General features: G+C 37.9%; 1 protein-coding gene across 1 annotated transcript; it reads right to left on the bottom strand.

Moving 5' to 3' along the window:
• Positions 1 to 27,497: 27,497 nt before the first annotated feature.
• VIPR2 (vasoactive intestinal peptide receptor 2) lies at positions 27,498 to 82,956 on the bottom strand. The gene is made up of 13 exons (XM_054058962.1): positions 82,773 to 82,956; positions 79,541 to 79,643; positions 67,685 to 67,792; positions 63,976 to 64,073; positions 54,661 to 54,758; positions 50,411 to 50,552; positions 46,718 to 46,868; positions 45,710 to 45,770; positions 44,311 to 44,380; positions 39,315 to 39,406; positions 35,959 to 36,088; positions 35,831 to 35,872; positions 27,498 to 34,238 (listed from the first exon to the last, which is right to left on the bottom strand). The coding sequence occupies exons 1-13, from the start codon at positions 82,818 to 82,820 to the stop codon at positions 34,065 to 34,067; spliced, it is 1,317 nt and encodes a 438-aa protein (XP_053914937.1). The 5' UTR covers positions 82,821 to 82,956; the 3' UTR covers positions 27,498 to 34,064.
• Positions 82,957 to 123,257: the final 40,301 nt, after the last annotated feature.

The following is a 123,257-nucleotide window of genomic DNA, read 5'->3' as shown; positions in this document are numbered from 1 at the left end:
ACAAGGTGACCTCATAACTCATATGTCTCCTACAAGATATCTCTTCAGGATTTTTTCCCCATTTTTTTGTAATCCAAAGTGTAGTGAGCACTTTGAAAATGAATTTCTATAGTATTCTGTTGTGTCTGGCTATTTTGAAAATACATTTATCAAGGTTTCTTACAAGGTTGCTGACCAGCATCAGCAGCAATACTTTCCTGTTAACTTGGCTCAGTATTCAGTCTTCCTACTTTATTCCACTATTGGCATCTCTACTAGAGCCCTGGACAGTTATTTAGTTATTTTCATCCATCAAACTGCTGTTTGCAATTTTATCTCAGCTTGCTTCACTTGACAATGTATTTCTTTTTAGTGATTTCCATCATGAAAATATTATTTTGCCAAGCTGACCTTTGAAGATTTATTATAATAAAGGCTTGTGGGAATAGGACCAGGGGGAATGGGTATAAACTGGAGAGGGGCAGATTTAGACTGGACATTAGGAAGAATTTCTTCACTGTGAGAGTGGTGAGACACTGGCACAGGTTGCCCAGGGAGGTTGTGGATGCCAACCCAGAGGTGAGAGGAAAGCCTTGATTCTGTTGAATCTAGTGCAAAAATTGCCATTAAATTCAACAGTGATAAGATTTCAGTTTGAACTTTCTGAGATAACTTGGCACAATTTAGAGAGAAGGTATCACTCAACAGGTGGCTTTCTACTTTACAAAGTGCCCACTGTCGTCCCAGTTCGTAACTGGGAAACCAAGGAATGTTAGTCCCTTCTGCTTAGGAAAAGTAACCTGCCCTTCTTAACCTTACCATCAGCCCTAATCAGAGTAATTAGATTAGAGTAAATGTTATTGGAGGTGAAGCATAGACAACCTTTTCATGCTTTTATGTTGCTTAAAAATCCAGTAACCTGATTTCTTGATCACTCAGCATCAGTCTAGACATTAATACTATTAGACAGTGAAAGCTAGAAATATTGTCTAGAAGATTTGCTATGATTTATGTGCCTTTCTGACTGCTGAGTGGACTGGATACTACTTTGAGATTCCCTGTTATAAACTCAAATAAATTATGGAAAGGAGGACTAGGAAAGGCCTACTGTTTCGTTGCTCCATTCTGCATCTGTAAGACCAGCCCATCTTTAGCAGATATATGTCTAGGACATGCAGACCTAGGGTATAATCCAAGACATAAATCTTGGTGTATATTTATGTGCTGGAGTTTTTTTCATCTCCTTTGGCGATCTGCTATAGGATTTATCTGTTCCACACATGCTTTCCTAACCCAAACCCCTTTGCCTGCTAATTAAGTTGATTCCATCTTCTTATACATTTGTGGAAATTTGAAAAACATGGACTATCTTACTCTGTAACAATCCTTGTATGTATATGAAGACTGTTATAATGTTTCTGTGACATCTCCCTATTCTAGAATGAACAAAAATAACTCTTCCAGCTATTTGTATGAGACTGATAGTTTTTAGGTTCTTGTTTGCAATTTATCTCCTCTAAACAATTTCTCATTTGTCTAGAACGTTAAGCAAAATGTCCAGAGCAAAACAGTGTACTAGAGCAACAACTCTCCATTAAGTAAATTAAGCTGTATAAAAGGAATGAAAATGTAGAATGACTTACTTACACTGAGAATAAAATTATTTCATAATGCCCTTAACTATTCCTATCAAAACTCTCCCTGTCTGCAGAGTAAAGCAAATATTTCAAGGACTGACCCACTGCCAGTAATACAACACAATATAGTATTATTTATAAGATGATTCATAAAATAATCGTCCTGTTCTTTCTCTGTCTTCTTACTGTGCCTGTACTGCAAAAAACTTCCAAGGCATCAGTTTGGGTGGTGTTATTTGGCTCCTGCTGAGGGAAAAGGACCAGTATTTCAGTTATGCTGCCTGATGTTTAATACTGATCTATTTCCTGTCTTAAGTACTGACAGTATCTTTCAGGTATCATAGTCTTGCAAAGACAACTGAAATGCAAAGTTCTGCATGTTAACGTCTGAATAGCTCCTGCCAGAATCAAATCTGTGCTACCTTCACTGGGCAGCAAAGAAGGATTACACTTGCCACAGCTGCAGGCTGAAGCGATCCCTGGTGTAACAAAATGATGAGGAAAATCAAATGTTTAAGCCCTCTCAAAAATTAATTACAGTTGAAGATGGGGTCAGAATTTCTCTGATTATTAGAATTTGTACCTGGAACAAGAGATATATCCTTTCCTTTCTGGGCTAGCTCTTATTCTCTCCAGCTGCTTGCCAAGACAGATATTTAACTTGAAATTGCTGAGAGGGTGAAGGAAACTTTCATTTCCCTTGAAGTAAAGAAATTCTGTTGCAGAACAAGGACTTTGAAACACGCAAAGGAGGCTTGTGTGCAATAGGACAGAAGCCCTCTCCAGCTGTGGAATTGGCCCAAGTTGTGAAAAAGGAAGTGCTTGTTTTAAAATGTGTGAGACACTGTGCTGGCTTTCAGCATAAATAATGCATCTTCCCCTTCCTGTAGGCCTGCAGTTGTGTGTTCATGGCTGAACACACAGTCCTTGGCCACAGTGGAATGAAGCTGTCTGGATAACAAAGGAAATGGAAGATTTGGTTCTAGGCAGAATGGTTGCTGAGCCGGTTGTCCATAGAGTCTGGAGTGCACTGCTAGGATAAATGCGGCCACATTCCAGAGAAAGGAGCACTATCTAAAAAAAATCAGTGTTCAACTTCCGATAGCCATCTCAAGTAATTATCATTTCAGTAGGTGAAAGGGAAACAAAATTTAAAACTGATAAGGGAAATAAGGATAACTCCATTACTGGAAAAAAAATCTTTAATGCTTTCTCATTCCAAACTGAACTAGTCTTGTTGACATCATGTTTGAATTTATTCAGACAAGACTCTGTCCCTCTTCCTCTCCCATATGCTTACATCATTGGTTAAATACATGTCCAGATCTGGTCTAAAACCTCATTTTGCATTCACACCATTAACATGCAAACATGCACTCAGTCCCGTTTTACTCTGAGACACAAGGCACTTGCAAAGATGCTTTTGCATCAGCTAAATTTGTCAAGTTGGACTTGGGCTTCTGCACTTCTTAGGAAATGCTCACACGTGAATTTATCCCAATGACAGAGACTGAACCTGAGCATGGAGCATGACAGCCCCTCTCCAGACCCTATGCCAGAGGGAGCAGCCAGCAATGCAGGTGGACAGTGGCTGGAAAGAGTCAACTGAAACCAGGTCTGCTCTCACCAGCAATGCAGATGTGTCCTTGCACTCTCTCTGGTAGGCAAAGTACACCAATGCAAGTTTTTCTTCGCTTTCTACCATCACCATGAAAAAAATGAGAAGCTGTCATGTCCCCAAATGAGTATTATTTCTGGTATCATCTCTTTAAATAAGTATATGACAGTAAAACAGAGGAAGAGCATGATGCAGAAATTAGTATTTAATATTACTTGAAATTATAGTAAACAATACCTAATGGAGCAACTTTTCACAGCATAATCTGCTGACTTGATAATCAACATGAAATGCAAACGTAATCTCTGCACAAATGTGAGACAGCAAATGCACAGAGTGTCTTCAGAGCAGGGGACAAGCCAGTGGGTGAGATGATGGTACTGACTAGCTGTGCTCTAACTCTGATGGGAAATCCTCAGAACTAAGTGAAGCAAGCAAAAAGACAAAATATGCCCTGTGATTGTGGCTACGGAGCTATGTAGACTAGAAGACTGCACTGGAAATGCAGTATTTCTTCAAGTGCTCTGGGAGATATATGATATGTTTATTACATCCAAGAGCAAGCTGTAAAATATAACAAATAGAGAACAGTCATTAAGAAGGCACTGACTAGTTTAAATTAAAGAATAGTCAAGCTATGGCAGTGATACAGAACATATTCCTGTAAAACATGAGGATAACTGACTGTAGTTGGGCTGTCCTTTTATATTTCATTGTCAGAAAAGCATGCTAACTGCAAAATACTGCTTGGCCCTCACAAAACCTTACTCAGTTTTTGAGTGCTTTATTTATGGGATAAGTGGTGTGATGACATTTTAAACACTTTCTGTTTCAATGGCACTAATGATGTAATGAGTATTGAAGTAATTTTCTCAAACAGTCCTGTATTCAGGAAAATGAAATATATTAAAAGCATTGCCATGTAAAAGACATTAAAAGTAATTAAGCACAAGAAATTTAAGATGATATCATTTGTTCCTTTTTTCCCCTCTTCTATTGTGATTTTAAAAAGAAATCAGAACTATGATGTTCTGGGAAATATTATGGGATGACCTATGGGATGACAATATGGTATGATTTAAGAAAGATTTCCCAACTCCTCTATTGCAGTTGCCACAAAGTGTTTCTATTGAAATCCAAAAGGAAGTGTAAATGAACTGTATGCGGGATTCCCTAAATGTAAGTCAATTACAAACATTCATTTTTGAATGTCAATTCCTATCTCCATTATAGCGGAAAATAGTTGATCAAGGTGCTGACAGCCTCAAAGAACACTTCAGAATAAAAAGAAAAAGGCTGCTGAGCTTATTGTCCAGTGATGAATTTCTGTTAAAGGAAAACTTTTAACAGAGATGAGGCAATATGCTTCAGAAATTATTTAGCAAAGTTTATCAGAGGTCTTTCAGTCTTCACGCCACGACAAGCTGATACAATGGTTTAGACTCAGCAGGTCCTTGAGGACAGAGGTTGCAAGCCAGCTGATTTTTTGGAATTTCTAGTAGAAGGTTTGGGTTTCCATGATTCTATGATCCATTTACAAAACCAGTTAAATTAAATAAGACAAATTAAGATACAAAATGGCAAAGTAGAACTCTCTGGAAGTAGGACAAATTCCCTAATATTTCTGGACCTTTTTTAAAAAAAATCATTGTGGATATCACTGAGAAATTCTCTTTCTCTTCTTGTACATTTATGCTAAAACCAATATCATGGTGTTGATACATCTGCATGAAGATTTATTTGTATATACAGCATGTTCTCTACCCAATGATCTCGCTCACTCATTAATTTTCTGTAAAGCAGCATATATTTTGTTAGATGTTTTTCCCTCCTGTAGAGATAGATATCTTTGAAGCAACATTTATCACTGATTACTGCAGAAAACATTCTTGAATTGTGAGCTGTGTACCAAGTTTATCTTACTTTTGATATCTTGACATAATCTATGTGTTTTCTTTGTAAAAGTTATTCCCAAGACAAAATCTCCTATGTGGCCCTTAATTTAATTTAATTACAATTAGGTTCAGTTATTTTGCTGCTATTAAGGATGCTGCATTATTTTATTAACAATTCCATTAATTAAAACGGTTTATGCTGCAACTCTTTTTCTATCTTGAAGAGATTACGACTCAAGAGGCATTACTATTTATGTAAATAGCTTTTTTACTAATCAAAAAAGGAGTTAAAAACCATCTGTTGCACGTAGGTGTTTTTTTATTCCTGTGATTAAACAGAATGTATGTGTGCATATAGTGAATATACAGTAACATATACATATATATAAATAAAAGTAGAACATCTTTCTGCATCAGAAGCTTAAAGTCTGTTATTTCTGTAGCTACTTACAGAAATTCTATTTGAGATACAGATACTTTGGTTCAATGCACAGAACTTTACACAGCCTTGGTAGATAAATGATTTTATCTCATCACTAGAGTATGTTCTACAACATCCTTGCTAAGTATGAGGTGTCCTGTGATCAGATAGACCACAGGAGCGCTGTTGGGTGTTCTGGGGAAAAGAAGTGGCAGCTGCACACTGAATGGGCAAAACTTTGCTCTGAACTTCCATTAACAGAATACCTGTAGGAATATCCACATCTTCAGAAGGGACTCGGTGTGTACTGAAACACCCAAGGATAGTAAGAAGTGCTATGAACCATGGAAAAAAAAAGATCATTCACTCCCTAAACTCCTTACACTATACACTAGACACTCCTACACTAGTGAAATGTTTGCCTCCTGCCCTTAATACGGTGAAAGTGTCCCTCACTCCACAATTCATCTGGACTGCCAAACAAGCTACAAGGCCAAGAACAAAAGGTCTTCTTTCTGTCTGATTTTCTCTGAGTATATTTTATTCAGTAGTTTCAAAACTCTACATATTTTATAAACATTAGCTAGATTTATCGCCTGTAACTTCATGCTCTTCTTCCAGGAATTAGCTCTTTGAAGAGCTTTCCCAGAGAATATTGCAACTAAAATATGTCTGTTCCATTATAAACTTACCGAAACTATGCTGTCTTTTCAGATATAACAGATAACATGATCAGTTCCAAGACTTCTAGAATTTAAACCAGTCCCTTAAGCATGCATCAGATTAGTATAGTGAATAAATAATCCCTCATGTCTTCCCATGCCTTGAAAACTCCAAATCCAAAGGTTTCTAGGAAAGGTAGGAAATGCGTCAAGCTAGTACCTGCTCTAAACCCTATGACTTTTCTGTCAAAATGCGAATGTCATTGTTCAAGGATGTGGTTACCCTGAGTGTAAAAGAACCCAGTAAAATTAGAAGATGGAAAGGAGTCCAATTATATTGATAAACACAGAATTTCTTTGAAGATCTATAATGCCCCATAAAGGAAAAGATGGGTTAAAGGATTCCTGTTTTCAAGAGGACAACAGACAGGAAACAGTCCTAGAGTTAAAGTCTTCTTGTCATTCCCATCCCTGACCAACTACTGAGACTGAGAGACTTTCTGTCTCTCTAGATGGCTTTTTGAAGGTTACTTTTCAGAAGCTGATTCACAAACCAGTCTCCAGTTCAGGTTAAAGAATAAGGCAGCATTGATCTGTCTTCATGATTCCAACTAAAAAAACTAAATTAATATGCTGCGTTCTTGCACTAAAATTACTGTCTTGGCATATCTTCTGCTTCTTCTCTCAGTGCCTATCGTTTTTATTGATCTATTTTACAAATAATCACAGAACATCCTATATAACTGGAAGAAGGAATGAAAAGACAGAACAAATAGACACGTTGACAACATGGTATTGAAATATGCATCTGGGACTGAACAGCTGAGTTTAGTGGCAAGCTGAATAAGATTGTTTGAACATTGTCACTTCACAGGGTAAAAACACTCTTTTAAAGGCGATATAAATAACACAAAATGTTTGAGAGTTTGGTTTCAGAGGTTGTAGAAGAGTTCTTTGTACCTCAAGACACTTACAGAGAAGTTAGAAAACTGAAAAACGTTAACAGATTTGAAAATTGTTAGGAATTGAATCTTGATTTTTATCCCAGATGCCATAATCCCCCAATATTATTTGACATGGATTTGTTACTTGAGTAGGTGCCCTTTGTGTTGCTTTTACTGAACATCATGGTTCCCACATTTTGTTCTTTAATGATTAATCACTCCACTTTCCTATTTAAAAAAGCAGGAAGCAGGATATTAGCTTCTTTCCACCCTGCTGAGCAGAATATTTTATGTGGTTTCCTTACAATAGACAGTATGTAGAAACAGAGACTGGTTACTGTGAACTGCTGCTATGGATACAAGTTTCTTATCACTGTCACTGTTCTAAGACTGCATGGAGTGCTTGTTGGCATATTAACCAAAAGGCCTTTAAGACTGTGTATGATGATACTGCTTTAAAGTATACTCCCCATCTTACTTAATTATAGTGCATTCTGCAGAAACAAATGTCAAAGGTCCATTTTCCCTGTAAATTATAAAACTTGTAAAGCAGATATATGCAACCTATAATACAGATGTTACTAAGAGCTGACAGACAGGCTCACAAATTGCATAAAAAAAAGACCAGAACTGACTAAAGAAGGAATTGACATACATGTAAGTCTTTACAAACAACATATCAAATATTTTCAAATAAATCCTTAAACAAAATTTGAAGGAAATGAATTTGTGATGTTCTTTGTATGGTGTTTTTAATTACATTTCTGGCATATACGTAGGCTAGTGTTCTTTTATGATGGAACACTAAACAGCACATCCTGCCTAAAGATTTCTCTGGATTTCAACAATCTCAAACATAAAACCAGCAAGATGAACAGGCAAATTAAATCAATTTAATTCAGCAGCACAAGGGTAGGGTTTATACCTCTTATCAAGATTAAATAAAGGGAAACTTAAATGACTACTCCGTGTGAATTGACCTGATTTGTTTTGCACATACACTCAGCATTGTGTTAGCAATGTGTCATATGAAGGATAACAAAGGAAATAATTCTTGCATTTGTCATTTGACTGTGGTAGAAATAAAACACCACAGATAGTGAAAAGCTCTTGATGTCATTCTGCTGCTTTTTCTAGTTCTTTCACTTTAGGCTCTATGAAGGTGACATTTTCAAAGGCCTTCAACCTTGAGTCATGTAAACTATGCAAGTGAATATTTGCATATTTTAACTGTGCACTAGAACAGGTAAAAAGTGTATTATAACTATGAGCCAACTTCTCTAGTCCACTTGAAAAACTTCCAGCTTGAGTGGCATGCACACTGAACATTAGTGACCAAAGAATACTTCAGCCTGTTCTCAGGCGTTGCTTTTAGTACCAAAACATAAGCATGAAGAACTGGAAAACAGAAGCAATGGAAGATAATATTTTTAGGAATATGTAATAATATTTTGCAGGAATCAGCATACTAATACTTAATTGCATGGAGTTCTGTATGCCCTCTCTTCACTTTTACAACATAAAATTTCAAGAAGCTTTCAGGTCCTTATCTCTTAAAAGAGTGTTGTAAGGAACTAGACCACTGCAGTCTGGGACTTGATCCAAAGTTTACTTAAATGTCTTGAAATACAGGTGACAACTGGTCATACCGTATATCTCAGTCACATGCTTGATGTGTATGGGATTCTAAATAAAACAAAGTTTCTCCAGCAAAGCAGGTACATGAATGATTTGCTTAGTCAATGTTTATTAAAAACATGAGATTATCCTGTCAGCACATGATGGTGGTAATTATCTAATCCTGCTTGGCTTCTTACATACATCCTTGCAACTTGAACTAATTCAATACTATATCACTGAGTACACTGAACCAGGGATATTGTGCATTAAATTAACTTAAATAGCTTTGTAGCAACCCAGCAGCAGCTCAGCTGGCATTGCATATATCTTCACCACCAGTTATTCCTGGTGTCCATACAAACTGATGCGTTTTACTTGAGCTTTTATTGTTGAGGATGCATCAATTTAAGGATAAACTACTGAATAGGAGATTAACAATCTGTATATTTCACCTGTTCCTCCTAGGTCTTTTCAAGATCTAAAGATTTCATTTAAGAATTAGAAATGAGAAAAAGAAAAACTAAGGGCACAAGAGGAATTCCAGATAACCACATTGTATTTAAGACATCAGTATAGAATTCAGAGAATCATAGAATCATAGAATCATGAGGATGGAAAAGACCTCTTGGATCATTGAGTCCAACCATTCCTATCTGCCACTAAACAATATCCCCGAGCACCTTGTCTACCAGTCTTTTATGTACCTCAGGGATGGGGACTCCACCACATCCCTGGGCAGCCTCTGCCAGTGCCCGATGACCTTTCCTGTGAAATTTTTTTCTTGATATCCAGCCTGAACCTCCCCTGGTGCAGCTTGAGGCCATTCTCCCTTGTCCTGTCCCCTGTCACTTGGGAGAAGAGACCAGCTCCCTCCTCTCTACAACCTCCTTTCAGGTAGTCGTAGAGAGCAATAAGGTCTCCCCTCAGCCTCTTCTCCTCCAGGCTAAACAACTCCAGATCCCTCAGCTGCTACTTGTAAGACTTGTTCTCCAGCTCATTCACCACCTTTCAGATTTGTTTCACAAATAATTCAACTGCTGCTGTAGCCCTTAGAAACAGAAGAAGCTCTTCAGAGGATGAAATTGTGAAAAGATGCAATTAAAATTCCCAGCTTAAATTTGCTATGAGGGTTTGCATCACACTGGCAAAGGCATTATAAATTCACCCGGAGTGGGGAAAATCACAGCCCTGCTTCATGGATAGGAGCAAATCATTTATGTCTGAGACGAACTTGAAGACAAAACACTTTTGTGGCAATAGTGTAATATAAAGTTAGGTCCTTCAGGGACTGGAAGGAAGACACAATGTCTCTGAGAAACACTGATCTGAGTGCAATGCTTCTTATCCCTGGACTGGGCAATGCTCTGGAGAAAAATAACCCTTTATCTCCTTAATTTGTGGGTTTTGGAAAAGCACAGAATAAGAAATAGAGTGCTTTGTGTCAGATAATTTAAAGTCATTTTAGTGAACAGCACTACAATTTTGTCTTGTTAAAAGTTGAGTTGTTGTAAGTGCAGTGGCAAAATATGCAACAAACAGTTAGATATAATAACAGCAACAAATTACTGAAGTATACCCAAATAAAATTCAATTAACTGTTATGCCCACTATATAAAATGGTGAAATTAAAGTCTATATTCCTCCCTCTTAATGCTCCTGTGTAAAAAAATGACCTTTCCATCAGTGCAGGTTTGTTTTCACAAGTTCCGAAATTATGAAGTATCATAATTGTACATGCACTGCAATCATGATAAAGCTGAAGTCAGAGTAGCCATAGGAAGTGTGTGCTGGAATGACCATTAAATCAGTATTAAGTAGAGGAAAAAACAAAGAGCAAGGAAAGAATCTGTAACATGGAAAAAGGAGGAAAACAGGAAAATAATGGAAAATTCCACAATTTTCATTATTAAACCAGACTTTAGGAGGATTTGGCAAGACGGATACTGGCTGGTTAAAATAACAGTGATTAAAGAGGTATCTCCTGACCCACATCAGTGCTGGCTCTTGCTGTTCAAAGGCTCCAGAAGTAGTGTTACTCAAGACAGACCAGGCCTTGGCAGAGAAGGAAAACAACTACAGACAAACATGTATCATAGTATTTTTCAGACTGATCATGTCATTCAATTAAACTGAGTTGGGAAGCACTGCTTTAGGCTGTTCCTGGAGAGAAGATATGAATTAGCCTTACCTTATTGCCTATTATTACTAATTACATATTTGTAAAGAGAAAAATAGCAGGATTTCTTTTAGGTTTAAAATACATAACAATCATTTAATCTACTTCTCCAGAAAAGTTCTTCATTAAATTATTTTTAGTTTCTTTGTTTAACAAATGTAGATTCCATGAGATTATTCACTTTTTCATGTTTTCCTATTTTATCATTTTATTGTTCTGATAATCCGTGATAAACCTGTAGGAACTACTTGTTTTTAACTGAAATGGCTCTCATGGTCTTTCAACCATTTCCAGTCATGACAGTGAAAACTGTTTATCTCTAATAATTCAGAATTAGGATTTGGTTTTTATTTTTCAGTTAAATAAAAACCTTTCTATTGAAGAAAGAAGCATTCTGCTACAAGCTCTCCAAATACATCCACACCAAAAATATGTAGTTGAAATAACTGCTTTACCACTTTTAACCATTTGGTTGCTCTTGGTTTTGGGTTTTTTCCCCCCCATTTTGCTAGGAATCAAATAATTGTAATTAAAGGTTGCATTTATTTTACTTGACTGTAATTGCAGTATTTCCTAAGACAGGGCATAGTTTTGTGAGAAAAAATGTGAGAGGCTTATCGGAAAATAGATGTGAAAAGAAATAGATATAAATTCAGCTTTTTATGTTGTTTTCCACTGATTATGAATTATTTTTCAACCAACTCAAGATATTCCTGCTATGAAATATAATGAACAGAGAGACCAAATGTTACAGAAAAGAATATTCTGATGATAAAAGAATTCAGACTCAGGTTCAACAATTCTCATATACACAAACTATAGCCTCTTGGAAAGGTGCCTTTAAATAATTTCATGAAAATTATGTCTTCATGCTCAGTGGCAGTGAAAAGCCAAAGAGAACATTAGGTAAGGATCTTTAATTAAGATCCTTTAATACCTATTTCTTAGTAAACAGATATCATCACTAAGTCATAGCAATCAATGGTGCACCCACTTTATCTTTGTGTGCAGCTCTGGTTCTTATTGGAAAAGGGATGCAGCAAAGCTAGATGTGATACAGAGTGAAGAAGAACACTATCAAAGGGACAGAGCATCTACCATATCATGACAAATTAAATAGGCATTGTGATTTATAGGCAGCTTAGCCCCACACCGCCACTTGCTCACCCTTCCCTGTTGGGAATGGGGAGAGAAACAGAAGGGTAAGAGTAAGAAAACTTGTGGGTTTGGATAAAGACAGTTTAACAGGTAAAGCCAAAGCTGAGAACGCAAGCAAAACAAACCAAAAAATTCATTACTACTTCGCATTAGCAGATAGTAAGCAGGGCTCCATCACATGTACGTGACTTGGGGTGACTTTGGAAGACAAAGGCCGTCACTGACGGCCCCTTCCATCTTCTCTCACCTTTTGTTGCTTTGCACCACATCATTTGATATAGAATACGACTTTAGTCAGTTGGGGTCAGCTGTCCTGGCTATGTTCCCTCCCAACTTATTTTGCTCCTCTAGTTCACTTTCTGGTGGGGCAGCGTGAGAAGCAGAGAAGGTCTTGGCGCTGTGTAAGCACTGCTCAGCAATACTGCTTTGGTCACAAATTCAAAACTGCACTGTATGGGCTGCTGTGAAGAAAATTAACTCTATCTCATCTAAACCCTGGACAAAATCCTAGCACTTCCTTGTTTACAAGAATGATAACTGCAGAGAGATACCTTAGAGTCAGGTCCTGAATGGCAGTGAGGGAAGTCCTACACACAACTGCTCATAATATTGAATTTAAGGGACACCCAATTAAATCATTAGGCTGCAGTGTTGAAATAAAAATAATTGCTTTTTCAGACAATGCATAGTGAAATCCTATCACTCAGACTTTGAGGATACTGTGTTGGTCAAAAAGGTGTAATGGTCTTGCGTCCAATTCATGGCTGACAAACCTAACAGTGACCAGTAAGAAGTAAGCAGTTGCTGGTTGCAACTTTGACTCAAGATATTCCCAGAATACTGTAAGCTGTAAGTAGGAGAACATATGAGAAAGAATAATTTTATCCATAGTTTTCTTTCCATCACTCTTTCCCCTGCATCCACCACAAATTCCTAGCAGACACAAACTAATCATTTGGGCTTATCTCTGGCTTGATATAGTATGGAGTTTATGTTTTCATTCTCAAAGAAGTTACTCACAGGTGAACACAAACCAAGACTGAGGAAGTGAAAAATCATAATGCCTGACATAGGGCAATATAGCTGCAGTGATCTCTAATAACACCTTTACAAAAAGACTATTATAAAAATTCATCTGTAAAAAAAAGGCTCTTTAGAGATGTGAATTAAAAAGTGTCATCTTGGCAAGCATGTATTTAGAAAATGGAAAAAACCTCAACTTTATCCACGCATTTTTGTAAGCAGTAGATGGAGTTTATGGATGGATGTTATCGTAACCTATGCTCACAATCACTTTGCTGTTCTCTACAATTGCCAGGGCAAAACATTTCTGCAAGAACATAAAGATAATGGCACAGTTAAATTTAGTTGACTATTTTAATCTTAAAAGTCAACCTCTAAACACATGCAATTGATAGTATATGAATGAGTCACGGAAACTTGCTTTTTATGAAGAAAATTACTAATGTTCAGCTCTGGCATTTGTCATTACTTTTTATACCACCAGTTTCCTTCCAGTATGCAGTTTAGTGATCATTGATCCACACCATTTATAGGAATTTAAATGTATTTCAGATGCTGACTAACATGGCTCTTGCCATTTCAAAATGCTCATGACTTTCCAATCTCTTCTAATTCCTTTTTTGTTCTTTATGAGCAAGTCATTATTTACCAAGTCCTTAATGGTGAACTCCTACTTTCTCAGACTGGAATGCACCTCTTTCACAGACAGCTTGCCAAGTCCTTTGCACTGTGCTTCCAGTCCAGTGAAACTGGGAATATCGGCTATGACAAGCAGGGAAAAGGCACTGAAGTCAGAAAAGTAAAGGAGGTTCTGGGAGAGGCACATACGGTACCTTGATGAGCTCAAACACTACCTGATGTTGTGCTGCCCTGCAATTTCTCCCACTCTGCTTTGCAAGGCTGCCCTGTCATACAGAATTGTGCTAGGAGCATTCTTCCAGATGCACTTCCAGTTAAACATGCCTTTGACTTTGCTCCTTTTGGAAACAAGTAGAGCTCTGTATATTTTCCAGTTGAAACAAGAACAAAAGGAGGACAAGTGGGCATTCAAATATTATTTTAAATAAGTTTTAAAGCAATAATCTGAACTTTCAAAAATGAAAATGACTGTACTCAAGCTGCAGTTGGTCAGCAAATCTTTTCAATGTGCTTGCATGCAAAAACAGCCCCATGGGACTGCCAGGAGAGCTGGTAGATAAACTGAGTGGCTTTTGGGAGGAAATAAGCCAGCCACAGCCAGTAGGACTAGTTATGACATTTCCATAGAACCCTGAAAAGATTCAAACTGTATGAAAATAGGGGAAGCCATGGAAACTGTTGTCATCTCTCCCATTCATATAATTTTTGAGATCCCCTTCTTTTTACATATCCATCATATATGCATTATTACTCCTGGCTTTTAACCACATGAAATACCTGGTGTGCAGCTCACAGGATCAGAAGCATTGCCACACTTCAAATATTCCAGCAATATGCTCCCTTTGCCATAGCTGCATGGAAACTGGTAAAACAACTATGCCCTCATTTACAATAGTACATATTTCAGGGACATCTCCACTGCTTTCTATAAAAAGGAATTTGGAGATAGATAGTTAAAAAATGGCCTCTTTCTGGCCAATAGAAATAAAAACCAAAGGCGTTTCTAGTAAATTTAATAGTTACCAGCATGTAGCCATACATGTTTCTGAGAAACAGATTCAAACAACTGCATTAAGCCTATTAAATTAATTCATCAGTACAAGAGTCAGTCCCTGGTCAGATTGTCACTTGCCATTACAAGTGCTAACTAGAAATTCATACCACTAACCGGAAAAGAAAACTGTAAGTCCTCCAGCAAAAATTCTGTAGTCCAAAGCATCCAACTTATATCGGATGTCTGGAGAATAGCAGCTGTTGTAACTATATATATGGCAGGAAAGGACATCAGAGTAGTGTGATTTGAATGGGATAAAAAGTTTTAAGCCACTTTTTTAAAAGGCAAAAGTAACTTAAGTAATGGAATAAACAGAAAGTGGGAGGAAATCAAAGTTTTCCACAGCCAACTGTGCTGGAAAATCCAGTATCCATGTTTGTTAACAGCTGGTCTCTTTGGCAAAGAGAGTGCTATTTGTACTTATATTAGTGAAAAACATTTGGCATGTGATTGTATGAAAATGTGAGTTAGACAGAGAAGAAGAGGACTAGTACAAACACTGTAGAAAAAAAGCCAAAATGGAAGGAAATCCTATTTAAGGTTGAGGGAGATACCAGAGAAATTCCTCCGGAATCAATTTTGAGCATAATCTTATTTAACTGTAATCATGATTTAAATTCATAAAGTCCTTGTTCGGAAATGTATGAATTTACTAATGAAACCTGTTCATGTCATGACCTCAAGAAAAATCATCCTTATAGAGAGATTTGTTGTGTAAAGAAAATATGCTTACATGGCACTTTATGATCAAAATATTAGAAATGGGATTAGACATGATGTGAGAGTGAATTTAAATGAGTAAGGGGTTGCTATAATGAACTCTTGGTCTGAATCAAAGTGCTGTCCTTGGATGTTCCAAGGTTTGGCAAGGCAGAGCTAAACCTGTCATGGTCCTGAGTGGCAACAGTTCACCTCTGAGAGAAGGACTGGACCGAGGATACGGAGATCTTTTCCAACCACATTTCTATTTTCCTATGAGAACGAGTGAGAGAATGAAAGACTGATATATTACCCACATCATTGACTACGAATTACCACTGCTAATCTGAGGAAGAACTTGTAGTCCCAGAAGGTGTTCTGTAAGCTGTTTTCCTGTAGAAATAAGAAGTGATTTGGGAAAAGGTAGGTTTCCAAGTGGAATGTTTTATACAGCTGTAGTAACCTGCACTCAGAAAAGATGAATTTTAACTTAAAAAGGTACTCAAAGAGCTGGATAGGACTAGAAGTCAGACAGGATTTGGGATACATCTGCCTAGGCCTCATCTAAGAAGTGTATTATAAAACACAAAACATTTGTCACCTTTTAAGGACAAAACTAAGCCTTAGTGGAAAATAATGCAGATAAATTAACATTTCAAAAAATAAGATAGCATAGTGAAAGATAAAGAAAGCTAATATAGAGGGGATTCTAGGGTGGCTGCAGTCTGGACTGCAGGATACATTGTGATGTTGCAGTCTTACTCCCTTCCCCAAAGCTCTGAATAATGAAGGGTTTGAGACACTCATCATGCTGATGCTGTGATAGCTGGTAAGAAGGGATCAGAGAGCAAGAATGTTCAGCTTTCAAGAAAATGGTATTGCACAGACTATCTGTCTCCTCCAGAATGATTTCACAAGAATAGCCCCAAGCTGTCTGCAAAGGTTTTGGTTAACTTGCCCACATTTCTCGAAAAGGAGAAAATTGGCAGACAAATGGCTAATTTGACCTTGTTGTCATCCAGAAAGGAATAGATGATGTTGATGACAGAACGCTTCATCCAGTACACTTTATATGTAACCCTGTAACACGCCAATTTAAAATTTTATTGTTTGTTCTTGAAGTTTCTGCATTCTCTTTTCCTTATTGGTGTCAAACCAGCCTGTCTGCTGGTAAATCTGAAACTTGTCTACACACATATTTTCACCAGAATTTCCTAAATCCACCTAACAATCAAACTCTTAATCTTTTTTTGAACTAAACCTTTTTTTTTTGGATGGAAGAGGGGAAATGGAGGCTATTTCAGAGTACGTGATGTGATTCAAAACAAGTCAAATATAAGGGAAGATGAGTTCATAGCTAAATAGCAGGGCTGGGATTCAGAAGGTCTGGATTATATCCTGGACTGCCACAGATTTCCTGTATTATCTAAGTGCATCTGAAATAAAATATTCAGTTTTCCCCCTAGGAAAAATGTGATTAGTTGCATCAAGATAATAAACTGGCAGAATTTATTGACTGATATTTTTCAAGCAGTCTGACACACTTTTTTGAGACAGTATAGAGTTGCAGAAGATTAATATAAATTATGTTTCATCGCTGTGCATAGCAGGGTGTCTACACCTGGAAATTCTTCTGTTTCTTGGTAGGAGTCTGAATTATTCATGCACTGTGGATTTTTAACATGAAATATTAGTACAATCTCATCTTTCACATGATAAAATTAATTTTCCTTGATTTCTCTCTTCATCAATCCTTCTTCAGTCCTTCCTGAAGCTACTAGAATTTCCCTACGTTCATGCTTCACTAATTCCTCCTATTCTAAGAAAACTCAAATTGTAGCTCCTTTGAAAGGCCACAGGTAGGATTTTATTCTATGGACATAGAGTGACAAGTCTTCCTTTCTGGTTTGACAGCCTCTGACCCCCTTTTCCCACCCCCACTCCTTCGTCTACACCAACTCTCAGTGTGCCAAGTTAACCATTTGCAAGGCAGTATGGCGATACACAGAGCTGGGAATGGCTCTAAGATAAAAATAACCATATCTCACAGGATGAATTTCTTCTGGGATAGATACGCACAGAGACAGAATTGTGCCCTTGCCAAGATATCAGAGAGAGAGATTCAGCTTGATTAGCAGCACACCTCATGTCTGTGCTAAAATACTGTGATTCCCTCCCCTTGCTTGCTGCACCAGGAACTTGAAGAGATGGCTCAGCACCAGCTGTCTGCTGCTGGTTTCCAGGATAGAGACAAAACCCAACTTTTAGCTCTTAACTCTGCTCCAGTGAAACTAATCTGAAAAATAATGTGAACTAACAGCCCTTGCAGTAACACAAACAAAACAGTGTGGTTGCTTAATTAACTGCCTGATCACAGCCTTGCTCCTTACCAACAAACCCAGTTGAATTGCCCTTTCCAGCTCTGTACAGAAGTAAGCCGCTCCTTTCACAAAATCCCTCAGAGCTGGCAGTCCGTGGGGTATGCTGCATTATTTAAATTCTGGATGTCACCATCAGAAATAAATCCTGTGAGCTGAAACCTACAACTACTGCCAATATTTCCATGATTTATTCATGAATGGGATAGGTTATGAATGCAGTGGGGTCCTAAATACTATGTATTAGGGAAATGGATATTATTCAAATTAAGTACCTTTTTCCAGTGTCACCACCTGTGATATCATCTTTAGATCTTTTCACAGCCTCACAGGGAGAAAACAGCTTTGAATCTGGCAAAAAAAAATAAAAAATTGTGCTTTGAATATTATTAATATCATGATACAAAAGGTTTTACTAGAGCATTTCAAAAGGACATGACAGATGAAAGCAGAATACGTGAATAGAAGTATAAAATGAGGAATATTACAAAATTTCAAGGAGTCAATTTTCCATACTGGAAAAAGAAGTATCTTAAGGTGTTCCCTTGCAAGAGTGAGAATCAAAGAAGCAAAGTTTCATAACAGCTGAATGGGTATAAAAGGGCTTTCTAGCTTGCATGAACACATGAAATTTCTGGCTTTTGGGTCCTGTCCTTACAGAGGGAGAAAAGCAAGGGAAAGCAGGAAGAAGTTACTGCTTTGGAAAATCCTAAAGCTTCATATCTACATCACAGAGTTAATTCCATCCTTTTTGAAAATGGGATGAAAGCAACCAAGGAAGGTTTTTGTTCTTAAAGAGAGTCTACTAATATTTTGCAATTTTGTCTGCTCTTGCAAATCTGTAAGATTTGTGAAACAGCAGAATCTGAGAAATTTGACGTGTGATGATTTCCTCTGGGAGAGGAAATCCAGGAAAAAAAGCATAAGTGCCTCACAGCATTTTCATCTGCGTAAGCAGCCTGAGCATTTTTATCTTAAGGGCTGGAGAAGAAGAAGGAACATCTTGCCGTCATCAGCAATAGCAAGAAAAACCCTCAGTGTGGAGTAAAGCAGCATGGAGCAACACAGAGCAGCACTTGAGCCTAGATGCTAGAATCCTACTAGGAAATATAATGGTTCGGTTTGGAAACTTCAGACTACTGCAAGTATTGTATTATACAGCACGGGAACACTGCACTTAGCAAATGCACCGGTCAGCTCAACAACCAGAGCTGAAAAGGAAGTTACGCTTTAGAAAAGACAGTCCGCTGTGGGGTAGGAGCAGAGAAATACCAGTCCTAGGGGAGTGTTATGGAACAGTTAAAATGCAACACAGAGAGTTGAATGTTGCATGTGTTCAGGTGTGGATCCATGAACTCTTTGGATTATAAAGAGACCAAACAGAAGTTGTTCAATAACAATGTTTAATATGTTTTTTTCTTGAAGCATTTGGTATAAGTGACTGTAATATCGCTGATTTGATCTAGTACGTCATGCTGTGCTACCTATGATAAAGCGATGCATTCAGAAATGGTTTTTAAATAGGTAAACAAACAAAAAACCTCTTCCAAACTAGCAGACATATGCACAAAACTCAGTTTATAACAGGTAGGTGCAGTCTTTATCCTGTTTTACACCAATTATTTCCTTTTTCAGGGACATCACATGGAATCCAGTAAAATGGTTCTTAGAGTAAAATGGAATTTGAAGTAAATGCATGAACATCTAACAAGCCAGCCCTCACTTGTAAATCTACATAGTTGTCTATTCCTGGAACACTAATTTCATCTGTAGGCAAACTTCTCATTATCAGTCACTGATATTCCGATTGGCTTGGGAAAGTCACAAGCTCTAGCTTTCTTACTTTTCCCCATCAGAGACATGAGTTTAACAGCAACTGTCTCATTTGGGTGGTGTGAGACTTACTGGAGATCCTTAAGTACTTTAACTACACTGTACCATTCTCAAGTACAATCATCAATTGAACAGAAATTTCTACACTAATTCAATGTCCCGTGTCAGTGAATTACATCCTAATTTTTTTCAGTGTCCAGTCATCACCACTGGGGTTTGTTAATTTTGTACTAAAACAGTATGGGATAAATTACAATGTTGCTGTGTGTGGGAGAAAATATGAAAGAAGCTATGTACGAGAAACGGGGCTGTAAGAAGAAACAGGAATGACTGTAAATGTAATCCAGAATTACTCAGGTGTACAAGCAGTGATATGGACTACTGCCCTTACTGTCCATCCATAACAGACAAAAGTTTAAAAAATAGGACTTCATTGGAGACAGAAAGGAAAATCTGGTGGACTCATCTCTACAGTCGTTTAAATTCCTCATCTACATGACAAAGCTCCCAAAAGGAAATGTCAAATGCCAGGTCCTGCACTTGGGACACAACAACCCCATTCAACACTACAGGCTTAGGGAAAAGTGGCTGAAGAGCTGCCTGGAGGACAAGGACCTGGGGGTGTTGGTTGACAGCTGACTGAACAAGAGCCAGCGGTGGCCCAGGTGGCCAAGCAGGCCAACAGCATCTTGGCTTGTATCAGAAACAGTGTCGCCAGCAGGACCAGGGAAAGGATTGTGCCCTTACACTCGGAACTGGTGAGGCTGCACCTCAAATCTTGCATTCATTTTTGGGGCCCCCATTACAAGAAAGTCATAGAGGCTCTGGAGCGTGTCCAGAGAAGAGCAATGAAGCTGGCGAAGGGGCTGGAGAACAAGTCTTACTAGGAGTGGCTGAGGGAACAGGGGTTGTTTAGCCTGGAGAAAAGGAGGCTGAGGGGAGACCTTATCACTCTCTACAACTACCTGAAAGGAGGTTGTAGGGAGGAGGGGGCTGATCTCTTCTCCCAAGTGATGGTGACAGGATGAGAGGAAATGGCTTCAAGATGCATCAGGAGAGGTTCAGTTTGGACATTAGGAAAAATTTCTTCACTGTAGGGCTTGTCAGGCACTGGCAGAGGCTGCCCAGGGATGTGGTGGAGTCCCCATCCCTGGAGGTATTTAAAAGACAGATAGATGGAGTGCTTAAGGACACAATTTAATAGTGGACAGGTACGGTTGGACTTGATGATCTCAAAGGTCTTTTCCAACCTAGTGATTCTATGATTCTATGATTAGAATGGCTGATTTTTAAAGAACACTAAGTGATATTGGAACCTAGATGGACTTGTATAAGTGTTTACTTGTGCAATGTCAGTTGAAATTCAGTTAGATGCTAGCTCTGTGTTATTATTCACCAAGAAAAGAAGAAACAAACTGGCCTAATGGCCCTCTGCTTCTTGGCTGGTCATTCTTGTTTCATGGGCAGCACAGTGTGACCTATATCCTCAAAATCTGAAATTGTTTTTAATTTACTCAAGCTCTCTCCTTCCACTGTATCACAGTTATTTGCCTGGTAGAATCTATTCCAAGTAGTGCTAAATCAAATCTCTCAAATTCTTAGTACTTGACTATGACAAAAGCCACCTTGATTTAAGTATCTCCCATGATATTCTCAAGACATATATCAGATACATAATTAACAGTCACCTCAGCACTTGAAACACCGAGTCAAGGGTTAACTAATAAACACGTGCAAGAAGATATCTGAAATAATAAACAGAAATCTTGAGCGATGATAGCGAGACTTTCTAATGTATGAGCCAGAAATCCCGCTGGAACCTTCAACTGGGAGGTCATGCTGCAATTTTGGAGCTGTCTACACTGCTGTTCAATGGCCCCAGTTGAGATCGCTGTCCCTTGAAATCACCCACTGAAATAAAGCTTTCAAAAGTGCTCCCTTAGCAGTGGTGAAGCTGATCCAAGATCCCCACCTCATGCTTTTCTAGAGAGGTGTCAATTTATGACAACACCAAGATCCCTAGGAAAGGATTTCAGACTCCTCTGTGGGTTGCTCTGATTGTATCTACTCGGCTCTGCCCATGGCCATCTGAGTGCTCAAAGCTCTTTCCTGTAGCATGTTGATATGCTCTAGTCTTCCAGTTCTCTGCCTCAACACTCACCCTGTTAGCTAAACCTTCCAGTCTCAGTTTCCTGTCCTGAGGGGTCTCACGACTCTCTCGTCTCAGCTGCAGCTCTGATCTTCTTTTCCTCCTGCCATAATAATTCTGAAAATGTGTCTAGACTCAATAATAATGTGCAGACTAATGCCAGCTAACAAGAAATATGTTTTATGTACAAGTTAAAGAGAAATATCTACAACATCATAAAGTTATTCATACTGTTGCAAAAGAAGAAACTATATCCCGGGGAAATGGAAAAGACAAGTTACAAACAGATGCTATGAGATAGGTAAGTACTGGTAAGGGATTCTTAAGATCATGTATAATTTACATCACTGAAACCACAAAGCAGAAGCAGAGGAAAAACAAGCGCTCTTGCTCTAAACTGTATTTATGATCAGCAAAACCCCAGAACTGTTCCTTCAGATCTGCTCTTGTTTTAGGACTTGAATATTGGTTTGAAGCTTCAGATGTACCCAGCTAAATATTTGGCTGGACCTGTATCTCCTTCGTAGGAGGCAGGCACATATTCCTAGCTGGTACTGTGGTAACACCCTCAGCAGGCACAGTAGAGCACTCCATGAATATTTGAATATTTAAAGCAATAAACCTTTAGGGCAAGCGGTTATCCAGATGTTTTTTTGTTGCTTTTGGGTTTTGTTCTTTGCAGAAAGCTGAACTAAAATGTATTGAAGAAGACTTATTTTGAAGCAGCAATATTTTCCTTTCAAAGGACTACTATAATACCAGGACATCTGTGGGTCCCATTTGAGAAAGGTCTGTACACAAAGCATAGGTCTTTTGCCAGCTGCAGCTCATGACAAAAACCTTCCCTAATGGGATTTCTGCCCTGGGAAGGCCATTTAGTCCTCGTCGCTGAAGGACAGGAAGAACAGATTGAATTAACATGTTTGGAATAGCTGAGACGTAATTGAGGTTGGGATAGGCAGTAGGTTACATTGCAGGAATTTGAATCTGATTCTGCCTTAAATTTATGGTTTTAAGGCAGGCGGCAAAATAAGCTTTACTGATAAAGTAATGAAGTGTCAACTACTCATAGGTGAAAAACTAAAGAGTAAATTAATGAGTCATCATAAAAATCTAGCAGTCTGCTTCACTGTTTTTAAGATATATTTTGATGGTTAGCAGCTGCTGGCTACTGGGATTGTACTACAAATGAATCATTTGCAATGAAACAGGTACAACCTGGACAGTAGCAAAAGAGAAAAAGCCAAAATTATTTTGGTTTGGATCTGGAGAATGGAAGAATAAAGGCATGCTGGGTCCAGAAAAAAATCTCTGACACTGTGGAAATACTTCAAGTCATATGAAATTCTAGAGAATTTTTTTTTCCAATACTTATTTTCGTTTTGGTAATCACAGCAAACATAATCACTCAGCTGACAAAGTTAATACTACAGTATTTAAGTTTGGTAATGAGACTGAGAAGCATGATTTATATTAAACATCTCCCAGATGTATTATCTTATTTGCTTATTGGTATAAAAATGCTTCCTTGGTCTGGTGATGTGAAAGGCTCTTGCCTTTTCTATCTTAGTAGATGAATCAGTGTTTCCCAACTCTAACCTTTACTCATAAAAGTTTGGAGTTTTTTTGTCATAGGCAGAGAGCCAAAAAATGGCCTTCATATGACCTAAAAGATGTAAAATTTCTTTTTAAGAGGAGAGGAAATATTGATTATCAGTTGATAGGGGTGTTGTACCTGAATACCTGAACTTTTCCACCTGTATAATGTAGCTGCAGTATATTTCTGAAAATTTAACTTCTATCAGGGTTTATCTTCATACATGCACAATGGGAAGTTTTTCAGAAGACCATTCGGTCACGATTCCCCATGAAAATTGTCCCCAAGTAATTATTGACTCAAATAGGATCTTCAGTAAAGCTCTTGACCTCGTACCACAACCCTTTTTCCACCCACCTTGTGCTACACGTGTCCTCTGAAACCAAGCTTCCCTTTGCTCTTCCATCTTCCTAGAGTATCATTTTGTTTCCTCAAACTAAGGTCCTAGCTCTGACCCCATTTCATTCCTGAGCTTCACATCCTTTCCCCTCCTAACTCTCCAAAGTAAACCTGTATGCTTTTATTTTAATTTTTCATTTTGAATTAATCTGAATTTTTTAAATGTACTAAAGAAGTCACTTGGTAAGTTAGTTGTGAAGGTTAGAAGCCACTTTCCACCCTATGAGCCAACCAAATACTTCAGTATCCAGATTGTCCAAAGAAATCATTGTTTTTTAAACCTGATGACACATTTCATGAGGAAAGTTAAAACCACTCAAAAACATTGCCAAATGCTGACATGAATAATTACAACTCAGAGGAAATAAACTATTCAGCTCAGACATTTGGAAAATAAATATAGAAATACAGTTGTACTATTTATGGATCAGTATATGAATGGGTAATTGGAAGAACTTTTCTAGGCTAGGGATAAATACAGAGCACAATAGAGGGAGAAGATGAACTTAGACTAAAAATCTCTTTATAGTACTCACATTATAGTACTCATAAGTATCTACGTCAGCAGCAGTTTCAGTTCATCCAGGAACAGAGGAGCCATGTCAGACTGAATATACAGCTGAAACAAGCAACTGAAATAGCGTTGATAGAGAGTTTTGTGATAGCAATTGACAAAACATCAAAACCTAATGATTTCTGTGATTCATTTACTTGCTTAAACTCTCAGATTTGGAAAAGTTCAGAACTTTTTTCTAACTTCTATTTCTTTCCGAAACTTTGGACACATTAATGTAGTTAAGATCCCATAGTCTTATGGGAGCGTAGGAAGTATAAGTGCACAGGTCATGAGGTCTAATCCCCTGCTGTTTCAGACTCATACTATATTACTTCCTCTAAGCTATACAAACAGGATTCTAAAAGTGGAATTTTCCTTGGATGTCGTAAGTCTTTTTCAAAACCTCACTCCTCCAGTGACTGCAAACAGCTTTTTGTCTTCAAGTCCCAGTTTACATGATGACCATCGATATTGACTTTTGTACAGGAATCCGCATAGGGAGCAGAACTATAAAAGCCCTCCTCCAGCTAACATTTGGGCATCCAAGAGCAGTTGTTACTCAGCACGAATCCTTTTAAATAAAACACTCTCCCTCCTTATTAGGTTGTTTCAAAACATTGTTGTATATTCAATATTCACTGCAGTGAAATTAGAGAAGGTTGTAAAGTAAATTTCTTCCTACTGAATGTCATGGGAGAGGGACAATAAAACTAGTCATCAGTCAGTTTAAAATAAGATTCAGATTTCATAAGCACCTGAAAGAATGGGAAAGCCTGGATGCACCTATGGCACAATCCTGTCAGACTGCCAGTGAGAGGAGAATATGTGTATGAGGGGCAGCACCACTGTCAGGGCTTGCGGAACCCACTGTGGGGACACAGGTCTCCCCACTGCAGTCTCTCGCCAGTGTCAGGCAGGTCCTTGGTGCTGCTCTTCCTTGGTTTGGGATGTGAGATATCCCAGAGGCAGGATTAAGGCACAGGCTGAATTTTTGGCTTTGTGTTCGGCCAAAAAGGGAATCTATAAATAGAACACTTAGAACTGAAATGTTTAAAGTTAGCTAGAAATGAACTGAGACTAAAGGACAACAAAACAGTTTTGCCTGTGCCTTTCTAACTAGAGTCAGCTCATATCTGGGGCATCAGGACCAGAGCTGTACTCTAAGTGAGGTATAACCTGGGCTTTTAAAGGAGCTTTAAAGGGCTTTTTATAAAAAAAAATCTATTAACAACATTACATCCGTATGATACAAGACAGAATGGTACTTTCAAGTGTCTAAACTGACAAATTATTGTCCTAATCCAAGAAACAGGATGTTATCGTCTTCACAAGTAAAATGAAAATGAGGGAAACAGTATTTTTCTTCATGTTTTTATTGTTGAGCAATAAGGTCAAGTTAAGTGTTTTTTAAAACAGGCCGTATGGTTTGGGTATTTCTATGAGTAACAGAAGCTAGAATCTGCAGAAATGATTAAACTGTCCAATTTAACACCTGGCTAAGACACGATCATCCTCTACAGCACAATTTTCTGTATTACTCAGATTATATTTTAATTTTCAAATTGCTTCTCATGAATACAGCTCTGTATAACAAATTGGCCCCCAGTAGTAAGGATCCATGATTAATTATGTCATTATAAGCTTGCTTATCAATTCCCCTATTATTCACAGAGTATTTTTTCATATCCTACAGAGACAGGCAGCCAAAGCACAAGGCATTAATTAAGAGCAGGTGAAGGATGTAATCAGGAAACCAGGGATAAGCAGTGGCTGAGGGCTATTGCTAAATGAAGCCTTTCTGAACAGAGAATTTCACAGCTTAAGAGGATTGTGTTGAGAAGCAGCCTCAATTACAAAGGCACCAGCTCAGAAATACAGAATGGCTTCAACACAAAAGCACAGCTCTTCATTTTGATTTCTTTCGTCTTCCAAATCCAATATTCGTGTTCAATTGAATATCCTAGAGCACTGACTGTGTTCTATAGGTTATTACTTGAAAAATATTTTTCCTATATGAGAAATCTATAACTAGTTTCACACAACATATACTTACCTATTAAATGGTTTGATGTAATAGTTCAACATAAATTGCATGTCAGCTAGTTCACAATATATCCCAGCCTATGTTGTTAAGGAAAGATGAGGGTATTAAAATACAGATAATTATTAGTAATAGAACTTAATTAATAGAAAGCATTTTATTTTATTCACTTGGACACATATGTTCTGATTATTTGGAACTTTGTATTAACTCAATAATATAGTGCAGTCCAAGGAATACTCTTTGAAAACTGGACCGACCTCTATCTTGCCACAGAGTCACTGCAGTAAAAGCAGGAAAAACGCGGTGTGCAGGGAGGCTACACAGAGCCTGTGTCTTTACACAGCAGGCTGCAACTTGCAGTGCAGATATCGCTGCTTTTCCTGAACAAAGGCTCTCAGGTCTCTCACTGAGCACCCTGTTCCTCCTTATGGTCTGTGTAAATCTCCTTTTAGACTTTTACTCTGTCACACAAGGACCAACGTATGCCAGGGTACAAGAAAACATGGCTGGAATTGCAAGCTAGATTGGTACTTGGCTTATGCACTGCCAAGGGAAAACAACTGTCCTATAAAAGCAACCTTGTTCTGCAGTCCACACTCAAACTTACATGCAAATGCACATAAACACACACACAGTTTGCAATACCTTGACTCTGGCTGTCTGCTATAGTTCTTTGGTTCAGCTCTCATATGGAGAGGAGGGGAGGGGCGTGCAGCCAGTCTTTCTGAATCTTTCACTATCCCAGGCAGGCACTGATCTCCTTTACCTTTTCAAATATCCCAGTTATAAGGTCCTTGGTACAATCAGAGAGAACTGGGAGCTTTGTGCTCTATTCAAGCCTGCCTGCAGGCTAGTGGTTACAGGTACAGAGGTGAGAAGAGACTCCTGCAGCTGATACTGCCTCGCACACTGATGCAGAAGTGCTTAGTTCTTTAAGCTGCTTCTTGAGTGCAGGCTCCCTTGCTCTCTCCCCTCGCCAATATGTTGACTTTGGCTTTTATTCTGGGGACATTCATTTCTCCAGCTACAGGAGTCTGTCAGCATTGGTAGTGTTAGAATGATTCAGAATTATTAAACAGATCCACTTTTTTCATTTGTCAAGACTGAGCCTTGCCGCAGAAACCTGCAAGGGCTGCTGCCAGTGCTGATGGGAATGAGTCCAGTCACCAGCCCCTCTTCACCTGCATCCGGCTCTTCTGTACATTCATGCTCATCAGCCTTAATGCAGCTCATTTGCAGATGTCAAGATGATCTGGCTGTGAGGCCACACAGTTAGCACTGGGGAAGAGAGGACATGCACATGGACAAGGACACTGAAGTGCTTTGCAGTCATGTAAAAGAATGTGAAAGGGTTCATACTGATATGCTGCTCATACAGGCACACACATAAGCTGGGAGAAGATGAGAGCTCAGATCTCTCAAAAGGTCAGAAGACTTTCTGGTGATGTAGCTTCTGTGGTAATTACAGATATGCACAGAAGGGAACAGATTCCTTGGGCTATGAGAGACAGAAAACCAGCATTCCATCCTTTGCCTCTGCCAAGTGTTGCTGTCAGGGGAGCTGCCCATGAGGTGACATCCCCTCCTCCACGTCCCCACCTCTCTGCTGGCCCCACCAGCGGTGCATCACTGCCAGTCTTGCAGTGCATCTCATAAATACACAAATCACACAAATAAAAGATATTCTATGCAAAACCTTTAAAATTTTTACTCTCTGATTCCTTTTCAGTCCATTATGGTGTTAACTACTGTTATCCCTTATAGCATAAAGATGTAAATGCTTATTTGTTCACAGCTTTATATATAATGTATCTCAGAGAAGGCTGTTGGGTACGTGGCATTAAAAATTGAAAACAGAAAACAACAAAAGAGCAAAACCAGAATAAATGTATAGTGAATTACAGTATGAAATCTATTTACACACATTAATCTATACAACAACATAGTCTGTACATTCTCTAAAAAATAATCACATTCATTTACATAATCTTTAATTTTTACCATACTTGACAGAAAAAAAGTTGTTGATAAAGATGACAAAAGAGAATTTCAAAGCAATACTCATAATAAGTGCCAGGGATCAAAAAGCTGCAGGTTATCATAAAATTACTACAGTGCTTTGGGAAACAAAGGGGGTCAGGATACTTCAGCCACTGTTTTAGTCGACAATAGAATTGTTATTGAATTAGATATAACTACATACAGTTATCACTAGGCAGAACCAGTAGATATTGGTTAAGCCATATCACAAAACGTTCCTTTTAAATGTTACCCTGATGTACTCTCTTAACAGACATGGTAGGACACATTATTATTATTTGAATATTGTTTTTTCATGAACAGAACAGCACCGCATCCTATTTGGCTATGTCAGGGTAGTACTGACAACACACAGCTTATATAGGCATTCATGGTTAATGTGAAGGTACTTTTATTAGTAAAAGTATTTCCTCTATCCCTATGTACAGACAGTAATTGCTTGGCAATGACCCTTATATACACAGCAGCTTTCTCTGCAGGTTATTTGCTGATTCTTCCTTTTTATCCAGTATTTAATGCTTGATTTTTCATTGAAGATGTCTGAAAAAATTCTGTATGAAGTGAATTTGGATTTATTCACAACTGATTTGCTGAAATAGACAAATTCAGTCAATAGAAGACTTTTATAGAACTCACAAAAATAAAAGAAAAATAACACAAATGACTCAGTCCTTATGCATGGAGTGTGAGACGTGCACTTGACAATGTCGTATCTCATAAAGCCATCTCAGACAGATTCTCTGTTTTGCTGAGGGTCTGTGCTTGTTGCTTTCCCCTTCATCATTTTAAAGGCAGAGGGAAACCTGTCTGTGGTGCATCAGGACATGAAGTAAATGCTACAGAGTGGGGTAGCCTGCCTCCAACTTGACAATGCAAGGCTTTTCGTAATGCTTTTTTTGTCACCAACAGCCACAACAGCACAGGTCCAACGTATGCTTAATCAGGTAGTTTCTCAGTTGGCTACCTACAGCATCCATCACCACGCTGTTCAGGTGCAATACGTTGGGCTCCTGTGCACTCCAGCATGGAGCATATGGCATACTTACTTGAATACATGTCAAATACTTAAAATCTCATGAATGTCAGCACTGCTTTCAGCTGCTAAAAGGATGTTCTTCATATTCTCAAGGTTATTTTGCAAAGCACATTAATGCACCTGACCCAGACATCAAGGCCGATATATTTTAAAAAGGTACTAGTTTGTATGGCAAAAGCCATACCAGCGATCTCATTGTATGTCACTAGCTAGTTCCCAGTCAGTTAAAATTACTATCTAAAGTAAAACATTTCAAAGCTGTGAAAAAGTGAGCTGCAAGTGGGAGTGAGACATAGCCAATGGGTTGTGCACTCCTGAAGAGAACACTGAAATACTTTCTTTGTTTCTCTTGGCCAAAGCTATTATGAATGGCATGGGGCAAAGAAGAGAATCAGGAAGAATATTTCTGAATGTGCCTCACTGTCACAATTTGAAATAGTTGACACATTAGCTTCTCAAAGAGGAAATCAAGACATGATTTAAAGAGTGATGTTCAAGAGACTTGCCAGAAAGAAAACTTCTGTTAGTCTAAAGCACTTTGTTTTAGCATATGACCCCCTCTACAAACAACCCACAAAGCCAAACACCTAACCCAAACCACAAAACAATTGTTGAAAGCTGAAGATAGGCAAATCAAAACAGGACATTAAGGCTATTGGCGTTATAACTGATGGCGGTCAACCGAAGGGACACCCTACTAAATGAACTGAAGGGTCCTCCATTGCCTCAACTTTTGAATCATCCCACACATTTGTTGAAGGATCATTTTTGTTAACTTATAAAAGGAGTATCTGGGTCATATTAGCCAGATAACTGAATGGCCTTTTCTGGAGAGATTAATCTATCCTAATTTTAGGTGTAGAGTGAGAAATCTAAGTACTAGCCAGCTACTCAGGGCTCATTTTATAAGTATAGAGAAAAAGGTGACTCAGCTTATCTACCATAGATGCCCAGATGAACATGGGATGAATCATCAACTACTATTTCTCTATGACAACTATGGAAGGCACTTCGAAAGAGTCCTTAGCTAATACACAGATATCCAGCTTTTAGATACCAGAACCAGGGCAGAAGAATTTCACCTGAGTTTATTGAGCACCTAGATTAAATAGACTCTGTAGAGTAAAATTTAAGTAAGCACTTGCTATATATTTAAATTTTGACGATGGTTGGCAACTGGAGAGTAATCGGTCACTGTGTTCCTCAGGCATCAGCAGAAGGCAATGCTGATAAAAATCACTCAGAACAAATAGTGCTGCCTCTGCAGTTCCCAGGGAAGTAAAGTAAAACAATTAACTACAAGCACAATTAACAATTAACTGAAGTTCAGTAACTTTACATGATGTGCTACTGGCTTTTCAGTGGAGATAGAAAAACAGGTTTCCTGCTCTGAAAAATTACAACTCAGTTTGGACACTAATGTAACCAAAGGGAGAAAGGCAGAAGAACAATAAAGAAAGGGAGGAACACTATGTGACAAGGCTGTGCTCAGAAAGCATATGCTTGTCTTGTCTTCCTCCTCTCCTGATGCTCCTAGGACTGAGAAACAACTAGGTTTAGGGATGATGAAAGGCTAAATTATGTTTACCTGCATTGTCTTTGTGATTCTTAAGAGTCACCACAGCACAGAGCAGGAGCATTTAAGTCCACATTACCGAGCAAAAAGTAATGAAAGACAAAGCCATGAGAAGCTATCTTTCTAGGAGTAAAAACAAGTGAGCACAGTGCCCTCTGGCATTTACTGACATGAAAATGCTTGCACCAATCATTATGAAGTTAAATTGTCTCACAGATATTTTCTGTATTTAGATTCTACGATTTTTAACAGAGGGAAGAGCTTTTACAAAGTACTGCACTTTTTATAGGTTTGAATGAAAAACACAAGCAGCATCTCTCTCCCTTGTGTGATATTCTTCACATGCCCACACACTCCTTCACAAACTCAGTGATACCATTTACATTCTCCCACTGGTGCAATCACATTGTCTCAGATTGCATTAGTCCCTACACGAGAAGGAGAATCAAATCCAAGAGTACCTTTCCCGTTAAAAGGAAGCTATGCTATTTTGTTGCAACTTAAGATGCATTTGCTTATTTAAGCTTTTCTGTCTTATAATCCAGAAATCATTAAAATGCAGATTTTCTCCATAGTCACCTAATAGAACTGTTTGGATTGGGACGGACCTTAAAGATCATCCTGTTCCTATCCCCCTGCAATGGGCAGGGACACCTCCCACTGGATCAGATTGCTCAAAGCCTCATCCAGGATGGTTTTGAAGGCTTCCTGGGATGGGGCATCCATGACTTCTCTGAGCAACCTTATCCATTGTCTCACCACCCTTGCAGTACCAAATTTCTTCCTAATACCTAAACTAAATCTATCCTCTTTCAGCCCAAAACTGATTGAATACTGGTCAAGTTTGCACTTCTACCCCAGAAATTTGGGGTGAAAAGTACATTCTGCATGTCACACCTCAGGGAGCTGAGCAGTTTCAATGCTACTTCAGACGAAAACCCTAAGAAGCACAGATGTATTTTAGATATAGAAAAAGCCCCCAAAGCTCCAATGTCTCTTCACAGATTTCCTGTTAAGAGCTTGTTGATAAGATTGTTCAGAGATCTAGGCAAAAGGCTGAGGTCTTAAGCCTTAGGGAATATATTTAGTTTAAATATAATACATGCGTAGGGGTGTATCTTTAGACCACAGAGGACTGCCACTAGGCAGCCTGCTTCACTCAAGAATATCATAGTTATTTCACCAAATGACAGCAGAAAACACTCTAAATGACTGGATTATAGTTCAACTCAAATAACACCAGCTATTTAGTTTAGTGAAGTTTAGTGTCATGTAATATTTACAGAGTTACCTGTTCCGAAGTACTCATGTGAACCACAGGGCTTTTTTGTCTTTGGTCTGACATAACTTTGTATCACTCCAGGGTAACCCATTAAAATAAATTGTGTTTAACTAATAACTAGCTAAATTAAATCAGACCAAGAAGTGTATGGACACTTTGACACTGCCAGCAATATTCATAATACTGGCAATATTTTCAAGAATGTACGTATACGCCTGCCAAGACATGCCCTTGCTGCTGTTCTTACCCTTCCCTGGCAATCTTATGGACCCTGCATTCTGCCAGCCCTGTACAGTCTGATATCTGAAATATTAGGGCAATTGCTTTTATGGATTGGATGTAGTCACGCAAATAGTCCCACTTGCTTTTTAGAGTGAACGTGGTTAAATGTGACATGAGAAGTAAACATCACTGGTTAAAAAGTGCAAATGTTCTGCATATGTTTATAAGAATCTGTCAGTTCTATGTCTTTTTTCACAAAGTGGCTATTTAATAGGTTTGGCATTGTTGAGAATTCCTTCAATTTCTGCCTTTTATGGTAGTTTTTAGGTATTCTGTCTAATTTTTCCTTTTTTGCTGGTGTCCTGGTCAGGACTAAATTCTAAATCAGCTCAGATAGATACAGAACAGAATTAAGCTAAGAGAATTTACATTATTCCTTAAATGGGAGTTGTAACTTTATTCCAATATTCCTTGTTTTAGCTGCCAAGTATGCAGTTCTAGAGACATATTTTGTTGAAAGTATTATATAAAACTGGTATTTTCAATGGGTAATACACTACCCAAGGTTATTTATCCTATGCCAGACTGCTCTAGTAATAAATCATGTCTTCAGAAAATTGTTTAATAAAAGATGAACACAAATCTCTGATTTTAAACAGAAGAAGACAACTGTTGATTGCAATGACACTATTGACAAATGCTGATATTTTAATTAAAACTACTACAGCAGCCTTTTCCATACACACTGGAAAGCTAGCCCTGCTTTCTGCAGCAAAACTTAAAAGCCAGGCACTTTTGAAGGGAACAACAGGACTGGAAGCAAACTCTGTAGGAAGTAATCTCTGAAACCTACACAACTATCTGAGTAGTACTACCTTTTTTCCCTCTGTATAAATACTGTTAATGATTTCCTGGATTAGCACACTAAACTCCCAGTGTGGTCAATTATAGTCTTACATTTCTTTATTCGTATTTTGCTTTTCATAATTAGGAAAGAATTTCCTAATTCTTAAAGGAAAATAAAAAGTTTCCTTAAGTATAAATAAACTGTAAGAAATTTTTTTGCTTCACATCTTAACCTTTTTGACATGTACCAAAACTGTATGCATTGAAGAGGATTCCATACATATATCTTGTGGACTTGTTAGAGGGTAAAGGAACCATTACAGTAAATGAGTTTTTGAATAGTTACAGATAGTAAACAGAAGAGAACATCAGACGTAATATGAATGTCATTTAAAAAACCAGAAAGCATCCATGGGGTGGGTGATTCTGTTATTACTTGGTTGGCTGCACAAATCAGTTTCCCAAATACCAACGTGTAGAAAAACAAAGCACTAAACAGTACATTTTATGAAATATCACATTGAGCTGCATAATGAATGATATATCCCACAGTTTTTCATGTTTTGGTGGACATAACTGATTTATATCATGGTGGTCTCTGTCTGCATAAATGACTGAGCCCTTGAATTCCGGTGGAGCTGAGAAATACTTTCTGATCCATTTCGAGAAATCGAAGAGCTGTGGAGTCTGTAATCTCTGCCTGCTGTCTGCTTCCAGCACAAACTCCGCCATTTCCTTTTCAGCTCCCCTTGCACCTGTGTTAAAAAGAAAATGCCTAAGATGAGCTGAAAATATTATTTTCACTTGAGGAACTTTCCAGTGTTTATTGGCTGTCAAATGGGTATCTCTAGGAACAAAATCACAGAATGTCTTGGGTTGGAAGGGAATTTTCAAGATCATCCAGTATCAATCCCCCTTTCACTATATGAAAGCTCCATCCAGCCTTGCCTTGAACACTTCCAGGGATGGGGCAGCCACAACTGCTCAGGGCAACCTGTGCCAGTGCCTCACCACCCTCACAGTAACGTTTTTTTTCCTTATGTACACTCTAAATCTACCCTCTTTCAGCTTAAAACTGCTAATCTTTATCCTGTCAATATATGCCCTGCTTAAAAGCATTAGAAGCATTTCTCTGTCTTTTTTATATGCTCCCTTTAAGCACTGAAGGGCTGCTGTAAGTTGCCCTCAGAGCCTTCTCTTCTCCAGGTTGAATCACCCCAACTCTTTCAGACATTCTTCATAGGAGAGGTTTTCCAGCCTTCTGACTATTTTTGTGACCCTTCTCTGGACCCACTCTAACAGGTTCATGTCCTTCTTCTACTGAGAGAACAATCAGCTCCCTTGAACTGCTGGTCATGCTTCTTTTGATGCAAAACATGATTGGCTTTCTCAGCTACAAGCTCACATTGCCAGCTCACATCCAACTTTTCATCTACCAGTACCCCCAAGTCCTTCTTTGCAGGGCTGCTCAGGAACAATTTATCCTTCAGTCGGATTGCCCTAACTATGGTGCAGGACCTTGCACTTGCCCTTGTTGAACTTCATGAGGTTCGCATGGGCTCATTCCTCAAGCCTGTCAAGGTGTCTCTGGCTGGCATCCCTTCTCTCTAGTATAACAAATCATTTTTTACAAAAATTACACCAAGGCCATTTTCAAAATCAGTTTTGTATGACCTATGCTGCAACTTTACCTTTTGCTACCTAGCTATCAATCACTTCTACTTATGGCATGGGATCAGATTATTAGCCCCTAATCAGGCATCTCGTGAATATCAGAAAACAGAATAGCACTCAGGAGACCTGGATGTCAATTCCCTGTGCAAGCAGATTTCTTCTTTCAACAGATTCCGCCTGTCAGACACTGCAAGCTGTTTAAAAGGTGTCTGACATCAAGAGGAATTCCTTGCATCTTTCTCAGTTGAGATTAGGAAAACTGCTACATGCTGAGAACTTCTGAAAATCTGCTGCTGTTTGAGGGGTTAGATTCTCTCAGAAGACTGCTCCTAAATATTTACTAAATGGTGTGTTTCAAATTTTGGATAAATTTCTATCTCTGTTGCACCCCACTAGCACAATCCACATTACAATCTAGTAATTAGATCATGATAAATAACAGAAGACATATTTACTAACACTTCAGTTTGAAAGGAATTACTTTTCAAGCAGCTCTTAACTCTTCACCCAAATAAACAAGTTTCTCCTATTCCAAGGAAATTGCCACATCTATATTCTCTAAACAGGAATGCAAGCATCTTCTAAAACAGCTTCATGTGTCAGAGTGGAATTACAGGGGCATTTTTATGTTTGGTCAAAATAAATCACCCTCAGTAGGCAAGGTGAGACTTACTTCACTGTTCAAAAAACAATACAGGACTGCAACAATCAGCCCCTGGAAAGAGACAACATTACTTAGTTAGTAGGGAGCACCAACCTGGGTTAATAAAACTTCTTTTGAATAAAAGCTTTAAAATTTACCTGAAAAGATCCCAAACACAACTCAAAGATTATTTTATAATTATTGGAACTGCGGTCAGGAAATAGAGCAAACACTGTGTAGTGAACTCCAAACAATGGGATAAGCAACAACGTGGATTTTGCAAGTCTCCTGGATAAATAAAAGAGAAAAGGCTGGAGTTTAATGATAACTCTCGTTTTACTACGATAAGAACCTGATGCAACGTTCTTTACATAAACCTCGTATGACTCCAGATTTATAAAGGGTTTTAGTAAAATTCATTTATTGCAAATTGTTCTCCTTTAGGCTTGCTTTGAGATTAGCCACATAACAACTTCATAAATTAATGAGTGCAATTCTATGCTATACTTGATCTTGATGACTTTGCAGTCTTCCAAAAGCCGGAAAAAGGCTGCAGGGCCTCTCTAAACCAAAAGATCACTTTTCAGTTTGCTGACTGGACAGCAGCAGAATGTAGGACTGGCCTTCTGCTGTGTGTCTTTGACACACATCCAGTTCCCAGCCTGGTTTCACGCCATGGGGTTTGGGAGTAGGGTTTTACTGCACCATTCCACAGGAATACATTCAACAAAGTATCACAAGCTGTCATGAGATCTCTCTAGATATTCTTTTTCCTAGCACAAAGGGTTTAAAATGGAAAGGAATAATGCCTTCCTGCAAAGTCAGACTGACAGATCCACTTTTATGAAAGGTAAAATCTGTCTCTTACAATTAACTGATGTTAATTCCCTTTAAATGCACAACTGTATGTTTAGTCCATACATTTCATGTACACAGTATGCAAACACTACACTGGAAATGTACTCCAGAATAATCCCAACTACGAGACTTCCATCAGCGATTTCAGATTTACCAACAAATACTCATAACTATACTGATGGTATTAGGCATATGTGATTAACTGAAGTTAAGGATGGAAAAACTGAAGCTAAGGACAGAGAACTTTAAATTATTAAGCAGAGCAGATCTGACAAACTGCCTGAGAAACCACTGAAATGATGAATTGCTAATTATCCCCTATCTGTCACTTATTTCAGTCTAATAACATCAGTTTTATTTATTATACAGGGCCAGTCACGCATGATTATGGACGTCTGGTGTCAGATAAAATTCAAGAAGTTACAACGTTGAGCCCCATAATTCATCACTGTCTTGATGAATATAACTGGGTTCCACAATGAAAGGATGCAGTTGTGAATTCACCTATTTTAACAGAAAAGTCAAGTTATTTCAGGCAGTTTATCTTTTTTTGTGTCAGTCTTCATGGCCTTCCTTTGTTCATGATGTCCCAGAGGCTGCATCTGTTTACAGGGAAATAATCAGTTCTGAGAGCAAATTTTCTCAAGTACAGTAAAACTCTCACATCTAAAGGTGATACCAGCAAGTGGGACAAATAGGATTTCCTCAGCAGAAGAAATTAATTTACAACTGGAGGAGATGACGATGGCAGCAAATTTCCTGGTTTCCCAAATGAAATGGAAAACTGATTTTATTTGAAGCTTAACCTTACCCACTGCAAAATTAAAATGAGCAACAAAGATGATGGAACCAGGTGCAAACAAGTGGGACAGAGGAATAGAAAAAATGGTGACTTGCATTGGTAGTACTCATTTTAGACTCATATTTCACCTTCACTCCATTTTTGTTTTAATTATTTTTGTCTATCTGATGTTACTTTCTCTTTACTGCTCTTCAATTTTAGTGAAGGAAAGGGACAGACAAAATAGCCTTATTCTTCTCTGTATTTCAGAAAATGCATTGCATTTTGAAAAACAAGCCTTCCAGACCTTTAATTTGCTGTGCAGATGCAGTATTTATTGAGGAGGTTAATCTACTGTTCTCATGTGTATTGGCTAGAGACTATCCAATCCAAACTTAATCAGGCAATCAAATGCTACAAGCAAAGAATTTCACACAACTGAATAATGAAGGACAAAGTTGCTATTAATGAACATTTTATACAATGAAGCACTACACTAAAATGTGGAAAATGATGGGACTGACAGGAAGGCAATGTCTCGTTTTCATAAAATACATAAATACCACACTGAAACAAAGGAAAAATCCTGTCACAAGAAGTAAACTTGAGGGCATTTCCTGCCCATAGATTGGTTACTGTGCTAAAGAAGTATGTGGAGACTATGTAATGTCATCTAAGTTGATTTTATTCTCCCACGTTTAGTTAGTTCAAGCAGCAAACACAAAAAAAGGATCCATGTAGGTCTTTGGAGGAAAGCCTTATGTCAATCCAGCAGCATTGCCTTTCCCATGGCATATCAGAATTCCTCCCTTTTTGCATGAAATGTGTCAGGTTCTTTATAAAACACATATGGTCCTAGATCCCTTGGCTTTAAAGATATGCTTTACTTTAGCACAGCATGTTTTCTCTTCTTTTAGGATGGGAATTCAGTATTTTGTAAATGAAGAAAAGGGTGTATCCAGGAGCACATTTTCTAACGCCCCATGTAGCATTTTGAGTTTTCAGTATTCGTGTTAGGTTTTGTCATTGAAATATCATATTATCACCCTGAAGTGTCAAACTAAGTGTCTATACCTGGGCTTCAAAATAAGACCCACTGCAACAGACCCTTGATTCAGGATTAAAGTATCCAGCAGCTATTATAATAAACAATGATAACTGATATGGCAATGTAATAAAGGATAAATCCAATTTTAGCAATGTATTTAAAATGGCCACTACAATTTCTTGATTTAAAGCTGTGGAAACAATGAAATGTTAGGATTTGATGTTCAAACCAAAACACAAAAGAAGAAAGTTTAAAGAGAAATGAGATTGATCAAAATCAGAAACATTCTTTTTCCCCTAGAAAATTAAGGATGCCATTTAACATCAAGATAAAATATTACATTTTATTTTTTATTTTTTGGGAGCAACACAACTTCTTTCCAGCTCTTAAAAAACATGTAAATATTACCAAAAAAGTATTTTAGAAAAGAAAAATTTTAAAAAATGTTTTTAAGGTGGTTGAAGCAAAGCATTTTGACCTTGAAAACTTAGTCATGTTGAAATTAAGTATTTTTATATTAAAAGAAAGGTGTTACTCTCCATATTTTTAGTATCAGCATATTCGTTCATGGTCGAAACTCATATTCAAGAATAACTTGTTTGTCTTTATGAAATTGTATTTTTTTATTGAATTTAGTGTTTAATCAAAAATTATGTTCATCTGTATTTCTGCAGAGTGATATGATCTTTATTAAACCACATCTAAAAGTAGTTCTGAATTAAATGTAATTAGAGTACCACAGCAATTTTTGGTAGCAGGTTTCAAACAGAAGAAATCTTACGGAGATTATTTTGGTTCTGTACATAACATCTAAAAACATGACTCACTTGTACTGTGACTGGTCATTCCCTCCAACATCTGGAGATCTTAACTTCTGCAGTAAGATTCTTATAATACTAATGAAAAGTATAAAATTCACCTGCAAAGAGAAGTAATATAAGGTTGATTTCTGACTTCTCCGCTCAGTACACAGTACAAAGAAATGCTTTTCAAGTCAGACAAATCAGCCCAGCAGCGCGTGTCATGTACCTCCTGCCAGAACACATTAAGCCCTATGCTGTCAAACCTACTGTCTGTTTTATGCCTCACAAGGTTTGTTATGCCCAGCACACCTCTGCATGGCCACCAGTTCCAGTCTGCCTGGAAAAAGCCTGTCAAAGCCCCAGTTGTCAGCAACGCTCTCCTTCTAAAATAGCAGCGGAGGACAGGTTTCTTAGCAGGATGGGACACTGGATGTGATTTGGTGCAATCAAGTTTTGTCCTAAATTGTGTGGATTCATGACTGGAAGCCCGAAGGAAAATGTGAGTTCTACACAGTTTTGACCCTCTCTTGCCTCTTACCTTGACTTTTAATATTTTCTGTCTGGATTAGGGGAAAAGAAGATTGTTGCACAGGTGATCTGCCCACTTAAATCAGGCATAGAAAGAGCCTCTCGCAAGTGTCTCTGTCTGTCTTGGATGTTGATGCAGACCTTATCACTGAAGGTGCTGAATCCTTGCAGCCTAATATTTTATTCTCATGACAGCCTTGTGAGACAGAACAGTAGTATTATCTCATTCCAAAGAAAGGGAAAAGAGGCAATTGCATTAAAAAAAGTTGTGATCAGACCCTGATCAATCTGGAAAACCAAAGTATAAAACTCAGTAGATCCTAAGTCTTACTCCCATTATTTCTTTATCCTTGGCTTTTAGCCTCTTGTGTTCCTCGGCCCTTCTGGTGCTGGATTGTCTGGGGCAGGCTAGAAAACCACATATTAAATATAAATACAGCATTCCTATACTAAAGTGAGGGAACACCTTGAATCCACACCACAGTAACAATATAAGCTAAAAACTACAGCTGCATCAAATGCACACATTTTAGAAGAAATCAAGCTAGACAAAAATTTCTATCACTCTGAAAAATAAGCATATTATTGTTTTTAACTAAACCTATCCTAGAGCTACACATCAGTATGCTTGGTACCCAACCAGATAGTGCTCAAAAACCTTCAGTTTCTCTGTGCCCTGACATATTTCTGGAACTCTTTTTTTTTTTCCAGGCTTATCAATTTGTCTGTAAGCTTTTCAAATTCAATGAATTTCTGTGTCTTCTCTGACATACTTAGTATGATTTATGATATTAAGAAATAAACTAGGAAAGTTTAATTTTTTTTTTTTTTAAAAAAGGAATAAAAAAGAAGTGTTAAAAAATATAAGCCTTTACTGAAATAAACATGCACTTTTCAGGAAGATGATGAATTAGAATTTTTCCTTGATGCAAGTCTCCTATGAAAATGACAGTCAGAAGCCTTTTATTGCTGATTGTATCTACAGACTCACCACAGCAGAGAATACAGACTGAGGAATATACATTTAGTTTGCCAGAAGCCAATATAAGAACAGGGAGAGAGCTTCCTTCTCATTGTATACTTTTTAGTGACAAAATAGGAAAAGGAAAAAATCTTTATCCTGTATCTGTAAGGGGACTTGCAGAATAAATTCTTTTTCTTCACAAGCATCCCTAGTTTTTACTGTTACAGAATAAACTACCATCCATTTGGTTTCTGAAGAACTGAGTCATCTGCAAAATGACACTTAAGTGACTCACATTCTTGACTGACGTTCATGTATTACTTTTACGACTGCTTTCAAACACATACGCTTCTGTCTGCAAGCACAATCCTGGATTAAGGAAAAACATACATTCTTGTTTGGAGTTTGTAATAATTCTTGGTATTACTGAGTTTGTAAACCCAGCCAGCTGAAACAGGGTACTAAGATCTAAAAACAGTAGCTGCCAATGACTTTCTACAGTGGAAAACATTAATTTCTCTACAATTATTATTGAATTGATAATTTGTTTAAATTCTTTAAAAAATACATCTGACTTTGAATAATATGTTTCAATAAAATATGAAAAATTAGTGCTCTAGAATTTTACTTTCAGTATTGTAGCTTTTCAGTCCTGTAAAATCCTTTAAGTATAATGTCCTTAAGTAAAGTAAAATATGTATACTGTTCAATGAACACCTAAGAACAGGAAAATGAGAAAATAATGCAAATGCAGAGAACCTGAAAGAGAGTGAAGTCAAAAGAGGCCTCTTTAGTGGAGTAACAGCGAGATGTTGGTATCCTTTTCTACTGGTTGACTTCTTCTAACAACAATTTTTTGAGTCTAAACACGTTGCCTAAGCATTTATGAATGGTCATGTTGCTTCTTTCTTGCTATTTAGTCCCTTACACTACCTGCAATGTGAGATAACAAGATAAAGATTTCTCAGTTACTTTGATGTGACAGAAGTACTTTTTCCACCTGAACAACACAAGTGGAAGTTCAGAGAAGGCACCTGTGAAGGCATTTGCTAATGGGAGAATATAGGTAACAGAATATTAATTACTTCGAATAGTAAACTTCTATTAAATAACTCCAAAATATATACAGTATGAAGCATGGAAGCTTGCCAAATAACTTTTCTCAAGCCAAAGTTGTCAGAAGGAGATGCCAGGAAGGGTTTCTGACACACTGGTGAATTAACTCAAGCCATTCTGCGACTTCAGAACTTGCTCTCATAATACTATTTATTGTTAGATAATAACCTATAGAAAGCATAATCTTCTAAGCACTGAAAATGTTTGGAGTTAACATAGAAATCAATGGAAGAGAGTGAATATGGCACGAAGACTCAGTGGACTTCCTGTTAAATCTAAGGTAGTTAAACCATTGCTCCTTAAAACCTTTGTGTGATTTCCTCCTTCTTTCAAAAGTATAGTCATAGCATCATCCTCATAATAAGGCTCTATTCTACTCTTCTTTTCCTCAGTCTTCTTCCTCCTTTTAAAGATTTTCAATATCAGCCATGGTCTGGGCTTTCTTCCATGCCATTACATAAGACACGAGAGCTCTCAGCTCAGGTGTCCTGCTCTCCTTTATTTTGTTGAAATTCAACTTCTGTCAGACATTTCCTGTGTTCACCTCATTGGCTGTTTACACAGATGTCCGTCCTACTACTGAAGCCGCTCATTATTACTTATCATCCTTGTCACCATTCTCTGTAAGTTTTCCACTCTTGAGAACAGGCTGAAGGCTCTGTGTGAGTGTGATGTGAGTACGTTATAAGAGAAACATCATGACTCTTTCACAATACCACCTTTCCAAAGAACTTGCGATGATCTGTTTTCATTGTTGAATGGCAGGCAGTACTGATTTCATCATTCAAAGATTTGAAACTTTGAATTTTATTTTTTCTAGAAGGTAACAGGAAATGCTGAGCTTATCACAGGGTATTCATATTGAAAAATCACTTTTTCATAAATGTAGTATTATTTCATCATCAATGACAAATTTTATGTGACATGTAACTCTATGAACACACACTCAACTTTGCACAGCAGTAAGTTGCATAGCATCCTAGTGGCCACAATGGATGTGCTGGTTGTAGTTTGATGCTCCAACAAGATACATTACTGATCTGGCAGGAAAAGGTGTCACTGCTTTTATGACTACTTGTAGTTCTGAATCCTCCTTTCGCAGCTTAACTTCCCAAATGCAAAATGTAGTTGATCAAACAACTGAAGAATCATCTAACTGGAGAAGTAAGTGGCTTCACACATTACACATTGCAGAATCATTTCACCATCTGTAGTTGCTTTCATCCCTTTTGTTGACTAACCAGAACTCCATTTATTCCCAGTCTTTGCTAAGATCCAGCTGCAATCAAGTCTGCCAATGAGCACTTGGATAACTTCCATTTCCAGGTCTAGGATTTCTTTGAGGAAGCACTGCTTTCTGGCACACAAAGTCTCAGTTGTCTACCAGATAGCTGTTTATATCGAACATTCAGAGAACAGACTTTCATCTTTCTGTAAACAACAGGTGGTTTATTTTGCTTTTATCTTTCAATGGACTTTCTTCACTCTGGACCATCCGGCATTCTCCAGTGTTTCGAGGTAATTCTATTGCATGCCCATTTCTTCACCTCAAAAAACACCTTTTCTGTGAGCCCTTACCTTATGTCATTTCACACACATGCTTATTCTGCTTTCTCTTTAAACACTGTAGGTTTCACTCGGGTGAAGATGATCTTTCTTGATCTTCAGCAGGCATGGATTGAAAGGCAAGCCCAACCATAAATGATGGGCTAATCTGGATTCTCTTGAAGTATTGCATAATCTAGTAATGCCCTAAGTTTTCTCACTAAAATGCTAAAAAACATAGCAAAAAGTATCTGAATGTATTAATTCTCACTGTGACTATTTTTAGAAATGGACATATAACCACAGTATACTATGCCCAAAGTTAATTACAGAACCATCACAATGAACAGGAATGTTATTATGCTACTGTAGTAACTCCAATGAGCTCCATATGGGAAAAGGTCCATGAAAGATTCTCAAATGCTATTCTTTTGCAAATGCTTCATGTTCAATATCTATTTCAGTAAGCTACCAATTAAAGAAAGATATACACAGCTGTATTTATTATTGCTGCAATAATATAAAATTCTCAGTTGCAGGGCTATTTATTTACACAGAAAATCAAACCTGCAATTCATTGAAAAGTATAATTAGATTTTTGCTTCCCTCAGGCTCATAAACAGGAGAGATGTTAAAGAGAGAACAACATACAAATAAAAGCAACTGCTCATTTAATAGGAAGCAGATAAATTTTGAAGGCAACAAGTTCTAATGGCCTTGGCATCTGTTTAATGTTTCTCCTACAGCTCAATTTCTTTTCAATACAACAGAATTCTTGCCTATCTGTAGCAAGCAGTAAAGAATAATGGCTATATGCACCACACAATGCTAAACTGATCTATAATTCATGCTTCAAAGTTTACTTACTATAATAGAAATTAGAATCGGTACTCGTATAACCCACCAGGGACCACCACGCTCATTTGTATCCCAGCAACTATAGAAAAAAAGAAGGAAAATCATGTTGACATTAATATAATCTGGCAAGCAAGACCTATGAGGAGAAATATTTCTTATATAAAAGTGAAAGCATACTAAAATAATGCTTATTCAGGCCTGGATTTTGGCATTCAATCTTTTTCTGCTTTTAATTTTATTTTCGTGGGTTTAATATGCATATTCAAATCAGCTAAAACATCAGGCACACTAGAGTGTACCATTAGAAACCATGGAGGACATTAGACTTTAGGGAAACCAAGCCTTGTTTTACTTTATGTAAGAACACTTTTAGAATGAGCTCTTAGCATCAGCCTCTATGTAGCAGGAAAGTCTGAAGTAACAGACAGATAAAATTAAAATGACAGAATAGCCTTGTGGAATAGTTAGGTTACAGATGGCTGGAATGGCTTTAAGAAAATGTGAGACTGAACCTGAAAATTTCTCTGAAAATCTGCAAATTTAGCTTCAGAACCTTTAGTCCAAATACTCTGAGAATAAGTGCTCTCAAAGATTAATCTTAAGCAAGGCCAATACCCTTCAGAATTCCTCTAACTGTCATCATAAAGACAAAGTAAAAAGGAATTAATTTTCAGTTTGCAGGTTAGAGGTCTTGCAAAAAAAATTTAGAAGTTATGTAGAATCTGATTTTTCAGTTTGATTATGGAAACAATTGAAAAATATTTGTTAGGTGGAAAAAAGGAGCTTCAACTGTTTGTTGACTCTGTGGGAACTGTTTGTGCCACTGGATAGGAATGCTTTCCCATTCCTTTGGACTAGGTGAAGCAGTAGGTACTTCAAAATTCTTATTTCAGTTGCCCTTCCTAGGCCAAAAGCGGGCCCCAGTTCTAGTCAGTCATAGTTTTACCTGACTATGTGCATCTTACGTATGTTTAAATCACATTGCTTCAATTCTGGGAATGCAACTTAGATATACCTAAAGCTATCTAGATATCAATCTTTTGAGTTGCTAACTAGCACATTAGAATGCCCAGAATCTTACTGCATCTTACTGTATTGCAACATCGAACCCAAGAACCTTCACTGCCATTTAAGTATGATTTGGACTTCCAAAGGAGATGGCTCTACATGTGGGTCTCATAACCACTCTCCAGAGTCATCTCTGCCCTCTCTTGCCCTTAAGAGTTTTTCAATTAAACAGCAAGTCAAAGAGATCCTAAACACCTGTCCCTTTATTGCCACACCTGAAATTTGTGCTCATCCCCTTCAAAGCAGAGCATTACCTTTGTGTGAACACCACTATATCCAAGGCAAGGACTGTGTTGGCATTGCTGGAGGCTTTAAGCTTTCTCTCCCTCCACATACTTACCCAGTGTCCTCTAAAAGGATCCTCGTCACTGTCCACGTAACAATGAATATGGTGGGAATTCCTGAAAAAAAAAAAAAAAAAGAGGCTTAAAGGATGTCCACAAAACCAAAAAAGTCCAGCCTGCTACTAAGCAATTGTTTCCCAAACATATTGTATATAGTAAACAGTTTAGTGAATAGAGGGAGAGGCCCATCTGATGAGCTAGGGGTGTAAGAAAGAGATTACAAAGACTGGAGGGAAGTGGGTTTATTTCTTATGAAAATGCAGCCACAATGATTAATATACAAAAAGCATGCCTTTCTTAGGTTTCTTTCAAGCTGTCAGAGTGACCTACAGAGAGATAGGTACAAGTTATATATTCCCAATGTATTTCCAGGGACTACAACATAAAACTAAAGTGTAAAACATTTCATAAGGAATCACTCCCACACACTGGTTTATTTCCAGTTCCCAGCAATACCTAAACATTTTATGACCACTTATTACCGAAAACTTTAAAGCAGTCTGTATAAATGTTATTGCACTTTCTGGAAATTAAAGGAATATATGTATTTAAAACCAGATGGACAATATTATCAGGCTTTTCAGAAAGATAAATGACATAGCATAGCCTGTAGCTGGGCAAGCTAAACTTTGTTCTTCCTCCCAAATTAGGACAGCCTGAATCATATGTTTTGTGGTGGCAGTCCTTGCACCATCCTATCTCCTGAACAACCCTGTGGCATTGGGCAGATTGGCACAGGTCAGAGTCATGCCAATGAGCAAGCTATCCAGCAGTTACGCTTACGCAGGAAATGGAAGGATGAGCATGGCAGTTTTGTGCCTGCTCAGCCCCTCGGTAGAGTGGCTGTAATTCATGCTGGAGCTGAAGCAAGGAGCTGAGTCTAAGGAGTCATGCCCATATACCAAGAGTCATCCAAAAGAAATGGCATGACTAACTTGCTATGAAATATTGAATCTGATACATACATAAAAAATAATAGTATTGGAAGACGTTTAAGTTCTTACCCCATCCAATCAGCAGGTAGATTGTGAAGTGTCTGTTGGGGGAGAATATTAGCACAAGGAGGATGTGGAGGTAAAGTCCTTCAACCAAGAGCCAGTAAAAGTTTGCCATAACACCGTACTGAAAAAACACCAGAATAGCCTTGCAGCCCACCTGAAATATGAGAATAGGGATGAAAGTTGTTGCAGGCCAGATGCTCTGTTATTCTGTTATGTATTAGGTCTGGCTGAGATGGAATTTATTTCCCTTTTAGCAGCCCTCATATTGCTGTACTTTGCATTGGTAGCCAGTAAGGTGTTGATAACGTACCAGTGTGTTATCTGAGCTGCAGAGCAGTGCTTGCACAGTATCAAGGCTCTCTCAAGCATTCCTCCCTCACCAGTAGGCTGGAGGTAAGCAAGGTCTTGGAAGGGGATGTAGCCAGGACAGCTGACCCAAACTGACCAAAGGGATATTCCATACCATATGACTCATTCACAGCAATAAAAGCAAAGGGAAAGGAGAGGGGGCCTGGAATTCATTATTAAGGCACTAGTCTTCTGGAGTGACTGCTATGCATACTGAAGCCCTACTTCCTGGAAAGTGGCTGGACATTTCCCGCTGATGGGAAGTAGAAAATAGATCTTTTGTCTTACTTTGCTTCTGCACACAGACTTTGCTTTTTCTTTATTAAACTGCCTTTATCTTGACCCACAAAGCTTTTTCCATCTGATTTTCTCACTCCTGTTCTACTGAGGAGAAGAGTTATAGAGAAGTTTGGCGGGCATCTGGCATCCAGCTAAGGTCAACCCACCATGTTAATAATATATCCTATGGGTCTTAACTCCTCATGTAATTCTAGCAACCCATGTCCAGTAGAATTCTTCTTTCAAGCAAATTGAGACATTGTAAATTGTACTGTATATTTAACATTGTCCCCTGCCCCGGTTAATAAAAAAAAATGTTTAGATGGCTCTCAGAGCATCTCATAGCTTAGAAATCTTGAAAACTTCATAGCATAAATGCTGTAAAAGGTGGTGGTTATCAACAAATGCATACATTTGCAATAATTAGTTAAGGTATAGCTATTAGATTAAATGATCATCTACGAGGTGGCTAGTAAATACATTATAATCCCATCTGGCTTCCTAAAATAGTAAAACTTATCAAAGGAACTGCTTTACAAATTTTTCAAGGCTAAATGGGAAACTGAGTGAAAAATATAACTTTATATGGTGAATACTCTAAGTAGACGTTGAATGGACTTTTAAAAATTATGCTTTCCATTTAGAAAATTATTTAGTGTTTCTTAATTAACAAGATCCATAAGCATATATCATAAAATGAAGTCCTCATATACTTATAGACTATGTGCTGCTCTTCAGAATTAATTTTCAGATGTCTCTTCTGCAGATGTTCCACAATGTTGTCTGCTGCTACTTTGGTACTTCCCAGCAGGAATCTGGGATGCGAGAATTGAACATAAAAATGTTTCTGCTGAGAATGAGCTGAGAAATGAGGTGATATGGTGAATATAGCAGACTAAACAAAATGGACTAAATAAAACTTCTAGTTTCTGCCTACTTTTCTCCCTTCCCCATTTTAAATACCCTTCATACTTCCAGTGTTTCTGTTAAAATTCCAAGTACACCAAATATCTAAGTAGGAAACTTACTCATTTACTGATTGATTCCTCTTGTCTAAACATAGGTATCTATTATGAAGTGAGATGCCCTCAGGGACCGCAGTCACCAACTGCTAAGCCAGAAGAGCATAGACTTCCTGGAGATAGTTCTTTGTATCCATCAGCTCCTTGTGGTATCTCCAATATCTCAATGCAAGGTATGTGCTTATACTTAGGCCTGTGGACACACCTGTACATATAACAAAGTAAGAGTCCAAAGACTTGAACTCATCTAATTTTAGCTGCCTACAAGCAAGGTTTCTGATGAAAGCTATCCAGCTACTAGCCAACTGGCTCCTTATACAACTCATGAAGGGAGACAGGCATATGCAGAGAACGTCCTAAAGTGGTGGAGATAAACTGTCCAGTGAGAAAGACAGAGAAACAGCTTAGTTCAGTCATCTCATTCAGTAAGAACAATCTTACCACTGGACTTTGTACCCACTGAAGGGATAACAATTGCAGACAAGTAGCTGGCCAGGAAATTTAACATGAAGAAAAGTAAACATTTCAAAATGCAAGCTGAAATTTGCTTTTATACTTATGACTACTCACAACAAGATTAGCAGTCAGTCTAAAGTTTTTGTAATCGCTTTTAAATAGTCCTCTGTATTATATTCTCGATTTGCATACAAGAACCTCACATGAAAATATTTTCCTTTCCTCCTGGAGCTAGTTGTGTATCAGATGTATTTCAACATGTCAGTGAAGGTATCAGTCAGCAAAGAGTTAGCCAGAATTATGGCTCTCTGTCATTCAGATCCAGGATCTAACTACCTTGCACTTTGAATTGTGTGGTCTTAGACATCTGTGCACGCAGTAGAACTGTGGAACATCAAACACATGTGACAAAAGGCGAAAACCCCACATGGTGTTATGCAAGAAAGGTAGCATCCAGCCAATACAAGACCAAGCTCGTACACATCATCTCATATATAATGCAACAGAAATTACTCAACACTCCATAGAACTGGACATATTTGAATAGGAAAATATGAGATTTTGCAGCCAAGAATAAGTGGAGAATAAAAGAAACCGCAGAAATCAAGTATTATTTTGAGAGTCCATTGACAAATCTTTCAAGAACCTAAGAAATTTTGATCACCCCAGGCAGTTTGCCTACCAACTACTCCTCCTACTTTGGGTCTACTACTTAAAGCCTACTTGTCTTCATCAGAAGTGTCCCAGATTACATATTCAAACATACAGCTTCATAGTCACTGCTAAGAACTTTGTGCTTAGGGACAATAAAGCTTCGTCAATATAAAAATATCTCCCTTCCAAATTTTTGTCACAAGTTTAAACTGTATTAAATGTAATTCAGAAGAAATTCAGTAGTATTTGTAGGCTTCTGCAGCACTTTTGATTGAAACAAGAGAGGCAAAGAATGAGGAATATAATATAGTGTTCAGCCTTTTAACAGCAAGACTTGAGTTTTTTTTTCAATCCTCGTGCACAAAAATGCAGAAAACATATTATTAGCTTGCCAAGAATGCAGATGGCAACACTTCTGCCACAGATTGAAAGTATGGAAGACAACTGCAAGTATTTAATTTCCTGACTCATTTCTCTCCCTCCATTGATACCTGTACAATTCCTGATAAAGCTGCTGGAAAAAGATCCATCTAGTACTGCCAAGAAGTAGCCAAATCACTGGTGTGTTATCAACACCTTTCTGGCTACCAATGCAGATGAGTTGTCTTTAAACGTCCCCAGCTGATGGCACTCCTGTTTGTCATAAAGTCTCCCAGCTGATTAATGCAGTGGCCGTATTTATTCTGAGCCATAGCTGCTCATGATTTGTTATGGCAGATGACAGTGTCCCTTCACAGACAGGCAAAACAACATGAACTTATCTTACTTGTGCTGCAACCTTCTTTCTTTGTCTGCTTCTAGGGAGACTGTTTTGCTAGTCATATTATCTACAGAATTGTCCACATTGACTGCTTGGTATTCCTAAATATTTTAAAGGATCAGGGAGGAAAATTTAGAGACACATTTATTATAGCAGATGGCAATTGAGGTTTATTACCCATGAGGTTTGATCCTCTGGACAGTGAGCTGTGTTGGAGCTGGAATAGAGAATATCATCCTTGACTAAAACAGAGATTGCTCTTAGAATGAAAGAGAGGAACAGGTTCAGATGGATGTAGTTCCGAGTACAATGAAGTTTTCTAAGAAGAGATTTAAAAACAGGCATTTTAGATTTCAAAACAGAAGGCATTTGAACAGACTTCTACTACTCTCCAGTCATTTATTGGTAATATGAACCTTGAGCAAGAGCCTACCCTTTCCTCCTTTGTCGTATTATCAGTGCTGCCTTGCTGTTTTCTTTTATCATCTTCATCATCATTACATGCTGTCCAACATCTATCAACAAAATATCTCTTACTCCTTTTCAGTATCATAGACAAAAAGATCACACTGGCATTTCTCCCACATTTTAATATAAGATGACAGTAAACATAGACGATTATATCCTTCTTGGTGTGCACTAATCCCAGTGTTTCTCTTGCAAATAAAACTTTGATTACCCTGGACATATTTCACACATGTTCCCACCTATTATTTTCTGGTTTAATTTTTTAACTAACTCCTTAAATTTTCTGTATAATGGCTTTTTAATTCCATGACCTGAGGCTTTGCAGGAACATTTAAAAATGCATTCAAAACATAAGATGGCCTGTTCTCTTTCTCCAGTGACATGTAAGTCTTCTCTTCTTTAGTCAAGCAGTCATGTGAAAGCCTGACAGAAAAATGGCAAATTAAACAGTTCAACTGAGTGAATGAGTGCTCAGGGGAAGCAAGTTATAAATAGAGGGATTTTCACTTAAAAAAACATTACCTTCAAGATCTTCACATTTAACAGAATCTTTTATAGCAAATTCCCAGAAACCAAATTGCTAAGAGTTTTTTTTGGTCAAAACCAGCACCTTGAACTGCACCTGGAAATAAGCCAGAAGCCAGAGCTTTTTAGGAAGTACAGCAATAAAGGAATGAAGATGCAATAGGATGTTACGGCAGCGTGCAGTGGCAGCTTCCAAGTAGACTTCACATTTTGATTTTTACTGAAGAACACTGACTAATCCATTCTGAAACTACTTAAGTGAGGATATTTACAGTGAATGTAGGGAAATAAATAACAGATCCATCTTGCTAGCCCACAGTTTGGCAAGGGACATAAAACCAGGCTGAACTTAAAGCACTTGCCAAAAATCCAGTAATTTCTGTGGCTATGCATGTCCTTTGCTGAAACAGGTTCTGAGAAAAACTGAAATACCGCTATTATGTTGGACCGCATCGTATGTTCCTATGGAATTCAGAAACACATGCAAACTGCAAATGGGAGGAAAACAGTTTTTTATGAGTAACTAATTCAGATGATTAGTTCTTCATCTCATTTAATAGCTGAAATAATAAATGTTGGATACATATAAGGCTATCAAACCAAGATTTTGGAGGTAATAGGCAAGAAAGTATTTTTATTTGGTATATGTACAATGATTCAGAATAACAAATAAATGCTGTTCTTTCATAATGAAAAAAAATCTATCATGCCTGTTCCTTTCATATGACTACCTCATGCTACAAAAGTAACATTTGAGGAACATTTATGGGCAGTTGATGCACGTGACAGCACATCTTAGATAAGTGGTGGAGATTCATATTTTTCTACTTGTTAAGAAACACATATCAGAAGAACTGCGGTTTTTTTGGAAGGTTTTGTTACACAGGAATAATCTCAAGGGAAGTATAGTAAAATCCAGAATGTCAGCATTATGTAGAAATATGCTGTCCTACAAATTTTTTTCACTCTGAGTTGGAACAAACTAACCTTTAAAAAAAAATCTTAAAAATACTAATTATTTTCTTTGATTTCCACTTCTCTAAAACGTTACAATATATTAAAATTTAGACATTCAAAATGAAGAAAATTGCCTTCTAATAAGGGTAAAGCAACTTCTTTTGACTGAATAAAAATTATCAGCTTTACAGTTTATAAACTAAGTTTGCAGAAGCAAGGATGTGTCTAACAAATTGGCAACCTCTAATAGGAAAATACTGTGCTGGAAAGTTACCAACTAGCTTTAATTATAAAAAGCACACAGATTATTATGTGGCACCACAGCAACTTGAAATATGCTGTCAGCTTAGTCTGGCAAGGTATTTACAGATCGTCACAATTTATGTCTTTGTTTTGAGATTAAAAGATTAGCAAGATAGAAAATCCTTTCCTTTTACAATGCTTCTAAATGTCTCCATTACAGATATTAATAATGGGAACCCATATAATGTTTCTGTAAAGATTAAAATCACTTTGAGATCTTTGGAAGAAATGTAAACCAGAGTATTGCAACTGTATGGAAACTTTCAGAAACAACTCCCTTCCCCACCTGACAGCTCTGCCTTTCACATGCTTATAGCTGATATTGTGAACAACTACAAAACCCCAAGGCTGTATTGTCCTGTCAGACTGTACATAACAATATAGAATGGACTACAGAAGTCAAATCATATTACTTAAAAAGAATTTCCACTTCCCTGTCATGAACACATTAACTACAATTAAATCCAACTCTATATTATTCCATGTTTTCTGTCATTAAAATACTGCGCTTATTCATTATTAAATTCAGCATAATTTGAAGCATACATATACAAATCCACCGAGGCACGATTTTAACCATCCTGGATGACGTTAGGATGTCGACAATTCTATCCCCTGCTCTGAGGGCAGCTGAGAGAGTTGGGGCTGTTCAGCCTGGAGAACAGAAGGCTCCAAGGAGACCTTATAGTGACCTTCCAGTAGCTGAAGGGACTACAGGAAATTTGGGGAGGGACTTTTTACAAGAGCATGGAGTGATAGGACCTGTGGGAATGGCTTTAAACTGGAAAGGGGGAAAATTTAGATTAGACATTAGGAAGAAATTCTTCACAATGAGAGTGGTGAGACACTGGAACGGGTTGCCCAGGGAAGCTGTGGATGCCCCATCCCTGGAGGTGTTCAAGGCCAGGCTGGATGGGGCCTTGGGCAGCCTGATCTAGTGGGATGTCCGTGCCCATGGTAGGGATGTTGGAACTGGATGATCTTTAAGGTCCTTTCCAACCCAAACTATTCTATGATTCTATGGTTAGTAACACCTGATTTTTGACACACTACTTAACTACCCAATCTCCTTTGGATAGTTTCACTTAGAAGTGTTGTTCTTTGCTCTCCTTTTTAAACACAGCAAGTTTGCTGATCATATTCAAAGGTGAATGGATTTGAAGGGTGAGTGACTGATCTTTACAAAAAATATATTGACACTATCTATAAAGAACTCCGGGACCTTTCAGGACAAAGTATGTTTCTTGAGAAGGAGGTATTACCAGTTGAGTAGTGAAAAGTTAAAACTTACAGAAACATTCTCATTTTCCAAACTCTGTCCTTAAAAATGATTGTAGTGCATGGGATGCCCTACAATATGTCTGAGGGACAAATATACACCTGTAGCCATTTGCATTCACTTCTGACAAACAACATCTTGTCCTCTATGTTTTACATGTACTGCTTTTCGACTAAATCTGAGAGATGCTTTTTCTGGTTTTCCTTGGTGCAGAGCGGAACAGAAAAGTTGTGTGAAGTTTATAATGGAGAATATGGAGGCTCTTTTAATGATACAAGTAGAAACGATAAAAAAGGGAGGGAAGTGGAGAGAGGGAGAGAAAAGCTATGACAGCAATTTTGCAATTTATTTTACCAGTTGGAGATTGCTTTCAGCCTCAGAAAGCTCCTGGAAATTAATCAAAACCAACAGACAGTACTCTCTTTCCTAACACTGCCCAATAAAAGCATTGCACACATAGCACTATCCTGCAGCACAAATGTCTGTACATTTACAATAAAACTTGGACAAATTAATGATTACCTTTGATTACAGTACCCCTGTAGACCACTCAGAAGCTTCTGCAAAATACAGCTGCCCAATTTTCCATGTTGAGACCAGCATCCTACTAATTTTCAAGAGCAATTCAAGGTGTCGATTTCAATAATCAAATACAAACTGCTTTATATAACCCATTCCTAAATAATTATTTTTTCTAGCATGGGCTGTAATGTCTGTAAAGTGCTTTGAATTTTTTAAATACGACTGGTGCTATCAAAAAGTAAGTTAGCGTTATAAAATTGTCAGCTTTTTAATTGAGAAAAGTGTAAAATCAATGCATTAGCTAAACATCTGAGCAACCAGGCACCAGTAAAAAAGTTCTTATTGTTCATTTTTATTCATAAAAAATACATACCTGAAAAGGCAAAGAATTATACTTCCTGTTGTAAGAGCAATTAAAGATACACTGTGTCCAAGGGTATAAATTGCCTTCACCCGTACATAGAAGTTCACCTGCACAGGAAAATAAGTATGCGGAAACCACTTACTGATAAGTAAAATTGACTGTGAAATGATATAATTGTCCATTAAATAGCTCTGAAGACTAAATAAATAGTCTTATTTTCACTTATTGCTCTATAGTACATGATGAGAATGTTATATCAGTATTTCAACTTATGTTTCGTAATGCAACATCTCAGGCCAGTAGAAAAATAAGCCTCAAGAACTCAAAACTTTGACACACAAAGTACAGTTTCAGCTGATTATTCCATGTCAATGAGGTCAAAGAGATTGCCACATTCATTAACTTCCATAAACACAATAAGCTGGGAAGAATAAGCCACAGTTTGAAAGAATGGATTATGTCTGAAAGAGGGAATCTCAATTCTTCTGCTCCAGTGTACTTCGTAGTGCATTTATACACAAATTTCATTTTAAAGACACAGTCTCATTAATTTCTTAATCTAAATTTTCAAATACTTTATTAAATTTTGATCTAAATAACTCTTTTTCTCTTTAGTAGTTATTCGCTAAAACTTGGAAATGACTCTCTTCCACAGAGGAGAAGTAAACTGAAATGCACAATCCGCTAATTCACTGCAGTTATCTGTAAATTTACCAGCTACATATTACATTAGATCCTATTCTGAATGACATCAAGAATAAGAATGATAAATACTTTCAGAATTAAGCTGCTTCTTCATTTATGCCTACAGCAAGTCATTAGAATGACATAATTTTCCTCTGGGGCTATAAAAAAATATTAAAATTGTGAAGTTTTTAGTGTGTTATGACATTAAAGTTTTTAATAGAAGTGTAGATCATGCTATGTATAACAGACAGAATTTCGATATTTAGTACATATGTTTATATCACTCACCTTCTCAAACAATATTTGTAAAAGGTAGCAAGGAAGCAATACTTTTAAATGAACTAAGATAGCAAAAGTAAAAGCAAATCACTTCATATATTTTTTTCACAGCATTTAAAAGGCCAAGTAAAGAGGTAATTTTAGCAATCCCCACTGATGATTAAATTAGTTTGATATTCACTTAGCAAATATTACACAGATATGGAAAAGACTAAATGAAATTAAGAATATTGATAACTGCACTATCATTGTTACGGTTAAAGGGGAAAAATAAGGGAAGCATAACTGCTTTGATTTTCTTCTTCTGATGTAATTATTTGCAATTCAACATATTTGCTGCTTATAAAACAGTCACTGCTTGTTTTATCATACAATTATCTCATCTATATATTGTACTTTTATGATGTTAATAATCCTTTAAAATTCCCAAGCGTATCAGATCTAGAGGGTAATTGTATATTCTCCTTAGTTTTTGTCTTGCTTTGGAAGCTTTTGCTCAGGAAATATGTAAATTGCTTGGTGCCAAGTATATCAAATTTATATCCATGTTTAGTCTGCATTGCTTTTGCTTACTTTTTCCATATTTTTGAGCATCTTCATATCAGAATGAATTGCCCTGCTCCTACATTCTTTTCCTTCCCTCATTCCTGTCCTAGACACAGGACATATTGTACTTTCATAAATTAAGAACACAGAATCAATGGATTTCCAGGCTTTAACGATCCACAGTCACTATAATATCTAAATGACGTGCACTAAGATGTTTATAGGAATGATTTTGTACATGAAGTCATTATTGGGAAACTGCTGTCAGACCAATGTTCCCACGGGAAAGGCTTGATTATGCTTATATGTTCTGTGTTGTTTCATGTCAAGATCAATTTAAACTCAATATTACTTACTCTTTTCTTGGAATCCATTACACCAACAACACTGAAATCTATCTGGTCTAGGTCACTCGAATGAGTATTTTCTTGATTTTTTGTGGAATTTTTTTGAGATCCTATAAAGATGATTCTAGGATAAGCAATTTTCTTTCTTTTAAACGTTTTCCATGTCCAGGAAGGCAGAGTTCCTGTTTACTTCCTCAAAACAAATTATAATAAAGTACGGGACAGAACAGTAAAGAACCATATGCACTAACAGCCATTAAATTTTGCAGGAATGTGGCCATCTGAGCTAGATATCAAGATTCTCTTTATAACCAATGAACAGAAGCAGGGCAGTGCTATTCATGTCACCCTAAGACAGGCATCTAAAATAATTTAGAAGCATAGTGAAGTAAAAGCACCTACTTTTTCATCATTAAATACAAACGGAACCTAGAGAAAATAGTGCAGATGAAGATGAGAGATGCCTAAGGTTAGACAACATGTCTCTGTCCCGGGAGCTTCTCCACTGATACGGTCAGCTTTCCATCAGGCAGTAAAAGCATTACAAAATTTTGGGGTTTTTATTTCCATAAAGATTTTTTTCCCCTTATTCTTCCATCTTGTTTTGAAGGCCAACATTTGAAGTCTGGAATTTGGGTTTGCTTTTACGTGGAAATTTTCTGGCTGAGGTCCAAGTCTCACGGGGATTCTGATAACACAAGTCTGTTTTCTCAGTAGTAATATAACGAAGAAAAAAATATAACACATTGTTTTAAAATCTTTCAAATGACTACTGGTGACTAGATGAAACGAATAAGGCAAGACTCATTCAGCTCAAAACATGTAATAGTGCAACATAAGTCTCCTAAAAGGTAGGCAACTCAACAGAATTAGTCATTGTCTCCTGAGAGACACAGGGAGTCAGTAGAAGAGAACAGACTCTTTTATACTATGATTCATGTGTATTGTTGTGATTGTAGCAATTCAAAGGAATTACGATTATATGATTCCCACCGACTCCAAAGTCTACATCTCCAACTGTTGAGAAGTCATAGGCTGTCTGGATGAAATGCAGATGAGTAGATTGTACAAACTAGAATCTAGTCAGATGAAATTCACTTGAGTTATAATTCTAGCCACATAAAAGTAGGTATTTTTTGCTTACTGTTCAAAACTCTCAGGTTTGCCCTGTGTCTGTACATTAGCAGCCACCATACTAACTACACACAGTCCTAGTGATGTCAGTGTGTTGTTACTGCATGTATGCAAGTATGTATGTCAAAGTTACTAAAGACTTATTAAAAAGAACACAGTAGTGCTTAGTACAGAGGAATTACAGGGAAGTGAGAGAGGAGGGATTTTTGAAGGGAAATTTACTAACAGATCAAATGCCAGAAGCCACTGACTAAACTATGCTTTAAATTCTGGTTTCCAGCAGGAATGTATACAAATTGTGCACTTTAATCTTGTGTTGCACCGTTCTCACAATAGATAGGGGCTTTAATCTGTGCATACAGCTATGCATGCATGCAGGTGATGCATATTTCAGAAGTCAGAAAAGGAGGTAAATCAAGTAAATCTAGCTTAAATCAAATAAACCTAGCGAAAATAAAATTAGACTGTTTTCATCAGTTTATCTTTCTTTAAAACCACATAGTTAAATTGATTAAAGTTCTTGGGTAGCCAGAGTTTGAGCCTTAGCCTTTTAAATCCATTGCTTCTGTTGCAATTTACATTCATTCACAGTGAGACACTGGTCAAAAAGAATTGTCATTCTCATCAGATCTAAAAGGGGCACAAAGCATATCATGAGTACAGCTCCAATTCTAGCTGCTGTAAGCTGCAGATGTTATTTTCATTCAAAATATCTTATGCTCTTTGCTGTCTTCTCTTGCAGAAAACAGTACTGCAGAATGTTTTTCTAGTATGTTAAAGGAAAACAAGAAATCTGTTTTCAAATTTGTAGTTTCTTAATAGCATCTCTATGCTGCAATTGTTTGAGGAAAACTTTTGAAAAAATTGTTAAGAGTTAAAAGGTCTTTTATAACACATTTTTTACCTTAAAATGTCTTAGAGCTATGTCTCCTCTTAATACTTCATCAAATAACTCATCTTTTTGATTTGTACCCTCTGTTTCCTGAGATGTGAATCTAAATTTAAATAGATAGAGGGGGAGGGAACAATATAACTGAAAGGTAATTTTGCCCAATGGTCTCCTTCCCTGAGGAACAAAATGCTGTCTGTTGGCTTAACCAATAAAGTATACTGCACAAAGTTCTTGACTGACCTGTCTGTAATAAAGCTTCCAGAATGTCCTGGAGAGTTTATATCTCACTTATAACCCCTTCATGCTCATGGTTAAGTGGACAAATTGTTCCTTTTGGGTCTGCTCTTAACTGGTCTGGCTAGACTATGATTTGCCATCATGCTACCAAGTTAACCAACATTGGAGGTTGTCCATTTGCAATGGCATCAAATAAAGGAATAACTTGTGAAGAAAAAAAATAAGGGTGTTCTTTTAAAAGCTTGTTCATAAACATTCAAATAGAAGGAAACCAGTCTAAATGGATTGCCAGGCAGTCTCAGAATTCAATAAAAATTTATCTAACAACATCTATGAGATTATTTTTATGCGTAAGGAGTGAATTTCCAGGGCCAGTGGTAAAATCATCTGCTAAAGTGAATGGTGAATGGTCCTGAAGTCCCCTTAAGGCAATAAAGGATTCCCACTACAGACATCCTTTGCTCCAGTTCTCATCAACTTGCAACTGAGATGATCTCAGTCCTTAGAAAGCATCTAATGGCCAATTCTACAGCACTGGCAAGAAGTATTGTGCATATCTAAAAAAAAATACTACTTGTGCAACAGTAGTAAGAGCAGCTGGCCCCTGCAAAATATTCGTATGATTATCTAAGCAATGCTCATTCCAAAACTGAAATTCAACAATTTACTTTTAACGTTTTGAGGAAAATATTACGATTACAGTCACTAAACTAAACTCAATAGGTAGTCAGGCACAGCGAAAAACAGTGGCTTAAGAGTTTTGAAACAGTTTTATGGTAACATTTACAGAATCTGTAACTGTTTTCTAGACTATGAAGACCTACTCCTAAGATGTTTCTTCTTGGTTTTTTTTTGTGGCTACCTAATGTTAACAGGTCTTAAAAGAGTAAGAAAGCCCATACATATAAAACCAAATAGGATTCGTACATGTTTGCACAACTAGTGTTATATTCAGATGACTATTTTCACAGAATCATAGAATCACTTCTTATGCACACGTGTTTTGTTAGAACAGACACCTTTTTCTGCTAATGTTTCCTTTAAGGTTAGTTCTGTTATTTTTTACTAAGTTCAGGAGACAGAGACAGAATTCTTCTATTTACAGAACAGACCTAGCACAGAAGCTTCCTAGGCAAAGTTGACAGGTGGATTTACCCCGTGGATCTTTCAACCTCAGCCTTGGTTTGGAAGGACCTCTAGAGGTGAGAGGGTAGTTCAATGCTGAAGGATAGAATACACTGAAGAAAGCTTAGGGCTTGATTCTTTGCCCAAAGGAACTTTACTATTGACCAGATGTCATCCTTATGATAAATGAAAAACTCACACCTCTCTATTCATTTAACCAAAAATATAATTGATCACTTCTGTGAAGTATTTAAAATCATTATCATCCCAGGCGGCTCTTCATTTTGTTTATTCTGTGGGTTAGTATATTCCTGTAATACTGTATATAAGAGTCTAGTATTCACATATATGATTACTTGCAAGTATATTAAAATTCGTTCTTACATTTTCATGATACACATCAGAGTACATTCGATAATATGCAAATATTCACACTAGAAGAGCATATCTGAAAACTTTAAACTGTATAAGCAGTGTAAAATCAGAACTGGGCCAAACAATTGAGTTCAGAGCTTTAGAAACTGTGAAATGAGCAAATGCAAATTAGAAGTACAGTAAAGAATCCTAGTTCTTTCATTTTGCAAAATGAACTTCAACAACACAGTAGTAATTTCTAAAATCTTGTAGTACTTAGTTGTAAGAGAATAAATATAAACTGAGATAAAGAGATGGATTACATGTATCTCAATAATAATAGCATCATTAAGTAATGAAAAATGCAGAATGTAATGTAAACAAACACAGCAAGACTTGTAGGCACACAGAAAAAGCAATGGTAGATGGCTGACCTGCATTACATTTTGTTGAGAGGGAAGGATTCAATTTAGACTCAGTACAAACAAACCATTAGTTGAGTGCAATGATCCACTTCACAGACAGTAGTAATGTATCTGTTTTCTAAGTGTAGCTGCCAAACATTCCAGACAGTGTTTGTTTGCATCAGTCCTGACCTCACTGCCTTGACTCCCCTTGCCTTTGGTAGTGTATCTGTATTGGGCAGTGGGTAGCACACACAGGATGTTATCTCTTGACAGCAGCCTTAGAGCAAATGCTTCAGGAAACTAGCTAAACAGGGGAATGCTTCTTCCATAGATGATGCTTCTACTTATGTACAAGCTGCAACAGTATCACCACATTGGACAGCCCTGAGGATCTTTCTTTCCTTGAATTTGTCTTTGTATGACCCTATGCATTGAAATCACATAGCCTTTATCGTGTATATATTGGTTTTTTGTGTGCTCTAATAAACCTCGGACCAATTCATCCTAAGGTTATACAACATTGTATTATATGACCAAGTCATTATTTTAAGAAAAGTCAACATATTTCACCCCTTTATGTTCACCAGACATCTTGCCGTATGTTAACAATGTTGACAGAGGGTTTAATACCTTCTGAGGGCAGCTAGGACACATCTCTAGCTTGTTCAGTCTAGATAGAAAATGTCAAAATATGTCCACATGAAAGGAAAGATTGAGATGACACTTGAATTCGGTTAACGCACCTTGACCTGTGTTTGTAGCATGCTCAAATCAAGCTACTTACTGTGTTGCCATGAACTCAGCAGAAATATAAAATGAAAAAAGACACTTATTTGATGTATCTAAAATTTGATCTTGAAGATTAGCAGTGACTCATTTACTTACAGGAAAGAGACTGAAAATATATAATAGTGGTTTAGATCCACAATTTGAAGCAATAACAACATACATGTAGTTTGTTCAAACACTATTATACTTTTCAAATTGATCCCTGAATACAGATGAGCACTAAAGAATAATAACAGATGATCTAACATAAAATAAAACCTACTATTTAAGGATGCTGTATTGGGAACTTAATAGTTAATTTCAAAACTTTAAGCAAATCACTTCTGTTTATAGAATTTGTTAATACACCATTTGAGTTGGAATAAAAATCTAACTCTCAATAAAATCAAAGCAAACTGTGGAAGAAGGCAATTTCTTTCGTACCCTGAACAATATCATGGAACTTGGCAGAGAAATAACAGACAGACATGTTTATGGTATTTTTAAACAGGCTTCGTCATTTCAGTGCATTTTCAGCAGAATTTGGGTTTTTTTACCTAATAATAAATTGCCTGGTCAATATCTGCTCAGTGATCTATACCATTTAAAGCTTCTCTAGAATATCAAAATATGCCCAAAATGGATGCATATCTGAAGAGAGAGATATAGGTCTGTGTGTAGGTGCATATATACATATAAATAAGTACAAAATATGTATAGAAACAAGTACTCTCTGAAGTAAAGAAGTAAAGATAGAGGTCTATATCCTAAAAGATGGCAAAAAAAAAGGAGGGGGAATAAGTATTTAATTGGATTCATAATGGAAATTCATTCAGCGTGAAGATGCAGGAACCAAACTGACACCAAAGACACTTTCTACCTACTCCTTTATCATTGTCTTCAGAAAAAAACATACAGAAGAAAATGAAAGACTTACCATAAAAAAGTATTTTGTTATCTTCCCTAAAATGATCCCTAAAATCAGCTCTATTGTATTCACTTCTTTACTTGTCACCTTTAGGGTTAGAAAAGTATAATTGTCTTGTTCCACTGAAATAATCAGTTTATGATCTTCAGGCAAGGAATATTCCCTGCGCAATGATACTGGTACTTGAGAAAAAAAGGACAGGGCTCTCGGGCATGTTGTTTGAAATTTAATCAGTGCTTGCATTACCCTTTTCCCTCCCTGCAACACGCCATGCATTTATATCTATACTGTCTTGGATATTTATGATAGTCTATGTATCTACAGTACTTCTGTTAATCACTTTTTCAGTACTTGCTTTTCACATCTCCTGATTTTTATCTTTTTCCAGGCTTTTGTAAATGTTGCTATTACTTACGATTTCTAGTTTCTCTAGTTTCATTCCTGTAAGAATAGCCTGCTTACATTATTTCAATCTCCTCCTTCAAATTACTAATGGATACATCAAGCCAGAACTGCTTTTCTATTACACTAGTTCATCTGCTAATTAAGTACTTCTCAGTACTTTAAATGTTATCTTTGGCTAATTTGAACTTTAAGTCTTGACCCATTTTCCGTCTACATGACAAGGACTGGGCTGAATAACAGTTTTTTAAAATGGCTGGTTCAGCAGTAATGAGAGTGCATTCCCAAGCTGTCGGATGATACTGATGTTTTAGAATGTGTGTTCAGAAAAGCTGGGAAGACAACATATTCTATCCCTTTCCTTTGTAATCTAGTTTCAACTACAGTAACAGCTGAGCTTTTACATACAGAAAGAGATGTTAATGACTGCATGTCTTAGCTAGAATCCCAGCACATCTCTGCCAGACATACTAAAATCCAGAAAAACCCACCCATCCAAGTGTATTTATTCATGAGATGACTTCATCCATTCACGATAAGGAGAGTTTTACTGACATGATGAGCAAATGCTTGTAATCAAAATCTTGCTCTATTAGCCTCAGCAAGAAAATAGAAAGAAAACAGGTAAAATGTTGTGGAAAAAAATACTTCACTCAACAAAAAGAACAAGAAACAATATCTGCAAAGTCAACAAGTTAATTTTTTTCCATTTATAATGTATTTCAGATATCTTGATAGCTTTTTTCAACCACTTCTGCTAACACAATTTAAAGTCCAATACAAATCTGCAATAATTTCAATGATCTAAACTAATTCTATTTTACTTACAACTTAAACGTATATCAGCAATTAAGTGGTGAATGTATTATTAACAGATCTTTACTGTATTAGGATTTGTTATCATAGAAACTTCTAGAAATAACACAATGCAAAACATACTGCTTAGAAGTCAGGTTATACTGCAATATTATAAATACAGATGTATTACTGCAATTACCAACTGTTTACAGCCTTGAGTTTCAGAGTTACTGAATTCTACATTTCTGATTTTATCTTACTTACAATCCAAGCAAATAAAAATCAATGCTACCAAAAATTACTACAGATTTTCATTAATTCTGAAAGAGTAAAATGGGAATTATTTAGAAGTAGAATATATCTGACGGTAGCTACATTGAACACCAGCCTTGAAATGAATAGAAAAAGTATTTTTCCTACCTTATAATCTTCTTCATAGTCATTATACCCACAAGTACTTAAGATGTCAGGAAAAATATCTGACCATCCATTACTCGTACAATTTTTGCTAATGTTTCCTGTAAAGCAAAATTTGAGTGTTTAAATCAGAAAGATTTGAAAGTCTCCTCATCAATGAATCTCCAGACAACCTAACTTTGCCATTCTCTGTTAAAATCCTGTATTTCCTAGCACTCCTGTTAAAGCAACTCAGCCATTTCCTTTCACATGCCCTTCAGTTTATATTACTTTGGCTTTTACCTTTACTCTGATTTGCCTCTGCGCTACAGAAAAAAACAAAAGCAATTCCAGGCTGTGATTGCAGGCTTCTGCTCTTGTATAACAGCTATTTCTATTACATCTGCAAAAGACTGAAATATTTTGCTGTTTGCAGTTTGAAAGAAAAGTTATTCCAATCAGGGTTGTTCTAATCTCCCCTTTAAGCTTTTCTGTGAAGGCAATACCAAATGATCTACTGAAGAGTTTTTGATTTCATGGTGATGAAGCACTGCTACAGCAAATCTTGGTAGAGTTGGTAATGAACTTTAAAGGCCAAATTCTCTAATACAATGAAGAACAAAGAAACAAATATGCATGCTGAATCTCAGTCTTTGAACCAATCACTGAAACAATGTAGTCCAAGGATCAGACAGGAAATGTGCAAGTATGTTTGGAAAGGAATTTTGAACATCTATTAATTTCAGAAAGGATCTCTTTGGTTGGAATTGAGAGAAGAGGGTGACTCTTTTCCCACATGAAGTCACATAGATGAGATAGGGGCAATTCATTATTCTATTCCTTAATCTAATTAATATAAACTAAGGCTCCTACAACATGGAATATCTTCAGCAGGAGAAAACTGAAGAGTCTGATCTCAGAATAAAGAATAGACACTAAATTACTATAACTTACTCTTACAATGTTAAATCTTAAGAACATTTCCCTCGCTTTTCTTATAGAAATTTTTATGTCCATGCACTTGAAATCTATAACACCTTGCTTTGCTTTGGAATTTACCACTGGTCTTTAACTGACCTAAAGATGGGTAGTTTTCACCAGACAAGAACAAATTTATATGTAACACATCAACTTTGGACAAAAATAACCAGATCTGTTCATATGCACTCCAAATGAAATCTTTTGTGATTTTTCTCTTCTTGATTGGTTGCTGGAGTTTCTTCTTTGTATAAAGTCGTCAGTGGAAAGCTGCAATGATCTTACAAATGGCTGATGAACCAACAACCAAATATTTCTAGCTTATAACAAGACCTTGACCTCAAACCACAGTGTCTCCTCAAACACCGTTTGGCATAAACATGGCATTTTTTAAAGAAAATGTAACCTATTTATGCATTCTGAAGAGTTTTCACTTTAAAAGTACATCAAGATTCTCTGACTAGGCAGAGCAGAGGAATGTGTTAAAAGAACCAAAAATTACATCAAAGCCAATTTTGCAATAAAAGAATCTATGTACTGAAGATGCTGAAGCATTTTCCACTATAAGTAATGTTAGACTTTCCCAGTTAAAGACAGTCAGACAATGTTCTATGGAAGACACTGTATATTTCTCCATTATTGTTGCATGCAATTAAATATTTTGGATGACAACTTCATTTAAAGCCTATAACTTGAGACATTCATTTGAATAAAAAATTCACAGAACAATTTTCTGATAAACATATATTTACATCGTTATGTACAATATAGAAAAAATATTATAGGAAAATACGTTGGCTTTAGAGTAAAAAGTCATTTAATATAGTCACAAATATTCGCCAGAGACATAATTCTGCATTATGCTTAATTTATAATCTTGGCCATCACAAAAGCAATTAAGAGCCAGCTATCCAAAAGTTGTAAAGATGACTTTTTTAAATTCACAATTTAAATTTAAAAGTCCTTTGAAGAATCGATCATATTTCAAGCCTATTTGTGATTTTGAATTATTCCATAAAAAATAGGTAGTCTAGATCTTTTTGTGATAGAATTTTAATTCCTCTTAAATCTTGACAAAAACTAAACCATACGTCTCACAAATCTGACTAAATAAAAAGAGTTTGATTTCTTGTTTAAAGATATATTTATCATTTCCTGGAGAATTTGAAATGGGCTGTGTGTGTATTAAATTATATATATATATATATATATGAGTGTAGTTGGATTATAAAGGTGCCAAGTACTTATTTAGATTTCAATTGAATCAACCATGCAAGATGCTGGCTGTTTTCCTTCTCTGAAATGACAGAAAGACGAGATTTAAAAGAATCCTGTTAACTGAACAAGTATCTTTAAAAAAACACCTTGCTAATTCCAAAAGCAAGACCTGAACAGGTAGCAGTGAAAAAAGTTGTATACAGGAAAATTATAGCAAACTATAAAAGGAAGTGATCTTTCAGTCATGTTGATGCCATGCCTAAGACAGATAGAGTTGTAATGCATTGTGAAGGTTTCAGACCTAAATATTTATTGCAGTTGTTTTATGGAAAAAAAAATGTTATTGTAATGTAAGATACCAACAGTTTTTAAACACCAAACATTCAAACTCTGTAGAGAGCATGCATGCTCTAGTTTTTGGCAAATAGACAGATGCAGTGTGATTTAATTCAGATTTTGAATTTTTGATATCTGTTAGTTTGCCTTGTCTCATGATAACACCTTAATATCTTTGTTTGAGTAATTTGAATACTTTTAAAGCTGTCACGAGATTTACTGAAGATTACACATACTTTCCCCTTTATAAACTGTTTAGTCTGTCCATGATAAACCAATCAAGATTAACCAGCTCCAGGAATGAAAACCTTTGCTCATCTGTAGATTGTTTAAGTTATCTATTTTTTACTAGAACAAGACTTAATCAACAGTTTTGAGAATAAAGGTATTTTAGTCATACCCCAAGTTAGCCTCTGTCTTAAAAATAATATTGTTAAAAAGTTCTCCACAGAGATCTCAAACGCAGAATTAAATCACTGTGATAAGTTTTGAGTCTTTCACCAGCTCTTCATAACAAAGGTTTCTCGCCTGATCAATGGGGATAAGATTTTTCCTGCTGTATTTTTAGACACGTATGTGAAATGCTATGTGTGTGTCATCTATTTTTAAAACCCCAATAACAACTCAAAGTGCAAAATTGATGATGTATTGACAAGATGATGCAGAAGATGGTAGACTTAAAACAACTGTTCCAGCAATCTGAGACACTGATAAGTTCTTTCCAAGTTCCATTTAAAAAGGAGAATAAAAGGTTTCATAGTAACTACCTTACATTGCAATAGTGTCGATTTTTAGCTATTCTGTGTTAATGCTGGCTCATTATTCTCATGAAGGCAAGACAGAGCTGTCTTCTAAGCACAGAAGGAAGAACCTGCATGTGACCTGTTGGCAATTGTGTTAAAATTGTCAGTCAGGCTCAACTGCCCTAATAATTAACACAAATAGGTCAAAAAGACCAAGCAATGTCTTCAGCCTTGGTGAGTATCATTATATCAGAATATATATTTAGTATCTGACTCAAAGAACACTGCAGGGACCACAAAGACAATTATTTCGTCTTTTAACTATGTATGCCAAGACTATTATTTTAACTTTTTAAAAAGAAAACAAACCTCAAACTGCAAATAAACCATTCTTAGTACATTATGCTATAAAATACCAAAGAGAAGTCAACAAAAAAATACACCTTAAAATGAAATACCTGGTTTTCCAGAAAAAAGGCTAAATACTTTTGGACAAGGGACAGTGACAGTCTCTCCAATCTTTGCAGGACGCCAGCAAGTGATGTTATCCCAGACTCCAAGACATCCTGAAACAGAAACAGGAGTAACAGACTAGAAAGCTCGGTCCAGTCTGAAATATGCTACTGTATTTACCTTATAAAGCCTTTGTGGAAGTTTTGGATGAGTAGTTTAAGAAAGATTACACACTTTCAAGAGAGTTGCAAAGATGGTATTTTTTATAAAAATATTAAAATCATAAAAGTCTGCTGATTAATCAGCTTATTTTTAGGCCAGTTAATATACTGTTTGCAAAAAAACTCATTAAAACTATATCATTTCGATGGGATCATTTTAGGAAAAGATAAGAAATGCTAAAAAATAACTACTGATTATTAACAATTCAAAAATTTTGAGAATCTCTTAATCACTCTTAAAATGAAGTTTTAAAATCAGCATTAATAGGCAGATTGAACATCACAGAGTAATATTTAATTATTTCATTTGACTCAGCCTCACAACTACAACAGGAGCGCATCATGACTGGAGAAATTTTAGAAAAATGGGCATGGACTTACACAATCATCTGTATCATACATATCAGGGATTTGAACAAAGAAGTAAGGAAATGTTACTCACCATATCTCAGTTTAAGTTATCAAACAAAATTTTAAAAGTCACATACAAAATTCTGTGCATTTATAAATAAAACAAAGCAATTGACAATTTAAACTTCTAATTAATGCTAAAGAGAAATGAAATTTTACCCTACCGGTATTATATCAATGCGGTTATTAGAAAACATAAGCACAGTTCGTCAGTTCGTCCTTTCAGTAGAGAACATGAAACTTGAATAGGAACTGCCCACATCCATGTATAATACTATTCTTCTGAACATTTATAGCATTAGAAATTCACTATTCATTTACCCTGTGCTAGTGCGGTCATGCCCAAATCACACCACCTGAGCTAAATGAGGCTGAAAAAGGAATATTTAGAAGTTCTATATTTGTATTAAACCATATTAGTGCAACTAAACTTAGCCTGTATAGACTTAAAAGTGTCTAGCATCCTACTGTCAAAGTTTAAGTTACTTTCAAAGTACACATAAACCAGAGGCCTAAGAGTGTGTTATAGAACCAGCAGTTGTATTCACACCTGGGAGAATGTCCTAGCTGCAGCATGAAGGTGGCATAGCATCCCATGGGCCTTTCTTTCCATTGGAAGACATTTAAGTGTGATATTTGCAAGAAAGCCTCTGTGCTGTACCAAGAATAGGGTTTGGACATGAAAAAAGAAGAGGAGAAGAGGATTATGGGGTAAACTCTGCGTTTGGCTACCAATTCCGTAGAGTCCACTTCACACAGTTTCCCAAGGAAATGCTATTCTCCAGGAAAGTCACTTGTTCGTGGGGATTGGGTCTTTCCTCACTTCTCATCGGATTACACAGCTCTAAATGCAGGATCTGCTCTATATTCAGAAAGATAATGCCAAAAAAAAAGGAGTGCGAATGGGAACACTTCACAAAGTTTATCTGTGTGAGTAGAACACATGCAATGCCTTCTCCTCCACTGCCTTGTATGCTGTATTAACCTCCAAAGAGGTACGCAACAAACGTACTAAATGTTCATTATCTTACCCATTCACCCATGCTCACTTCAATGCCTTTTCCAGTCAAGCATCAAAAACCTCCAAAGATGGAGATATCTCAACCTCTCTGGGCAACCTGCACGTACACAGCTTCCTCCATGAAGAATTTTTCTATGCGTCTAATTAGGAATTCCCTTGCTGCACGTTGCTTCCATTGCTTCCTGTTGTGTTTCTTGGGATTTTTTTTCTGTTTGCATCTGAGAAGAGTCTTGCTCCATCTTCCATCAGAAAAAATTTTTCACAGAAAGGGTCATTGGGCACTGGCAGAGGCTGCCCAGGAAGGTGGTTGAGTCACTATCCCTGGAGGTATTTAAAAGATGGGTAGATGAGGTACTCAGGGACGTGGTTTAGTGGTTGATAGGAATGGTTGGACTCGATGATCCAAAAGGTCTTTTCCAATCTAGTGATTCTGTGATTCCCTATAAGCCCATTAGGTGGATAAAGACGGCAATCAGATGACTATTCTCCAAGCTAAAGAAACCCAGCTTTCAGTTAGTCATTATACGCTGCATATTCCAGTGCCAACTTCCTGACTTCTGCTGAGCCAGTTAATGACCTTCCTGTTCACAGGAGCCCCGAACTGGACACAGTATTCTGGTGAGATGCTGTTTCATAAGTGCCAAATAGAGAGAGACAATTGTTTCTCTTGATATACCAGTTTGCTGCTGTAGCACAGTATGAGGTAAAACCTCATCTCGGTAAAGTTCTGATTCATGCTTAAATTAATACATAAAGCAAACTCCTAATGTGGGTTGGAAGAATTTCATCCTAAAAATGCTTATTTTTTCCCAAGAGAGCCTGAAGTTGTTGATCAAATACATAAAATAACTCGGAAGTTACAGAATCTAGACTCTAGGTATCTGTGGTTGCTCTAATTAATACCGTCCTTATTTGCTTAATACAGCGTGACTAACCTCAGCTTGTCAAGTTCTCCAGTTGCCTCAAGAGGACTAATTGTTTTGGTTCCTTTAGTAACTCTGACTCCTAGACGGACATATCTGACTCCTTCTTTTAGCCTTATCATAGGATAAGGCGGATTTACACAGGACTAGGAACTGTGAGAGTGACATTCTTTTTAGCTGTTATTGCACAGTTGGCTGAGAATTTAAGAGGTTTACATTTGAGCAAGTCATCTTCATACCCTTTAAAGTCAATGGAACTTAAATATGCTTAGGTGCTTCCCGAGTTGCAGAACTGGATCAAAACCGAGTCCAGCTCTCCGTGATGCAACACCAGGGCTTATGCAAAGTAAAATAACGTTTACCTCTGCCAATACAGATCACGCTTCTCTCCCAATTAATTTTAAGCCAGAAACAACATCAACAACATAACGTACAAGTAAACACAAAGACAAAGAAAGTATTTTCTTCATCTGCCAGCGTTCAGAACTACAGTGACAAAATTAAACTTTTGGCTCTGATGAACGTACTGCCTGAGCCAGAATAAACAAGCCCTGGAGTACACAAGAGTAATTACCATCTTGTGCGACTTCAGACCTTTTTAGTTCATCCCCATTTCCAATAACAAGTGAGAGATGATGACTTTCACAAATTTTCCCTTTTGTTCAATACACTTTCTGTCAGATGGTGGATTTGCTACAGTAATCTCCAAGCAGCTTGGACAACTTTATAAATTTTTGCTATGCTGCTACATGGACTGGGCTAAAGTTTTGCTAAAAAGGCAGCTGAACAACATGTATTTCAGAGCTCCATTAGTATATTTTTCCACAAAAAAAAAAAACCCAAGACAATAAAATCTTATTCAGGCTTCAATCACATGAAACGTTACACAGAAAAACTGAGGTCCAAGTCCTATTCCCAACAAAATTAATCAACACAATTTGTATCAGATGACAAAGCTAGCTTGCAGCAAGGAAATCAGTATACAAGTTTTTGACATTCAAAACAGCACAAGCCTAATATTTTCTGAGGAGTATGTTTTCTACTTCAGTTTTTCCTCAGTATTTTAGGACCTCAAAGCACAAGAGGGAATGATATTTTTTCAGACTCTTTAAATCAATACATATTTCCTACATCTAGACTATATTCAAATGCATCAACAATTACAGTGAAATTAGTGTGGTTGGCAACAAAATCCCAAGAAGAATATTAACTCTTAATTTATGTATCTTTACAGGTTTAATTATTATGGTACAGAAAATCTGAGAAAACCACTGAAATGTCCTGGAGGCGTTCACAGTCACTGACTGACTACAGTGTGCTTCTGAAAACTGGTCTAGGGCTGTATGCTGAAATGATGGTGTTACTGGTGTGCTGCAAGAGGCTGATGGAAGTACAACTGTTAAACAATAAGCACTTTTCTGCACTTTCTATTCACACCTTTCCTCGTTTTCCCCTCCTATTACTACATATTTTAGACAATATTGCAGCTATACATCTTTTAGCAAAACGTACCCAGAGATGGGATACAATTAGCAAGTCTATTCTTACTACATTAGCAAAAATTTGTCTCTTCAATCCCAACAACTTATGTCTATTGTAGAGCATGAGCTTAATTGTGCAGAGATGAAACTAGCAATTAATTTTCCACTGATCTTGGAAATTCAAGGTGTAGCACAGCTGGAGACCTTGGTGAATTTCACAGGTCTTCAAGTAGATATTGCTCTTTAGCTGCAATGGCATCCTTTTACAATAGCAATGAAATGACACATGCAATACTGTGAGGGTGAGGAAGAACAATTTACTCAATCCTAAAACACATGAAAATAGGCCAGATTATTTTTTCCAACAACTACCTGTTTCTCCCTGGTGACTACAGAGCAGCCTACAATGTTATAAGGACCTTCACTGTTAGAAAATGAAGGTGTGATAAATGCTAAGTTAAACACATGTCTTTCGACATATAGAGTATCTAGTTTGATCAAGCTCGATATTCTCTACTCTGTTCACATACCCTCTACTGCTCTCTGTCCAGATTCGATCAGTGTTAGGATTTCTGGACTGTCATCCAGCACTGCTGCATTTCATAAAATCATTAGATACACTCTTATTCTCTGGAAATTTTACCCATGTCCCATATATATGAGCCTGTTTCTTGCGGTCTCCAAAGTATATTAATCAAATAAGGTATAAAACATTTTTATCTTTAACTTGAAAAAATGTTTAAAGTTTTAGTTCTAGTAACAATTTCATCAATGTCTATAGAAAATATCTCACATTTTAAATAAAAATTAAATTGCTCCGAATGATTTCATATATCTGCAATTTTCTTTATTTACCATATTAAAATATATAAATACTCAAAAGTATTTTAATGTACATTTTTTATCCTTTCATGTTTGTTAATGCATTTAGTCTCTGTGTCTGCATCCGGCTTCAATATATTGTCAAGCCTTGAATGCTTCTGTCCTCTCAGTCTGACAAGTACACATAGAAAACCAGTACAGATCTTGATCTGCCTTAGCTCCTCAACTTTTTCTGTGCATTTCTGCTACTATACTCTTTACCTTCTACCTATTAATAAAGCTACTGAAGGCGAAAAAAATGGGTTCTTCATCCCTATTTCTGTGGTGCCTAGGAGAACAATCCTGTAGCCGACATATAACAATCTCTTTGCAATCTCTTCCTTTGTATAATTTATTTCTCTGACGTGTCATTCACAGCATAACCAAGGAAACAACTAATCTTCCCAGAAAACCTTTGCCCACTGACTCACTCAAAAGTGTGGCCACAGTGTCACTCCTCTACTGGTCTTCCCTCCTGTTCCTCCAGATGATACTGCAGATGCTATTCTTAGCTGCAATCACTTACTTTATTTGAATGTTTGGTCTTTAATGCTTGTAATGCACTTACAGACACATCATTAGCGAAAGGAAACTTAAGAAACTATAAACTATATTTTGTTTCTCAAATTTTTCAGCCTACATAAGCATTGCCACCACATTTTCACCCTGCTATCTGAGATCCAGTCTTTGAGCAACAAGTTTGCTTACCTACATTTGCTTCATCCTCTTATAAAAATGTGTTGCACTGGCTTTGGACTGGAAAGTTTTGTTTATATACCCTTTTTATCCAAATATTAGCCACTAGGTGGCACTTCATATTTGGATTTAAAAATTTGCCAATACAAAGAGAGGTTTAGCATTTTTTAAACAATCTAGGCATGCTTGATACATGAAACAAAGAGAGAGTGCTTTGAAAATCATCCAGAAATTTGTCAGCTAGTCCAGGGTTTATTTTTCGAACAAGGAAATGTTTTGATTTTTGTATTTAATTCGACAAAGCAGGAGGAATCTCACCTCTTATGGGCAATGTTTTCTAGGCTGCAGGTCTGAACACCACAGCATTTAGCCTGCATGAGGATTTATGAACATATACGGACTAAAAGACTTTCTGCATTTTCATGCAAGTAGTAAGAAAGAAAGGAAAAGGGGGTGCTGGAGAAATAGTGAGCTGTCAAGCTGAGAGCAAAGCAAAAACAGAGCAGTACTACTTAAAGAGGTAACAGGAATAAGACAGGAGCAAAAATACTGTTGCTTCAAGCCACTTAGCTAAAGTTATTTGCTGTCTACTTCTGTCAGGGTTCTGAGCACACTAATAGGTCTTAGTGGTGCTGGTCAGCCTCACAGCCTCTCCCAGGGTCCACTTCACGCTCAGGTCTGGGCTCCTACTGATGTTGTGGATGCACCGCCTTCAGTTTTGTCCCAGCAGTGCCTCTGCCCAGCCTGGTTCCTTGCACCAAGGTGGATCCTGACCTCCTGCCTCCGCTGTCCCTGCTCCAGGAATGCACCTGATGCCTGGCGTTGGGGTCGCCCCTGCCTGCCCTCCAGCTGCCTTGGCTTGGGGTGACACGGGCTCTGCCTTCCCAGGGCTCCCAGCGCCGCTCCGCAAGGAGCTGCCAGCCTGCGGCTCTGTGGGAATGAACACGCTGCCTGCAGAACGGTCAAGAAGCAGCTCCAATATCCCCGTGTTGAACTAAATCGCTGTTGTGAAATTGTACAGAGTGCATACAAACTCTGATTATTCAGAAGTACCAAGGAAATGCAGATGTAAGCTTTTTGAATTACTGATCAACAAAAAATACCCATACACAGCAAGCAGAATCTTGGAAGTCTACAGTATACATTAGACTTAGGAAGTTAAACACAATGACAAAATCAGTAGAGCTTATCTCATATTCATCTAAGATGTTCGCAGTTTTTAGGTTTTCAAAAGACAATCTCATTACCACGAACTGCAAAAATACTGTTACTGAGATTTTTAGGGGATTATTGGCTTTTCACTAATCCAAACATTTTGGAAGAAGGGCCACGCTTCCTTTTTGAAGAACAGGTTCCCATCAGAGGATCAAAAATCTATAAGCCAATTTTAGTTTTTAATGTAATTTATATATTTTTAAGGCACTGTAATGAAGTATAGGTGTTGCCACCTAAAAACTTTGAAAAAAATTTGAAAAAGAAAACACATTTACATCCAAATTTTCTATGAAGTAAATCCTGCTTTCCATTTGCTCAAAATGTACTTTGGAGACACGAGTATTTTTGTATGACTGGACAGCACCCTAATCATTTCATAAGAACACGGTTTTCTATTATACTGGAAAGATATTCATGGATGTATAGTCAAAGCTATAAGATTTACCTTCCTCTTCACTCACTTTACCTTCAGATCCCCTCATAAACAAGAGAGTGAGCCAAAAAGCATGTCTGTACTACAGCTAGAAAAGCGGCAGCAGAGAGATTCAAGAAAGCTGAAGTCATTCTGCCAAGAGGTAGTGGTGCTGCATGAAAGGAAGCTCCATGATCCCACTATTTAATTTTACCTTTAATGCGACCTCAGATAACTCTAAGCAACACAGGAAAAATAGCTGCAAAACCGAAAACTGATGGAAGACCTTGATGAGTCTGAGAGGATTAAGTGGGAAGTTTGGGGAGATTCCACAGAGTGAAAGAAAGTCCTCATCTGGCTTTGTGTAAATCTCCAGTTTACTGATGTGGAGGAGAAAGTGATCACTAGGTTGACTTAGCTTTTTTGTGGTACAGATAGAAGAGAGTGCATGTGTGTATGGGGGGGGAGGGTGGAAGGTGGAATGCAAAATAGGCATCTTTCTTACTGGAGAAACAACCTAAACAGCAGAAATTGGTTGGATAAACTAACTTGCCATGGATCCACCATTTGAATATTCATCCCACCATTCTGAAGAGCTTTCAGAAAGACATGCTCTGTTTCATCCAGAGGATCATGAGCTCAATGCTGGAATGACTGAGTGAAATACAGCAATGTAATTTGGGAGATTAGATTACATAATGACATTGGTCCCTCTTGCTTTAAATTTATCAGCAAGTGAGAGTATCATTTTGGTAGTCTCGTCTGTTTTAATTTCCCATTGCTAGCTACATTATGAAGCCTCTCTTTGAGAAGTTTATGAAATTCTTTGCAAAGCCATTTCTCTTTTCCTCTACATCCCTTCCTCAAAGTTATGATGCCATATCTAAAATTAAAAATACTGGCTAGCATATGGGTCTCACAAAAACACATTTTGGAAAAGAAGAGCTAAAAAGACTCATTCAAATGTGCAGCCACTTAGTCCAAAATGAAAAAAAAAACCCACAACCAAACCCCAGACTTAATTTTTTCATAATGAGACCTTTTTTAGAACTTTTCTTTGTAGAATTTTGTTATAAAGTCTACTGACTGAGTTTTAACATTTTATAAAATAAAATTCTAAATACTGAATAAAGACAGACATTTGTAGTTGGCCGTTTTTTATTTGTTTTCAAACACTTTTATTTGGAGCTTTTTATTTTTCTAAGAAGACAAGCCATGGATAGTAGGTAAAAGATAAATTAGTGTTTTCCCCTATCAGCCTCAAAACTTGTAGCTATTATGAGCTATTTGGAATGGAATTAATCTGCCCTCCAAAAATGAGAGTGAAAAAATCCTCTCCTAGGCTTCCATCCATACCTCGGGTGTCAAATTATAGCAGAAAAGAAGAAAACAAATGCAGATGGAAGCTAATGCAGACTTCATAAAATAAACAACTAAGTTGGCTGGAGAGCACTACAGAGAGGAAGGCACTTCTACAGATCTTTGGAGAGTGCCTTTCTTCCCTAAATGGAGCGTAATGCCCTCTGCTAATGGAAGAGGATGTGCAAATGCTGAAAATCCCCCCAAGGGTGCAAAGCAGGAGGTCCAGATGTCTAACAGTTTGACATTGCCAAATGAGCAGAATTTAGACAAACTAGGTCCTGCGTTTTTAATACCTCCTTAGCATTGTTCAGAGGATATTTACACAGTGTTGATGCAGTGTTTTGTTGCAACACACACTATTGCTTTAGTAAGCCATGAAATAAGCTAAATCCTTTGTAGATTTCATAGCCAATGGTTGAGGGTCACTACAAGAATTACTCAGTGAAATTATTCAGCCCCCATTACAAATCAGCTGGGGAAAAGTGACTATAGTGTCATTCTATTGCTTTTAAATCTTTCCTTCATGTCCCGCTAACTGGGTGCTGAGAATTATTAGATAAGGTATTCCATACATAATTGTCATCTAAACCAAACTGCCTCTCAGATAAAACTGGGATCCTGCAAAATTCAGTAGCTGTGCATGCCAGCCAAGTTCTGGAGCACATTACATAGAGATGTAAAGGCTTCTCAGGTGTCCAAGAAGTTAATGAATAATTCCCTACTGATTTTTTTAACGGAGGCCCAACCCTCCTGTGGAAAATCTCAGTGAAGCTTTACTTCCAAATTCTAGCCAGGACTTTCAACTAGATTTCTTTTTAGCTTTTGTGAGGCAGGTAGAACATACTAAGGTTAGAAAAGCATGACAAGGGCTGTATAACCATCTTTCCCATTCAGGAAAAGGTGAAATAGGTTTTGTGAATTTATTATAGTGAATTATGTTTAAAGTGTACTACGAGTTTGAAGTGTGGAGCTACGACTTGGGCTAGTTCCAGCTTGCCAATTTGCATTCGTAATTCTTCAGCAGAGTATCACTGTGACAAACTGCAAGTCTCTTTTCAAAATACTCCTTACATTTTCATCTGAATACAGAGAGTTTATTCAGAAAATAAAAACATCAGGGAATGGATATTTTTGGAAGTGTAAATGCATATATTTAACATAGGCCCTTCTGAAGAGATTAATGTATCTGTAACTTGAAGCATAGGAGAAATTCTCCTGTAATATTAAACATGTAGTTTTTAAGGGTTTATTACCACAGGGGTTTTATTCCAGTCCCCTACAAAATGACACATTCCCTTAGTCTCAGACGGGCATTCAATTAAACGTATAAATCCTTCCACTGCTGTTTTATCACTACTTGCAGGGCTGAATCAACACCATCAGACTTACTCTCTCCTTCCAAGACATGAAGTTCTTAAACAGCAGTTTGCCTTCAGGAGGCACCACTCTTCCAGTGAAAAGAGGCTATGAAGAAAATAACGACAGAAAACTTTTTTCCACTGGGGAACACAAAATAAAACTAGTGTGCATCACAAGGATACCCTTGGAGCAACCCAGCATCTGGATCACTGAAGTGGATATGGAAGAAAGCTTGACTTTCAAACTGTATAATAGCTAACACTGAATTTATTAATTCAATTCATTAAGCTGTGCAAGTAATTATTTCTCCATCTGGCTTCATACTAGTATTATTTATGTAACAGCCGTCTCTCTTCACCACTCACATAAACAAAAAAATCTAAATGTAGAACAATTATTTCAGTAGGATTTTGCTTGGAAGAGACATCCATGTAAATTATTCACTGTTATTATAATTTTTCTAATTACTGATCTGGATTAATCAAAATGAAAAATTAGAGCAAAATACAAACTGTTGATGATCTTTTTAATTATTTTATTGTATACTGATTTATATTAGAGTACGCACTGAAGGAGCTGCACATTAAAATCAAGAAGAGGAGGAGAAAACATCATTGAGTTGGAACTCATGTTTATGCTCAAAGGGCACTGCAGATGGCAGGTCCCTGAGGTATCATAATCATCTTCACAACACATTCAAAAAGCATTGAATGTGAAAAACAAATACACTGTGTATCACCTAGTTCAGCCAAAGGAAAACAACCACACTACAAAAGCTGCAGTATTCCAAGGAGCCCAGCTATTCTGAGATGATACATATCTGGACTACTATATCAAAAGGCAAGATACCAATGAGGCTTATGGCTTTGTAGAACTAATTTGAAAGGAAATACTTCCAGCCACTTAAAGGTCACTCAACAACAGAAACTTAATGATTAGTTTTAGATGTGACATTACTCTGTAAAAATCAAAACTGTATTTTGAACTGAAAAATGTTCAGTTGCCTTTAGATCTAAAATTTCTTTCCCATTTTTCTAGGTCTCACTGAAAGCCCACTGTTCCCTTCAACATTTTACCATTCCCTTCAATACGTTAGCTTTTCATGAGTACGTGCTTAGAGACTGCTTTCTGCTCACAAGTTCTGGCATATGGTTTATAAAAGATAACTAATCATAAAACATTAATACCTTTGTCATTAAAAAATAACTAAATACACACTTCCAACTTTCCTAAGAAGCCCAAAACTTGTAAGCAAGTTCTGCCACAGCTACTTTAATGTGATAGATTTGCTTTTCATTTGACTATGGATTTATTGATTTCCTTTGTGTTTTGATTGCTGAACAAATGCCCTTATCAACAACTCCAACTTACAAGAAAAATGTCATTTTTTCATAATCTTATATTCTACTCACATGACAATGTCACAAAGAAATCTAGTAAAATCTACAATTAAAAAATAATTAACTACATCTCCTCTTCCCTCTTTCTTATGTTAAATTACAATTGGCCCTATTTGCATCTATATATTCACCTTGCTATGTAGAAAGAAAATAAAAACAATGAAGTAAAAAAGAGAACATGTTTTTTGCATGTAACAATACTGTCCAGTTTTTCCTTTGCATGACTTTATAGTGCTCTGCTAGTTGGAAAATACCGCAGCAACAGCTTGAAACACGAGAATGCATTTATTCTCATCTAGTGTCCCACCCACTGTGTGCCTAGTGCCTGGCACAACTCTCACAACATGCTTGCTGCAGCTGTACCTTTAATGAAAAACCTGCATAAATTCTAAAATACATAAAAATATAAGCACAGTACGGTAACTGCAACAGCAAAGCAGGTAAAGGGAGAAAATCTTGAATGCTGACTGTCTCTACATTGCAGCTTATCTTTTCTTACCTTTGTAGTCCACTGGCTTTGCATTCTTTAGAAGTTCCATGCACCTTGTTTCCTCCTTGTGAATTTCCAGCTGAAATCTGCATTCTGGATGGACACCATTCACCTGTGCCAAATTAACAAACAGGCCGGGGTCTTGAAACATGAATTAAAATACTTTATGAAGGGTGCGCCTGCCAGTATGAAATCCATAACTTTGACTGGCACTGGTTTTGCCCAAGCCTGTGCTAGGCGCTTTACAAACACAGTCATTGCCCACCTTAGCTTCTCATACAATGACTTTTCAAGACAAAATGTTAAAATAATCTACTAGACCATTCACTGGCTCCTTCCTGTAGCATTTAAAGGCCACTTTAAGACAATATTTAATTTTCTAGTGCATTCACAGTATTGTTTCATAAGGCTTTTTTCTCCAGAAAAACTGTGAGTTAAACTGAAGCAAGAAAGTGAACACATCTGCTTTTTTTGCTTTTGTAGTAAGTTAGGAAGCTTAGAGTTTAATTTGAATCACAGAACATGGAAACCGATCAAACTGCATTCTCTTTGACATGGTAAATTTTGCTTTTCTTCCCTTTTCCACAGATATATTTTACCTCCTGAAGGCCTCAGGGCATGATCATTTGATTCAAGCATGTCCTACACAGGAGGAAAACCCCAGTCCTTTAAAAATGAAAGCATTATTGCCTTTACTCGTTTATAGCCTCCCTCTAGTTCCTTGGTTTTCAGAACAGGCTATTTATGCCCATGGGAGAGACAGGGATGTAGCAGTACTGGGGAGAGAAACAAGACACTGGGAAGTTGTACTGGATTCACAGGGTCAGGTGGAGCCTAAAAGAGAAACATGCAGAGTCCAGAAGAGACTGCATGGGACAAACGCCCGCTGTAAGTGGCAAATGGCACTGGAGCTGAAGGGACAGTGAGGTTAGCTGAAGTGAAATAACATCATTACAACACAAAATGTGACTATGCTGTACTTCAGTTACCCTCACACTCGTAGTACCAAGAAAAGGGTGGTCTCTCTCCAGATATCTCTCTTCCCTTTTCTCTCTCTTACTTTTCCTAGGAGACTTTAAATAGCAGAAACTGGTAACAGCATCTAATTCATGACACAGTTTTTGGGTTTTTTCTTTTAAATGGCAATCTTTAATTAAGCTGTGATCATGGACACAGAACTTAGGACCAGGATCTAGGTTCCCTTGTTATGCTGCAGCCTCCTTGTGGGCAAGGCACTTGCACAGCTTTTAAAAAATACAGTGCAGTGGCTATAAGCGTATCTCCAGCAGCTGTTATGAAAACTCACAAAAATCTGTCTCTTCTCCAAGTGTCTTATTTCGCCATCTACAACATCAGAACCTTACTTCCTTTTCCCTATCTTTTCTCTCTATTGACTACTGAAATCATATGTTTTCAGTGGAGAGGCTTTTTGTCTTTTCAAAGTGAATTTGTACTGAACCTTAAAGTAAATTAGGATTTACAATAGAAACTTCAGCATTATACTGAAAATATCTGTGTTTTGTTCTGTGGTACCTGCCTTCCAGAGAGGTCCCAAGTAAAATAAAAGTCCCATGTATACATAGTGTCTTAAATTGCATTTTCCTTTCATATAACAGATTCGGTGGTTTTTTGGTTGGTGGTTTGGTGTTTTTTTTTCTCTATCTAATTGCATCACTCTGTGAAGAGATCTCCAACTCATCAAGAAAGTATTGTAATTACTGGGTCTTGGAAAGGTACATTTCAGTAAATGGAAATGTTTACTAAATCAAGGGTAAATCAAAGCAGCTACTGCAATTAAGAAACCTGCTGAATAAACGACTTCTCTCTCATACTTGTGAAAGAACTGCAGGTTTCTCAGTATCGCTGATCTCATAGTGAAGGTTACCCTGAGGACATAAATTTGTTAGTACCCAAATGTAACACAACTTTACTTTTCAAACTTGGGACCCCTGCCAAACTGAAACACGCTTTGTTCCAACAGATCCACCGGTTTCATTCTGAAGCACTTCACTAGGCTACAGAGATTTAGGGTTTGAGTCTGTATGGCACTGACCATGTCCCGAAACACATCAAGAACCCCAAAAGGGATTTTGAGGGTATTTTCAGAGCTGATTCTCATCCATCTTTCCTTCTGCTTTACCAAGGGGATTTTATTCTTTGTAACCACTGAGTACAGAACCCCGTGCACGGTGCTGCCCACTGTAAAGGCACACAGTCAGCTGGAAGCTCAGCTGAGAAATCTCTGTAGTTTTCGTGGCTTAACCATGTTTAAGGCATCCAGAACAGCAATTTACTGGAAAGAACATTTGTTCTGACAAGCAGCTTATGTTTACCTTCAGCACGGTTTCCCGACTTTCAGTGGAAACGATGCTGTCGTAAATTGAAGTAACAAATAATGGAAAGATTTAGAGGGCAGATTTTTAAATTTTCCTTAAATTATTTTCCCAGCAAAGTTATAGATTTTTACAAACTACTAAAGAAACGCTTAAAAATATAAAAATGTTAGAAGCAGACCCTAAATTTGAAGAGTTTCTGAGTGCTTTGTACGCCGTTATCCGTTATCTGTGTTGAAGAGCCGTCAGCAGCGCAGGATTGCGCACAGCAGCGCTGCTGCCCCCGCGCCGGGACCCCCCGAGCCAGAGGTGGCCACGGGCGGACACAGCCGGGAACGCGCGGAGAACGGGGGGACACGGGCTGGGAGGAGCGGTGCCTCCCACACAGGAGCTCCTGCCCTCCAGGTCCCCGCACGGGGACACCTGGCGAGCGCCGGCGGTCACCTCCCTCTCGGAGGGAGCGCGGCGGAGTCTTCGCACCTGCTCGGGCATCGCTGAGCCCTGTCCTCGCTCCCCATCGCTCAGCCCCGTCCCGGCTCGGGCATCGCTCAGCCCTGTCCTCGCTCCCCATCGCTCAGCCCCGTCCCCGCTCGGGTGTCTCTGATGCATGGCCCCGTCCCTGCTCCAGGGAACGGGTGCAGCTGCGATGGAGCCGCGGGGCTGGGGGAGCGGTTCCCCCATCGCTCAGCCCCATCCTGGCTCGGGTATCGCTCAGCCCCGTCCCTGCTCAGTCGCGTCCCGGCTTCCCATCGCTCAGCCCCGTCCCCGCTCAGTGCCGTCCCCGCTCAGTCCCGCTCCCGCTCCCCATCGCTCAGCCCCGTCCCCATCGCTCAGTCTCGTCCCCGTTCTCAGCCCCGTCCCCGCTCAGCGCCGTCCCCGCCCGGGGGATCGGACCCTCCCGCACTCACCCGGCCCAGGCTCCAGCAGAGGGAGAGGAGAAGGACGGTCAGGCTCATGCCCGCGCCGTGTCCGCCGAGCTCCGCGCCCCGCTGGGCAGGCGGAGGGTAGCAGCCGCGTCCCTCCCGGCACCATCGGGCCGGGGTCCCGCCCCGCGGCTGCCGCACCTGCCTCCGCCCCGGCTCCCACCGCCCCCTCGCTCTCAGCTCCTCCTCCAGACCCCGGCTGCCCCCCCCCCCCGCCTCGGCTCCTCAGCCCCTCTCCTCCCCTTCTCCCCTCCTCCCCCCTCGCCCCGCCGCCCACTCCCCCCGTTGGAGCTGGGGGTCGTTTGCACCCCCTCGATCCGCGGGTGCCGCCGGTGATGCGGGGCTGTCACCCCCTCGGGGGGCCGGAGTCGCCCCTTTTCTCAAATACATGCCCAGCGACCCGGGGCACCCCTGGGATGCCTTTTTCCTCTTGTGAAGCCATTGAGAGCACTGTCCCTCCGAGCCAGACCCCTACAGAGGTGCTGGGTAAGGGCAATGATCCCGCCAGGGTCAGTTTTATCACTGAGAAGATCAGAAACTGTATTACAAAGACTTTCTTCCCTTCGTTTAATGTCTCAAGTAGAGGACCAACAGTTTAAGGCTCTATTATCATCTGGCACTTTACACCAGGCACAGCTCTTGTTTTAGCCTCCTTGATTTAAGTGACACTGTGTTAGCCCATGCCTTTTATTATAGAACCAGCAGAACTTACATGCTGGCTTTTAGCTGACAATTAGGATGAATTAGAGTCGTTTTTACACTGTATTTACACTGTGCTGTAATTTAAGTACTGTATATTGAAAGTGACTGGGCAGGCAACATAAGAGCGTCCTGAATAGACTTATGCCATCCAAAACAACCATCTCTAAGCAAAATCAAGGATAATTCTAGGAAAAAAACTGAAGAGAATTTTCATATTTTTTTTATACATGTAGAAAAATTCTTATAATATATTGAGTAGACCTGGTTATAAGCTCTGTGATATCATTAAAAAGAAATACTAAAAACTGTAGAAAGCGGTGTTATGACCTGCATGCTGAGAGCAGAGAGCAACACTAATGTAGAAAGAAAAGCTGGTAGGATGGTGCATGATTAAGTAATGAAAATATTTTCATTGTAACAGGAAAGAGCGCCTCGTTGAATTGACTTTGCTCTGTGTGTGACAAGTGGCCTGAAATACCAAATCGCATCTACTAGTAAAGCAGCTGTGTTGGAGAAGCAGCTGGTTATGCCACTAGCTCTGAGATTCACAGTAAACCCTGTGAAAGAGAGAATTGCACAGTGCAACCCCCCTGACTCCTGAGACCACGGTCTCAAGGTCTTTGGGCTCCTGGTTATTGATACATGCAGTCTGGGGGTACTCAGAGCAATTTCTTTCCAAAACAACAATCTTAAAACCACATCTCTAATCTTATATTTTACAGCGTTCTGATGTCTTATCATTATGGCAAGGCTTTGGGGAAAAAAATAAAATCCCGTCTGTCTTCTCTCTCTTTAGAAGTTATTTCTTGTACTTTGTGATTATTGGCATCCCTCTAGGAAAGCAGTCTTTAAATCCACTCACTGTCATGAGTCAAATTTGTATATGTCAGAGCTCTTCAGGTAGTTGAGCAGTAAACCTGACAGCAGTCCCTTCGCAGAGGAGCCGTCAGGCAGGCTGTCCACCAGCCAGAGCGCCCCAGCAGCTGAGGACACAAGAATTGCCAGACACCAAACCCCTGTGTTTGATTCTTTGAACAAATGATTCATTAAGCTATTGAAGCTGAGTAGCCTGGGAAACCAATTAACAAATTAGCATTAACATTCTGTCTAGAAACAGCCTTGGGAACTGTCATCATTATTCCTTCTGTGGAGTGACAGAAACTACTGTCTCAGGTAGCAGACAGTCCACATATCACAAAAGAAGTTTTGACACTTCTATCTGTTCAGTCAGATGATTGTCCTGAGTCAGATTTTTGTGATGTTTTGTTTTCAGTGAATCAGCATTTTAAGGCAAAAAGAAAAAACAGCAGTTATTTATCAACTGTTTCTTCTGTCACTGTTCATAGTGACTCTTTGACATGACAGAGATACCAGAGATGCATTGAATACTAATATTTTTGTTTAGATATAGCTAAGTGCTCTCTCTTTTTTTTTCCTAAAAAAAAAATACAAATTATTGATGGATGAAGCCCAGAAAATATGGCTTAAGTTCTTTTTCTCTTAAACATAGAACAGTTCAGTGCCCTGTTACAGCAGATGTAGAGGGGGAAAAGAAAGAACAAGAATGGAACTAAATCAGCTGTCGGTATGCAGAGATATATACTGATGAGACTGATACTGTTATGCAGCTTATGAAGGAACCAAGGAGTCACATAAATTTAGACAGCCAGTGTAGATTGGATGCTATTTCGAAGAATGACCTGTTGAATTCAAAGGAAAGAAACCAGAGATTTTGTGGAGGTATCCATGAGGTGCAAAAGGACTGCACAGGCTTGGATGTTTCCAGGATGGAGTCCAAACACAGAGAGAAATTCATTCCGTCTTCACAACAGAGGGAGTGGAAAAGTAAATGCAGTTTGATTGCAATAGATATGATTTTGAATCAGCAGAGCCTTGGTGTTACAGAAAGGGCAGTAAAAGTGGAAATGGAAAGTTCAGCAGCAGCTGATGGACACAGCAGCAGGCAATGTCAAGGTACTGCAAGCTCTCTGCTCCCACTGCACATGCAGGAGCCAAAAGGCTTTCTTTAATTCCAGATGTTGGAAAAGTCTGACTACGAAGGAAATGGACGTAGCAGCAAAGCTGTAAGTAACAAGTACCTTCTGCCTGGCCATCTGCCTCTTCAGACTCCTCTGATACACAGTGTTGGCAATAAGTAGCTGATGTGGTTTTGGTCAGGCCCATGGAGAAGAAGCTGACAGCTTTCCATACTGAAGCAATGACATCAATCCCCTTTGTGCTGCATACTTAACTAAATTGTTTGTGGAGTTCAAGATGTTTTGACAAATTGTATTTTACCCACAAATCATGTTCTTGTCACATGTAAAGACTAAAGAAACATTGCTTTCATTGTTTAAAAGGAGATTTTCTTTTGTTCAGACATCTAACATTTATTGTTTACACAATTTGCAACACAATTGCCAGAAATACCTGAACTATGTGAAAAACTTAGAAGGACTTCCCTCAAAGCATGTGCACAAGCCATTTTGTACAACGTGCCTCTTTCAAGAGGGGCTATGTCTTGATCTGCTCAAGTTATTTCACATGCTTTTCAGCTTTCGAGATCACAGAGAGATTTTTTTGCTTTCACTTTATACAGAAAGCTGCACTGAGTCTCATTGCAAAAGGGATGTTCTTCCTAAGTCTTCACAATTAGCAGACATGCTGGATCTTAATGAGATATTCCTAAATCTCCCAGATGCACTCTCTGCTGTCATCCTACATTTTGTTAGGCTTTTTGTTTGTTTTTCTTTTTTTCCACAGTCCAAAGATTTAAGGGAAGATTTTATCAGCCACGGAAACAGATGTCAGAGAGGATTTCCAAGAAAAAGGAACTGTGACTTTAATGTACTTTCTGTCCGCACCTTTTAAATTGGAGACTATTAAATTTCCTCAAAAGTTTATCATCACTAACTATTAACAAAGATAATCCTACTGAACATCTGTCAGTGATCAGATGAAAGCCCAACAAAAGAGGTGCCAGGATTGAGTGTGGCAAGCGAGATGTGTCCTGCTCATGACAATGGGAATTTAGACCTTGGACCAGCTCCAGGGGACATACTGCTACAACACAATCCTTTGAGAAGCAGCACAGGGTTGCTACTGTCCAACAGTTGACCCTCCTGCCCCAAATGTTGTAGTAACTGCAGTAAGAGGATAAGGTGAAATGCAGATTCTCTGAATAAACAAAAGGGACTCATGAATGTATTTTATCTGCAGTTCCAGCAGGTATTCAAAAAGCCCTGCTAGATACTTTGACTTTTGCAGTCATTACTGATTGTTTTGTGTCTATATAATCTCTTCAATCCTATGTTCGTTTCTTAGACAAAGAAGCAATACCATGCAGGCGAAGAGTTTTATAAGGAAAGGCTGTCCTTAAGTGTCACCTCAGCTTTTTCATTCTCTTCTATTTCCACATCCCCAACAGTGCCCTGGTCTATCTAGGCATGAAGAGTAGCTTCAGACTGTAGCTGAGATTGTATCTTCTAGTGATGGTGCTCAAAGTGCTCCACAAACTGTTTTTTTTTTGCAGTGGCTTGTGTGAAACGGCAGTTTACCAACATCAGCATACCAAATGCATCCAAACAGCGCATATTCCTGATCTGCAACACAGTGATATGAAGAATTCTCCAGAGTGGCCTTTCTAGAATGTGCAGGTAGCTTGGCTACTCAAAAATACGTTTCTGCAAACTGGCGACACAAAGAAATTCTGTGAAAACAAGGAGACTTCTGGTATGTTGAGCTCAGGACTCATAGACTTTTAAATTGCTTGATTAAGGTGGTGTCTGTGACTGTGAAGTCTTCAGTCAGTGTGGCACAGGGTCATTGTTTACCAAAGACATTGAGTGTAGTCTATAATACTTAGTGTAAAGCACGCAATTTTGTCCTCTCTTCCTCAAATTTATAAGAGCCCCCAGGTCTTTTGTGATTTCAAAAGAGTGAGAAGAGTCCTTACAGCACAATGAACCTTTCCCATTTTTTGGCCGGGGTATTCTACTCTTCATATTTCTGTTACCGATAGGTCATCGTTGAATCTTAGAATGGTTTGGGTTGGAAGGTACCCTACAGATCATTCAGTTTCAACTCTCCCACCATGGGCAGGGTCCTTTAAGAAATACTTATTGAACACATTAAATTAATAAGTATTCTGTTACATTCATCTGTATAGATGAAATAGAATGTGGTCTTTTAAATTTACAAATTAAATGTAAAAGAAATAATTGAGGGATCTAGCATAATGGAAAATAGTCAGCTAACATCATTTTAGCTATGATTTACTACATAGATCCAGGTTTGATCAGTGATTTTTGAGTCTCTTGCTGGACATGAAGAAATCAAATACTTTTGTTCTCAAAATGTGAAGGTTTTTTAATTCTAATTCAATGAGAGGAAAATTGTACCCATTATTAGTTTCAGGGGGTTTGTAATGGTTAGTTAATATGATGATTTTTTATTTTTTTTTTTTTGTACAATTTAAAGTAAAGGGCAGACTTTGCCACAAAGCTCTTGGAGACAAAACTCAAAAAGCACAGAAAAAATGCACTGATAAGAGTGGCAGGCAAGGCTTCAGAAAAGTAGAGAAGAGTAAGTGCAGAAGGGAAGAAAAAAATAGAATAAAACAAAAGTATTTATCAAGAGCAGTCAGTGCCAACTTAATCCGATACTTCTCTTTACCAAAGCATATTTTCTACACAAAGCAAAGATGTTAGGTATATTCTAGATAGCTATCAGTAACACATTTGATACAGTGCCATAGAAATTGCTAGTTAAAATTGAGATGATGGAGTTTAATGAAAAATTCATTTGGCCAAAATCTGGTTAAATGAATGCGCCAAATAATACTGATGGAGAAATACGAAGATAGAAGGAAATAACGGTGAAGTTCCTGAGACATCAGGCTGGAGTCTGTTTTATTATCTTCAGCAGTGATTTTAATTTCTGACAAAATAAAGTTTTCTGAGGATTCAAAGTGTTGTCAATAGTAGTATCAGAATATCTTATGGAACTGGATCAACTAAAATTGAAGTACTAGAGAAAAGTTGGGAATTTAATAAAGCACCATGTAAAGTCATACACTAAAGAATAGTGAACAGGTGTTTATACCATAAGCTAAAAGGCAATAGAAGGAAGTCTATGTGTGCAAGTCAGTGTGTGGCAAATAAGTGTATTGATGTGACACAGCTGTGAAAAATAGGTGGGATCTTAGGACATATGGGAGAGATACTTGCTGTAGAGTTAGCAAAGTAATGAGGTGAGGTAATATGCAAAGGACTGGTCAGATCTTATCTGGAGTGTTGCATATAAATTTAGCAATCCACAGTTAGGAAAGATGAATTCAGCAGGTGCAGAGCAAATAAATGAAGGCTAAGGATTTTAGAGAACACTTGGTTCAATAGCCTATTAAAATATAAAATGAGGTGAATTGTGTGAATAGGCAAGGAACTATGTAGACTCAAGGAAATTTGGCAGAAAAATAGGTGGATTAACCTAGATGAGAGTAAATGCATAGATTAATATCCAGGTGGCTGTTCGGGACAAGTTTTTTTAACAGTGAAGGAAGAGAAAGAAATTGCTTTTCAATACAGAAATGGATCAGCCAGTGAAAAGGATTTTGTACTGTGACTCTGCACAAACAGTATATCAGGATTTTCTAGGGGTCTTTTCCAAACTGTTATACTATTTTGTGGGGAACAAAATAGTATAGTCCCTCTCCAAACTTTCCCATCAACACCACTGTTCTAAGAAAATGGATTGCTGGATTTTTTTTGTCCTATTACACAGAAGTACTTTTCTATACAAAGTGCCCACTTTTGTGGAAAATTTATATTTTCCATCAAAAATATGACTGTCTTGGCAGAAATACAAATATTTAGATTTTGGATAAATTTGGGCTTTTCATAACAATCATAAATTTTGCTAAAGGGGAAAAAAAAATGTATCGGTCTCTACTTTCTGAAGATATTTTGCTCAGTGGAACTTTTTTCAGTACCAAGCAAATTCTATGCCAGATTACAAAAGCTGGATAGGAATCTCCATTTTTTGGTGATCTGGGAGTATATGTATCAGGAACTCTGTATTGGGGACTTCTCCAAAAACAGTGGAAAATGAAACATTAAGACTTGTACTGTACTAAAGGATGATTAAAAGAGAGATGAAAAATCCAGGCTACCCTTAGTGTTGGTAAAGAGGGAGGAAGAGAAATTGCATTAATATAGTATATTGGATTAATTTAATTATATATTAATATAATTAAAAAGATTGAGCGCTAATTTTGCATTATTTCAAGTCTTGGAAAAAAGCCAAGTAAATATATAGTGAATTTTTAGTCAGAGTAAGTTACAGCTCGATGTTTTCTTGAGGGTTAAGTTTTTGTATCTGCAGGATAGAACATTGATTACACCATGGGGTTGGTTTTCTTTGACATTTCAGGAATAAGGCAGAAGCTCATCATACTTTGGAAATTCAAATTCGGAACATTGTTCTGTCAAAACCTTTGAATAACCATCAGCCTAACGGGTTATACATAAAGCAAGAATTTTAGAAAGAGGAGAGATTTCAGTGTAGCTATCAATATAGGGCTTGATTTCTATTGCTTAGCTGAAGTCTGCCCAGGAGATGTGAAAGCAGAAACTTCACCTTTAGTGTAATCAAACTTTTCAACACTCAGAAATTGCTGTCTCCATTAAGAGAAAATTCAACAGCATGAAGTAGTAAGTGAAGCCTAATGTGATCTAAATGGCACTCTAATCAGGAATGGATTACTGAAGTTTGTACAAGGAATTTTCCCAGGTAGGAGGAAGCTTAAAGAAACACATGTGAAGGAAGACGGGCGTTTGGGTGAGCACGCAGCTATCTTCAAAATGAAATATTAGGAGCAGATGTTTGCTCCATCCTTCTTTAGAAATTACATCTTTGATACCTCCTCTTTGGTTGAGATAAGCTCCCTGGACAGAAAGTTGTGAGAAATAGAAGGATAGAAAATAACAGCCATGTCTACATAAAGACCCAGCTTCAAGAGAACACGTGGAGGTCTTCTTTGAGCAGAGAGCCTGGTGGACCGGACAGCTAGCAGCTGTAGGCTCAAATCCTCTCATGCTTATCTGGCTCTGGAAACCCTCATTTCCCACATCCTGGGAAAGTGTATTTATTGCTGTGGTATTACACAAGAAATGGGTATTAACAGTTTTGTTTGTAATAAAATTCTTGCAGGGCCCAGATACCTACATTTTTGCTGGGAAAATGTAAGTCTGTGGGCCAAATCTTGCTCCATATTTCCTGAATCATTCTTTAACAAGTGCAAACTAAGTCCTGAGAATCTAACTCCAAAGCTGCTTTCTCTGACTCTGGAGTGGTGTTGAGTGTTCTTGGATTTGTGTAGCTGTGGTGGACATTGAGGAAGCTCAGACTGGAAGTGAAACGTCAAGAGAAACTGAGTAGTCTTAATCCTGCATTTGTGGCACAACCCTGTTCACCCTGAGATCAAAGAGAACAGTCCCATCTGCTTCAACTGGGAACAAAATCATGTGCTTGATTATGAAATTATGTAAATACTGCTCAAACCTAAAATTTCTATAAATCACACTGCACTTGCACATTGCTGGTGTGCCTTATGATCATCACAGAAATGATGACACAGTCTTCTCCTTTTTTAGGTATATATATGTATATAAAAGCTATATAATGTAGGGCACCTCATAAACTGAGGAATGCACTAACAAAATATGCCAGCAATTAACTAACCAAGTCTCCTAAATTGAAATGCCAGTTCAACTTTTCCCCAGTCACGATGTTATTTTGGACTGAAAACTTAGAAATTAATCCAAAGAGATATATTTTCTCTGCTTTAATATATACTGTTTTTAATGGAATTGTGCAGAATGATTAGCGAGAGGCAAATGTCAAAATACCAGACAGAAACTGACTCACCAGTCACCAGATTTAATATTAAGGTCAGGCTGTGGAAATACAATAGTGCTCAATTTTTATTGCCTTGCACCTTATGTGGTGATTTACATTGGAGCAAAATGACTGGAGTGAATGTAATGTCCTGGTTTTCCAAATTTGGTGGTATTTTACATATTCCTCCCATAGCTGTGAATGATGACACGGAGCACAAAGCAGTTAAAACAAGACAAGAACTCAAACCAAAGGAACAAGCTCAGAATGTCCTAGAAGATGATTATGAGCAATAGTCCATGGAGATTTTAAGGTTTACATTTTTTTCTTTTTGAGGCTGTATTGAAACATTGAAGTTCTGTTCAAATAGCACATAGCAAGAGCACACAGTGCATGCTTTTCCTTTCTAGTCATTCCACTTTCCCCCCCTTTTTCTTAATGTATTTGCATATGCCAATTGGTAACCAAGCTTTAATGTTGATGTTTTTTATTTGAAAAACAGCTTTCATCACAGAGCTTTGATTGCATGGACTGCTCTAAACTAAATGAACTCTAAATTACATTATGCTTGAACTAACTACATCTACTCACTAGGAGCATCTCAGTCCATAGTGGCACAGGAAGACATGAAAGATTTTAAGATCAAATGCTAACACCAGCTTTCATGCAATACTAAATTTATATGTTGATGTTACTCATTTACTTCTTCTCTATTACTGAAACAGCACCCAGGTCTCACATCCTGCAAGTCTTTGCTGCAGTTCTGTCCCTTATCCTATGTCACTGATTTTTATTTCAGTTGTAGGGTGATGACGAATTACAGGACTCAGATTCAAAGTATCAACTCCTCATGTTCTCACTGTTAATTGTTTCATCTTCTGATCTTTCTGCACTGCTGTCTATTCACCTGGTACTGGCTGGACACCACATAGCACATAGTAGCAAGTTCACTCTATTTCCTCAGCAGCATCTTAAATGTCATTTACCAACTCCCACTTGTCGTGCCTTGGTGCTAGCTTACCTGGGGACTGCAATGTTTGCTCAATATCTGGATTGCGAAATACCCAGTGGGTACGATTTTGACCGCAGCAGCCACAGCAACTTCATTACTACTTCATTTTAAATATATTCTCATAGACGTCACTTACCTAACTGAGTTCGAAACTGAGAGCCTTTCTGTTATTTTAGGAGAGCATTATGTGTCTCTGAAAATGAATGGTATGATTTTATGTTTTCTTGTACCTACTCTGAAAAATGGAGGGCTTGCCATTCTGCCAAGGGCTAAGCGCATTGATTATGTTAATGCTGATGGGAAGAAAGATGCAGACAGGATGTTGCAGAAAGCGTGTTTAAGGGAAGAACCAAACTCAGAGAGGTAGCACTAAGTTGAAGAAATAGGTGGTCATTCATAGGATGAAAAAACATGGAAATATCTATAGGATGATAGTCAAGACTCTTGTCACTTTCTATGGAGTATGATGTCTCTGAGCCTTTTGGGTTAGAGGATAAGTGATGTCTCTGGGTAAGACCTATTTATTACTTCAATTTTCAATTGTAGCAGGAGATACACAAACAAGAATGCCAGTCCTATTATTCTTACTTTAAGAAAGAAGAATTACATACAGACGAGGAAGCTTAATCAAAAGGATAGTCAAAGGGTAAAGCTCTGGGAAGCATCAAGAAGGCTATTCAAAGACATCATATAGGGATTGAGGGCAAGTGCTTCCCATTTTAGAAAGAAAACAAGAAATCCAGAACACCTGAACAGAAAGGTGGGGGAGGTTATTAGAAGAAAGAAAGAACCTTTCAAAAACTGAAAATGTGCACAAATGAGGAAACCCATAAAGATCGTAAAACCCCACATACAACACAAGAAAAAGCAGAATAGAACAGGAGACGAGCTGGGTGTAAATACTAGGAGTTAAGTCTTTCTCAAACGCATCAGAAGCAGCAAGTTCACTAGACTGTCAGTGCAGTCAATAGACTACCAATCTACATCAACATTTTAAAAAAGATAAGCCATACAAGAAAAATTAAATGGATCCTTTGCACCTGTGATTACAGTGAAGGAGTCTAGGGAGCTCACCTTGGCAGAGCCTTTCTTTTAAGTGATGTTTCAGGAAAATGAGTCTATAGTCAAGATTTTCATAGAAGTTGCAGAAAAAAAAAGCAGACAAAAATAACAGTAACTGCAGGTTTGACAATATTCCTGAAGGACCCTAAAGGAATATCTCACTGAAAGAACTGAGCTACTAACAATAGTGTGCAATTTCTCACTTAAATCTTTGGTGCAGAAGATTGGCAGTGAGTTAACATGGTCCAATTTTTTAAATGTTTTTTTCAGGGGACATGCTTGGGTGACATGAAGATGAATAATGAAAGATTGCTGGTATTCTCTCTCAAAACAAGACTAGATAGGACATGAAATTAGACTACCAAGCTACTTTTTTCACGTGATGCACAGGCAACACCTAGAGCTTTCCAGAGGATGCTGGGGTTCCTAAAAGTTTATACAGATTAGGCATTGAAGAAATTGATGGAAAAAAATTATTCTTGTTATTCTGCTAGTAGTTAACAAAAAGAGAGGAAATTATTTTTCCAGAATTATCTTCAGTAACCTGCAGCTGTGCAGGATCTGGGATTAGACACAATTCCCTGGGAGATGAACAAATGAGGCAAGTGATCCCTGTTTACTTAACTCCTCTATAGCTCTACCCAAAACGTGTGAGAAGAAACTGAGTGGTAAAGAAACAAAGAAGAGGAGAAGGGCAGGCTGCATCAAAACTCTGCTTTTGAGGATTTTGGTTTCAAATTAGTTTTAGTTTTAATTTACTCTTTTGATTTTCATGTATTTGTCTAAGTGTAGACATGTTAGTAAAAACCTTTTTTTTACTAATGTGTACATTTTTTTATTGTTGACAGAGAGGGTTATTAATAATTTTTGTATGAGAATATATCTGACATTTTAAGTTTGCTTAAACACTTCTTGGTGCCTACTTAACTGTAAGGAAATGGAAAGCTGAAATCATATCAACCTCAAAATTTTTTATTAAAGGGCAGAAACAGAAACCAGCAATATGTATTAGCCAAGTCCATGGTACACTGTGTTCCCAAACAGGCAAGCACATAAAGATCCATTTAGATTGATATTTTATTTGGCAAATAAATTGATTCTTATACTACTTATTCCATAAATAGATCAGGTACAACATATCTCATACAGTCTGAGTCCCCTCATCCTTGACTTGTAAAATAATATTCACAACAGAAGCTCAAGAGACTTGAAGTATATCAGCAAGGACCCACAATATTTCACTACTTCCAAAACAAAATTTACGTTAGCAATCAGTTACTGTCTGCAGTGTGGCTCACCTGTGACAGAGGTAGAGCGGAAGGATCTTCCAAGATGCTCTTTATTACCTCTTGGCAGTGTAAATATGATTTTCCTGTGTCATATCATGTTCTCCTAAGTCAAACAAATGTAAGGAATATCCTTTTACAACTCCTTACACAGACTGAATACTGTGATGGAGCAAAAAGTAGGCAAAATGGAAAGAAAAAAGAAAATATACCTCTCTAGAGGTGAACCGATATACTGAATTGCAAAGCGACAGAGGGGAAGAACAACAAATGTACATGAGGGAGAAAAAGCGGTACTCTGAGGGGTAAGACTGCAGGCAAAAAACAGGTTTCTAGAGGAAATCAAGGAGGAATGTCTTTTGCAGGTACTGTTAGGACTGAGAAGCCTTTGGCTCAAGAGAATTGGTATGTATACTTATATATTCACAAAAATGGTCTCCTGAAGAGGACCTACCCTCATATGAGTGTTATCAATGATTTGGGAGAGTCTATGAATGTCACATGCAGAAAACTTGTTGCCGTTACCAATAAATGGGAAGAAACCAATTTAGCAACACCGATTAGTTATTTGGAAACACATTTTCTACAGTGATCAGTAAGTAACTCAACAGAACCTTTTGCTTCTGTATTGGTGTGGGAAGATAGGATACTTTCTCACAGATATTAACATTACTTACAAGATTGAGCTGGTACGGCTACTGCAGCAATGTAGGTACAGGATGTTTTGGAAAAAACTGTGCACGCAGAAAGGACTATTTGCTTCCTTGAATCTCATTAGGCATATATGCATATGGCTCTAATTCGTGTTGAAACACTTTATGTCAGGGCCACCTTAAGATACATGAAAGGATATTTTATAATGGTAATATTTTAATCTTCCTTGTGACAGTATGGCTGGCCTTGATTGTATTATTTCTAAAGACTGTCCAGATCTCTCTCACAGTTAATTTTCTTTGAATCAAGAAAAGTCTGGCAGAGGATAAGTTTAAAAAATATTGGCCAAAGAATGGCTAGAAGGAAAGTTTTTAAAGGAAACAGTCCTGTAAACCATAACACCAATTGCTAGTGGACAAAAGAAAAATGTATTTCAGAAAACTCTGGGCTCAATCCTGATACTTGCAGACTGCCCTGATGTGAATAGTTGCCAGATCCTGTTCATGTTCCTGGAAGACTGTGATTTCTAAAAGCATTTGTCAATGTGTTTCTATGATTTTAGGATCCCATCCTAAAAATGTGCTGCTAGCTGAAGACTAAGCAACATTAACACCACAAGACTGGATTGGATCCCAATACAAATGCTCAAACTGTTTAGTTAACTCCAAATATTTATACTCATAAAATGTATTTCAGTAACAAGCTGTGTACTATTTAGTTAAGTTTTCTCTGGAATTGCCCAGAAAAAGAAATATAAATTAATTTCCTGCAAGGTCAGTATTGCTAAGATGAATATGTATCCTTGTTTATTATTTCTGTTCCAAATTGCTTCATTCCTCTATGATAACTTTCTCTGAAAGATAAATCTAATTTCCAAATCCTTCCTACTGAATTATAAACAAATCAGATAAACAGTTATAAACCAGTTCCATCCCCAAAAAGAAGATGGAGAATATGCCCCTGGATTTTAAAATATAAAATTGAGTACCAGATCAAAAAAAATTAAAAACATTCCTGAATGCTAGCACTGTTTTTTGTTTCCATTTCCTCATTCCAGATGAGTGAAATAGCCCAGATACTCTGATGTCTTTGCTACCAATGCTTTAATATGGGACCAAGTATTAGCCACTGGGTGGCTTTCATGACTTCCTACCTTCTGCACTCACCTATTTCAAATAAAGTTCTGACAGAAGAAGTATTGCAACATTTTCATTTTACCTATTTGCTTTATAGTGTTCCAACCATTTAATTCCTTTAAGGAAGGTGCCCTTTTAAAACATTTTATTTGTCTAAAGTCTGACTATGAAGTGACAAAATTCAGGTTCTCTTTTGTGCTTCTGTGTGTGATATGTCTCATAAGAAAGTTTAATAAGTGCCTCCAGACTTCTTCCATGGTAAGAATTTTCATTATGTAATTCTTATTTCTAAATAACTCCAATGCAACTCCTTCTATTACATCAAACCCAAGTTTCTGTACCACTTACAGAGCTCTGTAAAGCTCTTTCTGCTTCTAGTTGTTCCTACTCATCCTAAGTCATAGAATCATAGAATCACTAGGTTGGAAGGGATCCACTGGGTCATCGAGTCCAAGCCAAACCATGCCACATCTGTTCTGTTTGTCCCCAGTGAAAAACACCTCTCTGGTTGTTTCTCATACACTCATGCACTGTTTTTTCCTGTCCCTATCCATTAATCAGTAGCATTATGATGTCATTAAGTCTTTCCCTAGTGCCTATGAAGTGAACACGGGGAATTGTCACATCTCAAGAACTGCAACAGCCAGCACTACGGGTGTAAACAGCCCAAACAAACTAGAAAACACTGAAGAAACTAAGACTTCTCTGTTGCTCAAGCAAATGCACTGTAGCTCAGGGTCTGAGGTGGGCACTTCATCACTTAGACCTCTCTTGGGTACAGTCCACTGAAAAGAAAAATTATCATCTGGCTCCAGATACTTGCCGTTATGAGTATCCAATCTGCATGCAGGAGAGCAGAGTTCTTTACCTAATGGGGCTTTAGGCCATCCCTCGGAAAAAGCTTGTTCCGTGAGGGAGGACTTGTCATTTCTCATGTAGAAGTTGTACCTCTGTGCATGGCATTCACTGGACTCCAGCCAGCCAAAACAAGCAGCTAAGATGAAGTTTCTCAGAAAGATGATGTGGCTTTCCTGAGGTCAGTTCATGGGCCAGGGGCTGAATTCCACTGTCCTGAGCCTGAAGGCAGCATTTGGTCTCCTCAGTTGCAGAAAATGAAGACATGCTCTCTTAATCTTTTTCTTGAGATTAAATTGTGGCATCTGCTCAAAATACCGAGGAAAGCCTGAGCAAATATAGTTACTGCATTCCCAAACAGACCCATAGAGCAGGACACACAAAACTCCTCTTTTGTGTATTTTTCAGTTGCTAACTCAAGAGAAAGTAAAGTTTATTTTAGCAGTTACCAAAATGAGATTGTAGTATCTCTCATCTAATGCCTTTTATTGTTCCACTTCATCGTATATGTATGTGAATAAACTTAGTACATAAGATATCCTCCACTTCCCACCCTAGCTAATAAAATATCTTCTACCACGTCCTGCCCCAAAATGCATCAAGATATGAAAACAAACAGTATTAAAATGACTAGACCAAAAAGATGTAATAAACTTGTTGAAATACTTTGTCAACATAATTTTGATTAAGGTTATTTTAGTTTCATATCAGCTGACCTCAAAATAGTAATAATAGTTTTCATAGTTTCTGTTTCTAGAGTATTACCCTGAAATTTTCATTTTAGACTCATATTTGTATACACATTTCTTTATAGTCTTTTCATTTGCCGAACATGGAGGGAAATATCTGTTCAGTTATAGCCTTTAAAGCATATGGATCTCAGAGATAGCAGCAGAGAGCATAATAACAGCTGTAAAAATCATTCATATTGTGCAAAAATGTTTTAAAGAGTTTTGGCACACCAAGTGATGGAGCTAGCCAAATTATTGCTGTCTTGAGAGAGGCACCTCTCTGCAGCCCTGTGCAAGCACCTAGCACAAGCTAGAATTCAAAATATGCTCTCTCTAGCCTGCTGACTATTCTAGGCAGCCCCTGCTTCATGTGTTTCCAGTTATGATCCTATTTGTGCTTTGTGCATTGGACGGCTCTAGAATCTATCTTTGTGTATTGACTCCTACTTTGGAGACCCGCAACTTATGAGTTTGGGATTGCAACATTCAGCATCACGATGTCAGAGCCTTTCCTGCAACCTAGACCCAAATGACATTTTCAGCATTATAGTGGAAGTCTGTGCTGAAGGGGGAAATTGAACTTTGCCTCCCACATTCTGCATCTCCTTTTTCTTGATATCTTATTCAAAGGCAGAACTCCTCCCCACAACATCACTGAATTGCTTCAGAATTCAAGCAGAATGTCTTCTGTGGGCTTGAATGGAATATATTGGTTTGGGGTTTTTAACTGAGAAAAAATAGTATTAGTGAAAGATAACCTATTATGTCTAGTTTTTATATTTTTCACCATGCTACTGGTTTTAATGTAATTTTAAATACAGATTTTCACTTGGAAAATATGTTGACTTTGGTATAATGACCATACTGCCACCCAGAAACCAAAATCCACTGTAATTTATGTTTCCTTTCTTTTTTTTCTCCAATGATACAATGATATATTATGCTTTTTTTTTTTTTTTTGAGAAGAATAAGGACCACAGTGTATCTTGGAAGTTGTAAGTTGTATTCCAACCAGGTAACCTCACTTATGGAAAAGAATAAAAGCAAAATTTGGTTGAAATCCATTTCCCTAGAAACCCTCTACTGAGTTTTCCAAATGGAATCCTACCGCTACTGTCAAAATCCTTTCTTTCAGTGGAAAATCTGTTTTCTAACCAGTGCTAATAACTATCTACTAATTAGTTTATTTAAGAATGGATAGCTATCATAGAATCATATATTCATTGAGAGCCAGCCCAACACCACCATACCTACTTAGCCACGTCCTGAAGTGCCACATCTACACGCTCTTTGAACACATCCAGGGATAGCGACTCCATCATTTCCCTGGGTAGCCTCTTCCAGTGTTTCACCACTCTTTCAGTAAAGAAATTTTTCTTGATATCCAATCTAAACCTCCCCTGACGCAACCTCAGGCCATTTCCTCTCATCCTATCACTTGTTACTTGGGAGAAGAGACTGACACTCGCATCACTGCAACCTCCTTTCAGGTAGTTGTAGAGAGTGGCAAGGTCACCCCTCAGCCTTCTCCAGATTAAACAGACCTGGTTCTTCAAGTGCTCACAAAAATACATGACAGGAAGACACGACCAGAACTATTCTTGCATATAATCATTTAAATAAAAACAACCAGATTTTCAGAACTGCAGAGCTCTCATCAAGTCTCAAATTGTAAGGTGCTTCATTTGCTGTGCCACAGAAGCCTTATTATTTAGGAAGCATTACTAGCGGTTTGCAAATGCTGCCAAACATTTGCAGAAAGATTCGCTGGAGCTCTGAGGTTCACAGCGAGCTGTTGAGTTACTACAGCACCTAGAGACCTGTGTTAGCCGTAGCCCAGGGCTCTGCACTGCTGGGCACTGTTCACACATACACTTTAAGGAACAGTGGGCAAAAAGAAATGAAGTGACTTCTGCAAGATCGCAAGGCAAGCAGACCCTCTCTACACACATCTGTTAAGACTAGGGGTAGAGGCTGGGGCTGTGGTTTTGCTGCTTGGAAGCAGTAGTCCCTGAAATGGCTCTGCACGAAGTGTGCTTTGTCTTCTGCCCGCGTGGCTGCCTGGCAGCGAGTCCGGAGCCAGCCTGCGCTGTGCTGCTGACGCACTGCACGGGTGGGCACGAGGGGCTCCTGCCGTGCCTGCCTGTCCAGCCGGCAATGTCAGGGTAACCATACAGACCACACTGCACAAATAAGCTCATTATAAAAAGCTGAAACAAGCTACAAGCTCATTTTCCACCACATCCTATAGCTCAGAATTACAATGTTATCTAATCCTCTCATCCCTCTGCCTGTTAGCACTGTGCAACTGGTTGCAGTTAACAGTTTTGAAATATTTTTTAAGCCACTTAGTGTAGCCGTATGGATTAGCGGCCCCTGTTGGTTTTGGAATTTTATTCCTTTTAAAAACGTAAACCAACCAACTTCAACAGTCACTTTGTTCTCTAAGTCCTGAATCCAAGTTCTGGACCTCAGAGCATTGTAAAGATGATTCACATGCTCAGCACTTGTTAGAACAAAAACATCTGAGGATTCTGATTTTTTCCTGGATGTTATCAAGCTCTAAGAATCTAAGAAAACTCTGTTCAATTTGAGATGCTTGGAAGTATTTTCCTTCTCAAAAGTTACCAGTTGTGCCTGTAGAGGTCACATTCAAGGTGACAGAAAAGGTACTGCATTCAGAAATGCCATACTAGAAAGAGAAAGATGGAAAAAGAAAAGGGGGGAAGGAAGGATGAAAATAAGAAAGAAAAAGAAAGGAAAAGAAAAAAAAAAAAAAAAAGGAAAGTGTACTGGGTTTTCCTGAGAGGGAGTTAATTTTCTGACTGAAGGGGGTACTCCACACCATATGGTGTCTTGCTGAGAGGAGAGGAGAGGAGAGGAGAGGAGAGGAGAGGAGAGGAGAGGAGAGGAGAGGAGAGGAGAGGAGAGGAGAGGAGAGGAGAGGAAGGAAGGAAGGAAGGAAGGAAGGAAGGAAGGAAGGAAGGAAGGAAGGAAGGAAGGAAGGAAGGAATGATGCACCAAAGCTGCAAAGCCAAGGATTCTAAATTTTCAGAATGAAAGACATAAGGTTGTCTGCAACTTTCTTTTGGCCTTCTGCCATATGCATTGCAATTCAGACCTTCATTACTTGATCACATTTCCCCACCAGTATCTCTGCCACGTTGAGTGTGTGGAAACATAATATTTCCTTTCATTTTTATTCAATATGTGACCTTAGAGATCTTACTTAATTCATGCTATCCAAACCCTCCTCAGAACAGAGATTTGACAATTTCCTCAATGGCTATTCTGATGTGCTCGGTTTCAGAGTATTTGCCTACTTCATAAATGTAATGGAATAATTTTCACAGAACCCAGATGAGATGCTACATTATTATTAGCCATTTGTAGGGACCTAGAGATGAAGGTCAAAAGCTAACTAGCTAATTTTGTGTTCTAAGCTGAAATGCTTGGAGCCGAGTTGCTTAGGACTTCCTGCAGTACTTTCTAGCAACCTACAAACAGCAGTTTTAAGAAACTTTGACGTTAGTGCTTCAGTCCGATTGAAATCAACATCTAATGCGAGAGAGATGCTCCCATAAAGGCGTTGTTTCCCACTAACTTTTTACCATCATGCAAGGGCTTTCCAGTGCTTCCCTCCTCATCTCCCACAGTGCAGACCCCTGACATGTCGTGCAGCCTGGCATTGCAGGCTGAGCTTCCTGCCTTTGATATGATCTACCAAATGTTTGTAGCAGAGAGAGGGGAAAGTCAGACTGAACTTCATCCTCTCTGATGCTGCTTATTTCCACTGTACCTCCAAGGGCCTGCTTGCCCTTAAAGTCTACTACCAAGAGGGGGACATGTCTTTTCCTTCATGTTCTCAGCTCTTTGAAAGACAGCATGGGGAGAGCTATGACATCCTAGCCTTCAGGCCAGGCCTACCAACAGGACCCCTATACACCATCCTCTAGAGGCTAGATGTCACCTCCTGCAGGAAGGCTCCATGCCTGGCTAAAGCCAACAAAAAACAATGGTCCCTTGGTCCCTTGGTCCCTCTCATGGTCCCTTGGTGTTTTTACCAACCAAGGGTTGGTAAACCATGGGTTTTTATGTCTATGTGGGTATAGCTGGGAGATGAGCCGTTAATATGCTAGCCAGGACAGAACACTTCTGATCTCCTCAGTCACAGATGACTATAGAAAAAGGAGTCATCCTTAAATATTATCCTTAAAGAAGTCATCTTTAAATATTAATTGCTGACACCATGTACCCACTTTCGTCTGTTACCTAAGGCAACAAAACAGACAACTACCAAGTCTCGGCTCAAGCCTCTCTTTCCTTGCAGTTCAGCCTTCAGCTCAAAACAATGTCTTGTTTCCTCCCATAAAAGTGAAATGGGTAGAAAAAGACAAGGCAACTCCCTCTCAAATAGAAAAACACCAAATGAACTACAGCACACCCACACCTCCAGTGTGCAGCAGCCTTTTCACTGCTGGCACCCTCACACACCGGGTGTTGCAAACACACAAATTCTTGATTATCTTCATGATCCATCTTACATGGCTCTGCCTCAGAGGTGCCATAAGGAAGGTCTGGGAAGGCCTTTCAGCTAAAATGTTCCTATGATAAATAGAAAAAAAGATCTGTAAGTGATTCATAGACCTTGTTTTCTCATCAAAATGTAAGCAGTGAAATGGAGAAGAAATCAGCATAAACTTTGCACAAAGGGAGGATCTTTCCCTCTCTAGCATGGTTAGATTGAGAAGTCCCAAGACAGACCTATCTGTGATGATAATCTTAAGACGAGCAAGGGAAGAGAAGTTTGTGGTTGGAGACTTAAACAAGCGATGATGAGACCAGAGCTAAAGTAAGGGCAGAGACCCTCGCCCTCTTGTCTGTGTCTGCAGCCACAACTGGTGCAGAGGCAAGTGCTCCCAGAGCAGTGTGGGCGGGAGATAGCCCTGGCTGGGCAGTGGAGACCTTCGCTGCTGTGCTGCTTTATTGCATACTGGGAACGTAAAGTCTGGGAAATGGGAACCTGACAAAACAGATGAGGAATGAAAGAAGCTTGTGGGCATTTGTATCCAAGCAAAGATCACTCCCACTTTGCTTTTCCTGATGCTCTCTGTCGAATCATGTCACAGCTACCTGGAGAGGCACTCATGGGAATAGGAGGGAAGAAGGCAGGGAGAGAGGACAAGAAGATGGAAGCGAGAGAAGAGGAAGGGAAGGAGGAAGGAAATTCAAGTGAACAATACATGGGGTGAAATGTATAAGGAACAAAAAAGTGAGAGAATAGCCATCGTGGTGATCATAGAGTTGCATTCCGAGTGTGAAGGTGTTTGACCACAAGGTGGATTCTGCCTGCTTGAAGGCTCCAGCCTCAGGACAGTGTTACTAGTGCCTAAAGGGGCTTGTGAAACCCACAGGGGAGGGCAGAGCTGCCACTCTGTGAGATGAATGAGTTCATTTGAGGCCATGCATTAGTCCAGCAGCAGTGAGAGTTAGAATTAGGTTCTTCAGTAAGATTTAGGTCCCCTGGATCTCACCATAACACCTGTGCACATGACACCTGTGTAGGTCGTGTTCTATTTCTCATCTTTTGAAAGCTAATTTTTCAATTTTTACATGAGTTAATTTTGGATGTCATTTCAATTTGCAGAAATGGTAAAATACCATCAATAGAAATCCTACAGATAGATATCCTCTTAATACCACAGAAGTGTTTGTCATGCATTTCAGAATGCTCTTCTGACATGTGTAAGGATTCTAGGTTTTGCTAACTGCATTGTTTTTGTATTATTTCCCAAATATTTTTAGTTGTCTCTTCTGGCTTGTGCTTCATGCAGAGTTTCTCTCCCTTCTCTCCCATGCCATTACTTTTTCTTCCATACAAAAGGTACATTAAGAGAACAGTGAAACCTTAATCTTTTCAGCACCATCATGAGAAAAGAGCAATTGCAAAGAAAGAACAGCTCAAGCCGTGCCGGCATGGATTGCAATGTACTAAATACAAACAAAATCTCAGGAGAGTTACTTAGTCTATAAAACATTGTAGGCAACCTCAAACAGTGTCTTAAATGTGAAATGCTGGTCAACATTTATCAGTCCCAACTACGTTAATTTCTGCCAGAACAGGTACATAGGAAAAATGTTTAGTAATGCTAATTTAGCATTATCATCATGACACTGATGTGCTTTTAGCAGGCAAACCATTTCACTTGCAGTGTAGTCACACTTTTAATTTAACAGTTAATAACTGTGAATGTGAATGACATAGCAAGTGCTGGAACTGTTTCTTAGAGTGTTACAAAACAATACTGAGAGAGTTTCATCTACGTTCTCTGTACTCCTGTTTCATTTGAAATTGGTGAGCTATAGACAATGTAACTCTGGAAGAATTAAATGAAAAAAATGCAGCCTAGATGTTAAGAGCTTTACAATTATGCATAAATTTATTCCATAGAGGATTGAACATGCTCAGTGTGTTTTGCAGACTGCAATGGTGAACCCAGGTTAGATGGCAGCTCTAAATAGAGGCAAAATAATATTTTCTGTGTTGAATCTGGAAAACCAACATATCTAAATCCTTCAAGAAAGCAGGCATTTTCCTGTTTCAAGGGTATTGCAATTTCTTTCACTGCCTATCCCAATTTTCAGCCCTCGAGTGAGAATGCAATTGGGGATGGAAGAGGAGGAGCATACAGAGGAGCAGGAGCATGTGTAGAGGGTGTCAGTGTGAAGTGGATGCTTCCTGCAAAAACCTGCATTCTAGCTGCTTTTTACATCTGGATAGCAAGCCAAGACTTCAGTCTTCATCTCTAAGCCAGTAATACCAAAAAGCAGAGCTCAAGTGATGAACTCAGAATTTGAGAGACCTGATGACTTTAATGAAAGACTACAAATCATTTTAAAGCACTTTCTGGAGTTCAAGAATGAGCCAAGTGATTTCTATGGACACAGCCAATGTGTTGTAGCTTTTTCCCTAAGTAAAGGTTTATACAAAAACATCTGTTAGCTGGCCCTAAAATTTTGCTCACAAAGCCTGTCTGAAATCGAAAAAGGGAAGAAGACAAGCTGGCAAAAGTGGAATTAAATACATAACCTGAAGTAATACAAGAAGATTTTCTTGCAAAACTAATTTTCACGACTTCAGGCTATAGCAATCATTCTCAAAATAATAAAAAAGAAAACAGCTGATTTGATGGATTGCTGACTGCCAGAGGTTATTGTCTGCTGGTTTGCTGTCTCATTAGTTGCATACTATCTCTTGATGCTCTGAAATATTAATGCGGAATATATCAGGAAACTTCTGCGAAATCTCAGGGCTGCACTGTGGTGCACTCTAAAAAAAGTTGATGCAGCTGAACTTTACTGTCTTGTGTAAAATCACAGCTACAAGATGTTTGTTTATCTACTTTTCTGCAGTGCAATCATTATCACATTTCATCTGCAACATGAAATGATGAACAGTCCAATAACGGTCTGAAAAACATCTTAGCTAAAGGAGAATTATGTTTGCCTGGTGCTAATGCTAGCATAGGATTATTTCTTCCGTGTGAGGCATTTACTAACTGAAAAATATGCTTTTGAATAACCCCAAACGACTTTTTGCACACTGAATTCAGAGAAAAGTGGTTAATGACAATTATTACTCATTATACACTTATATGTTATAGAAATATTATTAATTTATTTTCTATTTATTCTAGAGCTAACTGATCAAAACAGTGAAAGATAAGTCATCAGTTAGATTCACAAAATGCTGGAAGAGGTTGAATCTTTTGATACAGCAGATAGGCTTTTACAAACAAGTGGATAACATATATTTAATTCCTCTTTCTCCTTAAGAGATCTACATCCACTGCTCCCACTTTCCAAGCCTCTCACTTCCCCATTGATGGTTTACCATTAACTATAGAACACTAATTACAGAAATGAACTCACTGAAGCGTGACTCCACGTAGGAAGGGGCAACAGCTGTCCTATAAAGTCATTATACAGAGGAGGGTAGGGACATGGTAGGGAATGTGGGAACCTTCTCAAAAGAGCGAAGAAGTCAACCTGAGGGGGTCTAAGCAAGGGTAATGACCTACCTCAAGTTTTACAGAGGCTAAAATCACCCCCATCTTTTCATTACTTCAGAGTTGAGGGCAGTGCCTAAGACTCAAATGAAACATTTTGTTGGTGGACAGCTAAGAAGATAGTTAAATAGTTAAAATTTTTCATACTAAAGAAGGAAAAAACCCATAACTTTCTGCATTTTTTTCTCCAAACAGTTGTTAAATTCTGGCAGATCTACCAAAAAAGGATATGTTCACAGCAAACACTTATATCCTTGTTGTACTCCCCAACACACAACAAACAGCAGATGAAATGATCGTAAAGAGAGCTGGTTTTAGGAACGAGCATTTGCCCTTAGTCTAAGTTCACAAGGAACTGAGAGACAACCACAAGGAAAGCTGAAATTATGTTGTAAATCATCTAAGGAAGGTAGGAGCCAAAGGCGAGGGTATCCCTTATGTTCTGGCCTGAGTTTTCAGTGCTGTGATCCAGGTGCTGCTCATCAGAGTGCTTGTTCCTTTGTTAGTAAAATATCTGTGGAAGGATTTTTGCCTTACAGGTGAACAACAATAACAAATTAGCAGCATTTGTATTACAACAGCTCCTGTCAGAACAAGATCATCTTATCATGCTAACTGTACAAACAAATGTTTCTGATCTGTAGACCTAACAGTCTAAATTCGGACAAAATAAACAAATAAAACAAATGAAGAGAGTGAAGAAGAGGACAAGAGGGAAACAGTGATAAAAACACTTAGTTGTATAGACCATGTGCATGCATAATTGCAGCTCTATTTATAAGCCAGGATTAAACATGAGATATTAATGAGGTTAGTAATCCCTGCTGGCCAGCTGCCTAGCCCTTAAAGGAAGGACAATTTGTCTGTAAGGAGAATATTCCTACACCCTGCTGTGTTGCTGAGCGGGATTTTATAAATGCCATAGAGTTTATGCAGTTTCTTAATACTGCTTCTTGAGTCAGCTATGCAAGGATAGATCTCGTACCTCTTATGGCTATATATTCTCTTTCATGCATTTTCACATGTACAGCAACTAAGGGAGTCCTTTCCCATCCCATTAATTACAAGGGGAGCACTTGACTTATCAGGATAGAAAGTATACTTGTAACAGAGTGTTACCTCCTTTGTCCTGACAGGACTTCTTGTGATTTCTGTTTCAGTAGTAATATAGTCTGTTAGAATATGCAGATACACTACACAGTAATAAACATGTTTCAGTAATAATAACTTTTTATTAAAATCAACTGCTTTCCACCCTTCTTTTCTGCCTCATGAGGATTAATCCTCATTTAAACAACTGTAATTGCTTCTCATGACATCAGGATTTGCTGTTAACACAACAATCTATGCAATTTTCCACTTCCCATGTTGCCCTAGGCCATAGGCGCTATGGCTGTAGGACAGGGCTGAGCTGTGCAGACGGATGCTGTGGGGTCAGCATGTTTGCAGGAAATACACACACACACACACACACACACACACACACACACCTGACTGAATGTTTTCCTGACCGGTAATTTGGCCTCTGGGTTGCTCTAACAGCCTCTCTCTGTGTTGATGCCTGTCTCCTGGGAGACAGAGTTCTGCTTTTATTCACACAAGTCAGGACCTGAACACAAGGAGAAATTAGTTGTTGTTGATAGTAGCAGTCAACTGGAGGGTGGTCCATCACCCATCTTTCCCTTACACTTGCTTGATTTTCCCCAGTGGTTTTGAAATGTTTTCTAGGCTGGTATAAATAAGCCAGACGTCCTCCGAATAGTCTTTGCAGTTAAGATGCTCACACGTTGTGAAGTGTGTGCTGTACATAGAAAGATAGTCTCAGAGCAATGGGGGTTGTTTGTGCCTTGCAAGGAAATTCACAGGTAGAAAGAAGACATGCAGAAACTAAAATTTCCTTGTATCTTGTGGGAAGCAGCAGCATAGCCTGTCTCCTGAATTGAATAAGCAGCGTTCAGAACTGGGATGCCATCACCAGCTCAAGAAAGCCATAAAACACAAGCCATTAAGAGCAGACCCAGGGAGTCTGAATATGCATTTTTTCTGTTCTCATGCTTTTAACTTGGCATCTGCTGCTGGTCAGGCACCAGGCTAGGCAAAGTTTTGGTCTGAATAGAGCTGTTCTTGCATTTTTATAATCTTGTCAACTGTCATCCTAATTTCTTGTATTAGGGGGTTCAGATCAAAACAGTAGCCTCATAATCTACCTTACTCTTCTCTCCTCAACCCTCTCACCATGCACTTGTCTTTCAACTTGAAGCTTTTAGGCAATCTTAAAAATTATTTTCCATCTTTGTTTTCACACTGCCCCAGGTCTCTTGGGATTAGAATGAGAGTAGCCGAAATTCTATGAGAAAGCCATTTCTCAGGCTATTTACATCTTCTCCAGAAGCAGAACTAAAAAAAACTCATAAAAAAACAGTTCTCACAAGACTGTCCAACCCAATTTCGCAGATAAAAGGAATCTAAATAGCTTTGTGAACTATTCAGACTTTTGGGTGGTTCTCAGCCCTGACCTTTTTCAACAGTTTATGATTTACGGATCAAAATCTGTATTTAATATCACTATTAAGAGATCAAGATTTGTTTCTTGCTTGGATTGTCTGCATGGAAATAAATTTTACCCTTCTCTTTGAACACTCTGAGCTTTACAGTCAATGAGCAGATCTAGGTGTCTAATTTATGTGCATTGCATCCTCTTCTAGAGCTATCAAAGATGATACATTGGTCTTGGGATCCTCACTTAGTCACCTGCTACGTGCTTAAGGCTTACAGTGTTGAATATTCCCTTCAATCTCAATGTCAAAAAAGCCTATCCCCGAAACAAGAAGTCACTGTGGAAAGTCTCAATACTTTGGTTCCACTCAACAAGAGAAATTTGTGTTTCAGGCTGTAAGCAAAGATACCTGTGGAAAAAAAAAAAAGGATGTTTTCAAACTTCTACATGGTAGCTTTTTAGACAGATGTCTGAGGGGCAGTCCAGGAGGTGAGAAGAGTGCTTATTTTTATATTTCTTGCCTTGCCTGGAAGCTAAAAGTCAATTGATACTGGAGCAGATCTAGTACAAGTAAGTGCTTTAGCTTCTGTCTTTTCCCTAACAAAAAAATTCTGATCAGGTGTAACAAGAACAGATCCAACAGGGCTGTAAGAAAATTATAGTCCTTGAGGTGCAATGTAAATTCTATGGCAAAACTCCCATTGACTTTAGCTGGGTCCAGGTTTCTCTCCAATAATTTTGTCAAGGAAAATCTTTTTCCCTGACGGGCCGTTAAAGAGCAAACAAAACACGTATTACAGAAATGTGGAGCAGGGATGTGACTATAAGGAGAGTCCAATCCCCTCCACCTGCCCCAACCACTCCTCTGATCAGACAGTCAACCCCAAATCCTCGAATGCTATACAAAATTGAGCTTTTGCTTATAAGTTTTGAGCAGGCAGGTTGCTGCCTGCTCCATAGTGTGTGGTACCCTTGGCTGAATTAACTCTGGTATGGAAGACCTTAACAAAGACTGATTTATCATTTTTAGAAGCAGCCTGCTTTGTAGTCATACCCATAACCTTCAATCACGTATCTACTAGCGATTAGGAAGAATTGATTGGTATAATAACAGTATGGCAGCAGTCTGTAGCTCTACAATGAAAGGACAGAATGGGAAGCAACAGTGACTCTGATGAATTATGGGGATTTCAGAATGAATCATAGAATACATTAAGGTTGGAAAAGACCTCTATGATCATTGAATCCAACTGCCAGACCAATAACACCATGCCTATGTCATCATGCCCTGGAGTGCCAAATCTGTATGCTTTTTTAACATCTCCAGAGATGGTGACTCCACCACTTCCCTGGGCAGCCTCTTCCAGTGCTTCACCATTCTTTCAGTAATGAAATTTTTCCTGATATGCAATCTAAACCTACCGAGGTGCAACCTCAGGCCATTTCCTCTCATCCTATCACTTGTTATTTGAGAGAAGAGACCAGCGTCCACCTTACTACAACATCCTTTCAGGTAGCTGTAGAGAGCAATAAGGTCAACCCTCAGCCTCCGCCAGACTAAGCAAACCCAGTTTCCTCAGTCGGTCCTCATAACACTTGTGCTCCAGTCCCTTCACCCTTCTGTGGACACATGAATTACAGGATACTGGGTGGATTGCAGTGCATTATTTCCTACAGACAAAACTCATCCTGAAATAAAATATAGTTTTAGGTTACAACTCAGAATTTATGTATTTGCAGCTAACACTGTTGCTACCAACTACCTCAGCAAGACAAACCCAAAGAGGTTAGCACTGTGTTTTTCAGCAGCAGATTTGGAGGCCTATTCTCTTCACACATTGCTTGTGTGGATAATGTTTTTTTTTTGTTTATGGCATAGTAAAATAATTTGCTAAGCTAAGTTAATGAAAAATCCTCAAACTGTCCCTTTTGCATAGTATAAATATGTTGAGCAAAAATTAATTAGACTCTATGACAAGCAAGGGAGTTTGTCAGTAAAATAAGGAGTAAATATTCTAGATAACTTTAAGCCTGTGTTTGCAAAGATCTTTCATTGCAGATACAGCTAAAAGTGAGTGAGTTGGAGCCTAGAAGGGAGATAGGGGCAGTTTCAATGGAAATTCATTGAGAATTAACAGCAAATTCCCGCTGGCTTTTTTTCTTTTTTTTTTTCTTTTTTTCCCTCCTGAGTCATTAGGATTGCCCTGGAGAAACAGACAATTTATTCAGGATACAGGCAGGAGTTTTCAAAGGGTGAGCAGGATCTATGTGCAGTGGTGGAAAAAGAGGGAATGGCAGGGAACCACTGCCATTTGAAGGTGAAGTGGGAATGTAACGCCAGTATGGATGACGTCAACTAATTATGAAAAGATGGCAACAAACAAGGGGATTATGGAATGCTTAGGTTGTATGCACACATGAGGGGATAAAGACATACCCCATATCTTAGCCAAGAGGAGACTTAATTCTGTTTGCTCTTACATTGACCCAAGAGAAATCATTGTCTGAATGATACAAATATCTGCCCTGCTCTGTTTATAGTACTTTCAGTCAAAAATAGCTGGGACAGGAGGGAGTCGTGTAAGGAAAGAAGTTTGCTTATGAAAATGTTTTTTCCTCTTTGTATATAATTTGTATACACACCCACACACTCTCATGTGCATAGCCACATCGCACACATGAGGTTTTGTTCCTAAAGAGGCTCAGTAGAGCAACCACTCACAATACTTTCTCACAGCTTTGCTTACTAGCAGTTTTCAGGACAAAGAGCCCAGTTCAAAGTCTGTTGGAATCTGTGGAAAGATGCCTGTTGACCTCACTGAGATTTGGATCAAGTCCCGAGTCTTTCCCTATTTAGAACCTGGAAAATAGGCTGCAATTTCTCAGCAGTATATGCTGGGCTAACTGGGCCTGAAACTAATTTCCCAGAAAAGCCACATGTACTCAAGGCTGTACCTTGCAAATGAGCCTTTTGTTTCTATCTGCTCATGGATCATTGAGTTCTTCAAAGTCTATAAAAAAAATAATGCTTCTAGTCATTGGATTTTCTGTCCTTGCAAGGTTTGGCAGTTCTCACAAATGTTATCTGCAAGATGTAACCATCCCCACGGTCATATCAAAAGATGCAAATTTGGTCTTCTGCAACAATGAAATGTAGTCTTCTTTTGAAACTGGAAGAAGTATATTTTGAAGAAAACTTTTTTTTGTATAGCCATTAGCACTTCCTAAAGCACAATTTTATCAAAGCTATTTCACAAGAGGTTTAAGTGAACCACCAGTGGAAGATTAGCATGGTAACAGATACACTGACCATGCTGTTTCTGATCCCCTTGAGAATGAATTAATTACCTACCTTCATGCCTTCTTTTTTCCAGGCTTAATTTTACTTTTACTGCATTTTGAACTAACACACTAGATTTTTTTGGTTTGTTTTTAATTGATACATTAAAATTACACCTTGAAGCTTAGAATAGGCATGAATAAGAATAATAGGCTAGTCGTAATCTTTCATCTGTGAAGAGATCTGCATTATTTTGAGGATTTTTAAAGTAAATGAGATTGTTTTCCATTGATTCAGATATAGATCTCATTGATATTGGGCTCAGGAGAAGGTCTGATGATGAACAAAGGTGTTTCCAAGTTGGATGTCATCACTCTGATAATTCTGCACCAGACAAATGTGCTCCAAGTCTATTGTTTATGCAATGATAAATTAATAAAGTGGCATAATTATGTAGGTGACATAAGATCTATGATATCCTCAATTATTCAATTTTTTACATGATGGGGGCTGTTCCTAATGCGAGAGACATACACGCTTAGTCAAGACACTAGCCGAAAAATTATTTACTCTCGGAGAGAAACCCAAATGCAGAAAGTCGCCTATTTTTTTCAATTTATGTTTCATTCAGACTCATAGAAGAGTTCATTTAATTTTCTTATCTTCATTATATTTTCATGACAACCTAATTTTTTTAGAAAAATTTATAGTTCCTCCACTTCTCTGCATTAAAAACAAGAAGAGTATTATGCACTAATTATAAGGAGTGAACTACAACTGACGTCAACAGAATTTGTGTGACTGCACATATTATAATTGAAAGCAGAATATTATACAACAGCTGGAAGATAGTCTAAGAAATAACTTTTTGAATGCCATGTTGAAGAACATGCTGACTAACACATTCATTTAATTAAAAAATCTCTCTACAAATAGTATGCTTGTATACTGACTTTTGCATAGCCTAGAAAATGTAAATTAACTGTTTTCCATGCTTGTTCTGCCCAAATGTAGTAATTCATATTTAAATCCATCAGTTGTACTCTGATTAGAAATTGCTTTAAACTACAATGAAGCGTGATACAGGCTGAGTCTGAAGAGCTCTGTATAGTAGTCACCCTATAGTCCTTATGGCAGTACAGCTAGGAAAAGGCTTGGAAGGAAATTCATCACCAACCCCAGGATTTTGAAAAGCAGGTGAATTCCAACATCCTTCTACTTGTGCAAGTAGGAGGAACCACACACAAGAAGTTTTCATTGCAGACTCCAACACTAGTACGCAAGTTAATTTGTGCAGACTTTTGAGACTAGACCTCTCCAAAGCTCCAATCTGTAAGCTGAAACAAAGATACCAATAACATCTGTTCAAAACGTAAATATCTAGAAATATAACTAGTCTTTTTTTTTAATGTAATCTTTACAGTCATTATCACATTCATGATGCTATGGAATAACATCCTGGTAAGAGAGTGGTAGAAACAAAGTGAATGTCAACTGAAGATCAGCTCCTGCTGGACTCATTTAAGAAAACATCGCGTAATTGTCCATTAATTAAATGCCATTTGCACAAATCATTGGTGTAATTGGCAAGATTATATTGGAAGCTTATTTTAGTATGTACCTGTTAGTATTCATTATATTTAAGGCAACATTTTATATTGAGGGACCTTTATTTTCCCAGGCCTTTTAGAGGAAGGTTTTCTTTTTTTTTTGCTGCTGTCCATTGTTTGTGCCCGAGGAAGACTTACTTTGCTAGATTTTGAAGCTGCTTATGAATTCAATAAGGCAATTCACACTGTGGATAAATACACTCTTACTGTGCAAATATATTAAGTATGGAATATCAGAAATTGCTGATGCAATCATGCTGCTGATGCAATGATTATTGGCAGCAGGTATGCAGACTGATTTTGTGCAACTGAAAATTTAGAGAAGTATACTTGATATTGCAGTTTCATGTCAGAGTGAGGGGAAAATGAAATTATCTTACTGAAGAAAGAGCTTGCCCTCTGGGGCTGAGATGTCTTATTATAGCCCTGCCATAAGTTAATCTGAGGAATCAGGGAATGTGAATGGAAAACTTGTAATCCTACTTGGAGAGAAGCGATCCTCTTGAATATATGTCTTGAGAGAGTAGAGTGTCTAAGTAGCATTTTTTTCCTAAGTTTATAGGTTGTTCATGTTCCCCTCATTTACCTGCCAACAACACACAGCAAATACTGAGGCTGTGGTCTTCTTATAATATATTTCCTCTAAGGCCTTGATAAGCTTCCTGTTCACAAAAGAAAGGGAAGGTAAATGCTATTTAGCTTTGCTTTTGTCTGTAAAAATATAGAAATTTTTTCTGGTAAAGAAAGATAAAAATCACTTGGCAAAAGGCTTTTTAAGTCTCCCTGGACAAAGGTAGGATGGTAGTAGTAGTATCAACAAGTAATTGTTGAGATATATTTTTTCCAGGTATATAACTTGAGCAAATGAACGTATACAATAATTCCTAATAACCTGCTTACTGCACATTGGAACAGATGCAGCTGGAGCAGTTTGCAGCACTCCTCCTGAGAGCTCTTATCTTTGTGGTGAGGGTATTTTCCTAAAACATGGGTGCAGAGCTGCTGAAAACCTCATGAGGTTCAACAAGGCCAAGTGCAAGGTCCTACATGTGGGTCAGGTCAATCCCCAGTTTCAAAACAGGATGGGGGATGATGTGATTGAGAATAGCTCTGCAGAGAAGGCCTTGAGGGTGCTGGTTGATGAGAAGCTCAACATGAGCCGGCAATGTTCCAGAAGGCCATCCTGGGCTGCATCAAAAGAAGCGTGGCCAGCAGGGCAAGGGAAGGGATTCTGCCCCGCTATTCCTGTCTTGTGAGACCTCATCTGGAGCATTGTGTCCAGTTCTGGAATCCTCAACATAAGGATATGGAACTGTTGGAATGAGTCCAGAGGAGGGCTACAAAGATGATCAGAGGGCTGAAGCACCTTCGCTATGAGGACACGCTGAGACAGTTGGGGTTGTTCAGCCTGGAGAAGAGAAGGCTCCAAGGGGATCTTAGAGCGACCTTCCAGTACCTGAAGGGGCTACAGGAAAGCTGGGGAGGGGCTGTTTACAAAAGCTTGTAGTGATAGGACAAGGGGCAATGGGCTTAAAGTGGAGAGGGGCAGATTTAAACTAGACATAAGGAAGAATTTATTCACTATGAGAGTGATGAGACACTGGAACGGGTTGCCCAGGGAAGTTGTGGATGCCCCATCCCTGGAGGTGTTCAAGGCCAGGTTGGATGGGGCCTTGGGCAGCCTGATCTAGTGGGACATGTCCCTGCCCATGGCAGGGGGTTGGAACTAGATGAACTTTAAGGTCCCTTCCAACCCAAACTATTCTATGAGTCTGTAATTCTCTGCAGTACAACAGTGTAAAAGTAGGTAAAGAGCCTATGTTTTGAGAGGAAAAACAAGGTTTATTTGGGCAAAAAAAGGAAGCAAGAGCTATACATTCCTCTTAAAAGAATGGTTACAGACTGAACCAGAAGCTGTGAAGAAATAAGGCAGACCAACAGGCTACTTGGGGGTAAAAGTGTCATTTGAGACTGAGGTAAAAATTAAATTACTTTTTAAGGTTGTGATAATATGCTATGGAAAATGAACTTTATTACAGAACATTCAGGAACTCACTCAGTCTGGTGGGCTCCAGTATTTGTTCATTACTGAAATGTGTTAAGCATATCGCTTCAATTCAGTTTCTCTTATATTTGATTCTTAAATGTCGTTCCCCACAATGTTTCACACGTGAATAGCAACTTAAAAGTTTTTTCTTGAGAGAGAGATTGCCATGCTGCTAGCACTGGCAGCCAGTCTCTATTTATCCTTCCAGCAGCACACAATCTTCAAAAATTCCCACAGTTACCTGATATTTATAGGCACATTTATTATCCAAAGCATAATTTTACTTGTGGGAAGGCACACAAATTCCCTGAATTGTAGAAAGTCTGGTTTGGGTTTTTTTTTCCCCTCCAATATTTATCTGAATTTATTAATCTTAGGTGGGGTTCACTTCAGCTAAGGGGAGAGTATTGGAACGAAACTACTAGTCACCTTCTACCAGCAATTTATAGAAGCAGGCACTTGGGAAGAAGTGATTGATCTTAACTGTCTGGGATGTCTATTTCTCTTCAGGAGTTGCCTTTGTCCCATCACTGAGGTGAGGGTGCTTAGATGTCACACCTGCCTTTTAAACAGTGATTACTCAGTGAGATTAATAGATTGTTTATTTACAAAAACACTTCACACATTCTAGGGAGTATTCTGACCCATACAAAAAAACATGTGTAACTTCTGATTACGAAGATTTAGCTTACTTTTTCTGAAAAAAAGAAAATTATTTGGAAAATATAGGATCCGAGAACTCAGATTTTGTAACAAAAATATTTTAATTTATTTTTGTTACATAAGACACAAGAAAAAAAAACACAGTAATTTCCAGAGCTGGTATTAATTGTGCTCACTTCCCATTCACAGTGTTATCAGAGTAGCATATTCTGCTTCTATATTTTTAGATGTGAAAATGCCTATGCAAAAATCTAGCATAACAAGTGAATTTTTTTTCTGCATAAGAGTATCAGCATAAACTAGGACGCAGCAAGGGGGAGCAGTCGAATGAAGCAAATGAAACAGATTTCCATTCAGGGCAATGGAAAATGAAATAATTTTTCTCTCTCTGGCCCTTTATTTAACTAAAACTGATTAAAAAGAAAGTCAACGCTTTTCTAACAACTCTAAAATCTTTTCCAGTGACAACGCTAATCTGAGCAGCTCTGCAGCGACAGAAGGATTGCACTGTCTAACTACACATAGATCTCAGCACCGACATTCTGTGACCTAACTCTCCCGCCATGACAGAGGATGTTTTCATTTTCTCATTCTGTGGCATTTAGGGGACAAAAATTCCCATCTGCAAGAGACAAGCAAAGGGATTCTCATCATAATGTACAGCAATGGTATTAATACAAATTACTCTGTTCCCTGTGCACCAAACCCTCACTACACATCTGATATTGTGTTTAAGGAAGAAAGAAGCAGCCTAAATACTCCTGGGAATAGTTTCTGGACATTCTGATTGCATGGGGAACTCAGTGACTAAAGCAAAATCCTAACTGCATTTTTTTCTTTTTTTTTTTTTAATTTAAGTTTTTGCCTCTATTTTATGCGCATGAAGACTGTGGACATCTTGTGCTGCTACATTCCCCCTGGGCTACATTTTCCAGTATATGAGGCTGTGTGCCCTGGGACTCACAAAATCTCCGACTGGGCAAGCAATGATATATCTCAGATCTTTGCTTTTAAACAAGGACAATTACAATGGATTTTCATTACTTTTCAGGAGGTTGTTGAAACCCTTGGCAGTCATTACTGGAGAAGCAGAGTAGCCAATTCTCATTTTGCTGTTTTTCAAATCCATTAATGCTTCATAGTAAATCCAGCAATGTTGAAAACCTTGAGCACTACCAACCTCTAGCAGCAAATGGATGAAGGAAGATCTTCTGTTACCAAGACTTGAGTAACTAAACAGACTATGATGTACCTTGCCAAAAAGTAGGAAAAATAAGCACAAAGAAGTATCTGAAACATTGGCTGAATTTTGCTCTGAATTGCCCTGGTGTAAGCAAAAAGAAAACATATACAGAGTTTTGTTGCACTTACAATGAGTAAATATAATTTGGATGCTATTTTGAGATGCATAACCAAAATTGTGTTTGAAGAAGTATTAATAAGAGCACAGATTTTACCATGTTGATGCAAATGCAAAAAGTCAGAGTTTTAGGACACATTGGAGACAGAAAAAGACACTAAAGCTCTTGACTTTTGTGGACTGTCTAGATCGTCAACAGAATTGAAGACACTATAGGATGTATGAACATATTTCTTCCTCTTAACACTCTTCACAACCCACTTTGAGGGAAACACAAACACACAGAACATTAATCAAGTTTCTGCTATCACTCATCTTTCCACTCTTCAGAAAATGGGCAAGCTTGCAGCCTGCAGCTACCTGTTACTAAATTTAGCTCCTTTAGTTGCTTTTTTGTGTCTGTATAACTAATTCATCACGACAAATGCTCCATGCTGGCTCCAGAGCTGGCATGTCTGAAAATATGTACTTCTCCATTTCTTTTGTTGTTGTTTGGTCTCATTTATTACTTTCAAAATCATATTACACAGGAGATGGGCTAGTCTGCCCATCAAAAATAAGATTGATATGAGAATATTTTGAAAGCGTTATCTAGTCAGCAATTTAGGAAGCAGGTACTTGTTACACCATTTTTTTTAACTCCTGAATGTTTGATATTATCTTGGATGTGAGAACTACCTTGAACTTCATTATATACATGTTACGGTCACATTCCTTCGGAGTGTTGCATGAGGAGATCCTATACCAGATCATGAGATCCCACTAGCTTGGTTTGCTTTTTTGAGTGGGACCTCACCAATTTCCTGAGTTAAGTGGTTCAGAACGCTTTCAGAATTCCTTTGTCCTATGCGCTAAAGTTTATATATAAAAATCTTACACAAATAATCTATTAGATGCACATAGTTTCTTTTCTTAGGCTTTGATTGAGATGTTTGGGGTTGTTTTTTAAGAACACGTAGGATGTTAATTTGTATGACAAAATCCTTTTGCAGAATTTTTTCTTAAAAAGGAAGCTTTATACGATTTACATTAGAAATGGCCCAGAGCCACATGACTGGGTATTGCAAAGCAACACAAACACAAAGTTGTTTCTGATCATTTGTGAACCTTCAGTTTTGGTGCACGTAGCAAAGCTTTGGATGAGATATAATATTGATTTATCTCATTTAAAACAAAATAAGAAATTAAGATCTTATTTTAATTCCCTCATAGTGTTTTAGAATACCTGCTTTAACATAAAATGGAGTGCTTTTTTCCTTGAATTGTAGCTTAGATCTGCTCTTCAGCAACATATCTGAAGCAAGCTATCTCCTTTCTCCTTTTTCTAGTCTATAATATCTAAATTAATACATGAACAAACAATGAAAAGTTTGCACCTGAAGGACAAAGATTGACTTCTTGAAGGATCATACCTGACCCAGGCCATACTTTAATGCCACAGTCTTTAGAGAACTGCACAGGCTAATCAGGAAATTATAAACAGATTAGAGTAGAAATATGGTAGATATACACTCATAGGAGCTCAAATAATGATTCTGAATTTTTTTTTACTGGGTGAACGACCATTATCATCTTCCAATTCCTCCTCCCATACTTCACTTTTAAAAACCTCAATAGAAAAGACAATAGAAATAAAAGAATTCACTCAACTAAGAAGTAATATTTTCACAGGGGAAAAAAAATTAAAAACACTATTACAAAAGAAAGAAAACATTTCAAAAATTTTCTTTATTATGACCTCAATCATAAAATAAACTGTAATATCAAGAATGGGAAAATGAATTTTCATTCACTTAAATAAGTAAGTAAGTAAGTAAATAAATAAATAAATAAATAAAATGTCTTTCCAGGTAGGAAAAAAGCAGAATTAAAAAATAATCCTTTTGTATTCAAGCCTTATAGCACAAAATAAGAAAAAGGATGCATCGTGACATATTTATAGTCTAAAAGCACTGGGAATTTGTGCATTTTCCAAGGCTTATCACTTTCAGAAGGGACTTAGCCTTGGAGTAGCGTATATATATTTATAGATATTCCATAAACTCTTCCAGTACTAAGTGAAACACTAGACTGCTTGCTTTCTTAGCAAAACAAGAACTGATGCACTTAGGACTTGCAGCAGTAATATAGAGACAGAAAGTCCCCAAAGAAAGTGGAAACAAGATTTCAAGCTTTTTTGCCAGCTCGTTCAAGTGGTTCAGTCCCAGCTGCAGGCACAGGTCTCATACATGCATAACACTTGAGTGGCTTCAGAACAGGCTGTGGTACCATCTTGGACTTACTGCAACATAATTAAAAGAAGGCTTGTACTCAGTTACTTCTCTCTGTGAGAAATTCTATGTAGTTATTTCATACAGCAGCATGTGAGATAGGTGAATTGGACTTTCTGCAGTTCCTCTATTGCTGCTCTGACCCGGCTGCACATAATCGTCCTCCAGACTGGAAATCATCTTAGGAGTGCGTGCATCAGCAGGCCCTTGACGAGGTTGGCCCACACAGACCAAAGCCAGGACCGGGGTCACCTGCATGACATGCATGGACAACATACTTTGAGTCCACAGTGCCATCTCAGGGCCTCTCAGCAGTACAGACACCGTTTCATTTTTATTTTCTTGCTTGAAGACCAAGGAACTAGGACACAAACCTGTCTATTCCTGCTGACAAAAAAGGAAGGAAGCATGATAAAATCCAAGGCAGAGATCAAGGGAGAGCTAAAGAACTGCTGCAGAGACTGCCCACAAGTGAAGGTTGGAGCATTGGCTCTTCTTTTGGTGGAAGGACAAGAGCCTACCAGCACCCCCTCCTCCTGCCGCGTTCCTAGTGCTTTCCTGTCAACACAGCAATGACTGTAGCTTTTCAGGGGTTAAAGGTAGAAGAAATAAGTTGTGGGCCCACAGTGGCTTTGGAACACTGCTTGCTTTCACCTGTGCCTAGAAATTAACCTGCCCCACAGATTACCTGCAAGGCCAATTCTGCAATGAACTGGTGTGCCTGCCCTGGCTGGTTCTGTCCCCCAGCTGAGAGCACCCTAGGGCGCAGGCACGAACGTGCTTGGCATCTATCACTATCCAAAAACATTCGGCTGAAGGGAGATGGGAGGAAGGATGAGTTTCTCATTTCCAAACACAGTTCTTCAGAATAATAATCTAACCCTAATCACTTTCAAAAATTAGAACAGCATATGGTGGATAGAAAAAAAGAAGAACATGCAATGGGCATTCCAAAGTGCCACTTAGCACTATAATTCAACTAGCAATTCTATTTTCCAGGGCCTAAATTCAGGATATGATGTGTAAAAAAGACCCAATTCAAAAAGCATATGAGTGAAATAGAAATGCCTGTGTATGTGTGTGTGATTCATTCTGTCATCATCATCATCTTTATAAATGCAGGTTCAAAATACCCAAGTTCAATATTTCTCAGTTATAAAAGTGAAAGGAAACTGCATTCATGAAAATCGGCAGTGATTTCAGAGCTGTAATGAGGGATCTTGTGAGAGGTAACAGCTTCTTTAAAAAAATGAGATTTCCCCAAGGCACGAAAGGTAACAATAACTGTAAAGTCCTGAGTGTCAAAATAGTCAGTGGTTTGGTTTTTGTCTGAATCTGGATTCTATAGTCAAAAAAGAGCTAAGAGAAATGAAGAAAAACTTTTCTATTCCAATTTCTTCAGCCTGTTTACCTTCTCTAAGCTTCCCCAAGCCTCACTGCACCACAAGTTACTTTCATTTGCCTTTTTCCACATTTTCCTGTCAGGCAGTGATACACCTTGTAGCTTCCTTCTTAGCACATATGGGAATTATTGAATTTTAGGATAAACCTATGAAGTTTAAATTTTTTTTATTTTTTTTATGCTCAATATTTACTGTTTTCTTGAAGCACTTGCTTTTGAAAATATAGACATATCCAGATATAAATTTGGGGATTGTGTTTGAAATAAAGATTAGTTTGATTTTCAGTTCTTGAATTTGCAGTGACCCAATTTCATTTGATTTAATGATTGATACAACTCATTTCCCAATTCATAAGAGATTTTCCACCTGATTATTATGATTATTAAGTATATTATTGTTATTAAGTAAATTGTATTAATACTCATTGCCCTCTAATACTATGCCAAAATTAGAAAATACTTGGTGCTCCCTGTTGTTTTAATGACTACTTATCAACCCATCGTTTCTTAGTGTTCTGTTTTGCTAGACTGTTAGATGATTGTTTTATATGAGATCTGTAACATTAGCAAAACCCAAGTAATGTTCTGTTGTTGGATCACTCTGTTCTCACTTTCTCTCTCTGCAAGTCCATCTTAAAAATGTATAAATTCAGTGATAAATGCCATGTTGAGAGAAACTTTCTGACAACAATACTAATATTGTCTGTCATTGTTTGTGTCTACTTCATCTCTGCAAGCCATACCCTGATGTAAAACCATCATACCATATTTATTTTCTTTTTGCTCCTATAGTATTCAACACTTTCTTAAAATCTGTGGTGCGTGTTTTAAGTATTCATTGTAATTTGATATATCTTTGATATAGTCTTCTATGGCTGAAAATGTAGTTGAAGACTGATACTCTGCTCTTGTTAGATTTTGGTTTTATTCTCTTTCAGATGCTTTAGTAGCATATTTGACTTATTAATTCCATTGTTGATTTTTTTCTCAGGTTGATCTTCATAATCTATTAAGACTTTAAGAATATTATAGATTATAGCATATAAAGTATTAGGAATATTATAGATCAGTATAGTAGCTCTTATGAATTACTACCACCTCTTCCAACATTTGCATCAATATCATTATTATTAATGTAAATTCTCTTAAGTTTTTCAATATTGCTTTTACTAATATGATTTCTATTGGTTTTTCTTCACATGGAAGAGTTGTGGACTTCGAGTTTTTTTTAAATATTTTTCATAAATGTTTATTTTGGCTGATTTCTTTCTGTTGATAGAGCTCTATATTTTCTCATTTACCCATGCTAAAGGATTGCTTCTCTGTAAACAGTATTTTTTGCAGAATTTATGATACTGTCATACAGAAAGGGCTTCAAGATGTCAGTGTTGATGTCCTGTGATGATTCAAGCCTTGTTCTGTGTGAAATCTTTACTGCAGTTTGAAAATGAAGCAGTAAATAACAGTACTCGGTCCATTGTGGTCAACTTTTCCTTTTTAATTTTCAAAGGCTTGTTTTCTTATTTTGCATCTGCCTTCTTAGCTTATATAGTTTGTTATCTTTGGTTGTGAGGATTAGGATTGTGGCACATCCAGATATTTGTGTAAGTTTTTTCAAATACATGTAAGGTGCCCGATAGCTGTGTGGGGAAATTCCAAATTATTTCGTGGATTCCTTCATAAGGAAATATAATTCATGAGTTCCCATGCCAGGAACAATTCAGACATCTATGCATCATTTGTTTGGAAACTCATACTATATTAGTACATTTATTCTGGGTTGTTTTCCAAGCCACTGAAGTTCCTCATTAACATGTTCGCTGCAGGATTATCTAAATAAGATGAGGTTGAAGTTTATGTGAAAACAGGAAAAGGTCTTGCCTATATTTTTTGTTCAGTTCAGATTTGCTTTTTCTTGCTTTTTATTTGTTTGTTAAT

This window comes from Cuculus canorus, chromosome 2, assembly GCF_017976375.1.
Source record: "Cuculus canorus isolate bCucCan1 chromosome 2, bCucCan1.pri, whole genome shotgun sequence".
In the NCBI taxonomy this organism is placed as follows: Eukaryota; Metazoa; Chordata; class Aves; order Cuculiformes; family Cuculidae; genus Cuculus; species Cuculus canorus.
The sequence above is the reverse complement of the archived record's forward strand: the minus strand, read 5'-3'. Positions and strand labels throughout refer to the sequence as shown.

What these genes read in the sequence shown, in the direction of transcription:
- VIPR2 (XM_054058962.1), bottom strand. Translation starts at nt 82,820, where the DNA reads ATGAGCCTGACCGTCCTTCTCCTCTCCCTCTGCTGGAGCCTGGGCCGG. An exon ending in TCTGCTGGAGCCTGGGCCGG is followed by an intron (nt 79,644 to 82,772) that starts GTGAGTGCGGGA and finishes AATTTGGCACAG; the next exon opens with GTGAATGGTGTCCATCCAGA. An exon ending in TGTGTTTGGGATCTTTTCAG is followed by an intron (nt 35,873 to 35,958) that starts GTAAATTTTAAA and finishes GTCTCTTTCCAG; the next exon opens with GGGCTGATTGTTGCAGTCCT.